At 42.5% G+C, this 144,179-nt stretch overlaps 3 protein-coding genes across 4 annotated transcripts; 1 reads left to right on the top strand and 2 right to left on the bottom strand.

Annotated features, from left to right (window-relative positions):
- Positions 1-3,758: 3,758 nt before the first annotated feature.
- LOC118082763 (nuclear receptor subfamily 0 group B member 2-like) lies at positions 3,759-6,022 on the bottom strand. The gene is made up of 2 exons (XM_035110594.2): positions 5,439-6,022; positions 3,759-4,246 (listed from the first exon to the last, which is right to left on the bottom strand). Exons 1-2 carry the CDS (start codon positions 6,016-6,018, stop codon positions 3,993-3,995), a joined length of 834 nt encoding a protein of 277 aa, XP_034966485.2. The 5' UTR covers positions 6,019-6,022; the 3' UTR covers positions 3,759-3,992.
- An 18,981-nt stretch (positions 6,023-25,003) lies between these two features.
- Positions 25,004-57,802, bottom strand: TTK (TTK protein kinase). Of its 2 annotated transcripts, none has more exons than XM_035109536.2 (22): positions 57,699-57,802; positions 48,982-49,125; positions 47,814-48,039; positions 46,406-46,512; positions 46,068-46,211; positions 44,965-45,061; positions 44,811-44,877; positions 44,631-44,728; positions 43,120-43,201; positions 41,383-41,506; positions 39,976-40,148; positions 37,687-37,856; positions 35,618-35,726; positions 35,083-35,175; positions 34,655-34,812; positions 34,414-34,562; positions 32,962-33,086; positions 31,419-31,499; positions 28,940-29,116; positions 27,760-27,850; positions 27,465-27,562; positions 25,004-25,621 (listed from the first exon to the last, which is right to left on the bottom strand). In XM_035109536.2, the coding sequence occupies exons 1-22, from the start codon at positions 57,718-57,720 to the stop codon at positions 25,535-25,537; spliced, it is 2,622 nt and encodes an 873-aa protein (XP_034965427.2). In that variant the 5' UTR covers positions 57,721-57,802; the 3' UTR covers positions 25,004-25,534. The 2 variants fall into 2 exon arrangements, with proteins under 2 accessions (XP_034965427.2, XP_034965428.2); XM_035109537.2 differs by lacking the exon at positions 57,699-57,802 and adding an exon at positions 57,530-57,661.
- A 16,780-nt stretch (positions 57,803-74,582) lies between these two features.
- Positions 74,583-120,606, top strand: ELOVL4 (ELOVL fatty acid elongase 4). Its single transcript, XM_035109541.2, has 6 exons — positions 74,583-74,890; positions 97,720-97,907; positions 101,555-101,635; positions 111,433-111,604; positions 112,997-113,124; positions 114,397-120,606. Exons 1-6 carry the CDS (start codon positions 74,800-74,802, stop codon positions 114,664-114,666), a joined length of 930 nt encoding a protein of 309 aa, XP_034965432.1. The 5' UTR covers positions 74,583-74,799; the 3' UTR covers positions 114,667-120,606.
- Positions 120,607-144,179: the final 23,573 nt, after the last annotated feature.

Below are 144,179 nucleotides of genomic sequence, written 5' to 3'. Positions count from 1 at the left end.
TGGGGCGGTGGGGTTGTGTTAAAAAGACCGAGCGAGACACTGCTCTGGAAGGTGGGGGGGGGTGTAAGACGCATGCGCAGAGGATTGGTGCGGCTTAGGTGCTAAGGGAAAGAGGAAATTGGGAGGTGTACGTGTGAGATAAAGGGAATCTTGGCAGCGATTTGACTTTTGAAACTGCAGAGTTGTACGGAAACTGCACTTCCTGCCATTTTGTGCTCTCCCATCTGCGAGAATAAAACCAACAACAACCATGGGTACATTCAGGACATACACACCCAAATAAAGATGGAAGCAAAGTCAGATGTTCATAAACTTTCTCAGATCAGGTCTTATTTCTTGAGGGAGATTGTATTCATTTATTTGTTAGTTGTCAAACACGTTAGAAATCCCCTGCTAGTGCAAGGTGGGTGAGTGTTAGAGCATATGCTTTGCATACAAAACGATGCTGTCATCAAATTGCAGCACCTGAATCGAGACTCACTTACCTTAATCGTTTCTTAAGCATACTTATTTGAATTAATGAAAAATGTAAATGTTTTCCATGCAATGCCAAGGTGAGTTGATGGAAGCCCTGATATATCTTTAGAACACCAAATATGGTAACGCCATGAGAGGGACACCTGCAGAACATTCCATCCATGGAACCATTTGTGCCTGCTGAAACAAGGTGGGTCAGTGTAGGACAAGAGCAGCGCAGGGGTGGCCCAGGATGCACTCTGTACTCCTTCAATCCACAGCCACACCGCCATGAAGCAGACCAAACAATTTCCCTCAACAGTAGTCTGCCCTCTGCCATCCCCCACTTGCCTGCCTCTCAACAAGTTCATAGGGTGGCGCTGCCTGCCAGCTTCCCCCTTCTTAGTTCCAGGGTTGCATATGTACCATAGAACTCAGCAGGGAGGAGGGGGGGGGACAAAATTAAAATTCATTGCCTCTGGCTCTACCTACGGTTGGTCTCCCTGCCTTCCACCCTACCAGTCTCAGGCACCATCTTACTTACATCTTCAGACGTTTCACTTGAATGCCCATTGCAATGTAGTCTGCAAAGTGCATCATTCATGTTGCAATTCTCTGACAACCCACAAGATGGCATAGAAAAATAAGGAACAGCAATAAGTAGAAACCTTTAGTTACCGTATCTAGTGATGTACTAGGGCACACTGAAGGATGGGGAGCCTGTAGGCCTCCAGGTGTGGCTGAACTCTAAGCCCCCATCAGCCTCAATTACTAATGATATAATAATTTTATAATAATAATTTATTATTTATACCCCGCCCATCTCCCATCTGGCTGGGTTTCCCCAGCCACTCTGGGCGGCTTCCAACAGAAAAATAACACACAGTAATCTATCAGGGATGATAGAAGCAGCTGTAGGAAGAAGAGGATAGGACAGACTATATGGAATTAAATGCAGCACTGTAGGAGTCCATTTGGAAAATGGCAATACCCATCACTTATGTCGGTGTAAAATCCATCTTTGTCAACTTTGTTAATAATAAAGCAGTGTTATTTTATTTGAAATGCTTTGTGATATAGCATCAAATGTGGACGCCCCCCTCCTCCTTCATCTGGCCTCATATAGAAATTTTTCAGAGCTAATTTTGGTCTCTTCCTCTGAAATACAAAAATATTAATCGTTCTTTGCCAATTCTTAAGAGAGGGAGGATGGAGAAAGAGAGGAAGCACTTGGAACAGATGTAGGAATGTAAGAACTATCATCATATTTACTGATGCAATTCAGCCCAAAATAGATATATTAAGCTTCTTCCATCTGCCCAGATTACACATAATCGTTTTGACTAAAGGAATAAAATTTAAATAATGTGATGTATTTAAATTTCAAGGGATCTGCATCCTTAAGTAATGGAAATCCTTACAACGTATCAAGATGTTAACTTTTTAAAGTTCCAGTTGTATATTTGAATTGACACTATGATACAAAAATGATTTATCGCAGTTAGAACATAGTCCAGCTACTTTCTCAAAAACTGATAATTCAGTCCTCACTGCAGGGATAGTCCCTATGGGATTACGTTTCATACAAATAATATTGTCCACATATGTTCTTTGCCCTCTCCCTGCTATCCTTTAATGAATGAATTATATCTTAATGCTACAGCTAGGACTCCAGGGGGATTGTGAAGAGCATGAGTGAGAAAAAAAAAGAAAAAAAAGACTAAACAGGGTGATCAGATGATAGGACCTGGGTTTAGGAATAACAATATTTTTAGAGGTATTCCAAGTATCTGAGATTCTGCCCCCATTCCAGATAGTATTAAGCAAAATATTCAAATAAGGCATTAGGCACTCTTGAAATTGTAAACAGCGTCCAGGTGGGAAAGGGTTTAATGTCCAGGAAAATCCTCAACAACTTTTGTGTCCAGATTTTCACTTTTTGAAATACTGTATGGCAACCCTATTATAAAAAAGACTGCCAAAGCAGTCTGGGCCTGGTGTCATGCCATGCTTTAGCTTGCCAATGTTGATTTCTTCGGTAAATGGTGTATTTGATAACTTTTGGTGTTCTTCTTTAAGTGGTTTCAAATGTAGATTATCCAAATATTGATTCATATTGTTCTGTAACAGCAGTGCTATTTTTCTAGAAAAAGAGGTGCCAGAACTCACCATGAATGCCTCCCCTTTTCTCTTAGAATGGCAATGGCACCCACCTGAGAGGTGCTGGAACTGAGTTCCCCCTGAGAACAGTACTTTGACTGATATAGGTTCAATTAATAGTGTCAGAATCATTTGTTTAATATTTTTATCATCCTAGGTTTCTGAGCCGTTAGTTTATCTCAAAGAGAACACATGTGATTGCTTCTTTTTTTCTCCCCCTTTAATGCATTTGCTAAGAGTTTAGAGCATCTATTGCCCCCTTCATTGAACTTTGGTTTCACAAAGTGGATTGACCTGGCCACATAATGAGATTCCGCAGCATCCAGTTTCCATCTATGCTGCTCTAGCTTGGCCTATATTGCTGAATAGTTTTTAATAAATGTTCTTTAATAGGTTCATTACCTTTGATTTAATTGTGACCCTGGAGCAGCAGATCAAAGCTTGCATTTGATTTTCTACCGTTGCTTTTCATCCGCTGCAGAATTTCTAGGAAATATTTTACAGTTCCTTCTAAAGCTTTAAGCCCACCGTGTTTTTCTTCCAAACTTCCCAACCCATGTGTATTCTACATTTTCTCCACTGAATGGACTTCTTGCTGGAGTTTGCAGCAAACAACCCCTGTTCTGTTCACAGAAAGGTCGAAATTGAGCACCACTATTTTAGTTGCTTGTTTCTCCACCCTTAGAAAGCCTGGTTCCACTTGTTCTTCATCCTTGCAGAATGAGAATCAAATTATGTTAATTTTCACAATAAGAGAGAGTGTGAGAGGAAGTAAAAGCAGCAAGGTTGCTTTCTAAGACTGCAGTCCTAACGCCATATACCTGGTGGGGGCAAAACTACAATTACTTGGCTCTTCCTGTCATTGGTTTTGGCTCTTATATTAAGAACAAACTTAAATAAAACATACTTTATTTTACATCACAGTGACGTCTGGGCTGTTTTGTCCTGTGCTGAACCATAAACATCTGGAAATACATGGGTGGCAAAGCATTAATAAAAACAAGTGTAATGCAACAATAAGAGGGAGGAAAGTCGTTATCTAGTGGAGATTATCAGCAAAAGGGCAATAGAATGCTGGTGTAATATATATATATATATCAATGCAGATCACCAAAGAAACAGGAAATATGCAAAATGGAAGAGAGTCCTACAGTGTGTTGGGGTTCTCCACAGGGGAGGAGCATAGCTCCCAAGTTATCCCTTTTTTTAATGGATTTTCCATTATGCTGAATAGGCTTCCTCGCGAGAAAAGGGAAAACTTGGCAGCTATGGGGAGGAGACAGATTCCAATGCACAGAAAGCAAGATTTCCTATTGTTCTGGGGAACCTGCCCCTTTTGATGATAGTCCTGGTCTTCTGTGATGTCTCATCAGATGTCAAATAAGGTCCTGTTTGGTGTAAAGTGTTTCCAGAAGTAAGGTGTTTAAGTCGACATCACCCAAGATGGGTTTGAAGAAGAGTTCTCCAATGGTATCTGGGCTGAAGGTCCTCAGAAAACCAAGCAATTCCAACATCCAAACGTATCTCCTCCTGCTTCTGCTATGAGTCATTGAGACAAACTCTACCAGAGTGTGCTGAGCTTCCTGTTGAAGGGCCTGGACATAATGGTGGTATTTTAAGTCGTGGAGGTCTGTAAAATTAGAAATAAGGAAATAAGGGAAATAAATGCATCTTCTTGTTGTGTTGGTTATGGGAGCAGGAATGTGTGAAGAGCTATGGCAATGCCGTTTATTGCATGTTCGCTGGGGATGTGCTCCGTTTTTATCTTATGCTGGGTTCAGTGTTTCTCTTTTTTAGTCCCTCATTTTGAATTCCTGCTGTTTGTTTTATGGTGGCTTCTGCTATAGGTTAGATATTTTGATTTATATAACTCATGTTTTGATATGTTGAAAACAGCCATTGACTCCAAAAAGCTGGCTTAGAAATAAATAAGGTGGATGAAATTGAGCAGATGACAACTTCTATCCAAATACAGAATACTATAAAGTTTTTCAACTGGTTTCCACTGGAGTTAAGCGTTTACTCAAAAGCCCACGGTAATATTGCTCATTCCACATTTTGGTAGTAATTGGCTCCCTACATTTGCAGCAGCACTTCCAGCTGGAAACAGGAACCTGTATCCCTTCATAAATTGTTGGACTACAGCTCCCATCATCCCTTACAATTGCCTACGTTGGGTGGGGCTGATGTGAGTTGCAATCCACATCAGGATGACCACAGGTTCCCCACCCCTGACATATACTATAATGTCATATCACATTTACATTGCACATTGTCCAGTATCGCCCCTGCATACATCTCCCTCATTTTAGACTAGAGCAGGCATCCCCAAACTTCGCCCCTCCAGATGTTTTGGACTACAATTCCCATCTTCCCCAACCACTGGTCCTGTTAGCTAGGGATCATGGGAGTTGTAGGCCAAAACATCTGGAGGGCCGCAGTTTGGGATGCCTGGACTAGAGCCTAAAGTTTTAAGTGGTAAAGTAAATTTGCATATTTTAGCTCCCATACACCCACAAACACCTGCATGTGTATTATATATAATACATACATTTTTTAAAAAAAGTATATTGTAGTTTGAAAGTCAGAAAGGTTTAAAAAATGGATTTATGAAAACGTTAAAAACCCCAATTAAAAATGGGGTTCCTCCTTCTTAAGCAACTTTAAAATTTATTTCTGCACCCTGAACTGTGCAGTTTTAGGGTGCAATCCTGTCATTAGCACTGAAGCTGTTAAGTAAGTCCCTTGGGTATTAATTGGATCCATGCTCAAGTAACTGAGGGCAGGACTGCAGCCTTTGCAAATACCTGGAAGAGACTTACCAGGATTAAATAGAACAATTCCTTTAAGATAGGCATATTCTTTTGCACAAATGTCTGCATTCCAGAACTTCCCCAAGAAATCCTTAATCTTCTGAACTTCTGCTAGTGATGCTCCTAAAGGAGAGTTCTCCGGTTTTAAGTGGTATTCACCTGCAGGAGACTGATTAAGGAGGACTGCTTTCAAGAGGCTGGGGACTGAGGTCTCTAAGAGTTCAAAGTCCACCCGTTCTTGAGCCAAACCCAGTAGGAAGAGGGGTGCCCAGCCCTGTCGTATCAAGAGGATCTGGTCCTCCAGGGGCAACTGAAAAAAAGAAGGCAGCTTTCTTATGAAAGTGATAGTTTTCAGAAGCACCTCTGATGCTCTGTTGCAGGTGACGCCCGGCATTTTCAGGATGACTCTTCGGTTTACCTCACACGGGCAGCCAATATTTGGAAACGGAAAGGGAAGGGGGGAATGCTGGGGGTGCCATTCTTCCTTCCATCGCTCTTCATTGTTGAGGATTTGGTAGAGGATGCTCTGGGGATAAACTGAGCCACTGCAACATTTGCCACCTATCTCATACGGCCCTCGAGCAGCCATAGCAGCTTCCTAAGAGAGTGCTCAGCCTGGGAACTTCTGCCGCTTGGAGAACTGATCAATGCGGAACTAGAATGAGTAAACAGAAACGAGTATTCCTGACAACAAGGTAGGCATGGCGTGGTTTTTATACATAGGAAGCCGAACAGTAAAGTGACCCCAGCAGCAGTTCCCTTGAACTTTATTTGCTCCTGACTATTTTCATCCACAGTCAACCAAGGTGTGGCTAAACAAACCCTGACACGGCAGAAATGCTCTGAATGAATGAGCAAGGTGGGGAGGGGGGAGCGAGTGAGACGTTTATGATCATGAATCACCTCAGCATCAGGGCAATTGTCTCCATGTCCCAACACCAAGCACTTCATATGTGAAAACAATGGCTATTATTGCAGTCACACACTTTGTATTATAAGGTCATAGCCATGGCCCTGTCTTAAGAGTGAGCCTGCTGACTTGCATTCTGCCATTATAGTAAGAAATTGGGGCAGTAGGTTCTATTCCTGCTGCTCCACGGGAGCTGGCTGACCCTGGGCCTCTTAGTTTAACCTACTTCACTGGGTTGTGCTGCAGATAAAACAGGGATGTCTGGGGAAACTGCCACTTAAGCTCCTAGGACAAAAAGTGGGATATAATTGTAAAAAATAATTAATAAAATAACCCGTCTTGTTATTTTTCTGGAACCAGCATGTCTTGCAATGATCCCACATGCACAGAAAATCAGTTCACCTTACTACACCTCCTCTTCTCATTACCTGAACAGATGGACACTGGGAAGAAGAAGGAGTGTCAAGGCATGCTCCAGAAGATTCCATGAACACAGCAGTGGGAATTTTAATTTGAGCCTCTTGCCATTTCTACACCTGGTTCCGCTGCATGGAAGTGGGCGGTTTTCCCTACTCCCCATAGCAGCACATCAGAAGTGTGGTAGGTGAGATGTATAAGCAAGCAGAAACTGTTCTCGTAGCCTTTTGTCTGGAATTCATATTTCAGGAAGATCTGCTCATTGAAAGCCATCAACACATCTCTCTATAATGCACAGGCAAAAATCAGCCTGAGATGGTTGTGGCTAATGCCGATACCCAATTTTTGCTTTGTCTAGGCTGTGGGAATTCCAATTAATCCCAATTAACATATTAGCTCCATCTAGCATTTCATACCATCCTTCTGTCACCATAGGATTAGGGCAAGACACACTCCCCCTGTTTTGGAACTGAGTCACTATTGGTAAGCTTTGTGTCCTCACCTAACCCCTTCCTGCTCGTGACATTCATGCCATTACATCATATTGCTGCATCAGCTCCTCACAATGTCACCTCTCTCTTGGGTCAAGTTCTAGACATGAACGATGGCTCACACAGTGCAAAGCAAACCCACCCACACTGTTTTGTTAAGGCTTCAAGGAACTCTGGGAAAACCAAAGAAACCCAGGAGGTTTGGTTCAAGGAGCTGCCCAAGCCCTTTGCTTGTCTGACCGAACCTCAGCGGGAATTCCCCTGAGCCATAGGAGGCAATAATGCCCGACGAGAGAGAGAGACTCAGCTGGCACCAGACTCCTGCTTTCATAATTCATTCCCTTTTGCAATTCACATTTTTGTCCTTGTCCTAAGATGTACAATATTAACAATGTGCAGAGACAGTCTCCAGCTATGCTTGGAGTGCACATGCTCTGCTCTCCAACCAAGTTGCAAGTGCTGGGGTGAGAACAGATCTGGGATGATAGTTTGCTGCTCTCCAAATAAGAAGAAACACACCTGCTTTAATACGGTAGGTTCTAAGCCCCTATGAGCTTCAAATTAAACACATGTTGAAATCACAGGCTACATTTTAGATCCTCTGAAAGTGGGATTAGCAATGTTTTTGCCCTCCAGCCTAGTGGTTAAGGCACTGAACTGGTGGATCAGGGATACTCCCTGGTTTTTGTAGCATTAGAGATTAGAATGATTAACCAACAAACAACAGCATTTCAACTTCAAGACTGCAGCCATAAATTACAATGTATTCTAGATCTTGCTACATGTAAAGCTTTTCTCATCACATTAATTTAACACTTGGATTTACAAGCCACTAAGTAACTGCAAAAAGGTAAATGGAGAGCTCAGCAGGAGTGACAAAGGACATCTAAGGATGAAAGGATATGTCTGTTTCTGCCACTGCTACATCCATGGGAGGGAATGGTTCTCAGTCTTAGATGAACTGATGGACTGACAAGCCGGTCCCCAGCTCACACAAGCAGGGCCATTAAGGCATTAATCCTGTGCCCTGTTACCTGGGAATTAGTCTCAGTGGGGCATAGAAGTATGTCTGCTTAAAATAACATGGCCGATCTTAGGTCCCATTTCTAAAATATTGAGCATAAACATACACATATTTCAGGTGTTCGGGGGGGGGGGAGCTACAGCTCTGCTTTCTGCCCCAGGTGGCATCAGAATCCTATTCTGGCTGGGGAAACCAGATGGGTTGGGTATAAATAATAATAATAATAATAATAATAATAATAATAATAATAATAATAATATGTTGTTGTTTTGTTGTTGTTGTTGTTGTTGTGTTATTCTGTTTAAAAAACTCCACATTAAAGGTTTAAACTCTGTGACCTTGTTGCTACAGTGTGGCAAAGAGTCAAAAACTCCAGGAAAGGCCAAGTTTTTATTGGCCATGATAAGGCATCAGCATATGACTTCTGGAACTCTTCCTTCTAGGCAACTTGCCATGTCACCTGTGGAGAACTGAGGCCAGGGCCAATGAACCTTTTTTTTTTTAGGCTGGGGGCATACTTGTGAATCAATTTTCACAGAAGAAAGGCTAGTAATGTTCAGAACTCCTCTCCCTCGAAGAAGGCAAAATGCCTATGCTCCCCAAAACAAATAAATCACAGGAAAGAAAACAGGCCATCTTCCTCCCCCTCATAACCCAGACAACCTTTCCAACCAAAGAAAATGCAAAGAACCCTCAAGGTTGTTGTTTTTTTTAAAAAAAATGGGAGCATCCAGTGCTTTTTTCCTGGGGGCACGCAGGGGTATGTTTCCCCCTGCGTCCCCCCAGAAAAAAAGCACTGGGTGCTCTCAATTTAAAAAGTTTTTTTTTGTGAATCTAAGTTTGTCATCATTGAGGGGCAGTATTTCAATATGAGTAGGAAAATGAGAGTGCCTTTAAACATTTTTAAGGGAAAAAAGCACTGGGAACATCTACCAGGAGGGTGTCTGAAAGCAGCATGGTGTCCCCAAGTGTGGTTCAAACCTTAGACCAGGCACCCCCAAACTGCGGCCCTCCAGAAGTTTTTGGCCTACAACTCCCATGATCCCTAGCTAACAGGACCAGTGGTCGGGGAAGATGGGAATTGTAGTCCATAACATCTGGAGGGCCGAAGTTTGGGGATGCCTGCCTTATACCCAGGGAATCAAATGAGACCCAAACCCCTAAGTATCCAAAGTGTTGTGCTAATGGGCCTCTATAAACAAACAAACAAACAAAGCCCACCTATAAATCAACATTTTAAAAAGTTGCAGTCACACACACACACCCATCTTGGGGTTATTTAAGGAAAGGTAGTTTGTTATATTGCTGTATATTTGCAGATAGTAGGTTAGAATACGACAGACACCGTGCATAGCTGCCAAGTTATCCCTTTTTTTAAGGGATTTTCCATTATGCTGAATAGGCTTCCTCGCGAGAAAAGGGAAAACTTGGCAGCTATGCAGACACCTCAGGCCTATAGTACATGGGAGTATAGTATGTACTCCCATTGAGTAAGTCTCAATCTGCCATCTTCTAAATACAAATGGCTATGGGGGCCAAAGAACCATCCTTCTGGCCAGCTGGCAAGCCTCAAGGTTGAATCCAACGACCTGTAGAAAACTGTAAAACAATCCAAGGACACAAAACCATGTTATCTATAAACTTTATGGATTTACTACAACACTTGAGTGATTAAAGATTATCAGTTAGGAAACAAGTGATAAGGGATGCAGATAACCCGAGTGTGGAATGTTTAATATTTAACTGGAGTGCAATCAGACGGGCATTGTTGGTGGTAGAGAGAAAATGGCACATGCAACACTTGCTGGGCTTTGAAACCCATCGTTGTGATGTTGGTAAGCCCTAAGTGTCACATAATTGTTGCAAGTACATATGAGAAGCCAGGGGGGTCTTCTGTTAATCAAAGCCACTAAAGTTTATTTGCATAGCAACAGCACTGATATGGCCAACTTGAAGCCATTTTCACCACACACCTTGTATATATTCTGTGATATTGTTATTGGGGAACCCCAAACGTAAAAGGAAGCTCCCTCTGCAATTCAGGCTCATGAGAGCTGCAAAACACCTGCTTCCTCTCTCAGAGGTGCCCTATGGCTCATTTTCCCTCAGGCCCATTGCTTCCATTGTTTCACACTGAGGCAATTGCTACCAGGTGTGTGTCTGAACCGGCATGTGTGTCCACCACCTGCCCATTATCTACCATACACTTCTGAAAGGGCTTGGGGGGGGGGTCTTTGACTGGAGTCAAAACATGCCTCTGTTATGAATAAGTCTTTCCACCCTTAACTTCATGCCCAATTAAGAAGTTGACACACCAGAGGAATAAAGAAAGATTGAAACGAAACATGGAATAAAGGAGATGACAGATATGGGCGCTGCTTCTGACAACAATCAGCAGGCATCAGATCATACATTATATGCACAGCTTGTTCTCAAAGGATCCCTAACTACCCAAAGTCTGGAGAGTAGGCCTAGTGATCCGCCACAGACACATGCTAAGAATGAAGAGAAGGAGGGAAGAGAAAGGTGTACCTTTGCGGAAGTAAGTGGAACCCATCAGGGATCAGAGTTCTGTGCCTTCTGCGTGAGGATTGAAGTCTCCCTGTTACTATCCTTTACCAGCAAAGCTACGGCACCTCCCTCAGCCATTCCTTGCTCCATGGGTTCAGCAAAGTGTGAATCTGGTTCCTGAGAGCATAGGGTGGAAAGGGGGTTCTGTTGGAGCTTGTTAGTTATCCCATGATTGAAAATCTGGGGTTTAAATGCTGCTTTGGACTGATGTAGCCTTATGGAGAGGGGAAGGGTGTTCTTGGGTGAGTGCATGTCCTAGCACCTTTCTTCATCTATTTCTTACAACTTCCTGTCTGTTCGTTATTTTGTTTACCTCGCCCAGTTTGACCCCAAGAGTCTTCTAGTCCAACCCCCCGCAATGCAGGAATCTCAGCTAAAGCATCCATGACAGATGGCCATCCAACTTTTGCTTAAAGACCTTCAAGGAAGGAGAGTCCACTTTCTTCTGAGGGAGCCCAGAGTTAACACAGTTCATGGTGGGGTGTGTGTGTGTGTGTGTCTCTTTTCACATCAGGTCATTCCAATTGCAGTGGTGCTATGATCCGTAGTCATAAACCCTAGAAAATGTTCAGACTGACACCCACCGTTACAAGATGCTGGGTGTGATTTGCAGATAACAGATTGTGTTTCAATGCACCTTCTGAGAGTCTGGTTTTATCAGGGGCAATGCTTTCAGAACTGGCCTCTTAGACCAAGGATCTGTGGCCCTCCAGCTGTTGTTGGGCTCCAGTGATAGCAGGACAGCATCTACTACAGCACTTGTGAGTAGCTTGGGATATAAAATGTGATTCTCAAGGATAAACAATTTTAGCATGTCACAATTTTAGATCAGTCTGAATTGATTACTCCCAACTTCTATGATGGCACAGCTGAATCTGAGCCTTGCAATCACCTGCTCTCAGTACCAGCCCTCAATCCTGCAACTTGTGAAGTGATTGTGAAGGAGGAAGCGTTTCTAAAGAATATGGAGAGTTTTCTTCCTTTACCGCACACCTGGAATTAAATGACAGTCAACTGACTCCCAGGCTCGGAGGCAATTCCTCACCTTGGCAATGCTTACTAGCAAAATCAGTCGACCGTATATATCAGCATATAGCACCTAAGGAACAAATAGTTGAATCGTAGACTGCAGCACTTGCCAATGCAGGTGAGGAAAAAACATCATTGATTTCTCCAAAAGCGATGCAAATTATTTTCTAGGAAAACCAGTTTTACAGCAGGAGCTCACCAACCACAGTTGTAAAACTGGCCAGCAGGTAGCAGAAGCAAAGCACGAATGAGACAAGAGCGTAGCAGAGAATTGAGAGAGGGAGAGGTTCTGCTGCAGACAGTTGTACAATCTCCAGACAGCTTTAATTCCTGATAATTAATTCCTAACTTTCTGATGCTGACTTCACCAGAGAGTATAAAGGTAAAGGGACCCTTGACCATTAGGTCCAGTCATGACCGACTCTGGGGTTGCGCGCTCATCTCGCATTATTGGCCAAGGGAGCCGGCGTATAGCTTCCAGGTCATGTGGCCAGCATGACAAAGCCGCTTCTGGCAAACCAGAGCAGCACATGGAAATGCTGTTTACCTTCCCGCTGTAGTGGTTCCTATTTATCTACTTGCATTTTGACGTGCTTTCGAACTGCTAGGTTGGCAGGAGCTGGGACCAAGCAACGGGAGCTCAACCCGTCACAGGGATTCGAACCGCCGACCTTCTGATCAGCAAGCCCTAGGCTCAGTGGTTTAACCACAGCGCCACCTGGGTATAGCAGACGGCAACTCACATGGTCCCGGATCATTTTCTTGCTGACTGTGGCTGATGACCTGCAGCACCTGGAGGACCACACTTTTGCCATCCCTGGATTATAGCAGTAACTGGAGATGCTCAACAGGTATGCATCTAAGTGCACAGAAAGCTCCTTCTGTTTCCGGCAGTGGTAAATGGCTGACTCCCATACGATTGGACTCCAGCCGTGCCAGTAATTTGTGGCTGATACGGGGGAAATTAGCCCTGGCCGACTCCCCAGGATGGGGGAGGACCCTCTTGAAGAACCACAGATTGTCCAACATTGCCAGCTTGCATTGTGCAAGCGGCAGGACACTGGGTCCCAGAGCATGGTACGACTGGCACTCTCCAAAGCCACTCCCATAGCCAAAGAATATCTGCTTTGATAAATTAATTAGATTTGGACAATAAGCAGACATAGTCTGGACCGAAGAAGACTGAGAAAAAACCTACAGAATTGGACAGTCCCTGGCGTTTAAACTAGGATTTTAAACTGATTCTCATCATGATGTTTGGATTAAGGAGGGCTGGTATGTGCTTTCTTTACTTCAATACTTATAATTGGTTTTCTGCGCCAAGCCTCATTAAGAAACCTAATTTATTTTGAGTAGTACAGATGGATCAAATCAGAGGCAGAGTGAAGTCAGCATCTCCAAGCATATCTCAGGGATAAAGATCATGAGCAATGACCAAAGACCAGTGGTGGAGGAAGGGGGGTGCAGTGGGTGCAGGCCACCCCAGGTGTCATCACTGGGGGGTGTGTGTGTGACAAAATGACAAAAAGATAAGTTTTTTTTTAAAAAATGGGATCACGGAACTTTTTAGTTGTCAACAAACATAACAAAATGTGGCTGGCACTGGGCGCTACACCATGGGGTCCGGCAGTTATCGCGTGGCCTACAGCATGTCCAAGCCATGTGTCTCTCTTGGGAGTGACATGGTGGCTTGAGTGCCTGCAGGCTCAGCACTGCCTAAAACGGCAGTGTGGGACTTGAGTCTGCCCTCTGCCTCTTCCTCCGCCACCCTACAGCTGAGTGGGAGGCAGCGGAGAGGCTCCGCGCAGCCCCCCCTCCCCCGGCTGCAGGACACACACGCGGCACCCGAGCGGCTAGCTACGCCGCTGCCAAAGACCAGTTAAAGTGTCAGGCTTTTAAAAGATAGTGGTTTTGTAATTGAGAGGGATTATACTAATGAGCTGGTGATTAAATAAACCAGTTGAGTAGCTGAGGCAGCCCCAGAAATTACAGGCGACAAGGGCAATCCCCTGACTCTGCAAAGAGTGATACTTTGCTTACTGATAGATTTCTGGGCCTTAACAGTGTCACAAGCGGCATGAGGTTGCCCTTAGCTGGATGCAGAATGCTAAGTTGCTCAAGCCTTCCCCTTGCCCCCTGCTTCTCTATTTTTAATCATCCTCTTATAAGTGAGCAAGTTGCAGAAACACACCTTTGCAGGCTGAAGAAGGTGGAAAGGCTGTTGCTGCCACAATTATGTGCTCTCTGGGATGAAAAGCTGCAGCCTTCCTGTCACCAAAGCTTTTTCTTTTTTCAGTGTTCCATTAACAGGATGGAGAGACGTGGGGAATCTTGCCTGGGACAAAAGGCATGTGCTTAGAATGAAATAATTCTGAATCCAGGGATTTGTTTTGGATACCTTAACTGAGCAGAACTCACAAAAATCCACTCATCAAGGTTTATTCATTAAGTGTTATTTTATTGCTGCTATTCTTAAACAATTGGGAGTCAAGAATCCTTGGAGGAATTGCAACCAGCAAGATACATGTAGACCAGGCATCCCCAAACTGCGGCCCTCAAGATGTTTTGGCCCACAACTCCCATGATCCCTAGCTAACAGGACCAGTGGTCGGGGAAGATGGGAATTGTAGTCCAAAACATCTGGAGGGGCGAAGTTTGGGGATGCCTGATGTAGACCATGTGGGGGGAAGCTTTGGCCCTCCAAGTGCTACTGAACCAGAGCTCCCATCATCCCTGACCATCGGCTATACCTGCTGTGGCTGATGAGAGTTGCATCTGGAAGGTCAAAGGACCCCCACTCCTGATATATACCTATGAGCTGGTCATGTCCTGTTATATTACAGTTTTGGAATTAGGCAGAAATAGCAGGTGTCAAACAGCAAACACATGCATGTCACAACAGCGTTAGCTCTTTAAACTATTTGGGAGGAACAAAACAAGCAAGAACTAATAGTATTTATGCTGATGGCTGCTCGCAGGGTAAAAATCATGGGTTAGTGACAAGGGACAGGGAACAGAGGAGAGAGAGAGAGAGAGAGAGAGAGAGAGAGAGAGAGAGAGAGAGAGAGAGAGAGAGAGAGAGAGGCAAAAAGAAAATGAATGTCCTGCCTAGTATCATCATCATCATCATCATCATTTCAGCCCCCAAGGTTACTCTCAAGTCAATACAGTCGTTCCTTGGATCACAGACACCTTGCGACTCAAACGTTTTGGCTCCTGAATGCCCCAAACCCAAAAGTGAGTGTTCCAGTTTGCAAACGTTCTTTGGAACCCGTAGATCCTACGCGGCTTCCGTGGTTTCCAATTGCGTGCAGGAAGCTCCTGCAGCCAATCGGAAGCCATGCCATGGTTGCCGAACGGACTTCCGGAATGGATTCCGTTCAACAATCAAGGAACAACTGTACAGCTCTTGAGAGAGAGAAAAGTTCCCCCCACCCCAGTTGTACAGCAACAAAGTAGCAGTGGGATCCAGACTGTACTCTCCTTCGCAACTGAACAGAGTAAGACATTAATATGATGCATGTGAAAGAATGCAATTGAACTCAGGGGTGCCAACTTGAATAAAATTTCAGCTTTGTGGAGCATGGAGGGGGGAGGGGTTGGGGAAAGGGGCTTCAGCCCCTAAGATTTGGCTTCTATTATTGGACTTGATCTACGCAGGTGACACCTCACCCCAAACTTCTGGTTGATCTCACACAGCAGGTCCATGTGGATGTTAAACAATGGGGGGGGGGTACAAAGCATAATATGTCATGGAGTCAGGCAGTATTCCCCCAGAACCTTCTGGAATCTGTTGTCCAAGGTAGGAACAGAACCACTGTGACACAGTGCCTCTAGTTTTAAAAATAGACACACGCATCATTCTAGCCACTTGAGGTGGAAAATATCTATTTCGCACTCAACTAAGGGCTTGCCAATCAGAAGGTCGGTGGTTCGAATCCACACGACGGGGTGAGCTCCTGTTGCTTGGTCCCAGCTCCTGCCAACCTAGCAGTTCAAAAGCACATCAAAGTGCAAGTAGATAAATAGATACCACTCCGGTGGGAAGGTAAACAGCATTTCCGTGCACTGCTCTGGTTCACCAGAAGTGGCTTAGTCATGCTGGCCACATGACCCAGAAGCTGTCTGCAGACAAACGCCGGCCTATAGAGCAAGATGAGAGCCGCAATCCCAGAGTCGTCCGCGACTGGACCTAATGGTCAGGGGTACCTTTACCTTTACTAAAGTGATAATCAGCCCTGAGAGAGTGTTTTCATGGTAGCAAAATTTACCAAACAATAAACAATAAAGAAGAACAATAAATAGGAACCAGAGATGCCTAAAGCCATCACCATGATCAAATCAAAACTCCAGGTCTCAAGGCAGAATGAGATTGCTTTCATTAGCTTTTGTGCTATGCAATATTTGCTCCTACTTCAAGTCTGATCATGCATTTGCCCATGTATAAGTGAAAGAGCAGAACAGGCCTATCTCGTGGTATAGTATTTAAGGATAGCCTGGGAGCTCCTTCACACCTCATAAAATTCATAAACAAACTAGAACATGGCTCCATAGCAAAAATAAATAAATAAAAATGGTGCCATTACACACAGCACGAATTTCTGGTTTGTTTGTTTTATTTTGCAGGAAGATTAGCCTAAGGAAGATTTCATCATTAACATGCCCAGCTCAGTAACTCTTTCTTGGCAATAAGAGCAAAATATTATAACAAAGCTCATCTGTTAATCACTACTAATTGGCAGTGCCTCAATTTTACAAGAACAAAGAGACTAAAGCGGGAAAGTCAGGGAAAAAAGGAAGAGCAGGAATGTTTAAAAATGGCTTTTAAAAAGGCTATATATAGTGGTAGGAAGCACAGATAATTTATTTCTTTTCTGTTTTTCAGTTCTGTTAGCAGAAACAAGTAGAGCATATCTGCACACTCTATAGTGATGTATCACTATGTTTTTTTATTAATATTTACTGTAACAAATATGCTGGCAGCAGTTCCATAGCAATTCTGAAAACAAAGGTTTCATCAAAAGTAGAATTCTCAGAAACTACGAGTGAGGAAATGCATTCTGGGAACCCTTTAACAGATCTCTGTGCTAAGGGACGTTGAGTCAAACCAGCTTAGCAAACATGGCAAATGCATATTTAATTGTGTGCCACATTTCTGACTGGTAGGACTATTTGTCAGTGTTATAAACAAACATTTATACTGGACAAGGACAACCTTATACTTCAATCCAATTTATATGAGACAGCAATCTCTCGTTATTGGAATTAAAATAACTTTAGGGAAATGGACAATGGTCGCCTAGATTTTTGGTCACATAAACAGAGGCACTGCCAGAGCTGAACAATGGGACAGCAGTCTGGGACTGCTCATAGACCAGAGGCCCCACCCAAAACAACTGTACAATGCTTGTGGCATTTGCTTGCAATATCTCACCTCTGTTAGCTGGTATCTCACCTCCTTTGTGAGGTGAGGCAACCAGAACTGTACAGTGACACCAAAGATTTGCATGATGGCATTATAATATTGGGCAACGAGAAAAGGGCAACCAAAAGGATCAAGGCAATGGAGCAACTGTTGAGCCCCTCTTTTCTTCACTTACTCCACACCGTTTCCCACTTGGAGGATAGTCTCTAACTTGGCTGATCACAGGTTAGATGTCAGAGCCCCTGGCAGGTGGAGGGGCACTACCAACCTAGCTCCTATTGCTAGCCAGGTTGAAAGGATGGAAGTTGCCCCTTGTGCCTCTTGGATCCAGTCACTTGAACACTAATCAAATGGGGAATTATTATTATTATTATTATTATTATTATTATTATTATTATTATCCCACCCATCTGGCTGGGTTGCCTCAGGGAGGGGCCCATGTACCTGCCCTTATGCCACATGGGCATTGGTGGAAATTGGTCATCGTTGGGCTTGACTGTGCCTTGATCCGGAGTGGAATCAGGGGTGGAGGAAGGGGGTGTGGTGGGGGTGGTACGCCCCAGGTGTCAAAAGGCGTACTGAGGGGGGGTGACAAAATGCCAGGCGGCACTCACTGTGGGGCCTGCACAACGCCCGAGCCACGTGTCTCTCCTGGGATTAATGTGGTGGCTTGGGCACCCGCAGGCTCTGCACTGCCCCAAATGGTCCGCCTGTCGCCTCCCCCTCAGCTGTAGGGCAGCTGAGTGGGAGGAGGTAGGCAGTCCTGCCCCAGCTCGCACCAGCCTATTGGCCATTGGCCCTGCCCCTGGGCGCAGGGCATGCGTGCCGCCCCAGGCACCTGATCTGCTTGCTCCGCCGCTGAGTGGAATCACTCAGATTTCTCCAGTGTCTTCAGTGTTAGCTGGAACTTGGATGTGCCCAAAGCATGTCTGTTTGCTTTGCTGTGGAATCTTGTTGAGATGCTCTCCCTGATCTCTCATTGCACAAATGCGTGTGGGTTGATGAAGTTTTGTGTTTATCACAGATCTTAAAAGAAGAAGAAAAAACACTGAGGCTGTGACACTTGAACGAGATGCAAGCAAGCATAGGATGAGTGAAGCAACAGTATATTGGCAAGCACTGTTACTTAGACAATTAAGTTGCACGGACTTCGCAGCCTTTGTTCTTAAAAGCAATTAATCAGCAGACATTTGAAGCTTCTCCCCACCCCAACCTAAAGTCAAAGTGAATTGCGTGCAGCGTTCTCCCCTCTGTGCTGTCACCTCCCTGCTCCGATTTCAACCTCCTGCTTTGCTGCATGCTGCAACATACATCTACTACCTATGCCTATCCCCAAAGTATGTCCGTTCCTCCTCCTCCCATGTCCTGAACCAAATTGCATTGGGGAGGGGATCTGGCCGCAGGTGCTTCTTCTTCAACCCTTGAGATTCCTAGGAAAGTAGGCAGCTGCAGGGCAAGGCTGAAGACACACCTTCTTCTCTCAAAGTATGTGTCTTTTAGATACAGTGGCCATTCTCACATGGACATCTGAGGTCAGCAAAAGGCACCGAGCAAGCTCTGCTCTTGCCTCTCTTCAGTGCATGACATACTAGTTTGTGGCAATTGTGCTGCATAATAAATGCAAGTCAAAGACTTGCTGTTGTCATTTGTGTTGAAAGGACAGAAAGTCCGTTGGCCCTCTAGGGTTGATAGAATCGTAGAATTGGAGAGTTGGAAGGGACCACAAGAGTCGTCCTGTCCAACCCCATGTTATTGGACTACTGCTGCCATCGTCCCTGCCCATCGGCCATGCCTATCAGAGCTCTCACAACGAGAAGTTCCATAGCATCTGGAAGGTCACAAGTTCCCCAGCCCTGCTACAGGACTTCAAACATGTCTGCATCCAGCACTAACACCCATCTATAAACAGTCCTAAGTCACATGCTGACAAAGTGTGTTTAATAGATGAACTGCTATCAACTTCTAATACTGGAATGAGAATACTCAGCCAGATCACCTTCCCTATCAGTTGAAAAGGAAAAAACAGCACTTTGGGTGTTTAATACAAACACAGCCCTATTGTATTATTATTATTGTCCTCTAGGGGATGCTGTCACATTGCAACCTGGTAGCAAAGATTAAACAGCCAGGAATGATCCTGCCATCTCATCCATGGCTGTTTTCTCCTCCCTTCACACAAGCAAGTAAACAAGCCAGGAAGCCAGTGTTACTCATAGCTTTCCATTAAATCCATAGTGGAACTGTGGTTAATAGCTTGCAAACAAGCCAGTCTTTAGAAGGCAACTTAAAACATGGTTTCATATTCTTGGAAACCATTAAGCAGCTTCCCAAGGCAGCTATAACAGGAAGCTACCTTGCAGTCTCAAACTTCTTTTGATCCTGGAATTAATAAATGTGACAATGGCCTGTGCTTCTAACCCAATTTAGTCCCTGCTGATTGCAGTCAAGATTTGTAAGATCTCAGGCAGAGGTGTTTCCCATCACCGGTAATCTGAGCCTTTGAACCAGACATGCCAGGGAATGAACCTGGGGTTTTCTGCATAAAAAGATCTACTGTTAAGCTATATCCCATGTCTTTCCCTTGTACATTTTCAGACAGTGCTAGGTACACCTGCCTACTGGCCCCAGTTAAAAGCTGCTTTGGGTGAAGAGCAGAGCAACAGGGAAAGAAACTTCACCCACTCCTGTTAACATTCCCCTAACCACCTGCTAGGGTGAGTCATCCCGAACCAACCTTTCTTTTCACTGAGCTAGTGATTTGCATCTTTAAAAGAAGCACACATCTGTTGAACAGGTGTGTCCTGGCAATTGCTTTTGTGTATGCCAGTGCACCCAAGGTTAACTTATTGAAGCTATCTTCTACGGCCTCAGCATGAAGCTCTTTTGTGAATGAGCTGATAACATTCAGTGCGTGATGAACATTAAATTTGTGCAATCCTTTGCACACCTGCTCCAAAGAAAGACCTACACGGGTACATGGATTGCTGCTTAAGACACAGCCACCTCTTCCTTAGTCATCTCTTCCAACACGAGAGCCACCCATATTTTAAAAGCTCATCTGATTAGAGTTGGCGTCTCATGATTTCAGCACTGGGAGTTCTGCCAGTCAAGTGCTGAGGAATTGAGGTGAAGAGTCAGATGTTATCTTAAGATTTCAACAATTCCCAGGAGAGCACACGGAGATCACCTACTGCAGCTCTCTTGCTAATCACTCCTTAGTGGTTTTTGTTGTTTTGTTTTTGCTGGGAGCATTTCCATCGCTTGGGGGGTAGGGGGAGAATACCCACTTCACTTGCCCCCTCGGTGACATTCAGGCTGTATTAAGTTTCCCATTCTAATTTAGATTTCCATACAACCTGTGAAGACAGGTTGACAAGCACATATAAACTATCTTGGAAGTGTGTATGAACATGATCAGGCTCAGCCTGCGTTTTACAATCATAAACCCCGGATTCATTGAGGGTGCTAATTTTACTCTTTGTTTGTACGTCCTGAGTCTTAGGAAGGGGATATGCATTTTTTGTGTGTGTGGAAGGAAAATGCTACTGGCTACAGTAGAGGTGATTAAGCTATTTTCTGTTTTAGACTGACGAGTTTCAAAAAGCAAATTATTCATCATAAAGGGAATGTAACTTGGGCACAACTAAGGAAATGCAAGTGTTTCTTTTTATTGCTTCATTCACTGAATTTATCGGAAGCTCAGTATTCTACAACACGGAGACTGCATAGGACAGACTGCACTGTTCTGAACTTGAGAGACAACCACACTGGTTAAACTAAGCTCTACTCAGAGCAGAGCCTCTAACATCAGTTAACCTAAGCTGGGGTCATTAATTAATGTGAGAAAAGCCTAGTTTTATTTCATAAAATTTACACACCACTTGATTAAAAAAAAAAACAACCCCAAAGCTGTTTACAAAAATAAAAACAAAAACATTGCTGCATGTGCTTACCCAGGTTTTGTGTTCCCTTTGGGAATGAGGCACAGTGGAGACTGCAGTGCCCTTATGATGGATGGTTTAATTACACATATATACACCCTGACCCTACAATGGAGGGATTCACAATATCAGCACCCCAAGAGGGTCTTGCTTCTCCCTGGATTCAAACAGGCATCAGCCATCATGCCCTGCTGGCTGCTTTGCATCTTGGTCACTTAACTTCTAACTACAGTATCTAAGCCAGGCATAGGCAAACTCCAGCCCTCCAGATGTTTGGGACTACAATTCCCATCATCCCTGACCACTGTTCCTGTTAGCTAAGAATGATAGGAATTGTAGTCCCAAACATCTGGAGGGCTGGAGTTTGCCTATGCCTGCTCTGAGCGCTGGCATTTCCTATTGAGAAATTGTTGTCTGGACCAAGTCCCTTGATATTTTATTCAAAATGGCCCATCCCCAGGCTATCACTTCAACACAGGAAGCTTAGCTTTGCTTAATGAGTTTTTAACACCTAGCTTATTTAAAGGATTAGAAGTGTCTAGCATACAGTCTAATATGCACAGGTCTGACACCCAGAGCCTTAACACCTGGAGTCTTCATTAAATTCTGACACTTACTGGTTCCAACAATTTAGAAGTGTCCAGCACTCACAAACTCATCACAATATGCTTGTGGCGAACAAGCCAAACCCGAACTGCTCGATCTACACATGTTATTATGTTATTATTATTATGAAAAGGAGTCCCTCCAAGGTCAATGGCACATAAGTCTGCACAAGTGTTCAGTCCAAGGTAAGAAACAAATAACTTAGCAGGGTATTAACCTTGCATAGGGTTAAACTGTTGCCTGTAGGTCAGGTTCTTAGAGTATGCAGGAGATCCAGAACTGTGTCAAACTCTTACATATCAGTGCAGATTTGGCCTATGCAGCTTGTGAGTTCCCAAACCGTGCACCGCATATGAAGGCAGCCTGATAAATAACTTGTTTTTGCTGCATACCTGGGCCTCGAAATGTGGGAGTCAAGCTGCTGGCAGATCTCCATATATGACTGGTGGTATTTCTGGTTTGGGTTAAAAGGTTTGCAGGCCTGGACTTTATTTATCTTTGTAGTCTTGTGGGCTCAGAGCAGATTTCTCTACCCCAGAGCCTTTAACCGAACAATATAGTCAATTTAGAATTATCTCTCTCTTGCCCAGAACAGATCAGCCCCTTCTCATTGAGATGGTGTTATTCTTCATTGCCATTTCTCAGGCTTGAGGGAGGCACAAGATGACATTGAGTCAGCCAAACACGAAAGCCACAACACAAACAGGCAGAATCGCTATGGTGGAAATGTGAACAGGAGAGGGCAGGCCATCATCAGAGAAAGAGCTAGGCAACACAGGTGCTTGCTTCAGTCTGGTTAGAGGAGATACATAATGGACTAGACTAGTCTTGTCGTTCTCCCACTTTTTATTTGCAAGCTAAGTTCTCGCCTCATCCAGTTTCACAACCCATCCTGCCTCCTCTCCCATCCCTTGGGAATGGAGTGGGGCTGTCATCACTGAGGATTTCTGAGTTTATAATGCACCTTGGAGGGATGGGCTGTGAACCTGATTAAGGGCTGTGTTTAGAAGTGTCATTCACTAGTTAGGAGGTCTCGGGTGTCAGATTTCACAGGCAACACCTGAAGGTCCCAACAATTAGGTGTCCACCCACATTTTCAAAAATGTTGGGCATTGATCATGGATCTACAGATGGAGAGGGCAATTTCATTTGTTTGTTTTTGCAGGTGAGGGGTAAAAGCAAATGCTGTGTTGCTGTTGTGAGGAAATAAAACTGAGAACCACCGAGGCAAAAAAATAAAAAATGCACTGGGGTGAATAAAGAAAAGGGATTTTTCCTGCAACAGAATGAGGCATCAGCTGTTGTGGGTGAAGAGTGTGTGGAAAATCCATTATCTTCTCTCTGTATTCATTCTTGGTTGGCCTTTTTAGTGGGCTTGACTAGCCATCTCAGTTTCATTGGAAGCAGCATCTATATTATTTCCTCCCCGCCCCCGCATTATTGTTGTCATTATTTATTATCTCATTTCTATTGCTTATTAATACAGCCCATTGCCTTCTTTCAAACTGCTAAAAAGAGAAAGAAATCCAGTTGTGGACAAATGGTTGAACTTCTCCCACGAGTCTTTACACAAAAGCGCTGCCGCTTACCACCCAAGGAGTCCCTGCAATTTAATATAGACTGAGCATTGCATATATCATCCACAATAATGACAATGATGCCATGAGATAGATGCAAATGAAAAAAAAGAGGCAAACTAGCATTCATTTACATATTTCTTCCCATTAAAGAACTCAGTAGATGCAATGCTTTGAGAATTCTGCATCAGTAATGAGAGAGAGAGAGAGAGAAAGCAATCAGGGTAGAACTACCTGTTGAAGGGTGACGTGCTCCTGTTCAAAGGGTTTAACTAGTTTTATATGATCACAGAGCTGGATTGCGAAAAATCTTCGCTATTGGTGCTCCAGAAGTTGCTTAATTGCGACTCACATCATCCTAGGCCAGGGGTCCCCAGACTACGGTCCAGGGGCCAGATACGACCTGAAGGCTTCATTTATCCAGCCCGCCAACCGCTCTTACCGGCGCAGCGCGGCTGCCCACCTCCGGGTCGAAGGAGGACTGGAAATAGCTTGCACGTCATTTCCGGCGCACTTTCGGGTCGGAGGAGGTCCAAACGCATGCACACAAGCTATTTCCGGTGCTCCTGCGACCTGGAAGTGCGCTGGAAAGTGTGTGCACACATGCGTATGGGTGCGCGCTCCCTCGCCCTCCACCACGTGATCAGCGCTTTGGGCACCAGCCCGAAGCGTGGTAAGTGTGGGGACCTCTGTCCTAGGCAGCCATTGGCCATATGCTTGCTGGAACTGATGAGAGTTGTAAGTTCAGCAACTTCTGGAGAACCAAAGGTATCCCCACACTTGTTTTGAATGTCTATAAATGGTAGGAGCGTTACACTCTTAGAAAGCCCTTTTGCCTTGAAAGGGAGCCTAGAAAATTTAAATAATCAGTAACAGAGTTAAGCTCCAAGTTGGATCCTGGCAGTCACAGACCCACCAAGCTGGATTTGATGTTTACAGGCCTATTTCTATACACATTCCCACCATTTGGTGGACTCTGTGGCAAAGTAGTAACTATTTATATAGTGCTTTAAAAGAACAACTCCTAACTAAAACATTTAACATATGAGAAAATGAAGTACAGGTTCTTCTTGTAGGCTCATAATATGAAGAGAGCCACACCCAACCCCCAAGAATTGCACAAATAAGGATAATCTCCAGAGAAAGAAGTATTGCCAAAATTAAAAGCAAGCCACAGTATTTAAATTCCAATGTTGCCATTCCTGAAACTGCATTGGAACAGGTGTTAATCCCTGGACTAAATTATTCAGATACAATGCAGATTTAATATGCTTTCTCTTTGCCTGAATGATGTCGTAATTGTGCCTATAGTTAGAGGAAATGTCTACCATCTTGACATTAATGAAGAACAAATTCAGAGAACTTGAAAAAGTTAAAGGAGCTATCACGGCTGAGTTGGAGACAACCTAAGATTTCACATACAGGATTATTTTGGTCACCTTTCCAAACTGTAAAGGTACTCAGTATTTCAATACTTATAGCTATTTAACTTTGGAAGAATTCTTCCATTTTTTAATTAAAAAAATCACATTCTAGGAATAACAGTATAAATCTTATTATTATTATTATTATTATTATTATTATTATTATTATTATTATTTACAGCATTCATTTTTTATTTATTACAAAGTTTGGTGTCATTTATAAATCAAAACAAATCCATGTCGGTATTGTAACAGCATAAAACAAAAAGCAGAGTATAGGAGTAGCAAAATTCATAGTGTCCCACATCACCAGTAAACGAAAACAAAGAAGTCAATATTCCAAGAAAAATACTGGCAAATACTAGAGGCAAATGAAGTTTGTTCTAACCCAAAGTCATTGGGGGGCATGATTTAAAGAAATGCAACAAAATATCTTCCACATTTTCAAATTTTAAGGCCTCATCTGTATTTTGTACCCAAATATCCACACATTGAACCAATCTGTTGACGTTATATCACGACTGACTGTCCCGTAAGACCAACATACAAATACTGGATAAACAAATGACAAAGAACATTTAGACCATAAAACAATCAGAGGCAAGGCAGTTCGGTTTAAACAGACCAACTATTGCCTAGAATAGTCTTATCAAGTCTTCATTAATACTTTTTGAAGCTAAACTTTATGTATCACTTTGTGCTCCATGTTTTCTTGTCACAGTTTGCAAAAGCAGACACATCTAAACCTTCATCGCTGCTGCACTGCTCGTATAAAGCCTGAAACATTAAAAAAAAAGCAAATCAGATCATCAGATGCTATCATGTTTTCTTTCAAACCCCCTTTCAAAGCTCATATTTTGCATGGAGCGTTTGACTTAACCCTTCCCCCATATCCCCAGTTGATAGCATAGTTATTTGAATTCTCACATAATTCCCTCCCCCCCCCCCGAATCTCACTCTACTGTCTCCCCTTGCCCACAAAAAAAAAAAAACTAGCTCCCAATTCCTTCCACTCTCTCCCAGCCACTGATGAAATTTAGACTGCAAGCTCCCTGGGAAAGGGATCTTTTTGTGATAAATGACCTCTTGTCAATATGCCATTTCTATGTAGAAGCCAGTGAAAAATCCTTTCCATAAGCAGGGCTTGAATGCTCACACTAGCCAATGTCATACCGATTCTGGGAAGTGACCCAGCAACGGTGTTCTGTGCACAGAATCTAACCCCTCCTTCCCCAGTGCTCCACATGCTTGTCTACTCCGGGCACCCTTTGACTTGTCTACATCTGAATGAAAAATTATAAAACTGAAGATTATTCACTTGCACACTTTTGTCAATACCCAATCCTTGAATTAAAGTGTATTCGGCTTAAAAAGAATGCTCACATCAGCTTTTATTGCACCTAAAAAAGTATTGCTAGAAGCAACAACAACAACAACAACAACAAAAGTACCACTGAATTTTCACTGTGATAGACGAGTACTACCATGCAGAGTACAGTCATTTTGCCCAATATGAATTTTTGCCTCATTTAACAGTTAAAGTTAACCTCAACATGACTGAATGAGTTTATTAATTTTTATTTTTATTAAAATGCAGACATGCCTAGAGAATTCCAACTAGATCCAAGGCTTGTAAATTTACGAAGGTTTTACTGAAGCCACCACAATGTGGCCTTGTTTATAGAGACAAGAAGTAGTATCTATAGTCATAATCCTGATTTGCTGCAAGTAGTGCCCACCCCCAAAATGGCAACCTCTTAGGATAAAATGATGAAAAGCTGATTCCAGTTATCCCACGGGGATTTTTCCTTGACTGTGGTTTATTTAATCTCTTAATCCCTTAATTCACTGTGTCTCTCAGTTTTTATCACAAAATAAATAATCATTTAAATAAAATGCCTTGGGGGGAAGTTTCTGCTGGAAACGTCATATAGTTTAAATATAATAGGTTATACTCAACTAGCTTCTATTCAGATTAGACCCACTGAAATTAATGGACCTACGACAATCATATAATTAATTTTAATGGATCTACTCTGAGTAGGCCTAGCACTGGAAACAACCCAATAATTCCCATGAATGTGTAACAGATTGAGCTTCAACAGGTGGGTAGGAGGAGCTACCGCTCTCGTTTCTAAACACCTCCTGCATGCAAACCAAATCTTTCTTTTAAGCGAGAGCATTTCCCTTATATTACTATTTTGAAGTACTGCCTGGTTTGATTTGTTTACTTGCCATAACACATTGCTTTGAAGATTATGAGCTTATATTCTTTTCTCTTTTATACCATATCACTCCCTGTTAGGGTGAAAGCCTTTCCTCTCTTTACACACCAAACCATTCATCACTGCTTATTAAGATCTGCTGCTTCTCAAATTCACTATTTTTGCACCCTCCTCTCCTGTCCATCTCACACAACATTCCTCACTACACTTTTGTCACACACACCTTCCTGTCCCAAGTGGACTTTTTATGTGTCTTGTTTTGTATCTTTGTATCTTCTTTATTTTGTATAAAAATAAATAGGAACTGTATCAGTTCTACATTCTCTTTCTGCTTTAAGTATTATAAATATTAAGTTCTTAGTAACAATACCACTGCTACAAATACATTTACTTACTCTAGTAGCTCTAGAAATGGAGTTAGGAGAGTTCAGACCAACAAGATGACCAAGGATGCGTTTTATTTCCTCTGTTGTCCCTTTTGTGCTTGAACCCCCTAGAAAAATGTTAAAATCTGGTTATGCTTAAAATGTCCAGCTACGCTGAATGAAAATTCAGATACCAGAGCACATGGTGATATATTTAGGTTAGCAGGCATATTGTTTACTCTGTGAGAGTATTAGACAAGAGAATGAACACCTTTATATAAAACTCTGGTGAAATAAAGTGAAATTCAGTAACAGATAAAGTTACCTGTTTGTGAATTGGCTTGAATATGTACATAAGGATGAACCAACAATTCAGAGACAGATATTCTTTGCTTGGGATTCCTTACCAAACAGCGCTGAGGGGAGAAGTTACAAGATGGAATTAATAAAATTCAGTTTTCTAAAGAATATTATTTCTCAACTTTGTTTTCCACATTTTATATAGGAAAAGTATCCCTAGTGAACTAAAAGTGCTCTCCATTAATCTAGCTTGTGCCTTGTAGCATCAGATTCAGCCTGCTGTTTCACAATGCAATGCATTCTGTAAATATTCTATGTCAATGTTTCCCCAAAAGTGATCCATGGCCCACCAGCTTATTCAGGCGGTCCCTGCAGTTTCTGTAAAGAACACTTACAATTTAAATTTTGCTGCTTCTCTTATATGCTTATTGTATTACAATTTACAGAATTGTAATACAATAAACGTATTAAGAGAAGCTATAAAATTAAGAATCATACCGCATCTAGCACAAAGCATTACAATTGCTACAACAGGCAGATAAAAAGAAAAACCAACCCATTAAGTCGTCTGCCAAGACCCTTATAAATTTTCAAGTGGTCCGTGGGAGGGAAAGCTGGGGAAACTACTGTTCTATGTCACAGGATTAAATAAACAGTAGGTCCAAATGATGCATTAAATGAATAAAAGTTATATCAACCCCGTAAAGAAACTGGCCATGTTAGAACAACCATGATGATAATGATAATGATAATGGATGGTAATAAACTAAGATTAAGCAGAACGCTACCTTCTTTCCAATAGGCTAGTTATCTAAAAGGAGCTTGTGAAATGTACTCTTTCCTGTCTCTGTCCTCTGCACTACAGCTCCATCCCATCCCACTCCCCAAAAACCCTCTCAAGGAAGAGATCCTTCTACCAGATTTTGAGCAATTTCTTCCTTCCCTCACCAGCCTGTCTGTGCCCCACTGCAAGCTGTTCAGGGGGACCTTTAAACTTTCCCCTTGGGCAGGGGGAGAAAACGTTAGGGAGGAGGAGAACCAAGAAAGTCCCATTTTGTTAGCTTCCTTTCATGGTTCTCAGGATCCAAGCCCAGATGTAGTCCCCCACCCCTCAGCAACAAATGATAAAAAGTCAGGAACTGTTTGATATATACATTAAGACTGCTAAACAAAATGATATTGTACAAATTTACACAGGTGGTTACCTTTAATACGTCATGGAGGTCTTTTTCTGCAATATCAGGGAATGCTATTTCATGACTAGGGTCTATTATGGCATGAAGTTTTGCAATCTGATTTGTTATGTGCTGAAATGGAGTTCTTCCATAGGTCATACAGTATAAAATGCAGCCCAATGACCATACATCATTTTTTGGACTGATCTAAAAACAAAGGCAAGGATAGATAGATAGATAGATAGATAGATAGATAGATAGATAGATAATAGATAGAGGTTCCTCACACAATTAACACAATTACTTTGAAGCTATTGCCATTACATTAACATATGTGATGCAACTGAATAAGCAATCAATTATAAAACCTGGTGCAGCAGCATAACAATTAAGCAATAAAGGAGAGCATCTATATTTCAAAATCTGATCAATGACACACCTTTGCGTCGATGTTGCCGAAAGTAGGGTGTTAATTGTCAGGAAAAGTAATTTGTACACAGTTAAAACCACACAGAGAAATCTACTTTATCAGTTTTGTAATTTAAAAGAATGGAAACATTGCTTCAAAGGCAGACCATTTAAATTTTTGAATAATATGCTTATAAAAATTGTTTAAGAAACTGATGCCCTGGAAAGGGATCAACAGAAAATGGAATACAATTATAAAGATTCTCTCATACTACCTTGCACTGACTGAAACATAAACCTGTTACACTGGAATGTCTGCTTTTTAATGCAGCATGAGTACAGGTAGGTTAGTTTCAGAATAAGGGGAGGAATATGGACAACGGGAGCCTCAGTTTTGTGTATATTTAACATGCTGGCATGGGAGTCAGTTTATAGAAGAAAATGAACATAGGCAACTTAATGTAGGGCAATTTTACTCTGTTCACTTAAGCCCACGTGTCTTTGGCTGAACCAATTTTGCAAAATAGTAAAATGAATTGCTCCTCACCTCATACCCCCATCTGCGAGATGGGAATGCTAATACTTTATGGGGCTGCTTAACAAATTACTTAGAAAATGCATGTGAAAACCTTGAAGTGTTTTTGGCTCTTCTGTTGGCTAACATCATCGTTATACAAGGTTTTTTAAAAAATTAACTTCAAGAGAGACCACAGCGAGTTTAATTGTTTTAAAAGTTGCATAAACATTAATGGCCTAAGAAATAAGGTTTGGTTGAAGGAAGGCTGCTGAGGCGGCCATAGAGGATCTTGGCTGTGAGTCCTGGGAGACCTGTCTTGCAGGCCTTTTCCCACCTGGCCTGGGAGGCGGAGCCCTGACTGACTCCAGGTACAAAGCTGAACAGACTCTTGGGCTGGTGTGTTGTTTGGGATTTTTATTGGGGGGGGGGGCATTGTTGCTGTTACTGTTTGTACCTTTATTTTAGATCTTGCGTTTTTTGCAGAAATTGTTTCTTATTATTACTTTCGTTACGTGGTAGTAATGTTTTTTATGTTGTAAGCCACTTGAGCATGGTTTAAACTGTGGAAAGGAAACCCACACCAAAAATTATGTACGTGTGTATATATGTAGGCATGTTTTCCTGACCTCTACGGTATTTTTGCTGGCTGTGTAGGGTTAACCTTTCCCCAGAGTTCACTCTCCCATGTAGTTGCAGAAGGTGCTAGTTTCACATTTTAGCTCTTCCTCTCACAAATTTCTAGCGCCAGTATAAGGACACTTGCTCCTCCACACAGTAAGCCGCCTCCATCTGACGCCCCTCTCCCCATTCCTACTGCAGTCTCTTGCCCCACATCTCAGGCATTCCCCAAGGATCCCGATTGCCAGCCACCCAAGAAGTACGTAAGGCTGAGTGTCTTTATGCTGGGACTGGATATAACCCATTATGAAGCTCTTATTAAACTCAGGATCAATTCTAAATTTGATGCTATTTCAACTTCTGCTACCGTCACACCACACTGCCCATACAAGCCCTTTTCTAACTGCTTTATTACGATTCCAATCGATGCCCTCGGCGGTGTTGGATGGACGGTACGGCAAAGTCCATTACAAAGAGAGACTATCTGTGTGGACAACCCTGTGTCAAGGACCTGTGCCGTTATTTATTGCAGTGCCTGTTATATCTAGACCCAAGAGACCGATTTATAAACCCCCTGTTTACGAATGGAACACATTTGAATAGGGTGGAAAGGGTGAAATGGCTGCTGAGCGACACTGACGACTTTGTTACTTATAAAGTAGCACTCTCTGCTATTCTATTCTATTTAATCCAACAAATAATTTTAGTAGCCGTGACCGTGGTTTTAATGTATGTGTGGTGTCCGATGATTTTTATGGTTATTGTTGTTGTTTTTTGTTCTCCTTCTGAATGATGCCATGGCTTATGGCTAGTGCAATAAAAAGTTTAATTGGAATTGGAACTGCTTTATTCACATCACTGCATACAAAAAAACCCCAACCCAATTATTTTGTCCTGGGTTTTTGGAAATTTAGAAAGTAAGATCCAAACCAAAGTATGGATCTTCAACCACAGGGTATTTATTACCTTTGACCTTGGTTTTCCATTTTCACCACAGGAAGACATGTCTTTAATGACCTCTGGTGGCATGTAGTTAACTGTGCCAACCTAGTAACAATTAAAAATATAATCATGTAATTAATTGATAATTTAAAAATAGAATCTCATATTTTGTTTGAAAGATTGCTCTAAAAAGGGCCCTGAAAAACAATGCTCACAAACCATTTTTAAAATTTATCCTCTTGAAATCCTGCTATAGTTCATTCGAAACTTTAGAACAGAAAAACAAGCTTGTCTAGGAAACTTCAGAAAGCTCTGAACATAATGTTTAAGGCAACTTATCCGAGAGAAAATAGTAATATAGGCAATTTTCAAAATTCCTCAGTGATTCTAATCCAACACTGAATGATTCAGACGATGTCTACATCAACATTTTTTAAAAAATCTTCGTTCTCAAAATGATGTTGTCACACTATATGCCCAATTCTCCACCCCAATAAAGCCTCCAGCAACTTTTGTCAGGTTTGGTGAGTCAGTTTCAAGTAACAGAGCTACAGTAATTAAGAGAGTGCTCTGTGGGATTGTGCACCTCCTCTCCACAGCTCTGCCCTTTCAAAGAAAATTCCTTCTGTTGCCTTAACTGAAGCTAAGGAATACAGCCACAATGATTTTAACCATGGTTAAGACTAATCAGATTCTATGCTTAACCAGGATTTGAAGAAGGTTAAGAACTTTGGTAAAATAGGAGCCATAGCTAATGTCTGAACCAAAGTATCCATTGACTGTGGTTAAATTGGACAGGAGAGAAGGAGGAAATTATACGGCCCACTCCCCACCTCTTAAACTTTGTCAAGGGATTAGTTCTGCTACGTACATATTGATTCTAAATGAGCTGGAGTATGTTTAACTATTTCCTAGCTTTAAAAAACCCACAAAACAGTATTTCTCTAACTCTGTGACATTTTATGCTATTTCACCCTTTAGGAATCCTCTTATCAGACCCATCTGAAGTGGGATATGCCCTGCATGTATACACTGCGATACATCTCTGTTGGATGCCGACACCCAAGATATAACCTAAACCTTGCAACATTTCCGCAGCAACCGGACATAATTCAGGCTGCAACTCTATGCCATAACACATATGCTTTCCATGCAATAGACCCCAGGTTTAATCCCTGGCATCTCCAGGTAGGGCTGGAAAAGATGGTATGAAACCCCAAAAGATGCTGTTGTCAGTGTAGACAATATTGAGCTAGATGCTGTTGTCAGTGTAGACAATATTGAGCTAGGTGAACCAAAGAGCAGACTCTGTATAAGGCAGCTTCCAATGAACTTTTGTGCAATATCCCTTCTTTCATCTGTGGTAGTTGTGACTCCTGTAGTCCACACCCCGGGAAACCATCCGGTATGACTATGTCTAGACCTGCAACCTGCCTAAAACAGGCAAACACAAATCAAGACCCACCAAACCCCTCACATCATTCCTGATGTCCCGTCATTGTGAAAACAGACATTTGTACTATTTTATTCATAATAGGGTAACACAAGGATGCCCCAACAGTCTGACCTGTGAATCTTTAAAAATGCTCGTCACATCTGGCTGCATTTGATTTGCAATGCCAAAATCTATTAGTTTTAGCATTCCATCCACTAGCAGAAAGTTTGCTGGTTTCAGATCACTATGAACAATACCTGCAAATTAAAATTTGTTCAATTAGTACAAATTAAAAATATGTGCATTTACTGTGTGCTCTCACACCCATCCTACAAACCTTCTTGGCCAACACACAAGGATGGGAGGAAAAGCCAAGTCATTTTGTGCTATGATAAGAGACCTCGGAGATTGCAATTTGGCTGTGACATTCACCCTCCTCTAAGAAATCTACAGTACAGTATTTACTTCCACAGAGGGAACAGGTTTTTATCTAACCTTCATTGCACAACAAAGCAAAACAAAAGCAAAACAAAACCCCTTTGGAAACATATTCCCAGATTAGAACTAGTTCAAGTTAATTTACAAAACAAGACACTACTTTTCCCCAGAATATAATTAAATGTTATAATTAAAATGCTCCATTCAATTGCTGCTACTAGCCTGGTTCACACTGAACATTAAACCATAACGAAAGTTCAATTTCACGTAATACAAATAGATAACTTGCATGAATTCTGATATACACTGCCAAGCACATCTGCCCATTACTCCTTCCTGATTTTGCTGTGCATGGGCGGAAACCAACCATGGTTTCTGTTTGTGGTTTGTATGGAAAGAAATCACAAGTACTGGTTCACACATGGTTGGCTTCCTCCTGGTGTGCTTAAGTCTGCTCCTGACTTTGGCATCAGTTCCGCGCGCGCTGCTGTGCTTGCCGGCTCCAGCTCAGTCGGGGCTCGGCGCAGCGTCGAGCCCCGACTGAGCAGGACCCGGCAAAGACAGCAGCACGCGCCGCGCCGAGTCCTGACCCAGCGGGACCCGGCAAAGACAGCAGCACGCGCCGCGCCGAGTCCCGACCCAGCGGGACCCGGGAGAGACAGCAGCACGCCCGCGCCAAGTCCCGACCCAGTCGGGGCTCAGCAAGGCACGCGCTGCAGAAGCGCCATGCAGACCTGCTCCCACCACTAACAATACCCCAGTACGTCTTATTTTGGGAGTATGTCTTATATTTTATTGCCTCCAGAAAATCGTGCCATGGCTTATTTTATAGGCACGTCTTATTTTGTGAGAAACACGGTAGATGGCGCTTTTAAAAGTATGCAAGTATTATAGTTATATAAACAGTTAAGGCAATGCAAACAAATAGTCAAAAGCATATGTCCCTCTCTGTTAGATTTCCAGGAGGCAGATTTATATAGCGCTTGATTGTAGAAAAAAAACCCTCAAAGCAGTTTATGGATGCATAAAAAGATAGAAATCTAATGTATTGACTAGTAATTCATTGGTAGCCATTCCTGTGAACAGCGAGTGTTGAAAGGTTCAGTAAAAGTATTCAAATACATAAAAATAAGCTTTTATAGATACCATGTGTGTGGATTGTATGGACAGCTTCCAACATATTTTCCCAAAAGCTCTTCCGCTCCCATGGGTTAATTTTTTTCTTTTTAAGCCAAGTATTAAGATCAATGTTTCCACATTCCATCAGCATGTAGATACTCTTCTTGCTAATTTCACTAGAACAAGTTATGAAAATGAGGTCATATATGGGAAATGACACTTGGGAGGTGTTTTTAATTAAGTAGGGTTTGTAAAAACATTTACTCACTAGTCATACAGTCGGATAATCTTATCGCAATGTTGCTGAAGTTTATTTAAGTGTGCAATCTCATTTTTATAGCTTTCTAAAGTTTGTTGCTCTGCCTCTTCTAAATTGACATATTTGATAGCATAAAGCTGCTTCTTTTCATCAAGTACTTGAAACACCTGCAAAAAAAAAAGGAATACAAAGCACCAGCTTTGCTTGTTTTTAAGTCCATTCCCAAATATTAAGTACACCAAGGTCAGGGACCTTCTTGAACTTAGCCTGTAAGGGAAGCTACCTATTACAAGCACAATACAAAGAGAATGGTGTTGCTTAAGAGAGATGGGGACAGGGGAAGCAATGACATGGTATGTTATGTCAGTGATTATTTTTAAACCACCTTCCGCAGGCAACAGTTACCAATGAATTAAAACTTGCGTTTAAAATCTCACCTTACTTGATCCTCCCCTGCCAATTTGTTTCAACACAGTGTACCATTTTCCTTTAATACTGATGCATTCATTTTTAAGTGAAGGAGTTGAAATCTGAATTTTAAAAAATACACATCAAAAGTAACATATGTTAAGATATTTATTTACTATTCTTTCTTACTAGTATGTTCAGGTATTTCTGATGGTCCCTTGTGGGGCTGACATATAAAATTGTCAACACATTGCAGATTACAAGCACAGCTTAAAGGGCATAGCATCAAAACTGTTAGCCCAGAAACAAAACATATTTAATACAAGACAACCATGTTATGAAACATTAAATGTACATTTTTTCTTTCTTAAATTTATATCCCACCATCCCTCTCAAAGGAGTTCAGGACAGCAAACAACAAGTGATCGAACAATAAAAATTCCTAACTGCTTGCTTGTCCGTAAGAATGGGTTGCACCCACTATGGATCAGTTTCCTTCATTATCTCATAATGTGCTTTCAGAGTCATTTATTTTAGAAAGGTTACCGGTAATCCAGTACGCACTTGGAATGGAGTTGAGGGAGTACAAGGTTGCAAATAGGAAAGCTGGTTGTATGGTGTGGTGTCCTTACTCAGGTGAAGAAAATTATTCCTTACGACTGGAGTACTGAAACTGTCAAAGGCATTTGAGCATTACAATACTTGCACAAGAAGCAATATACTCCCCACCCCGCAATCAACCATATATTTAACCAGCAGCTTAATTTTTTTATCCAAGTCACAGTATTTGAAGTTGAATGTAATGTTTAAAGCTAGCTCAAAAATGTCTCCAAAAAACTGCCCAAACATCTCCAAAAAATATTAAACATAATCTTAATTTGAAGCGCATGTACTTCTACCGTGTTTCTCATATTTTAAGTCATCCCTACAAAATAAGCCATGGCAGGATTTTCCTGAGTTGAAGAAATATAAGACATACCCCAAAAATAAGCCGTAGTGGTGGGAGCAGGTCTGGATGGCGCCATGGAATAGGAAGATGCCTGTCAGCGCCCGGAACCGGCTGCTGCTGCCCCTCCAAAATGTCCAGCAGCATGCACCGCGCCAAGCGCTGACCCGGCGGCGGGACTGGCAAGAGCCGCAGTGCGTGCTGCTCCAAGCCCCGACCCGGCGGCGGGACGCAGCAAGAGCCGCAGCGCGCGCTGCTCCGAGCCCCGACCCGGCGGCGAGACCCGGCAAGAGCCTCAGCGCGCGCCGCGTGGAGCCCCAACCCGGCGGGACCCAGCAGCGTGCCCTGCTGAAGCGCCGACAACGCGCGCAGCAGCAGCCAGTTCCGGGCGCCGAGCCGCGACAGGAAGAGGAGGGACGCAGCAGGACGCAGCTACAACGACAAAAAACACCTGGCCGAGCCTTCATTGGCCGCCACTCGCTGGTCCCTCCTCTTCCTGTCGCGCGCGCTGCAGGTCCCGCCGGTCCCGCCGCTGGGTTGGCGCTTGGCGCTGGCGCTGCTCCAAGCCCCAACCCGGCGGCGGGACGCAGCAAGAGCCGCAGCGCGCGCTGCTCCGAGCCGGGATCCGGCAAGAGCCTCAGCGCGCGCCGCGTGAAGCCCCGACCCGGCGGGACCCAGCAGCGTGCCCTGCTGAAGCGCCGACAACGCGCCCAGCAGCGCAGCAGCAGCCAGTTCCGGGCGCCGGACAGGGGAGGTACCATACTGTATTTTTTTTAAAAAAATAATAAGACACCCCCCGAAAATAAGCCATAGGCTTATTTTCTTGAGGAAAAAAAGATTATAAGACATGACTTATAATATGAGAAACACGGTAGTAAGAGATTATCAATACGCGGATGACACCCAGCCCAATCCTTCTCTTCCCCTGACTTGGAAGAGGAGGTTGAGGTGTTAAGATGAGTACTTGGATGTTGGCCAATAAATTGATGCTGAAAAAAACAAGGAGTCATGTGTCCCAAGTTCTCAAGTCCAGGAGAAGGGCAGATGGCCTGTTCCAGATGTGGGTGCTTAGAGGTCCTTTTGGATCCAACATTGTCATTGCAAGGCTCGGGTGGCCTCATTGGCAAAGAGTCTGCCGACTACAACCCCTTTTGGGCAGAAATTACTGGACCACTGTACTCCACCATGCTCTGGTAACTTCCAAACTGGATCCTTGCCATATGCTGTGTGCAGCTGCCCTGGAAGACAACTCAGAAACTTCAACTGATCCAAAACACAGCGGCCAGTTTACTAGCTGGGGTTCCCTTTAGATCTCATATAACCCCTATTTTAAAACAGCTATATTGGTTGCCAATGGGCCCAATTCAAGGAGCTCAAATATCTGGAAGGCCAACTCCATCTGTGCAGACCCCCGTGGCACTGTGACTGGAATTTGTTTTAAATTGTTGTGACTCACAACCATTTAGGGTAAAGGGTGGACAATAAAACAAACTACTTCTACTACCGGTACTACTACTGCTTCATTTTTACGGCATGCAGTATTACAAATACTTTAACCAGCACTGAAGATGCACACCTCTTTTTAGTACATATAACCATTAGCTTGCTTTAACAGCACAAAAGCAAATTCCATCAAAAACTAAAATAGAATTGAAAAAATAAACCAACACACACACACACAAGTTACCAGGCCATGTAATCTCGCAGTGTGTTGTTGCTAGCTACTGGGCCAACAAGTGACTGGCTGTTTATCTTCGGTGCAGTCTCTGGCGGTGAAGGTTTTTGAAAAATTGACTCTGGTGGTGAAAATCTTTTAGAAACTTGAAATGCTGGCTGTTCAGCACATGAGTTTTTTCCCTATAAAATGAAGAAAATTTCATTGGTTCTCAAGTAAGCATACATCGTATAAAATCCACTTACAAGTGCGTGCTTGCTAAATAAAATTTAAGTGGAAATCTGAAGATTTTATTAGACAAACAAATTCTTAAAATACATGCAATACCAACAAAATAACATTCAATGTGTTATAAAGATTATAAAGAATATCAATATAAAAAGAAAGGAACAGAAAAGAACAGAAGAACAAAGAGAAAGAAGAATGAAAGTGTGAATAAAGGCAAAGATATAATGTTATGTTATCCAGTTTGAAGCAGCAAAGAAAAGAAACTTCCGACTATACCCATTGTACTAATTTACAATTAAACTATTATTTACACAGTTGCGTGAAGCTGTTTTTCATTAATTTAACTATCTAACAAATACTTCATATTGCATGGCTCATTCAATATCTGCCAGAAAGCATTTATCGCAGTACCCTTTGAGATATTCCTTAATTATTGACCACTCCTTGCTTACTTCTTGTGTTGAATTTCCTCTCACTGCCCCCATTCTCCTTGCTAATTGTAAGTACTTTATTACGGTAGTTTGGCTTGCCAGTCGATCTTTAAGGGGATGGTTTCGCTTTTCCATTTTCTTGCTATTAAAATCCTTGTCTACAGCCATACTACCCTGAATATGCCCAATCTCGTCTGATCTCGGAAGCTAAGTAGGGTCAGGCCTGGTTAGTACTTGGATGGGAGCCCCTCAAAGGTGCAATTTCACTTGATCTTTGAATCGCACACATTTCTGGAATAATATCCCTTGAATATTATGGTTTGTACTAGCATTTGCATGTGATTTGTCATGCATTATCTAAACACTAGGCAAGCACCAAGTACTTTTAGGAGGTTTTGGCAGTAAGTCTGTGCATACAAAACCATATTCAAGCAATTCTAGCCTGCTAGAGATGGGAATACTGGGATACTGGGAGCTAGACCCGTTGTATATCGGGGGGGGGGGGGGCTGTGTGGAGAGAGTCTCTTCCTTTAAATACCTGGGAGTCCATCTTAGTGAAGACCTAACTTGGAAGGTCAATACAGCCCAGGTGGTTAGGAAGGCCCAACAGAGACTTCATTTCCTTAGGGTCTTGCAAAAGAACATGGTTGAACTGCAACTGATGATTTCCTTCTATCGGTCCACGATAGAAAGTGTTTTCTCATAGTGCATTACGATGTGGTATGCTGGTTTGACAGCCATAGACAGAGAGTCCCTACGGACGGTGGTGAAGACAGCACACAATATTCGTGGGCTGTCCCCTGAGTCCGCTAGATGCTACCGCAGGAGACTGTTGCCTCAGAAGAGCGAGGAACATCCTCAGGGATGACTCACACCCTGGCCAGCACCTTTTTAATCTCCTGCCCTCGGGCAGGAGATATAGAAGCATGATAAACCACACCAACAGGTTAAAGAACAATTTCTACCCATGGGCCGTGAGGCTGCTGAATGGAAGACAGCAACATTGCAGCTGACGTTCGGGGTTGGTGGTTGTACAACAGCACACAGAGTGTAACAAGGACTGAGAGATTGTGGGGTGGGGGCTCATTTAATCTCACTCTAAACAAGTGGCACAGTGACAATAAAGTATTTCTATTCTATTAAATTATAGGCCTGCATCACATCTGTCTTGAAGACCACTGCTTTATTGGTTAGTTGCACAACCAATACAAAGCCATTGACTAAAAACAGGATTTAATTTATAGCTGTGAACTGCTTCCTGGCAATGAGAGACTGAATGAACATGATATACCACTAAAGTATTACACTAAGGATTATATCCAATGAAGTTGTTCATGGAAGGCCTTCCACTTTTGCAATGAAAATCCTTTCTCCCCATGTGCTCCCAAAATCTGTTCTGGGGTTTCCAACGACCTGTAACAGATTTCATGGGGTACAGGGGAACAAGAGAGGGAGCAGAAGTTCCAATGTACAAGTGACTCGATATATTTCTTTATACAACTTTTATCCTACTCAAAAAGGGATTTCCGGGTGGCTAGAGTATCACTACAAACAAGGCAAGGTGGATTTTTTTACATATCAGAACTATTGACACTGCAGACAACATAACAAAAAAATCACTTTTATAAGTTAATAAAATTACCTCCAAGTTTGTATTGTGCATTGCTTCAAGATTAAACCACTTATTTTCAGATGCATGATAATTTAATCTTAACTGTTTCTTTTCATTATTTTCAAGAGGAACAGAGGGATGCTGTAGTCTTTCTAGGCAACTTGGTTCTATGGTACTTGGCTCCTTGTTGTGCTCCTCAGTTTCTAAAACAATAGTTCCAGTTATCCAAAAGAATATGGTGGCGTTTACAGCAAGATATTCAGAAAAGGAAGAGGTTAGACTACACAAGGAGCACAAAAAACTTACCGTGAATAGACTAAAAGTACTGCTGAGCCTTACTGAATTTATACATGTGGTGGACTGGGAGAAAGGAGTAGCAGGTCGTAGGAGCTATAGTCATCCTTAGGGGAAGGGGAGATGCACTGGGCAAACTGACCTTCTGTAGTGGCCTCAAGTTACAATGGAGACAGGGGATCTAAAATATGGGACTCTAGGGCAGGCAACAAAAACTACATTCAGAGGGTCATGCTTTGGAGGAAAAAAAAGGTAGCCTCCTTTCATTTCTTTTCTAATTTTCAGCTAAGCCAACTACCGTATTTTTCGTTCCATAGGACACACCTTTTTCCTCCTAAAAAGTAAGAGGAGGTATCTGTGCGTCTTATGGAACGAATGCGTGGTCCCTGGAGCCAACTTGCCCAGGGGCTAAAGGCAGATTGTGCTTTTCTTTTTAGAAAGAGCTAAAGGCTAACAAGAGGGAAAGAGAGCAAAGGAACCTGCTCAGCAGCTGATTGCAAGAGATTGGGGAGGGAGATAAGAGAGCTAGCTCCCTTCCCAGCCCCTCCCAGCCCCTTGCCTAGGCCTCAATTGATGTCTGCAGAGGGAGACATGTGACTGGCTGATTAGATTATCTGTCTGGAAACTGTAGAAATCCTAGAGAAGCTGCAGAACTGTGAGTTGAACCCCATAAAAACAGGATTTTTTCCCTTTGCAAGGAAACTCAGCAACTTTGAGCTGATGCTAAAAAAATGGAGCTTTCCCCCTTTGCAAAAAAGATGCACAACTCTGAGCTGACCCCCCCCCCCAAAAAACGGGGCTTTTCCCATTTGCAAAAAAGCTGCACAACTTTGAGCTGATCCTTTAAAAAAAAGGAGCTTTCCCCTTTGCAAAAGAAGCTTCCTCAAATATTTAATTGGGGGGGGGGGGCGCAAAGGCACCTAGGCCTCTAGGAGTTGGCTGCTATGCCTAGGACAATTCAAGAAAGCAAAATATTTTTTTTCTTCTTTTCCTCCTCTAAAAACTAGGTGCGTCCTATGGAGCGAAAAATACGGTATACTCTGGCTCCTTTAATCAAGTGCAGAATGAACAATCCACAAATGCCAAAGTTAAAAGTCTACTGAGATACCCACATCAGTCCAATCCCACAGAGTTAAAGCAAACCTTTTTGTTTAACAGCATAAGTAGAACCATATTTATTCTTTAAGGTTGGAGCTGAATTGGTAGCTTCTTCTGAGCTCTCTTCATCAGGTGGCTGCAATTCCATTAACCATCTGCTTGGTAAAGGCTTAAAAAAGAAGTTTTTTATAATAAAGCCAAGAAAAAAGATAACCACACACTCAGCTGACTCAATGGCTTAATATAGAATTAAAACTGAAGGATCCTAGCCTGCTTATTCTCCTGTATAATCTTGATGATGGTGGCGATGATGATGGTGATAATTTTATTATTTATACCCCGCCCATCTGGTTGGGTTTCCCCAGCCACTCTGGGCAGCTTACAGCACATATAAAAATTGTAATACATCAGAAACTAAATTTTTCCTGATACAGGGCTGCCTATAACAGGCAAGGAATACCAAGACATGCCACCAACCATGGCGGAGAACTCTCTTACTTGCTGCTGAGCAACTATTGAGAGTCAGAAAGCCTTGCCAATATAGCAGAGATCCAGATCTGCCTTCTGCCTGCCCCTGCTGACATGTAGGCTAGCTAATTTGGCTGTTTTCATCTACAATATGGGGATAAGTTTATCAATGTTTGTATTTTGTAAGGATGATAAAAATGAGTGCTTTGAACACTTAAAAAGCAGTATTAACATTAAGCTGTGACTTCCTTTGGTTAACAGCCATTCATATTGCGAACATTTCCATAAGCCCAATCTGATTTTTTACAGAACATTTTAAATGATAACTGAAAGGTGTTGCCAAGAACAATTTGTTTATGATTAATATTAAAAGTGTCTCCTCTAAGGGCGCAAAGAAAGGTTCTAAACCACAAACTTTTCAAACTACAGTATTGCACATAAATAGCAACATCTACATAAACAGTGACTCGTTTCATTGTTACCTTAACCCACAAATGACACTCAAGCAGGCACTGCTTAGTCCAGAGCTTTCCAAACTGTGTGTTGTGACACGTTAGTGTGTCAGCAGCAGTGTGCAGGTGTGTCATGCAATCTCTCCCCATGCTCCTCCAGAAGCTGGAAAGGGGTTAATTTAACTTCCAGCTTGCTAGTAAGATTGAATTACTGTGCCGTGAAACGATGCATGTCTAAAAAGTGTGTCACCAACATTAAAAGTTTGGAAACTCTGGCTTAGTCCCCTGGGGAGGGGGGCAGAAATGAGTAAGGAGTTCCCCAAATTGCATGTTGTAACTTCACTGGGATTTTAAAATGGGAAAGGTGGTCATGGAGTCTTGAATGAGATCAGAAGGAGAAAGCATGATTTGCTCACATGCAAATTTTCCCCCAGCATGATTTGCTCACATGCAAATTTCCCCCCAGCATGATTTGCTCACATACAAATTTTCCCCCAGCTAGTTTAAGCCATGATTCAATGACAGGTGGGATTGCCAAATTCATTTTTCCTGGAACCCCACCTCCTTATTGCCCCTTCTTTTATTGATTGATTGCCACGCACACAAGTCTGAATGCACACAAGTGAAACGAGTGTACATTGCGCACTTAGTGAATGAGGCAAGGAGGGAAACCACCCTCAGTAGCAGCAGTGAGTAGTTTGCTTACTTTGTATTTCCTCATTTAGTACCAAATTAATCTGTTTTTGCATCGTGGTGTTACTAAACTCCTACTTTGTCTACACATTCTGAGCCTGTTTCTGCATCCCCCACTTGCAATCTTATCAACCATGACCATTAACTTGAGTAAGAACATTCAAATTACCTTCACATCTCCTGGTATATCACTTCCATTAGGTTTTGACTCATGCAGTGGCAACTGGCTCAAATTGTTGTCAGATATTTTCCTAATTTATTAAACAAAGCATTAATTGCCTGTTAACACTAATCCCACACAAATTAATCTGTATTTGTCCAGAAAAGTGCAAAATACACAACTCTGCTCAGGTATAAGCACAGAAAACAATTGCATAGCATCATGTTAAAATTAGAAGACTGGCATTTATGCATTAAATGTTGTCATTAAGAACAAGCCCAAATGGTGTATGATAAATCAGAAGACCCCAATAGGGATGTAAAAGCAAAGCTTGTGAAACTCTTTAATGACTTGAAATGTGGGAGAAAGAGCATCTGTCACGCTAAACATAAACTTACAGTAGATACTAAATGATCAGAACTAAGCCTCTCAAATTCAGAGACAGACACAGTGCAGCCTAGCTGCCCCATGCATCAACCACAAGTTACAGGTAGCTGATTGCAGTTTAAAATATTTTCTACATTTTATTTAAAGCTGCTGCTTTTGGTTGGTCAGCAAAGGGGCTTAGAACTCCACTATTAACCATCAGCTACCAGATGCTGCCCCTTTACACTATGGTTACCGGATGTTTTTCAATGAATCCGGGGACACTTTTCAACTTCAATGGATTTTGTCAGGCGACAGATTTGTTAATCCGGGGACTGTCTCCGGGAAACGGGGACGTCCGGTAACCTTACTGCCCTTCAGGAGAGGATGCAAATATGTGGTTTTTAGCTGATGTTGGCGATGGAGCCCTATTAAGCAGTAGCTGCAAGAGCTACCCACTCTTCTCTGAAGAAAATTGAGGTGGGGAAAATGCTTCCCATCCCAACCAGCTCAGCTTTCTTCCATACTTTGGAGCTTGGAAGGGGATAAGGAACTCTACCAAGACAATCCATGGCCCACCTGTGCAGTTCAGAATTGGGAGGAATAATTTTCACTGCTGATGCTCAGAGCTTTAGGTTTCTTAAACACATCTATTGCCTGCCACTAAGAAGAAAGTCCCAAAGCAATTCAAAACCTAGTAAAACAATTAAAATTCTAAAAATTGCATAACTACTAGAGTACAATTAAATTGGTGCTGCTAAAAATCCTGGGAAAACAAAAATGTCTTTTGCCCAGCCCCCAAATGACAGCTAGTGCTACACAGAGAACATTCCATAAATCAGAGTTGTTCATATGTTTACTATGGGGAACATAACTGTTGAAAATCTGTATATGGACTATTTGTTTTCTCGAGTAGACTAATAAATGACTTAATAAAGCAGTCATCCTTCCTTCTGGCTGGTTGTTGGGCGTGCATAGATCAGAACATACTGGCCATTTTTCTCAGTGGAAACCTCTGGTGTACATCCTACATAATGATTCATCTACCCCTCCATTCCCTTTTGCAGTTCACACACCAGAATAATGGATTGTGCTTTATATCTTTGTTCGATCAACAGATACTTAAGTGTTTGTGAGTTTAAAAGGGACTGTACCTCTTTGCAATACTAGTTGCACATGGAATATCCATCCCCACAGAGTCATCCTCATCATCGCTTACTAATCTGAAAGGAACTCTTCCAAACAGACGCATCTAAAAATGAAAATGGAAGTAGAACTCAACTCAATGGCAAAAAATAAAGTACAAGAATACACAAACGTTTAATCAGGTCTACCTTGTTAGACTTATTTAATTGCTTCAATGGTTTGCGTTCACTTTCCTGAGGAGAGTATTTTTTCTCCCTGGAAAAAAAGAGTTGGACAGTTCTAATTGTACCACAGCACTTGGAAATAAAATAAAAATTCCACACAATATTTGAATTTACTTACCCATGGCAAGAATTATGAGTTCTGGCAGTAATCTCATTAGAATCAACATTTATTTTCCTATTCAGGAAGTTTCCAGCTTCATTATGAGAGTTTAGAGCTATAAACATGTAATTTATTAAGAGACAAAATTAAACATTTTAGTTGTTGTTTAAATACCAAAAGTTGGGTATTTGATTTAAAACACAGAACAATGCAGGCTTTATATACATTTTAACCACACTGTAGTGATCTTTAAGGAGTTTATTTTTCCAATACAACAAGGATTAAATTCAATACAACTGTGGCACTTGAATGAATGTCTACATTATATTGATCATGACTCCAAATTTAACATAGAAACATGAATCTAGAACTTATTTTCTCCCACCTTCTATTATGTTAACTATATTCAGCTCTGTGCATATGCTGGGATTTCACCGAAGTGAGTGGGAGGCGATGGTAATGAGCACTGTATTTAGTTTCTTGAAAATCTCAAGTTTCTTTCTAGCCCCTTGGCTGCAAAAGCAAGCTAGGAAGCAAAGAAGCATGTACGTCTGGGATAATAATAAAGTGTCCATGGGTTCCCCCAGAGAGCTGCAATAATCTGTTGCCTTCCACACCATTTATATCACTTAAGAAAAATCTAAAGCTTACTGCACACACCCACTGTCATTCTGATTGGACAGCAACAACCTTGAACTGGTTGGAAAAGCGAAAGACTGGTGGTGGCTTAACTCTGTCCATGTGTGCATGGATTCAAGTGTGAAAGGTAACAAATATGGCACAGAGGAGGAAGGAAACAGGACATATGAAGATAGGGTAGGAAAGAGGGAAGCCAGGCTCATGGGAGTAGGAGCCATTTAATTTCAACAAAATGGACCAGATTCAACTAAATCAACTAAACCAGATTCAACTAAATCTGCAGGAGACAGCACACCATGTTCCATGAGTGCAAAGGGGCTTTCCCTCCTTTCCTCCCCCCAAGCCCCCTCCCATCGGCTCAGGGGGAGGGGCTAGCAGAACACTCAGCATGCAGTAGCAGAAGAGGGGAGAAATGCTTGTGCTGATATACAATCACCTTAGTGCAACACTCAATTTCACCCTATATTCCACGTCAGACTCACCTGTCAAATTCTCTTTTTCTTCAACCGAAAGTAGCTGCTTTCTTTCTAAACTTAAGTTTCTTACGGCAATTTCCAACATTTCTACTGGAAGTGCTCTAACTTCTACAGCTTTTTCCAGCAGCCGTTTAGCTTTATTCAGATTTCCTAATTTAAAAAATAGGAAATAATGACATTTGTGCTAAAACCGGTGTGTGTGTGTGACTTTAATAAATAAATAAATAAATAACAGTACCCCTTTCCAAGCTGTTAGCATTTTACAACTATTATCCAGGATAGGAAATGTAGTCAGTAACAAAGCTTAGCCATGCCAAATTTAGAGTAAATCTGTATCCACATACCTTGAGAGAGTTCAAATTGTGCAAAAGCCACATGAACAAAAGAAAATTTACTGCAGGTTAGTCTGGCAAGATGAAACTGATCGCGTGCCTCTTCTGGGTCTCCAGTGCTGCAAAGAAACAATGGTTTGAAACAAGTGTTTCAATCATTCAGCCTGTCTCAACACATGCATGCAAATGATATTTGTTTACTGGGAAAAGGGTGATGCCACCTAGATTTTGCGGTGCTTACTATTTAGCCCAAAGAAAATTAAATTGTTTTTGACAAGAGGTTAGTATGCGTCACAATACATACTGTACTATAAAGCAAACCAAGTAGCCTGCAAATCATATGTACTCACTCTTTATTGTCAAAAATCCTATCCTGGATCCACTCTTCTTTGCAGAATTTAGACAGAGGTAGTCCTATACCATAGTCCTTCTTTTACAGTTTAGTGCTGGTATTGGGGGGGAAATGCTTTCTGCTAGCAAGCTCTACTCCCTCTCAAAATCTCTTAAATGTTACATAAGTACATGAAGGAAGCCACCTTCCAGTTGTGGTCCACACATTTTATTTAGTATTCACAATAAGAAGAAAATCAAATTTTCAATATTACCTTATCTTCCCAATGCACAAAGAAATGCAACTCCCAAAGATGGGAACCTCATATATTGTCTATTGAACAAATGCTGTGCCTCCATTCTAGAGGCATTATACACACACACACACACACACACAATCCTAAACATCAAACCAAGTACCATATTTTTCCATGGATAAGATGGCCCCATGTGTAAGACAACCCCTATTTTTTTGAACTCTAAATTAAGAAATCAAAACTTTTAACCTGGGTATTGTCAGGGGACCCTGGGATGAGAGCGAGTTTGCCCAGGGACAGGAACTAAGGGGACCAGCAGAGCAAGAGGAGGGCTGGCTGGAGCACGAGCCAGAAGACGGTGCAAGGGCTCTGAGCGAGGCGGAGGGGCCAAGGAATGCTACCGATGCGCGCACAGGAGAGGAGGTGGCTGAAGGTACTGCAGCAGGGGAGGTATCAGAAGTTGGGGAATCGAGGAGGCTGTTTAGCAGTTCGGGGGAGGGGTCTGATCCCGCTCCCTTCCCTGAGGTCCGTAGACGGGAAAAGTGTCAGGAGCAAAGAAGGAAACGAAGCGGGCCGAGGTAGCTTTGCTGGCGTAGATCGAGACGCGCGCCAGTTCCGGATTCTGACTCGGAATAGGCAGTCATGTCTTTCTGAACTCTGAATTGTACATATGTATATAGTATTAAATTCTTAAAAGCCATCACTGAGTCTTGGTGGTCTTTGGTCGTGGGAAGCCGCACACCAGCCCTGACACAAAGATTAAGGAGTTGTAGTTGCAGTGAGGGTAAAAGACAAATGTTGAAACTTTCTGTTTGCCAGATATGAATACTTACACATTGAGTTCTGCAAATCTAACCAAGATGCGAGCATAGCTTTCATTCTGATGGTATTTTTCTGCAGACAATGATGCAACTGCTTGCCTGTAACGACCAATCAATTTATTTAACGAGCTGGTGTCAGCCTGAGGAGTGCACTTAGCCTCCAGTTTAAGCAAATGATTTAACCAATCTTCAGGATTATTTGCAGTCATCATAATCTGATTAACAGTTCCAGAGTTATCTTTAAAAAAAAACAACCAAGAGAAAAGCATTAAGATTTTTGTTATAAAGAACAAAATTCAGTCTTGTCTACAAACAGCTAAAGGAACCATTAAAACAACGCACATTTTAGTTTCTTTTGGTTCCAACGTTTTGATTCATCACTCTAGAAATGGCCAGGCTACTGCCTTCTGACCTAGAATGGGCAAACCTACCTTTTGTTTTGAAGGACACTGCAGCAAGTAACAAACAACAACAACAGAAATGATACAACACCAAAATGTCAACTGTGTTCCACTTGCCAAAAGTGTTCTTATTTTCCACATACCATGGCACAAGCCATCTAGTGGCATGGACTTGAACTGGCTTCACAGAACTGGGTTGAAAGAAGGATTTAAGAGGGGTGCTAGCAAATCAAATGAAACAAACAATTATCCAAGTCTTAAAAAGCACCAAGCTTCTCTGCAAATAAGATCACTAGGGACACAAAAATTCTGATAAAATAATCTCAGCAAAGCAGAACAATGGAAACCCCTTTGAAGTCTGCGCAGAAAGGGAAATACTTTACTTTTAAAATTGGAGCATTTCTCCCACATCAGAAAAAGAAGTGTATTAAAAGTGCTGAGGGATCCACTTTGAATTCAAACTGTTTCGTCAGGAAAGAAGTAAAAATGCTCCTTTAAAAAGAAGCTCCCCATCCCCCCCAATTGCCAAGTCCCTTGTGAAGCATTTCTCAAACACCCAGCAACTAGCTTATTGTTAAGTGTTTAGGAAGCAACGTGCAAGAAGTGAGTTGCAAGTTGTATGGTCAGCGCTCCCCAACCAGCAATCACAGAGCTTCCAAAGTGGTTTGTGCATCATTTCAGAAACATCTGACAAACATCTGGTTGTCAGGCACTTTGGAAGAGCCACATAAAGGGCTTTGAAAGCACTACCAATCAGCAGTCACAAAAATACTACATACCTGTTGTATCCACTGATGCCTTGGTGACGTTAAGCTCAGCTGTAGTATTGTCATCATTTTTATATTTGCTTTTCAGGTCTTGAACCCTACTCATAATAGAAGCAACAAACATAACATTTTCACTTAAATCTTCTTCCTGCATTTCTAGAAAAAGAAAAGTCAGTGTGAATCAAAAGGTAACAAATGTTACAGATATGTAACTGGAGACTGAGGGGGGGGGAAACAAATTCCTTCATTGCTACTGTTTTGGTCCAATTACTGAATACGTCTTAATCCTATACCTAATGCTATTTATATTGTTGTAGGCTCTTCTTACAATCAAATAGCATATAAATTTTTGTTAAATAAATAATTTTTTTACATTATTTCAATGAAATAGAGCAGGCATCCCCAAACTCGGCCCTCCAGATATTTTGGGACTACAACTCCCTTCACCCCTAGCTAACAGGACCAGTGGTCAGGGATGATGGGAATTGCAGTCCCAAAACATCTGGAGGGCCGAGTATGGGGTTGCCTGAAATAGAGTAATACAGTAAGTCCACAATTTACGCAAGGGTTATCTTCTGGGATTGCGCCTAAATACAAAATTGTGTATAGTCAGAACACAACTACGCCCCTCTTCTCTCCCCACCTCTTATTCCCCAACCTTATACAGTATACAATATTAAGTCTCACATCAAATTTATCTGTAAAAATGATCTGTAAAATGAATTTCATGGTCTGAAAATAGAGACGATGTATGTACTTTTATAACCCAAAAAACTTTAACAAAAACATTAAAAGAAAAAACAGTGGGTGGGATTGTCAAAGTCATTTTTTCCAGAAGCCTGCCCTCTTTCTGCTCCTTCTTAATTTTGTTTGCCACATGCATAAAGCTGAATGCACACAAGTTAAATGCCCCTAAATTGTGGGCCTACTGTACTCTAAGGAAGCAATCCTATGCACAAAAGTTGGTATAAAGCAAGCTCGTATAGATTAAGCCAGTGTAAAGTTACATGAGGAGGAATTAAAGAACCTTTTAATGAGGGTGAAAGAGGAGAGTGCAAAACATGGTCTGAAGCTCAACATAAAAAAAACCAAGATCATGGCCACTGGTCCCATCACCTCCTGGCAAATAGAAGGGGAAGAAATGGAGGCAGTGAGAGATTTTGCTTTCCTGGGCTCCTTGATCACTGCAGATGGTGACAGCAGTCAGGAAATTAAAAGACACCTGCTTCTTGGGAGAAAAGCAATGACAAACCTAGACAGCATCTTAAAAAGCAGAGACATCACCTTGCCGACAAAGGTCTGTATAGTTAAAGGTATGGTTTTCCCAGTAGTGATGAATGGAAGTGAGAGCTGGACCATAAAGAAGGCTGATCGCCGCAGAATTGATGCTTTTGAATTATGGTGCTGGAGGAGATTCTTGAGAGTCCCATGGACTGCAAGAAAATCAAACTTATCCATTCTGAAGGAAATCAGCCCCAAGTGCTCACTGGAAGGACAGATCCTGAAGCTGAGGCTACAATACTTTGGCCACCTCATGAGAAGAGAAGACTCCCTGGAAACGACCCTGATGTTGGGAAAGATGGAGGGCACAAGGAGAAGGGGACAACAGAGGACGAGGTGGCTTGGACAGTGTTCTTGAAGCTACAAACATGAGTTTGACCAAACTGCGGGAGGCAGTGGAAGACAGGAGTGCCTGGCGTGCTTTGGTCCATGGGGTCATGAAGAGTCGGACATGACTAAACGACTAAACAACAACAAAGTTACATGAGATCCAAATCCCATTTAGCAGCAGATATACTACTGTTCTACCTAAGCCTGGCAGAGGGAAAACAAGTATTTAAACTAGTGTTTTATGCTGCGTTGCCAAGCCACATCAGCTTCAGCTGAGCATGTTACACCCACATATATTTGGCTGAGCTGGGATTGGGAACATAATCCCAAATAAGACAGAAATCAACTAGATGAGCCAGAAATCAACTGCATCCCGGTGGATATTGCCATGCCATGCAATTGCCCTCTCAAGCTTCTACCCTAATCATATAAATTTAGGGGGGGGGGATCAAGTGACTCAATAGGACTTACTTTGAAGTACTGTAAATGCATTAGATTATGGGGGGGGGGAAACCCATTAAGTAACTTGATGGGCTAGAACAGTATTTGCCCTTTCCCTAGCTTAAAAAGAAAGCCAAAATCCTGTATATTCCCACAAAGCCAGTCAAGCAACTCTTCTGAAGACGTGACACAATCACACATACATGTATGTGCCCGTTTGCTGTCAGTAATCTACGTGTGATATAGCAAGATGCAAACAGTGATTGCAACAGCTACAATCTGTTGAAATAGTGAAAGGCCACCCTAGAGAGTTGCCACATTTGTCCCACCCCAATCCACCCTTAAACTATTCCCATCCATACCTCTGGGGCAAAGCAAGTATTATACAACTTCCATATGTATTCAGGTGGAAGACAAGGGAATCAAATTTGAAGTAATTTTTGTACAGTACTTCTATTAGCAAACCTTTGCAATATTTTGCTAAAAATGTTGCCAACAACCCTAGAGATTTATTTCAATTTCAATTAAACAAAACATGGGGTCAAATTCAATGTCATTTGCACAGCAGGACTTCCCCGTCTTCTCTTCGCTTCTCCAGCCTCCTGCACCCTCCCCAAATCTGTTCTAGAGGGTACCATAACCCTTTGGAGATATTGGGGTTATGCAGCAGGGCAGATTGTTTCCATTCAGGGTGGATAAAAATCAATGATTTTTTTAAAAAAAAATAAAAAAAATCGATTTTTTTGATTTAAATCGGGTTTTTTTTAAAATAAAATGCTTTTTGAGGAAAATATATTACCATCCAAAGGTTATTCCATCATGAAATAAAGATTAGTTTTTAATTATGTAGAATAAGGTTGTATATGTTTATTTTTTGGGGTAAATAAATGCCATTAATCCATTCACAATGCCATGCTCTTCCAGAGGTTTTTGTAAGATTATTGGGCAGTTTTTCTGCCTACAAGATATTATCACAGATGCTTGGTTTACTTTTGCAGTTCTCAAAACTGAATTTGACTCAACAGAGATCACATGCCTCTTCTTCACAGCAAAAATGTTATAAAATGAACAGAGTTGAGAAAAAGACCTTAATCCTATTGTTCTACAAACCTATGAATACAGAAACAACCCCTTCAGTGCAGTATTTAAGTTTTTCATGTGTAGGCTGGGCTGACAGTCTAAGTTTCTTAAAATATATATATATTGTTTTTGTTTAGCCAAATTAGTTAACAAACATGGATGTTTGTTTAAGCAAATAACATATGCTGTAATGTTATTGTTTCAGTTGAATAAATCTATTTAAATTGTTATTGTTAAGGTAATGATTATTTTTCTCCTTCCTAAGTACAACAGTAAAGTTGTCCAAATATGAATGAGTAACCTATTAAACTGAGGATAAAAAACTAATATGAAAAGTTGTTATTCTAAAAATCTTCATCTACTTGCATATTAAAGTTATACCAGCAAGAATTAGTCTTTATGTAGAAAACTATTATTTAAATCAAGCCTTACTGACTAGTGATTTAAATCGTGATTTAAATCGTGATTTAAATCAGTTTGATTTAAATCAAATCCACCCTGTTTCCATTGCATGAATGGAAGTCCATTTCACTCAAACAGAAACATCATTGGATACAATCCAGTGCTTTTTTCTGGGGGGACACAGGGGTACGCATACCCCTAAACATTTTGTGAATCTAAAGTTTGGCCTCATTGAGGGGCAGTGCCTGGCGTGCTATGGTTCATGGGGTCACGAAGAGTCGGACACGACTAAACGACTAAACAACAACAACAATTTCAAAATTAGTAGGAAAATGAGAGTACCCCTAAACATTCTTTTAAAGAAAAAAAGCACTGGTACAACCCATAATCATTCAAGCATATTAATCATTTTCTCATTTTTCTCTAGATTGGAAATTCAACACAATGGAATTGCCTTCTCGCTTCAACAATGGGTTTTCATTGCTGAATGAGCTATCATTACCATTGTGGGGTACTTAATCTGCCACAAACACCATGTATCTACAACCCAAAATAGCTCTTGCTCCTCCACCTTTTATTCCCCCATGAAATAACCTTGTGGTTTTTTCCCCCTTGCAAGTATAACTGTCTTTAGACTGCTATGCTTGGTGTGCTTCCGAGACCTGCTATGTTGCTCGACCCACTCTTGAAGCTCCCAGCTGGATGTCATCTTTTCAATTATCCTGCAGTCCTAGGCAGTGAAAACATACTGCAGCCTGGGATAGCCACCCCCATTCTTTGTACCCCTACCCAATAGGTGTCCAAGAATAACCGGAGAACACCTTGCTTTATCTGCCACTGAGGATGCTCCCTCACCTTCTCAGTGCTTATCAGCAAGCCAAGGGTAGGTAACAAGCCTTTCTCTCATCTCCACTTTCCCTTTTCTTTCACTCATTATTTCAGTCTCTCCCCCTCGATGATCCCCTCTGCTTCAGAGAAAACCTTCACCTCTAGTCTCATTGCAAATGTTTGCTTTACTTAATAAACACTTGTTTCCTCAAGTCTCAGCTCAGTTTCTGGAGCTTCCTAGAAAGCTTACAGGGTTGCTGCCTATTTAGATCAAAGTTATTGCCAATTTGTCACAAAGCCAGTTCTACTAAATGGATTGTGAGTCTGTTGAGGCAGCTCTACTAGATAAAATAGTGGCCTCTTCTCCAGAAGGAATAGAGCAGTAACCTGCAGAAGGAAGAGCACCGGACTAATTCCTCAATGACCACTGTAGCAGCGGGAAACTCACAAAATGTGAAACTAGGTTCAGAGAGGTTTAGTAGACCCATGCAGTGTTTCTCCTTACACTGCTGACGCCGCTGGCTAAGACCATAATGCTCCAGGGCAAAAGTGCACTTTTCCTACAGAATTATGTGATATTTTATTGAAACCTGCTCCTATTGTGGGTTTTTAATTGTAAGAAATGAAAGTTTATGTAACATTACCTTTTTGTCCTTGAATTGCTGTTCTCTATACAGCCAGCAAATGTAGAACTTGTTCAACAAATGTAAATTGTAAATATTTAAGTTGCTTGTCCTGTTTGCAAACAAAGTACTTTCTATTGGGACCAAAACATCAAATTGTTTATTCAATTAAACCTTGGCTGTCAGGAAACTAAACTTCCAAAGCGCAAGATTTTACAAGGAAAGGGTGTAAACAGGTTTGGATCACATTTTAGTGGAAAAGTAGGCCAAGAACTGCTTAGCTCCTTAACATAAGCAAAATAACTGAGTTTCTATAGTAAGCCCTGAGGGCAGCTAGGAATCAATTTCATCTGAGGCGTACCTGTGAACTGTGGCAAGACTCATCCTTAAGGGCAGGTGGTATCCGCCTTGCAAATTTATATAAAAGGGAGTGTCAGAGGCACAGCTAGAGGCATTGCTTCATTCACAATACACCTTAACAGATCCTCCTTGAAGGTAACTTGCGAAAAACCTAAGATTGGTCTCTTGGTTTCCACATACAGTGGTCCCTTGACTTACGAATTTAACCCATTCCGAATGCACATCCGTAGGTCAAAAAAATTGTAAGTCGAAAAAAGCGGTTTCCCATAGGAATGCATTGGAAACGGAAAAATTCATAAGTCGAGTAAACCGCATCTAAAATTCGTAAGCCGAGAAAACCCCATCTAAACTGCAACGGTTTTCCTTTCGGAAGTCGGGAAAAACGTAAGCGTGCGGCCATTTTTTTCATTCATAACTCAAAATTTCGTGTCGAGTACTTCGTAATTCGAGGGACCACTGTATTCAGAACTGAATGAAACTATTAGCAGTAATAGTAATTTTTTTTTCAATTTAAATAGAGGGGTTAACAATGAAAATCAGAGACTTATTAGGATTAAATATCACTGGAGGCAATAATACCAACAGTACACTTCTATCATTTTGCACCAAGTCCCTCCCTATCAGGGATTCTTTGCAAATATTGTACACAATCTCACTATGATTTGTTGCTTTAGATTTGTGAATTATGTATACTTCCCACCTCTTTCTACTATACTGTTTTTTTGGCGGGGACAGGGAGAGAAATAATCTGGAAGTACCCAATTTTTCTGCATATAAGATGCCCCCAGGTATCAGACGACCCCTATTTTTTTGAACCCAAAATTTAAAATCAATATTTGAAACATCAAACAGAACAACTTTGAGCATTTTCATGGGAGGTCGCCGAAAGTTTAGGCTGCCATATTTCAAGAGCCCGTGCCCAAACCTGAGCCTAGATTGCTCACCCCCGAGCCTGGACCACCCACACCAGAGCCCAAACCCAGGGCCGCCCTCACCACAGCCAGAGCCCCAAACCCTGTGCATTCACCATCTGTGTATAAGACCCAAAACCTTTGACTAAAATTGCAAAGGAATTGCAATCACAAAACCAAACAGACCAAAAAGCAATAAAGTAAAATGGGCCTGTCAAGCAAAATGTTCAACCAGAATTGTGATCCACCAAGCTAAATGGAGCCAATTAAGTCTGTACAGCAGCCTGGCAGGTTTCACATCAGAGGCTGGAGGCTTAACTGAGATGCTAGCGGACTGCTTTTATCGTGTTGTGTCACAAACTAGAATGACTATCATAAGATGTAAAGTAAAGAGATAGGAGGTGAATGGGAACATTTTGAGAAGATTCAACAGCCACAGGATGATGAGATCAAAGTTTCAACTCTGGGATTTAGCCAATAAATTCTGTTGTTGTAGGCAGTCTCCAGAGTGCAAAAGAGTTTAACATGTTGGCCAATCAAGGACTATGCTTAATTGCATCCAGGAAGGGAAGGGAATCTAACACATTCAAATAAAGAGCATCTTAACTGCATCTTGAAATGAAACAAGTTAGAAATGCCAATAGTAAGTTCAAACATTCATTTTCTAACACAGATGCACACAAACCCATAGAGGAATAAATCCTTCACAAACTTGGGAGAATGATTTTAAATAAATATTTGAAATTAATCCCAAAGGAGCAAGATTACAGATAGCTAGTTTGAGACTTGCCCTTAATAGGTAAAGATTTCCCACGATGTCACACAAGTAGAAGAGAATTAAGAAACAAACACTGTGTTACACCAACACCAGATCCAGTGCCCTAAGTCTCACTTATGTGGGGGTGAGAGAAATTGCAATTACAATATCACAAAGTTATACAACTTCTTCCACTGGCAATCAAGAATTTTACTCGGTTTATTCCACTGATTAAACCAGATAATTTTTTATTTACCAAACCACTCCCGCACCTTCAAATGATCCCAGTATCTTGAACAAATATAGACTTGCAAGAGTTTGTAAACATGTAAGCTTGTAAGCATGTAATTACAAGGTATTAGCCACATTTGCTGCAACAAAAAACAGCAATAAATAATCTTGTAGTATAAGCAGATATATTGTGGCATTGAGCTGCATGGACTAGTGCCCATTTTGACAGGTGTATGAAGTGCTTTCCTCAGTTGGCAAATGCATATTTCCATGGGTAAAGACTAGTAATCAGCATAAAGGTAAAGGGACCCCTGGCCATTAGGTCCAGTCGTGGTTTCTGGGGTTGCGGTGCTCATCTCGCTCTATTGGCCGAGGGAGCTGGCATACAGCTTCCAGGTCATGTGGCCAGCATGACTAAGCCACTTCTGGCGAACCAGAGCAGCACACGGAAACGCTGTTTACCTTCCTGCTTGGAGCAGTACCTATTTATCTACTTGTACTTTGACGTGCTTTCGAACTGCTAGGTTGGCAGGAGCTGGGACCGAGCAACGGGAGCTCGCAGGGATTCAAACCGCCGACCTTCTGATCGGAAAACCCTAGGCTCTGTGGTTTATCATTTCCAGATACAGAGTTGCAAAAGCCTGCTGTGTGAAACCGTGGAAGACAATACCGAATTAAATGGGTCAGTAGTCCGGCTTGATACTGTATAAGGTAGCTTCCTATGTTCCCAGCAGGACCAGATTTACAGTAGGTTTGATGAAGCTCCAAGATACTGAAGCTAATGGGGTCCTTTATATGTCTAGCTGTCCTTTGTCAACAAGAAGTTGTCGCTGTTTTTTGTGTTGAATATATCCTATATGGTAATTTATGGACCTAATAGTTATCTAAAGCTATTTGCATATAACAAAATATGGACCATACTTTTCCATGTTTAAGACTCTTTTGTTTTATTAAAAATAATGTTAAAAGGGGGGTAGTCTTATACACGGGGGCAATCTTTCCCCATTTTCTTAATTTTGAGTCCCTAAAAATAGGGGCCGTGTTATACATGGAAAATTTTTATCAAAGTAGTTGTTGAATTGAAATACAATTAAGAAATAAATATTATAGTAGTTTTTTCCCCTTTAATTTTTTTGGGGCCCCCCCAGAAAAGTGGGGCCCTAAACTGAAGCTTGTTTAGCTTATAAGTAAATCCCGCACTGGTTCCCAGCACAGAGAGGCCAGTGGGGCGAGGGAGAAGCCACCAAGGGACCGCCCCTCCCCTGCACCCCCTACCAAGGCCAGCTCTCTTATACAGTATGTGGTCAGCAGCTCACCCAAAGCCTAAGGGATGCTTCCTTGTGTAATATTCCCACTTGGTCTTTCACCCGTCAGCGGAGCAAGCAGGCAACCGAGGGCAGCCTCCTCAGCAACGAGCCAGACACCCGCAAAGCCTAAAATGCCCCCGCCGCCGGACCCGGGGCGGGCGGGTAAGGCGAGACTCACCGTTTGTTTTTGATTTTTCCATGCCTCCCAGGACGCTCCACGGAAAGGGGTGGGAGAAAAAATAACGGCTTTCCTCATTTTAAATTCCGTCACCAACCGAAAACTGGCTCGTGATTGGCCGGTTCTGTGAACGCCAAAGAGATGCGCCCAGCTCCCGATTGGCGCGCCGTTTGATTGACGAGCCGGCGGGCCGCTTTCTTTCCTCCCTCCACACACACCTCCCGCCTCCGCAATGAGACGCCGGCGGCTTCCTATGGGCTTGCGCAGAAGTGGACGCGAAAAGGACTCGGCGGCCGCCATCCCTAGCGATGGGGAAAGCCGAAGCGAAATCTTGGAAGTGGCAGAGCGCGCGCTGCAATGACGTAGAGAAAGCCCCACCCATCCCTGCCCATTCCGTGCCTGCCTTGGGGAAAGTCCGTTCAATCCGACTCTGCGGAATGAGAGCAGCTGTGAGGGTTGACGTCACGGAAGGCGGAGGCCCCGCCCCTTTTGGCCACGTGAGGTAACAAAACAGGAGTGCCGCTGAGGCCGGAGGTGAAAGGGAAGCGTAGCGCGACGGTGGAAACTAGACTCCACGGGCCTTTAATGGCTATAAGGAGACGCGTCGCTGTCCCCCCCCCCCCACGCCACCCTCAGAGCCCTCTAGCTGCTTTCCAGCGCTGCTTAGGAGCAGCCTTGGCTGCCTCCCTTTGCACAAGGAAGATCATCGGTGGGGGTGGGGGGCGACGACTCCAAAACTTACCCAAAGAATATGAAACGGACTTGACAGCGCAGTCTATACAGGCCCCAGTGTTTTGTCTTTATAAAGGAAAGAAATTTGAGGAGGGGGAGATCAACAACAGATCTTGGTAGTCCAGCAGGAAATCAAAATTCTCACATTAAACTCCTAAGCTTTTCTCTTTACTTTATTGTTATTTTTCTTCTAAAAAGGAAAAAAAAGATCAGTTTGGACATTTAAGGCTGCAGGCCTTAAACTTGAACTCAATGGGAATTGCTTCTCTCTGTGTGAGAGAGTACAAAATGATGTGCCGAAAGCCAAGTAACTACTGTGGTTGAGTGGGCAGTTTGTGGAACATGTTGCAACGAGACATTCACCATGTGACATCCAAAAGTGAGGTATTTCGCATGACAGCTCTAACAGGTTTGTCTGCAAACAATTCCCATTTACTTCACTGGGGGCTTCCTTTCAAGCAAGTGTACAAATCGTTGAAGTCAGTAAGATCAACTGCATGTGTGCATAGGTTGTGCAGTCTTTAAGTGCATTTGATATCAAATGCAAGGGCATTTGATGATATTAAACAAAAAAGAATCATGTCATTAAACAATATACTGTAGTAAAATCAACTAACTATAAATAGCAACTCCCTAATTTTAATACCTTAATATTTATTTATCTCATGTAAATTATACACTGCTTTATTGTAAAAAAAAACCAACAACACCCAAGAACCCTCAAAGTGGCTTACAAAGAGAGAAAATTGTCGGTAAAAACAACTCTTTAAAAAACATTTAATATATAAAATCAGCAATAAACTATAAACAGATTGAAACATACATTAGTATTCTACACATCTGGGTAGGCTTGTCTAAACAAAAAAGTTGTTCGTGGGTACCAAAATAGTTCCAGAGTGCAGGTGCTGCCACACTAAAATACAGTGGTACCTCAGGTTACAGACGCTTCAAGTTACAGACTCCGCTAACCTAGAAATAGTACCTCAGGTTAAGAATTTGCTTCAGGATGAGAACAGAAATTGTGTGGCAGCGGGAGGCCCCATTAGCTAAAGTGATACCTCAGGTTAAGAACAGTTTCAGGTTAAGAATGGACCTCCAGAACGAATTAAGTTCTTAACCCAAGGTACCACTGTACTAATTTTTTACAAATATGGAATGGTTATTATAACTACTAGTTCTGCAGATCGAAGTGGCCATATATGGGGTAAAGCAATCTCAGAGGTAAACAGGTCTCAAGTTGTTAAGGGCTTTACATGCTAATAGTGACCCATGAAACTTGGTCCAGTAGCAAATTGGCAACCAGTGCAGATTTCTGAGCACAAGCTTTATAGGCTGACAAGGAGATTCCGACTAAACCCGAATAACTTTTGGACAGTAAGAACTGTTTGACAGTGGAACAGACTCCCATGAGAGGCAACAGACTGTCCTCCATTGGAGGTTTTTAAGCAGAAGATAGATGGCCATCTGTCATGGATGATTTTGTTGAGATTGCTGCATTGCAGGGGTTGGACTAGATGGCTCTTTGTGGCCCTTCCTACTCTATCATTCTGTGATTTCATTTTTTCCCCAGCAATTGTGCTGCATCTTTCTGAACTAACTACAGCTTCTGGATCAAGCGCAAGGGAAGCCCCACATAGAGCACATTGCAGTAATCCAGTCTGGAAGTGGCCAATGCATGAACTGCTGTGGCCCAACTTTCCCAGTTCAGGAATGGTTGTATCAATTGCAGTTGGCAAAAGCAAGTCTAGTCGCAGAGGCTACCTGAGCCTCCAGTAACAGAGCTGGAACCAAAAGTGCCCCCGGACTGTGATCCTACTCTTTCAGGGGGAGTGCAACCTCATCCAGGGTGGGCATGACCAATTTCTTGGAAATAGGAAATATTCACCCACAGTGCCTCTGTCTTGCTAGGATTCTAGTTCAGCTTGGTTTTCCTCATTCATGTCACCACTGCGTCCATGCACTGCCCCTGGAACTGTACAGCCTCTCCTGATTCAGATGTCAATACACGTACCAGTCCAATACATAAAACCATTGATGTAAATACTTCCTTAAGGTTCTTAAGAAGCTCTGGTAAACCATATCTTTAATCGATGTGTCTTCAAAGGAAACATTGAAGAATAATTCTGTCAGTATAAAAAGTTCAATTAACTGAATCATCCAGGTTACTATCCCTAATTCATTGCTGACAGATGACTGTGCTCTTATCACATAATGCTAAAAATTAAATCAAAGCCACTTAGAGGAAGATTAGATGAATATTAATGTGGAAGTCAGGATACAGAATCATTATTGCAAACAAGTACACACCTTAAGGTAGCTGACACACCTATTATAGTAGGTGTTGTAACAACAGCACACACCTGCAATGTGTGAGACAGTGAAGTATTCAACTTGTTATGTGGAAAAGTGCTTTAGATTTGACCATACATGTTACTCTAATTTCAACATAACACCTAAGCATCACTTGGGCATATTTGTATGCTCAAGAGTCGACAAATGAATCTTGCAAAAGTATATTCACCACACCTAGTGTGTGTTAGAGCAAGTATAGCCTATATGTGAAGCGAGGGAAGAAAGTCATACCTACCTTCTTCAACTATATTTTTCCTGTGCTCTTTGTCCCACTTCCCATCTTCAGCTGCCCATGACAGCAAATATACATAGCTAGGGTTGCCAGACTCAATAGAGGACAAGACTTCTGTGCCTTTAATTGCCCTGCTCTCTTTTGAGTCTGGAAACCTTAAAGAGAAACCAGCAGACCCTTTGCTTGGAAATAGTGATAGCCTCGAGAAAGTAGACCTCTCCAGAGAGGTGCATCTGGCACCATATTTTTACAGCTTCTATTGGTTGCTAAATATGTGCTTCTTTACTCTGGCCTTTGCAAATCGATTAATTGGTTTTACAGGGACCATTGTTTTCCTTTGGGAGTCCTCTCCCCTACCTTTTCTGTCTTTCTACTTCTCTTCTGCCCTTCAGTGACTAGCTAGAAGAACAGGGATGCAAATAATGACACCTTTCTGAGTGCTACTCATCTAGTATTGCTGGGGTGAGGGAATAAGGGGGCAGTTCAAACATATGCAACTCTCTCAACTGTTGCTCATAAGACCCTTGATCATAAGACCCTTCCAGACCCTTGATCATCTTAGTCGCCATGCTCTGCATACGTTCCAGCTTGTTAATATCTTTCTTAAATTGTTGTGTCCAGAACTGGACACAAAATTCCAGGTGTGGTCTGACCAAGGCAGAATAGAGTGGTACTATTACTTCCTTTGACACAGACATACACTTCTGTTGATGCAGCCTAGAATAGCATTCACTTTTTTTGCTGCTGCTGCATCAAATTGTTGATTCATGTTGAGCTTGGGATCTATTAAAATCCCTAGATCCTTTTCACATGTACTACTGACAAGCCAGGTGTCTCTCATCGTAAACTGCTGCAGCTGGTTATTCCTGCCTAAGTGTAGAACCTGACATTTGTCCCTATAAAAATTCATTTTATTAGTTTGGGCCCAGTTCTCCAATTTGTTAAGGGCATCTTGAATCCCCTACTCTGTCTTAGCTACCCCTCCCAGTTTAGAGTCATCTGCAAATTTAATGAGCACCCCCTCAATTCCTTCATTCAGGTCATTTATGAAGATGTTGAACAACAACGGTCCCAAGACAGCACTGTGGTGCCCCACCTTTCAGTTTTTACAGGATTATAAGGAACCATTAGTGAGCACTCTTTGGGTTCAGTCAGTCAACTGAAAGGTGGATTTGTAGCTGGTTATCTCATCCAGCCCACATTTTATCAGCTCCTCTGCAAGAATATTATGGGGCACTTTATCAAAAGCATTACTTAAATCAATATACACTACATCCACAACATTCCCCTAATCCACCAAGCTTGTAACTCTATCAAAAAGAAAAAAGAAATTAGATTTGTCTGACATGACTTGTTTTTGAGAAACCCATGCTAGGTCTTAGTAATCACAGCATCCTTTCCTAAGTGCTCAAAGACTATTTAATTATCTGTTCTAGGACCTTTCCTGGTATCACTGTCAAGCTCACCGGTTGGTAGTTACCTGGGTCTTCTCCCCCCCCCCATTTGAAAATAAGGACAATATCTGCCCACCTACAGTCTGCAGAGACCTCACCTGTTCTCCAGGAATTCTCATAGATAATAGACAGAGGCTCTGAGATTGCATCCACAAGCTCCTTTAGTACCCTTGGATGCAGCTCATCAAACCCTGGAGATCTGAATTCATTTAAAGTAGCTAAGTGTTGGACTTCCGGTCTGCCGCCATCAGCCGCCGGCGGGGTTTGTTTCGGTCTCCGAAACACCCACCGCTACTGAGGAGGGGTTGAGTCGCGTGGGCGCCGCGACCACCCGGAGAATCCTCAGATTGTGCGTTCTGAGGGCCGGATACCCAGCGGGCTCCAAAAAAGCCATGGAAACCGCCGGGAGAGCCCCCGTCGGAGCCTCCGAGAGCAGGCTGTACATGGCGGAGCCTTGGGACCATTGCTACCTCGGCAGCGGAAAGCTCCGAGCCGGAGACAGAGGAGTGGCAGATACCTTCTAATTAAGATTCGGACTGTGAGTAAGATAATATATTGTTTCTAAAAAAAGAAGAATTTGGACTTGGGAGGGGAATAAAAAACGGAGGTCGTTCCCCCCCCCCTACCCGGAAGGCTGTGACACAACTAACTTGCCTGCAGCCGATCGAAGAGAAGGGGTGCGGATCCCCCTGAAAAATGGAACTTGTATCCCCCCTTGGAAGGCAGAACTAAGGGGGGAAAACATATGTTTTGGACTGCATTGACAAATTTACCATTGTGATAAAGGGAAACCCCCCCCCCCGGAAACCGGGAGCAGGAACCTAAAGTCGCGACCAGCTGACAATACAAGGATTTATAAAGAGTAATCGTTGTGATTTTGTGATATCTTTTGGATTATATTCAAGTTGACTGATGGAACAAAGTGGAGAATTGGAAAAGTTTGAATTAAGAATTTGAACTATAAAGGACAAACATGGTTGGAAGTAAACAAAGGAACTAGCCTGGGCACTACAGCACCATCTCTGGCGGATCAAGTTACAATTCCCACAGGAATATAGAAGGACAAAGAAGGCTGCCAGCCAAAACAACCCTCTTAAAAATGGAGGAGGTCGAGCTGCAGTACATTCTAGACTTTATTAAAGAAATGACAGAGGAAGTACGTTATGGTAAAGGAAATATCCAGACTTTAAAAGAAGACCAGCAACAGACATACCCAAGAGAGACTCTAGAATTGGAAGAAGAAGAAATCATTGAACAACAGACAGAAAATAAGGAGCAACGGACTAAGAAATCAATGCAACCTGTGGGAGAGGAAGCATTGATCACCTACGTGATTTTGGATGCCAAGGACCAAGATGGACTCTGGGACCTGGTCCACCCAGTGAGAGAGGGTGGCCAGATCTCAGAAGGAAACAAACAAATTGAAGAGGGAGGAAAGAGTCTGGCCCTTGCCCCCCCCCCCAGTGAGAGTGAGGGGATGCAGGCCAGACAGAAGACTGGAAATAGGGGACAGTGGAAATAAAGATGAGGGTGGGAGGCTGGTGGAAGAATTAAAACAAGGGAAGGGGAAGAAGGAGGAATGGGGTGGTTTAGAATGGCTAAGAGTGGGGGTGGGTTGAAGAAGGAATATAAGGCAAATGAATGGATGGATTAAAAGGTTTGAAATTGGATAGTATGAAGACGCTGGCCGGGGAAAAGGGGAAACTGCTACCTGGGGAGGGAGGGGGTGGGATTTGAGGATTGGCTAAAAGAGTGGATAGAATCTGAATCAGGAAAAGATATATCTTTTTAGGGGGAAATTATAGGCTAAAGGAAATTATTAGAAATAGTTAAAAGCAATATAGTTTAAAATATAATAGAAATTATTGTGTGGGGTATAAATAGAAGTTGTGAAGTTTGACATGGAATTGACCTGGGAGGGGAGGGACGGGGAAGTCGGGGATAAGATATTGTTAAAGATATTATCTTTTTTCTTTTTCTTTTTTCTTTTTTTGTGCTTTTTCTTTTGTTTTTTCCTTTTTTAATTTTTTTCCAAGCTTTTGTAGCTTTGTGTTGTATTTTTTATTGTAAAAAACCTCAATAAATATAATTTTTTAAAAAATAAAGTAGCTAAGTGTTGCCTTACAACCTCTTTTCCTGTCATGGGCTGCAGCTTCCTCCTTGCATCATTTATTCTGTTTATCACCAGGTTGAACACTGCTTTCTTTTGGGGTGAAGTAGGTGTTGAGCAGTTCTGCCCTCTCTCTGTTACCAAGTAGCATTTCTCAATCTTCTCTATGCAGAGAACCTACCACTTGCTTGTATCTCCTCTTGCTTCGAACATAGCTGAAGAAATCTTTTCAAATTATTTTTAACCTCTCTTGCAAGCGTGAGGTCATTCTGAGCTTTGGTCCGCCCGCCCGACTTCTCCCTGCAACTGTGGCTACTTGTGTATACTCCTCCTTCTTGATTTCCCCCTTCTTCCACTTCTTATATCTCAGCTCATCTCCAAGCTCCTTATACAGCCACACCAGTTTCTTTAGATGCCTCCTACTTTTCATTCTTGTTGAAATTGCCTGCATTTGTGCCTTCAAAATTTTACCTTTAAGAAACTTCCATCCACCTTGGACTCCCTTCTGAGTATTTCCGACCATGGGATCTCACTCAGTACTTCTTTACTCTTTTTGAAATTTGCCTTCTTAAAGTCCAGAGTGCATGTCCAACTACACCCAACTTTCCCTTGCCACTGTACTGTATCATGAAGTCAGGAGGTCATGATCACTTCCTCCCAAGTTCCGCAGTACCTCCATTTCATCGATCAGTTACTCCCCGTTGGTGAGGACCAGGTCCAAGTTAGATGATCCTCTTGTTGCTCCTTCCACCTTCTGGGAAATGAAACTGTCATCAAGGCAATAGAGGAATTTGTTGAACCTTACCTTCTTGGCAGAGTTTGAGTCCCGATAGATATCAAGGGAGTTGAAGTCTCCCATGACTACTGTAGCTCTCCTTTTTGAATGCTTGGTAATCTGCTCTAGGAAGGCATCATCCAAGTCTTCAGTCTGGCTTGCTGGTTAATAGCAGACCTGCACAGTAAGGTCACTGTTATTTCTTTCTCCTACAATTTGTATCCACATATTCTCATTTTACCTTCTGTGCTCCAGGTAATGGATCTCTTTACAAGTGTACACATCCTTTACGTATACTCCTGCTCCCCCCTTCCTGTTTGGTCTGTTCCTTTTGAACAGGTTATACCCCTCAATTTCTACATTCCAGTCTTGAGTCTTATCTCACCAGATTTCAATAATGCCTATTAGGTCATCTTTGCCATCCTGTGTTAAGAGCTCCAATTGGTCCTGTACGTGGGTTTCCCTTAAGCATCAGGTTACCTTCTTGAGAAAATTGTATGGTTCTGAATGACTCATCTTCCTGCCCCCGGACAGATATGAAGCATGACTTCAGCCATATTAACACCTTTTAGCCCTTGACCTATTCCTTAACCTTGTCAAGAATAATGTATAATTATTGGAAGCACTCTGTCAACAGGACTAGATAAGAATCCTTCAAGGCCTACATTTTAAGGCCCCTCCTTTGAAGTTGCTGCTCTGCTATTCTCTTCCTGTTTCAATGCCATTAAAGCCAGGATGTCTATGTTCATGCCACACATTCTTATTTATTATTGGTTATTATTTTCCCGATTTATATACCGCCTTTTATCGCCCAGGGTGGTGTACATTAACAACAGAGCATAATAGTAAAACATAACACAAAGCCTAATGATAGACAGCATAATGATAAAAGAATCATAATAACAGTCCCCTGCCCACACACATATTTAACAGGCTATAGATTATTTAATAGCCAAATGCAAGGGTAAAGAGGAATGTTTTTGCCTGGCGCCTAAAAACATATAGGCGAGCCTCTCTGAAGAGAGCATTCCACAGACCTCTCGGAGAGAGGGGTACAGAGAGCTTGCCTTGCATGACAAGCACAGGGTCCAGGTCAGCCCGTATAAAGTATTGAGGTCCTGAGCCATGTAAGGCCTTATAGGTCAACACTAGCACTTTGAATTGGGCCCAAAACCTAATTGGCAGCCAGTGCAATTGGGCCAGGATTGGTATTATATGCTCAATATATGTCTTGTTCTGGTGAGCAATCTGGCCATTGAATTTTACACCAGCTGAAATTTCTGAGTATGTTCAGAGGCAACCCCACGCATGACGCATTGCAATAATCCAACCTAGAGGTCACCAAAGCTTAGCCCCATGTTCATACATGTGGGTCACAGGGATTCTACCCCCCCCCCAATAGCATTGCTGCTTCTATTGCAGAGCTACACTGTCTCTCTCAAGTGCAGTTTTGAGGGTTTCGTAGATGACATGCTAGGAATGAAATCGCCTTGTTTGTGGTGTTTATGATGAAGCACTTCAACACTGCCAAATTTTTCATTTATATTGGCTCAAGAGAAGGCCCTACCCAGTGACACTGCATCACTACATGTTACAGAAATTACAGGGACAGATTTGAAAATAAATGCTGTCCATAGCAAGCAGGCAGAGAACATGTAGCAGCAGGGTCAACTGAACACAAGAAATGTATCGCCCACATCATTTGCAGATAAAACCAGGCCTACCAAGCCCTGCACAGGCTGTGGAGATTTGCATCAACACTTGCATTGCTAATTCAAGGAAAAATTATGGCCATCTTGAGCAAGTATACCATTTAAAATCCACTAGGAACTGCAATAGATCCTGACTGTATGGTGGTGAAGTCCAGAAGTTGTAACAGTTTCAGCATGCCTATGGATTCTGCAATTTTTCCAGATGTACTCATAAACGGCTATAAGTGCAAAATGAAAATGGATTCTGGTTCTGGATTATCAATAAACAATAAAGATGCCTTTCATCACATTTTCTCTTGGGATCAGTTGCCAGAGTTGAGGCCAACAAGTATACTTTATGATTACAATGAGAAGGTGGTTGATCCTGCTAGAAGCTGTGATGTGAATGTGCTGTATGGCTCTTTCAAAGGGAAGCTTCCACTCAACATTGCAAAGGGACAGTGTGAGAGCCTCTGGGAAGGAACTGAATCACACCACTAGGAATCAGTGTCCAAGGAATTCATGGCACCACTGCAGTCCAAATACAGAGAGTTGTCAACAGATTTCCCAGTGTTTTCTCTGAGGAACTGGGAGCTTACAACGGGGAGTCAGTGTCATTCCATCTGGATCCAATTGCACTAATTCACATGAAGCCCAGAAACTTGTATTTTGCCTTGCAAGGAAAAAATTGAGGAAGATCTTGAGCATCTCATCAAACAATAAATCTTTGAACCAGTTACACACACCCAGTAGGCTGCACCAATAGTGCCACTATTAAGCCTAATATTAAGGTGAGACTTTTAGAGATTGCAAGTGCACTGGGAATAAGCCACTTACACAGTATCCATAAACCTATGCATGCTGTGCTGGAGTCTTTTGCTCAGTTTTTATGACAATACACTTGTTCATATAATAATAATAATTCTTTATTATTTATACCCCACCCATCTGGCTGGGTCTCCCCAGCCACTCTGGGCGGCTTCCAACAAAAGATTAACAATACAATGAAACATCGAACATTAAAAATTTCCCTAAACAGGGATGCCTTCAGATGTCTTCTAAAAGTCAGATAGTTGTTTATTTCCTTGACATCTGATGGAAAGGCGTTCCACAGGGTGTGTGCCACTACTGAGAAGGGCCTCTGTAGCCTCTGGTTCCCTGTAGCCTCACTTCTCGCAGTGAGGGAACTGCCAGAAGGCCCTCGGAGCTGGACTTCAGTGTCTAGGCTGAATGATGGGGATGGAGATGCTCCTTCAGGTATACTGGGCCAAGGCCGTTTAGGGCTTTAAAGGTCAGCACCAACACTTTGAATTGTGCTCGGAAATGTACTGGGAGCCATTGCAGGTCTTTCAGGACTGGTGTTACGAGGTCTTGGCAGCCACTCCCAGTCACCAGTCTAGCTGCCGCTTCAAAGGTAGCCCCACGTAGAGCGCATTGCAGTAGTCCAAGCAGGAGATAACTAGAGCATGCACCACACTGGCAAGGCAGTCCATGGGCAGGTAGGGTCTCAGCCTGTGTACCAGATGGAGCTGGTAGACAGCTGCCCTGGACACAGAATTGGCCTGTGCCTCCATGGACTGCTGTAACTCCAAGGCTACGCACCTGGTCCTTCGGGGGCACAGTTACCCCATTCAGGACCAGGGAGTCCGCCACACCTGCTCCCTGTCCCCCAAAAGCAGTACTTCTGTCTTGTCAGGATTCAACTTCAATCTGTTAGCCGCCTTCCATCCATTAACCGTCTCCAGACACTCACACAGGACCTTCACTGCCTTCACCGGTTCTGATTTAAAAGAGAGGTAGACCTGGGTATCATCCACATACTGATGAACACCCGGGCCAAACCCCCTGATGATCTACAAGTCTACAAGTCAGGAAGAACAATTTCTAAGGCTGATGCCCTGAGCTATCTGCCATTATGGAAACCAGATTGTGATGTGCTACCTCCAATGGGAGTTGTTTTGATGTTGGAAGCCCTTCCACGTGCACCTCTGCAACTTGATCAAGCTGCAGTAGTAACTTCTTCAGATCTTCTAGTACTGTCTTTCTGTGGGTGGTGTGGGTGGCCAGTTGCAAAACTGTCTGATGAATTAAAGTTATTCACTAGCCACCAACATGAGATGTCTGCTCATAAAGGATGTATTTTATGGATAGACCATGTTGTTATCCTAGAATGTGATTGTCAAACCATCTTGCCCACACTTTGTGCAGCACATGCATGAATCGTATGTATGAAAGGATTGGATAAAAGCTATGTCTGATGGCCTGGAATTGACTCTAACTTTGTAAAGATTGTCAATGAGTGCAGCACATGCCAGGCTAATTGGCATAACCTACCAATGTTCTCATGTTCCCATGAGAAGTAATCAAGATGCCTCGGTCAAGACAATATTGATTTTGCAAGACCATTTCAAGGGAATAACTTCTTGATTGTAGTGACCTCCTTCTCACAAAGGCTTAAAGGGTTCTTAGTCCCATCTCAAGCATCTGCTGCAACCATCACAACCTTGCAACAATTATTTGCAACACATGGATTGCCAGATGCTATAGTCTCTGATAATGGGTCTGTGTTCATATCAATGGAGGTCAGTAAATTTGTGGACAACCTTATCCAAGCTGTCGCCATTGCACCTCATTATCCTCAAGCAAATGGCCAAGTTCAATGGATGGTGCAGACAACTGTGAAGTGGATTGTTGGAGGATACTGGTCAGCAAGACTTCCCAGGTTCCTCATTGTGTTACATGTCACCCCATGTTGGACAACAGGAGTCAGCCCTGCTGAATTACTAATGGGGCAACATCTCAAGACTTGTCTTGACTGTCTCCATCCAGACTTAGCTAAGGACTTACAATAATGTACTCTTGATGCTATTGTGCCCTGTTTAGGGAAGCTTTTAATGTTTAATGTTTGATAAATTATTGTATTTTAATATTTCTGTTGGAAGCCGCCCAGAGTGGCTGGGAAAACCGAGCCAGATGGGCGGGGAATAAATAATAAATTATTATTATTATTATTATTATTATTATTATTATTATTATTATTTACACCATAAGAGTGGGGGGGGTTTGCTAGGAACTATGGATCTGGACGCAGGTGGGTTTCTGCAACTATCATTGATCTCACTGGGCCAATAAAGTCCAGAGTACAGATGGACTGGTGTGGCATCACCATGTTTATCAGTTGAGAAGGCATTCTTCTCCATGGATGGAATGTATCTTCCTACTCTTCAGGGTTGGGAATGGCATCATTTCCTCCACCCACTTTTCCCTCTGGCCCTAACTGCCACTGGCATTCACCCCCACCCCACCCAGAGGTTGACCATAAGAGAATGTGGCCGGCCCATGGCTTGAAAAAGTTTCCTCATCCCTACTCTAGAGTGGAGAAGTAATAGAGGAGAAAAGGAGGCTGCTCTTTGGCACGGGCACTTTAGCAGAGGAGTGAGCAGGGACAGTGTGTGCCTGCTTACTCCCTTTGCACAGCATTGCTTGCCCCACCCAGAGGAAGACAGGAGGGGACTGACTGAGCAGGGGGTTCGCCGCAGCAGCAAGGGACAAGTTACCACTCCTCTGCCAGAAAGAGAGACTGAGAGCTGGCAAGCAAATAGAGGTTGCTACAGGGGGCAGTGCCACCTCTTCTTCCTTGCCCCTCTGTGTCATATCTCTCTCTCTCTCTCCCCCCCCCTTCCCCCCCTCTCTGGGTCCCAGTGCAGTGCCCAACACTGCTCACTGCTTGCCCTATGCACACCTGCCCAAAGGCAGAGAGCAGGTGACAATCAAGCAAAGATGTCTATCCCTTGCTGCCACTTGATTGTAGCAGGTGAGTGAGAAAGAGTGGCACTTGTGGCACCTCCCTGATATGATGGGCAGCAGGCGAAGAAGAGGTGGTTCTGCCAGTGTGGGATAGTTTTGGGGGCACTGGCTTTCAGCTGGTGGGTTGAGACTTCCTACAGAGTCACGGCCTGAACTACGATGAGTCACAACAGCAGTGCTACCAGCATACAAATATATGGTAAGGGGGGGGGATTGATCCCTAAATGTATGTTTGGGTCGAAGGTAGATCCTGGGTCTGAAAAGACTTCTGGGTTAGAATGTTGGACTAGGCCCCAGGAAGCTCAGGTTCAGATCCTTGCTCAGCCATGAAGTGGGGACCTCATTGATTCATAAATTTATTTGTTTGTTTCATAGAATTTATATACTGCTTGATTGTAAAAAAGAAGAAGAGGAGGAAGCTCAGTGGGCTACAAAAATAATTAATAAAATTATCAGTAAAAACAATTTTAAATTTTCAGCAAAAAACCTTATAAACGTATCAGCATTCTAGATTATCTGGGTAGGCCTGTCTAAAGAGGGGGGGAAATTAGCTGGCGCCTTAAAAAAAAAAGTACAGCTTGATATCAATAGGCAGGGAATTCTGAAGTGTAGATGCCATCACACTAAAAGATTTCTTACAGATTTGGGGATGATATTATGTGGCACTTCTTGTAGTGCTACTTTCCATAGAATGAAGCGGTTAAGAGGGCATATATGGGGATAAGGTGATCTCGCAGGTAAACTGGTCCCAAGTCCTTAAGAGCTTTGTATACCAATAGTAACACCTTAAGCATGGCCCAGTCGCAGATTAGCAGCCAGCGCAGGTGTTATATGCTGACAAGGCCTTGCTCCTGTCAGTGATCATGCTGCAGTATTCTTCACTAACTGCAGTTTGCGGCTCAAGCACAAGGGAAGCCCCACACACAGTGAATTACAGTAACCCAGTCTTGAAATAACCAATTCAGGAAATCCTGTGGCCAAGTTTTCCCAGTTCAGGAATGGTCATAGCTGTCGTCCCAAAAGCTTCTGGCCACTGAGGCTACCTGAGACTCCTGTGGCAGAGCTGAATGCAGAAACACCCCAAGCTGTGAACAAGCTCCTTTGGGGGAGTCCAGGGTAGGGAGTTGACCCATTTCTTGGATATGGGAACTGCCTACCCACAATGCCTGGCAGCTCAGCTTGTTTTTCTTCATCCATTGCCCCACTGCATCCAGGCACTGACCTAGGGACTGTATGGCCTCACCTGATAATTACATCAAGGAGAAATAGAGCGGGGTGTCTTTTGCAATCTGGCGGCACCTTCCCCCCAAGCCAACCAGTGACCTTTCCCAATGGCTTCATGTTCATATTAAATAGCCATGGAGATAAAATCATGTCCTGTAGCCAGGGCTGAGCTGCCCATGAGGCGGCGGCAGCTTCCAGAGACATCTCACAATTGGTACACTCTGTGGGATCTCGCTGGAACCCACCATTGCCGTCGCAGCTTTGTGGGCACTGCATCCCAGTGGCAGCAGGGGGGGTGGGTCGCAGCTTCCCATTTTGCCTCAGGTGACAAAACGCAACACATTGCCTCTGCCTGCGACACCAGGGGGCTGAAAAGCACTCTCCCGATGCTACTTTCTGGACACAGTCCCAAATGTGGGATTGGAACCACTGTAGTACAGTGCCCCCAATTCCCATTTCCTTGGAGCTAGTCCAGGAAGACGCCATGGTCGATGGATAGTATCAAATGCCAATAAGAGATCAAGATTACCGGAAGAAATATCAACAACCTCAGATAGGTATGCAGATGACATAACCTTGATGGCAGAAAGCGAGGAGGAATTAAAGAACCTTTTAATGAGAGTGAAAGAGGAGAGCGCAAAATATGGTCTGAAGCTCAACATCAAAAAACCCAAGATCATGGCCACTGGTCCCATCACCTCCTGGCAAATAGAAGGGGAAGAAATGGAGGCAGTGAGAGATTTTACTTTCTTGGGCTCCTTGATCACTGCAGATGGTGACAGCAGTCACGAAATTAAAAGACGCCTGCTTCTTGGGAGAAAAGCAATGACAAACCTAGACAGCATCTTAAAAAGCAGAGACATCACCTTGCCGACAAAGGTCCGTATAGTGAGAGCTGGACCATAAAGAAGGCTGATCGCCGAAGAATTGATGCTTTTGAATTATGGTGCTGGAGGAGACTCTTGAGAGTCCCATGGACTGCTAGAAGATCAAACCTATCCATTCTTAAGGAAATCAGCCCTGAGTGCTCCCTGGAAGGACAGATCGTGAAGCTGAGGCTCCAATACTTTGGCCACCTCATGAGAAGAGAAGAATCCTTGGAAAAGACCCTGATGTTGGGAAAGATTGAGGGCACTAGGAGAAGGGGACGACAGAGGACAAGGTGGTTGGACAGTGTTCTCGAAGCTACGAACATGAGTTTGACCAAACTGCGGGAGGCAGTGCAAGACAGGAGTGCCTGGTGTGCTCTGGTCCATGGGGTCACGAAGAGTCGGACACGACTAAACGACTAAACAACAACAACAAGAGATCAAGAAGCAGTAGCAGCAAGGTCTCACTCTTCCTGTTCCACTCTCCTCAAAGGCCATCCATCAGGGTGACCAAGCCCGACTCAGTCCCATGGCCAAGCCTGAACCCAAATTGGAATGGGTCAAACTAATCTGTGTCACAGACTGATAGTCTAAGGGGTCCAGAGTTGGATTATTTGGGAAATGTTGCACCACACCCTCAGGCAATGAAGTGTTTAACTACACTGTGGACCCAACCATGTCAGCCTACCTCTGCTAGATTTAATAAGCCACGAAATGTGGCCCTCATCTGATAATTATGTTATGGAGAAATAGAGGGCATGTGGCTAAATGTCTAGAGGGCATGTGGCTAAATGCCGCCAGCACCCTGCCCACAGCAGCGGATTGCGCAAGCAGAACCGGATCCCGCTACACATTCTCAACAGTGGCACTCGCTACTTCAGCTGGAGCTGCCTGCCAGAAGTGCAGAATCAAGATCACTCTGAAGTCAAAAGACCCCCCCCCCAAAAAAAAGCTCCTTATTTTCTTCTACCAGTAGTTTTAAACGTTTGTTTCTACATTTAGTCGCTTCGAGTTGCTTTTGTGAAAAAGGCAACAAATTCCCATTGAGGTCTCTGGGCGCAACCTAGGATGTCACAGGGCTGTTGTGAGGATTCAACATGCGGACCAAGGGCGGGAGGAGGGTGCATACCACTCTGAGTGCCTTAGTGGAAAGGAATATAAATCAATAGGCAAAGGAGTAGGGGGCGCGCGCACACACACCCCGTCTCTTTTGGGGTGTGTGGGGGTTACACCGCCTGAAGGGTCCCCCAGTGCCAGCGCTCCTCCGTGGCAGCTGGTCAAGACATGGGAACCGGGGAAACCCAACCCAGCTCCGCGTTTCAGACACCCACCCACGCCAGGCGCTGCAATGGGAACCTTATGCGTCTAGCCTTATGCACTGGGATCGAGCGAAGAGACCAAGGAATCCCGACCCCGACCCCGCCGTGATCAATAAAGCAGGTGCTTCAGCTCTGAGCGCCACCTTCCCCCCCCCCGGGTCTGTGCGCGTGCGCCTGGACGGGCGCTTTGTGCGCTGCCCCCGGGAAAGGCGACGGCCACGTGACGCAAGCCGAGCTAAGCGCTCCGCTCCATCCCAAGGTGCCTCAGCCTCGGCGCCTGTTCTTCTGCCTTTTCCCTCCCTCCCTGGCCCCGGGCACGGGAGTCGTCTGAAGCGAGGCGGGGCCTGCAGATAGATACCCAGAGACAGAGATTTAAATTTCATTCTCAGCAAGAACAGCAGCATTAGCGGCAGCAGCAGCAGCAGCCCCGGCGCACAGCAACAGACGCGCGCGCGCCCCGACCAGTCCCGCCGGCTTCCCTGCCGCCGCCGCCGCTGCTCGCTCGCTTGCCCTGCCTGCCTGCCAGCCAGCCAGCCATGGGCCACTCCGCCGCCGGGGAGCCGGGCCTCATCGCCAACGTGGTGAACGACACCTTGGAGTTCTACCGCTGGACCTGGACCATCCGAGGTAACCGAGCCCGTATGCGCGCCCGCCCGCCGGCCGACCAAGCGACGCGCTGCCAAGCCTTTGTTAAGCTCCCCGCAGCCTCCTTCTCCGCAGCCGCGCTCCCTGCAGGCCCCTTATCCCAGGCCAAGTTGCATCCTCTTAGCGCGCCTGGCTGGGCACAAGGCACCTGCCGCCGCCTCTTCCTCCTCCTCTGCCCTCCCTTGCTGCTCCCGCCGCCGCTGGCGCCTCAGCTCCATCCCCGTCTCCCTCCATCCCCTTCCCTCGCCCAGGCCGCAAAGAGACGCCCAGGCAGCAGCCCACACCCGCGCCCCGTCTCCAATTCCTCGCCTGCTGTCACTGTCACACAGCGGTCAAAATGGCTCCGTTGCTTCTCGGAAAGCAGGTCTGGGAAGGAAGGTTGCGACGCGGATCTGGATATGGCTTTAGATGGGGCCTGTTTTAAGCGCTCTCTCCCCCACCCCACCCCCAGCAGCCAATAGCTCTGAGAGTGGATGTTTTCGGTTTGGTCTTTCTTCTTCTTCTTCTTCTTCTTCTTCTTCTTCTTCTTCTTCTTCTTCTTCTTCTTCTTCTTCTTCTTCTTCTTCTTCTTCTTCTTCTTCTTCTTTTCACTTCACCGTCATTCCCTAGGGGGACCGCCACCTAGAAGTGCAGGCGGAGGCTCTGTTTAAGTTTGCTGCATAAGGTTTTCTTCCAGCACTGCAGCTCCCACGCAGCTGCCTGAATATTGGGTACATATACATATACATATACATATACTGTACATATTTAATATAAAAAGATTCCCCACCCCATTGTGACTGATTCCAAATCCTTTGTCGAGACTTGGCTTTGATGGTAACCATGTTAATTGCTGGTCAGTGTGTCCCATCACTGCATAGCAGTGCTTTCCGAGCTAACTGGGAACGTGCCAATCACGTTGCTGCTCTTGGGCCCAGGCCCACAACGAGAAATGGAGATGTTTGCAAAGTGTCTCTCTCCCCACCACCACCTCCCATTGTTACAGGATTCGGTTTGGGAACATGTGGAGGACACACTGGGAAAACAGCCCTGGGGCCATTTGCCATCATGATACATTAGATATTAGGCTTAAGACAGATTCCATTTTGGTAAGATAGAGTGGTTTGCATTGTAATCTGAACTTTATAGCAGAGTTTGATCAGATGGCTATGTGTGATTTATTTAGGCCTGGTCTCTCATTTCATTTTATAAGGTGTAGACTCTCCCCCCCCCCAGTTTTCTAGATGAGATGTTATTGCAGAATTGATGCTGGATAGCTACAACTGGAATTTGGAACAAGGCCAAAGAGCCAGGAAAGTACTGTGCAATCCTGTGCACGTTTGCTTAAAAGTCAGTCCCACTTAGGTCAGTGAGATTTACTCCCAGGTAAATGGGCATAGGATTGCAGTCTTCGAGTTGCTTCACATATGCAGTGGCAAGGATATTGGTCAGTATTTGTCAGTATTTGTACAGTACATACAATTCTGACTTATGAAGGGCATACCTGAACAGCACACTAAGCAATATTTTAATACATACTCATTAAAGGGCAAAGATGCACTTAATGAATGTGTATGACTGCATTTATCTTAAAGAAGGCAGGACTGTCTTTTATGTACACGTTTTACTCTTATGTATCACTTCTGCACAGCTGTAAAAATGGTCAGGTACTTATTGAATGGCAAGATGGCTCTACAATGAACCTATGATGGATTTCACTGCTATGGAATCCATGTGGGCTTGGTTATAGATCCCAGTAACTCATTATTGCATGAGCTGCCTCCATTCCTATTCCCATCCCTTTCTGCCATCTGTCGGATTGTAAATTAATCTTACATTTTCAGTTGAGACAGCACATTCTTGCCTGATCTGCATTATTGCACTTTATCTCCTGATCTCACTTTCAGACATACTTCAAATATATTAACCAACATCTGCATTTCCCCAAAATGTAAAAGTTCAAGTAAAATGCTGTAGCTGTATGTTTTCAATGAGCCATTTTCATTCCTACAGTGCTTTTATATGATTCTCATTTAACATAAGAGCAAACTGCTGTGCTAGTCATCTATAAGAAACTTTTACAGACAAGGTTTTAATAGCAAAGTGCTTTTATGGTCCTTATTAATAACTACTTTGCCTCTGAATTGCTAGAGTTTACATTGCACAAATCAGCAACATCCAAAATACCAGATCTTATGGAAGAAGGTAGACTATTAGTGTAGAAGAATTTGGCAGCAAACCAAAATGCTACTGTATGATATGGACTCACTCTGCTGACTTCCTCTCTTTGAGGGAATACTAATTATCATTTAGATTGCTGAGAAGATAGTGCCTAACTTGTCTTGCTTAGTCAACTGTTTGAGATTGCCATACATAGGTGTCAATTGTATGGCATAATTTGAGATGCCTCTGTGACAAAAAAACCCCACCCCAGTTAAAAATGTTAAAGTAGGACATTTTAGTTTATTCATTTTTTGGCTCTTTGGAGAACCATGAGATTGTGGAGACATGGTGTAGCTGTGGGTGAGGAACTATATGAGATTTCAGCTGCTTTCCTAAACATACTGGCCTCCAAATCCGTGAAAATTACCTGTACTTGTAAGCAAGCTCTTAGAGTGTGCTCTTGCAGCCCTTATAGGTGTATGCAGTTTTTTAGAATCAAAATAATATTTGTATCCTGATGGTATCATGATGTCACAGTACTGTAGGAGGAGTCCTCCAAGCCCTGCAGCTGCATCTCTCCATTCATTTAATTGGTTCTTGAAGAAGCCACACCCCAACGCTGTTTGAAAGAAATGCGGTTCTGTAGCAGCACTGCTAAGGCAGATTGATTTCTCTTCCACCAAATAAAATTATTACAGTGCAATGTGCTGGATCATTTGGTTATACAGCACCAACGTTTTTAAATTTTTAACAGTACAGCTATTTATTTACTACACGGGTGGGTAGCTTGTGCCCCTCCAGATGTTTTTGGACATCAGTTCCCATCTATTGGCCATGCTGCTAGGACTGATGGGAGTTGGAGTCCCAACATCTGGGTGGCTAATGGCCCCCCCATCCTTAAAGGCTGAAGACAACATTGATCTGAGGGCTTCCAGCATGCATTTAACTACCACCCAGTGTTAACTGTTGCCTTCCTTTTCCAAAGCTTTATTTTAGAACAAAGATGGAGCAAATTTTGGCTCAGTTGATAGGGCATGAGATTCTTAATATCAGGGTCAAGCGTTCAAGCCCCACAATGGGCAACGGATTCCTGCATTGCAGGGGGTTGGACTAGATAACCCTTGTAGTCCCTTCCAACTCTACAATTCTGTGATATGTTTATATGATATAACTCTATGTAACCTCTGTGTCACTGTCTATGCTATTGAGAGAGTCAGGAAAGCTTGAGGTGTTAGATGATGCTTTCAATGGGATGGGCACTTCTTTGCTCTTGCTCTTCCATATTTTCCTGGCCACATTCTCATGCTTGTTGTAATATTTCCTGAATACTAATCCCTGATGCATGCAAATACTGGTGTTTGTTGTTTCAAAAATGTGGGTTTGTCTATCAGATTGTAGAGCTTGATAATAGCAGTGATGCTACTCAACAGATGAATCAGATGAATCTGTTGCTCCTCAGCATCATTTCTCAATCCACATCATCTTGAAATTATACCATGCTGTGGCCTTGCCCAACAGTCATATTGTAAAGGCTTTTGCCATGTGTTAATATTGCTCAATGAATAAGACATTTCACCATGCTGGAAACATCACTACACAGCAACATTGCACAAGGAATGAAGAAATTTTTTTTTCTCAGACACCTACACAGTTTCCCTTCATTGTTCTCAGCATTCCCATATTTCTAAAATCAGATTCCTGAATATTTTTTATTGTTCTTTTGCAACTCTAATTAGGTCCCTCAAGGCCAACTCATGCAACTGTATCACTCACACAATGTGATAATTTTTTGGAAGTTACTTTCTGGAAGAGATTTCATAAATCACAGAGTATAGCATGAATTTCTGTCACAAGTTGAGTGCTCAGAAATTGCATCATGGAAAAGCGGAATGTGAATTAGCTGCTTTAATGTTCAAAGATTTTTCACTGTGTTTCTAATTTCTTGCTTTGTATAAGTTGAGAACCTGCAGGATGTAAGAGATAAGGAAGAATGTTGGGTGAAAATGTGTGTGTGTGTTTATAAATTAGAAATTGAGCAGCTATTGCTTGACTAGGAGGTTAATATAAATCTGAAGTCTTCTGAAAGATTATTAGTAATACCAGATATATACTAAATTATTATCATCAATGTTATACAGCATCTTTATGGCTTTAGTTCCATGTGATCACTTTATTTTAAAAAAGGCAGTAGTCCTGAAAAGGCAGATTTCTGACCAGCAGTTCTGAATAAGTGGTAAAAATGACCCAATATATTCAATGAACATAGCTATAGAGTGTGTGCACCCAATTATTAAGCAATATGAAAAGTTGTGCTGGAAGTAAATATTGTATAAGAATTCTCGGCCATTATTCCAGCTAAGGAGAAATAGCTTTGCGCAACATCAGATGCTACTGCGGAGGATCCCTCGACCCTCAGAAGCAGATTTGGGCATGTGTGTGAAGGGTTGCCAAGTAAAGAGAATACCTCATGTTTACGGAATACAAATAAATCCCTTTTATAGTTTCAGTTCACCAAGGGGATTGTTCTGGTCTCTGTGATAATCTGATCTATTCCAGATAGAAAGATAAACTGGGATGCTTGCAAAACTGGCAGGTTCCCCAGAATTGCTATGCAAACTTAGGTTGTATGTACCTCTTGTTCCTACATTTCAAGTTTAACACCTGAATTGCACCATCAGTAGGGTGGGGAGATCCTGTTTTATGACAGAACAATGAACTGAACTCAACAGCACAATCCTATACATCAGGCTTCCCCAACCTGGTACCCTCCAGATGTTTTAGATACAACCCCCATTAGCCCCAGCCTTGATAGCCATCAGTTACGGATGAAAGAAGTTGTAGTCCACAATATTTGGAGGTCACCAGGCTTAGGAAGGCAGCTATACTGAATACCTGCACATGTTCACTCAGAATAAGTCTGCTGAGTTTATTGGGTCTTATGCCCAAGCAAGTTGGTATAGAACTGTACCTGCCTCTTTGTTCTCTGCCACCACTATATTGTTTTTGACTGAGCATTCATTGGGTACGATGGGTAAATCAGAGTTCTTATTTCCACAACACATTGTCTCATAGTCTCATTTATTGTGGTAATTTGTGGGGTTAAAATATAGGTTTGGATCCCAACTCAGTTGTGCTTTCGCATAGAGCCATTGAAATCACTGAGGCTGAAGTTTCACCACAAGTATCAAGTCACATTGATTTTGATGGGCTTACTCTAAGCATGACTTAACCTAGATAGGTCCAACCCATGATATTTAATATTACAGCCAGTAGAGCAATGGAATAGCTGTGCATTTTGACTCCAATGTAACTTTGTTCCATGTTCCTTCTAGTTTTGCAGGGACGTTCTCTCAGGAGGCTAATGGCTATATGAGCAGAACAAAAGGAACTGTTTTGTTCTTCAGCATTTTACTTAAATCAAAGAGGAGAAATCTGTGGCCTTGCAGGTATTATTGGACGCCAGCTCTCATCAGTCCTGGCCAGCATAGCCAGTGATCAGGGATAATGGGACCTAAAGCCCAACAGCATTTTGAGGGCCACAGGTTCCCCACCCATCATTTTCAGCAATTGCTGCAGAGGCAGTATTCATACATCCCTTTAGTTTGATCCCTGTGCATTTCAGTATGCTTCCTATCTTACAGTGCTGGGATAGGAATGGGGTGGAGAGATGTTTCTTATCAGAAACTCAGTGCACACTTCATAGGAGTGCAGGTTTGCAGGTGATCAAAGAAGTATTATTCAGTTACTGTATATATTTCCCCAGGAAATCATATGTATGCATCTCAGATACTAATCCTGCGATACAGTTCATTGTGCTTTGCAATTTCCTTGCCCTGTGGCAATACATTTTCACACGTGATCTAGCCTAGAGAGTGTGCTGACAGAAGAAATAGTGACCGCCCTTTCCCCTGTTCATAGAAGTTATTAATGATGGTGCAACATAGAACGCTATGAAACAAATTCTGGTGGTGTTACACTACACAAAATGATCCATTAGACTGCAAGTTTATTGGGCCTTTTTACGCAGAAGTGAGTCCCTTACTGATCACTGGAGTTTACTTTTAAGTAAGTGTGCATAGGATCCTGTTCTTTTACTTGCCAGAGGCATTTTGAGGTGCTTCAGACCTAACTATAAACTCCCCCCCCCTTGTGATTACCAAAGTTGTATCTAAGACTGAGTGGGCAGGCAGCTTGCTTTGATCCTAAGCAAATTTTAACCATACAGATAACAAGGAACAACAAATAACATTCCCCGCATAGCAGTTTCAAGTAAGATTGGGAAGAGTAATCCAGACCCCTGATTTGAATGAGGCAAATGTGTCCCTCTGCCCAGCTTTGCCTGATTTCATTGGCCTGGACCACCAGTCTAGCTGCTGAGCACTCCAGTGCACCTGCCCCAATGGGCAAACACTATATCGCCACCACACAAAGGGGTGGAGAGGAGACAGAGCTGCTGCAATCACATGATGTTAGCAGGTTGGCTCAGGTTGCGGTGGATTCTGTGCCGTGCCAGCTCTGCCTTCTCCCCACCTCCCAAACATGCTATTTCAGGGGTATCCACTTGTTACTGCCACAGAGAATGGCCTGTTCTGGGCCGCCGCCGCCGCCATGAACTTCTGAGTGCAGTGAGACTACCAAGAGACCACCCTCTGCTGATCTGATCCTAGGGAGTCTGTAGGGAAGGATATTTGAGGACTAGGTCAGTTAGGGTTTTAAATGCCAGTATAAGCACCTTGAATTGGGGCCCAGAAACAAGTTGGCAGTCATGGTGGGTATGTTCTTATGTATATGACAAGTTAAAGCCTCATTCTTATAACATCAACCCTATTTTAATACAGAAGGCTTATATATTTTGCATTATCATAGAATCATAGTGTTTGAAGGGACCCCAAGTGGCATGTTGTCCAACCCCCTGCAATGCAGGAATCCTAACTAAAGTGTCCACATTCTATATATTTTGTGGGCTGTTTGGCTACAGCATTACCTGTGGATAAAGAAATAGCTCGATCTGTGGAAATTACCTTTGCCTAGCAATCAAATGGTCACAATTAGATTTTTAAGCACATGGCAGGAGGTATGTGGGTGTTTCTAATGCCACCCTTGGCTAGATATTATGATGGTAGTTGACTTGGAGTTCCTTCTGTGTAGCATTTCTATTGAAATGCATGGAAGCTTCAGAAGGGCAGAAACTATTAATGTAACAATGCCTAGGACACCAGTAGGTTTTGTGCAATTGCTCTTTTCTATAACTCGCCATCATTTCAAGTAGATTGTATCCTTACTTGGCTTCCATAGTCTAGCAAGGATAGTGTTTTGATAATAAGGCTCCTCCATATATGGATCATCTTTGCAAGAGTAACACTAAACAGTGGAAATTCCAAATCAACACCCCATTGTGTCTATATTTAGTGGAACACAGGGGAAGGAATGTAGCTCAGTGCTAGAGCATCAGCTTTGCATATGGAACATCCCAAGGGAGAGGTCCCTCTACAAAGTCCTGGAGAGCCGCTGTCCATCAGTTTCAGCAGTTCTGAGCTAGACGAACCAAGGGTAGAGCAGATGGACCAAGTATAGGGCAGCTTGCTATTGTCCTACTAAGGAACAAATGGCAATCAACAAGCACCAGTCAAGAAGCTTGCTGAGTGGTCATTGGACAAGTCACAATCTCTTAGCCTTGCTTTTGGTTATTGTGAACTTGAAATATGATTTCCCTTTTGGGTTATCTGAGCTTTTTGGAAGAGAAATGCAATACAAATATGGTGAATGAACAAATCAGAGGTACCCACTAGTCATATTTGGTAAAGGTGATGCTCATATGTATCAGCATGCAGCTGATTGCTGCTGTAAACAAGGAAAGGTATCTGAGTGATTTCATAGACTCTTAGAGTTGAAAGGGGCCCAAGGGTCATCTAGGCCAACCCCATGCAATGCAGGAATCTCAGCTAAAGCATCCATGACAGATGGCCATCCAACTTCTGCTTAAAAACCTCCAAGGAAGGCGAGTCCACCACCTCTTGTGGGAGTCTGTTCCACTGCCGAAGAGCTCTTATTGTCAGAAAGTTTTTCTGAATGTTGGTTGGAATCTCCTTTCTTGTAACTTGAAGCCATTGCCTCGAGTCCTACCCTCAAGAGCAGGCAAAAACAAGCATGCTACCTCTTCCATGTGACAGCCCTTAATATATTTGAAGATTTGATTGATTGATTGATTGATTGATTGATTGATGTAGTTTAAACCTTAGGACTGTAACACACATGTTTGTGATATAGCATGTGATTTTGTGTGTTTGACAATTCGCTACTGCCTTTCATCTCAGTGACAGACATATGCTGTGTTGTGTTTTTCTTGTGTTTTGAGAAGCATAGCTTGGCAAAATTTCTAGGATTTAATCTACAGCATGTATTGTTGAATTAATCAGTTCAACAGAGATGTTGTTCCACAGAACAGGGTCAGCCACACTGCGTTGCATTTTTCCAGATGTTTGCCTTAGTTGTTTATAATGATTTAGTTGTCTTTTAATTGATGGTGATGCTTTTGTTCTACTGTTTATTATTATTATTATTATTATTATTATTATTATTATTATTATTATTATTGTCATTATCTTGTAATGCCATATGTGAATTGGATTCTTGAGTTTTGCTGATTTGTTTTGTTATTGTATTTTGGATTGACAGTGGTCTCTAAACTGCCTTAAATTCAGTGATGTAGAAAGGTGGTGGTATACAAATTGAAAATGAAATGCAGGGAGAACCGCCCCCCTTCAAGTTACTCTGCCTGCAAAAATCCTAATCTGACCATTGCTACAGTTGTGTGGTCAAGTAGACAGCATGTATATTATGACTGAAGGAACTGAAGGAAAAGAAAATACAGAAGGTCCTCCCCGCTAGCCTATGTAAGGAAGTCATAATGCTTGCAGTTGTTCAGAGGTGCTATTGCTACAGGAGTCCAAGTTAATGACACAGGCATCTCTTAATGACACTAGTATCTCTTAAATGCCACAAAATTTATTTTTAGCTTAAATTGTCTTAAGTAAGCTAAATCTAGATTCCTTAATATAATAAAGGGCAGTAATCAACTAAGTCCTACCCAGAGTAGACTTATTGACATCAATGAACCTAAGTTAATCATGCCCATTCACTTCAACGGGTTTACTCACAGGAGGACTAGTGTTGAATACCACCCAATAATTTCTCCTGCATAGAAGTCGTTGCTTTTATTCCCTCTTCAAGTCCCTTTCTGGTTTTAGGAGATAGCGGGGCAAGGGATGGTGACAAATCAACTGGCCCACCCCCTCACCTCTTCCTCTGCTTGTGACCTGTCCTGCAGCCCCACCTCCGCCTTTGACTACACGGAACCTTCCCCCCCCACCCTATCTCCTGTCTCACAGCTGGCACCAAACCCCATAAATCACCAGCCCCTGTCCTGGGTCCACCCCCAGCTCCTCTGCCTCTGTCACACACTTATCAGAGTCCTGCCAGTCCTTGACAATTTATATTTAATTGCTTATGGAATAAATATTATTTTTATTTTCAGCTAGAACTAATATGCTTTCCCTATATTATCATTTGCATTTCCATTATTGCCATTACTATCAGGTATTCCTGAAATTATGCATTTTGAGTTTTAGTGGGGGGGGGGTGTTTTGTTTTTGCTAATTCTGCAGTGGTAGAAGTATGGAGGGGGAAGTATCCATAGCAATAGTATCAATTTTTCTATTGTTTTCAATAGAGTGTTTGGAGACAGTGCCTTAAATTGCAGCAGCAGTTTTCAATCTCCTGGTGTGTCAAACTTAAGTAAGGTATTGCTGAAACTGCATTTGTAGGAATTCTGCATTCAGTAGTTACAATATCCAGGTTTGTGGTGGCATCAGAAGCCATGCGGCTGGAATTTTCCTCCAATTGGCCTCAAGTTCTTTAAGGCAAAGTTTTTCCGGATATGTCACTACAATTAAAGGGCAGGTTTCTGGATTCAACTTTCTGACTACATCTGTGGTGGTGTGTGCCAGCAGGTTTCATTTTGACTGTGTTTGCTCAGGATTTAGTTGGAAACACATTTTGGTTGTTGTGGTTGTTGTTCCAATACAATTGTTAATTTAGTACATTAACGCTAGGAAGCTGTTGATTTTGCCAATGACTGGTTTTTTTGAATGTTCGTTGTGCTCCACTTGGAGCAGGCTTGTTTTCACTAGTCATAGCTAAGATTAACCACCGTTTATGGTATGAATGACACACTACTGTACAATAGAAGCAGAAGCTTCCAGTCTCTTTGCTGTTGTGCCAGAGAAGGAATGGGGAGTAACATAGTGTGAGATGGAAGGAACACCAGGCTCACTCCCTAATGCCAAACCAAAAGTGTGTGTACACACATGTGCAGAGACATATACATACATATGCCAGATGAAGATAATCTTGAATGCACCTGCAGAAGGGGGTGGATGGAAGCTAGAAATGGATTGATCACCACACTTATTTCCCATCCATGCCAGTTTTGAATATGTTCATTTATAGGTCTGTTTTGTCCCGCTTCCACATTAATCTGCAACTTTGTTTTTAAAGCTTGGCACAGAAATTGGTAATTTAAATACATACGGTATATTGGAACACATTTTCTAACAAACTATGCCATTCTAAATGTATTTTCTCTCACTTTACACCAGGACTTCCCAAACCTGGGTTGTTGTTGGACTACAACTTCCATCATCCCTAGCTAGCAGGACCAGTGGTGAGGGATGATGGGAATTGTAGTCCAAAAAAGAGTTGGAAACCAAAGTTTGGGAAACCCTGGTGTATACATTATGAAACATATTGCATATTAAAATACATATTTTGGGATTTCCTTGAGTTGAGAAGTGCAAAATCTGAAGGATAATGTCAGGGTGGGTGTCAGAAGCAAGTCAGCAATAACTCACAAGGTGTCAGTGAAGTTAATTTTTTATTCAAAGAAACAAAACAGCTCAGGCCTAGTGAGCACAACAACTCTTCCCAGAAGGTCTTATCCCAATGAGGCAGTTGTGAGGACAGAAGGTTTCCACCTTCCCACAGCAATCTAAGGCTCCTGTTCCCCTGGGTCCTTCCCAAGCAATCTGAGACTCTGACTCCTTGTCAGTCTCTGCTTTGCTCTCTTCATACCTTTGTGAGTTCTGGGAAACCAGGGGGAGGGAAACTAGCCACAGCGGGAGGCGGAGACCCCCTGGATTCTTCAGCAGCCTGCCTAATCTTTGCTTCTTGGGTCCACTTCTCCAGCCTCCACTTCTGCCTCTGATTCTGGACTGCTCTGTGCCACAGGCTCTTCCTGCTCACTAAACCTTGCTGAGAAACCTCGTTTCTCTTCAGCTTCCAACACCCCCTCCTCCCAGTCTGCTCCCTCTTCTCCCTCTGACCACTCATTGTTGTCCTACCACCACTCCCTGGGCTCTGAGCCTTCTCCCCTTGGGGGTTCCCCAGCTGGTACCTCCTATCGCTCCTCTGCATCCAGCCAGATAACTTTATTCCAATCTGCACATTAACCCAGGAGGTGCAGATCAAATGTTGTTGTTGTTTAGTCGTTTAGTCATGTCTGACTCTTCGTGACCCCATGGACCAGAGTACGCCAGGCACTCCTGTCCTCCACTGCCCCCCGCAGTTTGGTCAAACTCATGTTCGTAGCTTCGAGAACACTATGCCATGCAGGGCCACCCAAGATGGACAGGTCATAGTGAAGAGTTTTGACTAAACGTGATCCACCTGGAGAAGGAACTGGCAAGCCACTCCAGTATCCCTGCCAAGAAAACTCCATGGACAAAGACAAAGACAACAGGCAGATCAAATAATCACTTTGAAATGCAGACCAAACAAAATTCCTGAGCATTCCTAGCAGAATATGACCTTCCTGCTCTCCTCAGCAGCTTCCTGTGCTCTCTTTCTTAGAGAAGGCCCTTTTGCCCAATTTTTTCACAAGCTTCCCTTTTCCTTCAGCCCCACCCCGCCACCACCACAGCCCACTCCATTTAGCACAGTCCCCAGTCCTCATGGTGACTGTTTAGATTAAACTCCCTGTCCTTTAGATACCAGAAACTGGAAAAGGAAAAGAAACTGAATACCGTAAGTTTAAAAGTTATTTTCAGTAAATATGTTTGCTGGAATTGTAGTACTAAAATTGACATTCTGGTAGGGGAATGTCCCAACAGAATGTTGTAAAATTAGGTGCAGTGATGAGCATCTGCGTTGCATTTTGTTGACAGACAGTTCTACAATTTATTTTTTTTATGACGGACATGCTTTCTACAATGAGTTATTTGATTTAAGAGGAGTTGAAAATTTGTAGTGAAGCTTCACCCATGTTCTTCAATATAGCGCCATGCCCATTTATTTGGAAGTTTAAGAACATATTATTATAAACATTGTATGCCCAGTTACTTACAGGATGCTAGCTGGAGCCTTGTGAAATGTTTTGCTGCTGTCAAATACAAATGTTTGTGTGAGTCTTCAAATATATATGAATGAACAAACATGAATCCTCTGGATTTCTTCGTCATTTTTAAAATTAGTGATAGACTCTCGGTGAGATAACAGAACCAATGGAGAGTGATAGAAGAATATCTACAAAACACTCTATATGCGCTATCATAACAAGATCAGATGTTTCAGTAATATCAGTCAGAATGTACTTTGGACTGAAATGTGATTTAAAATTGTTCTAATGGATACTCAAAGATTTTTTGAAAAGCTGGTACAGATGATTTTGAAAAGCTGGTCCTAGATGATTTATTCACAGTGAATGTTTCCCTCTTAGTAATGCAATTGCAGACATCATAAGGAGCCATGCTGATTGGACGGAGGCATGTGCTAGATTGGCCCTGTAAGTGCCTTTGCTCTGAAAATAGCAGCCATTGCTATTAATACTTAGTAAGGCTTCCCAGATGAATTAACATGTAGTGGTTTATAGCTAAGGAATTAATATGCTTTTTGTACGAATATTTAACTTTTAAAAATGCTGATGTAACCTAATATATGAGGGGCATTTACCAAGATCTATTACAGCTTTTTTAAAAAATGCTTTTCAAATTAAGTATGGCAGTAGAGATGAAAAAGACTCAGGATGCAATTCACACTTACCATCCAGTGCTTCCATATCCTGTTGGTTTTAACTTGGATAGTTATATGCATACTTAAACCTTGCCCACTGAGATGAGTGGGACTTTGGCTTGATTGTGCCACTAATATTTCTTAATTTTTTTACTTTTACTATATTGGGCATGGAAGGTGAAAGACAGTTTTATCACAGGCCAAACTTACAAAGCTTTGAAAATACGATTACGGGTTTCTAAAGCATTTAATTAAAATTTTAATATATTGAATACAAAATTTATAGAACATTTACCAATGTATTATTATTACACTGACTGTAAGAGTTAGTTTCCATTCATCCTTCAACACACTGTGAAAATTAATGCTTGAAGATACTTATTGTAGCTGGTATATTAGCCATACAACTTACTCGCAGTCTACAGACATAAGGAGAGCTGATATGTCTCTAGGCTTACATATGTGATTTGTTTTGAACCGTTTCCTAACAACGCAGCCATTTTGCTTGTGATCAAATTAGTATCTGGGTCTTAGGCTTTGAAAGACAAATGCATTAATCCACTGAACCACTCGGTCACTCCGTCATTGCTAATCAGGAAAAGGCATAGGCAATTGTCAAATGAAGCAAATCTATGCATTTGACATCAGTAGCGGCTACTTTCTTAGTATATTGTAGCTGTGATATTTTACAAATGCTCATATGTCATTCAACCAGTCTTGTAAAATTTATAGTCATGTATTCTGTCCATTCAGCAGAGCAGAAAATAAAAATGTAAGAGTAATTCTGATTTTATCTCCTATAATTTAGATTAAGAACAAATTTACTGGGCTGACAAGTGTTTGAATTGGTTCCTTTATGAGAAACATGAAACAAAGTGACGGATGCACATAGCACAGTAGCTTTTTGTAAACTTTGCTCATGTGTTTTAACCCACAGATGAAAATGCAGTGTTTTTCCCAAATCTGTTTTATTATAGAACATCTGATTTGGAAAAACAATTATCAACTAATTTACAATTGTACTTACATGACTTGTAAAAGTTGTGAGAAATGCTGGAAACAATTTGTGCCTTAAATAAAGCTTCCATATTGCAGTCCACCAAATATGGGCACCCTAATTTGCAACCCCCTCCTCTCCTGATTTCTCACTTGAAATCACCCCTTTCAAAGGTGCTTTATAGGAAAGAGACATGGTTGGCATTTGTTAGGTACTTTGCATGTAAGTATATATTTGAACCCTCAAAGGCTACATAAAAATTAAGACAATTATATTTTGTCAGAAGTGTACGATCCTGTACACATTTTCCTGAGAGTAAGCCTTATTGTACAGAGTAGGCTTTACTTCTTAGTAAATATGTACAGGACTATTTTTTGTTAATAAAGGAATCCTCAACTCATTTTCAGAGGCTGCAGCAGCATTCATAACCACTCCTTTCTTTACTCATGCATAGAAATTGCTTAATATCCCCTGAAAATAAGCCACCGTGTTTTTTTTGAGGAAAAAAAGATATAAGATGGTGTCTTATTTTTGGAGAAACCCAGTATATATCTCTGTATGTAGTTTGGTGCTTCCCTTTTTGTAGTGTTAACACTTTTAGGTAGCATTTTTTAAAAAAATATTTCGTTCTCATACCACTGCAAAAATAAGTAGAGCTGCAATCCAACCCCGTTTACCTGGGAGTGAGTCCGCTGAATTCAGGAAGGTTTACTTTTGTATAGTTACAGGTAGGTAGCCGTGTTGGTCTGACGTAGTCGAAACAAAAAAATAAAAAAAAATTCCTTCCAGTGGCACCTTAGAGACCAATGACACCTTAGAGGCCAATGACAAACTTAGTTGCTCTCTAAGGTGCTACTGGAAGGAATTTTTTCCCCCTTTTGTATAGACATTGTTAGGATTGTACTCTCAGTTTTAACTCCAATTGAAGACTGCAAAAAATATGAAATTTTACATTAATAGGACTTTTTCCTATGATGCAGTGACATGATCTGGATACCAGGCAGGGGTGAAACAAAGGTCACTGTTAATAAGCATCATTTATTTTTGTGCCTAGGAAGGTGCAGTGGCAGCCCTGTGTGACACAGGGGCCCAGACCAAGACTTTTAGACCATTGGCAGTTTCTGCAATTTAACCTGTTGCATCCCTAATCTGTGTGACAGAAATAAAGCAGATTATCACAATAGATAGGCAAAAGGGAGGCATTGTTTAGTTTAAGTGTTGACTTGATACGTTCATGTGACACCTTGTGGAAGCAAAACTGAAGTCTATATGTGGCTATAGGGCATCTTTGTGCAACTGAACACGGGATTTGTTCATTCTTGTTTTATGGGGCATCCATAAGATGTTGTCCTCCTGTGTTTTCACTGCACTTCTTCTGACTTTTGTGAGATTGTGAGACTCCAGACATGCGCAGAAGGAGCCTCCCCGGGCCGGTAAGAATCCGGGGGATTTATGGGGGTTTTTTAAACCCGGGCTGCCAGCGGGAAATGGCTGGAAAAACAGGAGACTTGGCAGCTATGACAGGATGTCAGATTTCCCTGGGAAAGGGGAAATCCTTATTAAATGGTGTAGGATTGAATATGGGCTGGTGTTTTAATACTGATGATGTCATGTGGCTTCTGCAATGAATTTGCATACATAAGGAACACCTGTCCCACAATAAATACCTGCCTTGAAGCACCCTTAGAGGCTTGTTTTTTTGTTGCATTCAGTGATACATCAGGCAGATTAACCCATCACCACTCCTTTCCAACCCAGGGACATTTTGTCACCCATTTTGGATGGCGTTTATGGTTAATCTTTTACAAAGTGCTAAACAAAAAATGGGCATTGGTATCGAAGGTGAAATTGACCTTTAAGACTTTAGTCTTAAAATGCTTATATGGGGTTATGTCCTACTAGGGAAATAAAATGGAACCTGCTTCCGAGTAAACATATACTGGGTTGCACTTCCATTTTTCACCATCCTCCTCCCCAGTTATTTTCTGCTTCTTCTTATGGCTTTTTTCTGCCGCGTACAGCCTAAAGGACTATACTACTACGGTAAGACTGCACATCAGGCTCTTATTTCTCTTCAAAACTTGTTTATTCTATTTTTGTATTGTTTGTTTGTTTTTATTTTAAAAAATTATATACTGCTTGATTGTACAGAACCTCTAAGTGGTTCAGTAAAAAACAGTTAACAACAGATATTTGAAAACATTCAAAAGATAGTTAAAATCAACAGTAAAACTAAGAAGAGATTAAAACACATGTCAACATTCCACATGTCTGGATAGGCTTGCCTAAACAAAAATATTTGTTTATAGTTTTGATATATTTTGTTGATATAGGAAGGGCGCCTACCTGATGTGAATAGGCAAAGGAGATCTTACCTTTCTTCCATCACAGAATTAAAAACAGTGGGGTTTTTTTTAATGTAAGAAGGGAGAATGAGGCAAGGCCACAAGGCTGTGCTCCCACAGACAGTGAGGCCTATATTTATTTGCCTCTGGGGAGAAAAGGAATAAAGCAGAAAGACTTTGAGCCATGGAAAAGGAGGTGGTTGGTTGAACCTCACTTCAGGATCCTTAGGACTGATTTAAATCATGGAAACAGTTTTGATGTTCCTGTGGAGAACTTGCAGCCGTGTTCAGAACAGGACTCTCAGAAGAATGTGCTTAGCCTAGCAGCAATGGTCTTAGCAGAAAGTATCTGCAATTTATCCCACAGGGAAGGTTGCTTATTTTATGAGGTAACCTTGCAACAGATCTGCCTTAATACCATAATGTAGCAATCTCAACTAGGACTTGCTACATAGGTAAGACTTAGTTTCCAGTTAGTTCCTACAGAGTTTTATGGCAAACCACACCCAGGGAGGGGATTTTCTGTTACTGATCAGGCGTGTCTTTTTATTAGAGACTGGCCATGCACAGTACATACAAGTAACCGCTTGATAGGATTTTTGTGATGCATTGTGATATATTTCTTACAAGCGCAGAGTTAACAGCACTATGATTGCAACATTTTTTTTAAAATATTAATATAAAACAGGGCAGGAATCTACTCAATTTGCTCTCTAAAACTAAGTGATGTAAGATAACAGCCTATAAATTTAGATGCTGATTTAGAAAAAAATGTTCTATTGCAAGAAACAAAGCAAAAAAAGTATTACAGGTATACACTTGGGAAAGTGTTGGCCGGTTCCACTGCTTGCACAGTGAGGCTTCCACTCCCCTCCATGTGCCCCCCCCCAAACCCCTGCAATTGGCTCTTTTGCGATATAAAGTGGTCTACTAAGTGTATCCTTAATGGAATTAAATACCAGCATCTAACCCTTGACTTTTACCTTAATACCTAATACAGTGGTACCTCGGTTTAAGTACACAATTGGTTCCAGAAGTCTGTACTTAACCTGAGGCGTACTTAACCTGAAGCAAACTTTCCCATTGAAAGTAATGGAAAGTGGATTAATCCGTTCCAAACGGGTCCACGGAGTACTCAACCTGAAGCGTACTTAACCCGAAGTATGAGTGTAATTGGTTCTGGAAGTCCGTACTTAACCAGAAGCGTACTTAACCAGAAGCGTACTTAAACTGCAGCAAACTTTCCCATCGAAAGTAATGGAAAGTGGATTAATCCGTTCCAGACGGGTCTGCGGAGTACTTAAACTGAAAGTACTCAAACCGAGGAGTACTTAAACCAAGGTATGACTGTAGATTAGATCTGGGACCTGCCCTCTCCAGAATGTAAATTGGATTTTTCAGTCAGTTTCCTCATGGGAGGGATATTTTGAACTTGTACTGAAAGAGGGAAATGGGTGATAACATTTGTTCTATGATTTCTAAGAGTGGATTCTATGAGATAACTTGCTACTGGGGATGCAAGAAGGCAGCAGTTTCCCATTGCAATCAAACTTTTAAAAGGTGTTGGATGTAGTAGCTGATATGATATGGAACAGAAATGTGAAATTATGTAGTGCTATCATTTTTACAACTGTGGTTCTGCTGGACCAGAACAATTTGTAAGTTTCTGGTTCTTCTTAAGTCGTTTTGGCTCATTGTCTGGGATAATGATGGAATGCTTCCATGTAATGTGGGTTTTTCAAAGCTTTATATCCACTGAATATTAATTTATCTTTGTTTGTTTTCTCCCCCCCCTGATAGTTTTATTTAAAACTTGAAATTAACTTGGAATTTGTACACTTTGCTGGGTGTTGCCTCTTGGTCTTGTACGTCTAAATATCCCCACACTTAAGCTTAACTGGTCTGAAAATCAGGGCTTGGAAATCAGGGCTTGGAAATCAGAAAATTGTTAAGGAATCTCCCAAGTCTGTTTGTGTAAGGAGAAGGGTGAGCCATCTGCTGCTCTTTGCACTTCACGTCATGATTTTTGTGTGCAAAGAGCTTCAAGCTTGTCTAATGGGACAAGAGAGATAGGCATGGAAAAAAGAGGAGCACAATACACTTGTCTGAGGAAGGAGGAAGTTGTCCTGCTCAGCAATAGGAAGCGGGAGGAGGTAGCAGAGGCAGCACATGGAGCAGCCTAGCAAGGCACCTCCTCTCCTGTGGTCTGGCAAAAAGTATTGTTGCCTGGCTCCCAATCCCTGGCAGTGGCAGATTCACGGGTGGCAGCACACACCTCAGGTTTGGTTTCCTTGGAATGAAGGTCTCTGAAGACGGTGGTGTCTTTGTGCAATATGTTTTTTATTTACTTCTACCTATTTGTATCATGCTGTGATGACAGTCTTTACTGCTAGGGGGCACATGAGGCACATGAACTGTGCCAAAACTTGGAATCTGACTTGCAGGAATCCACCTCAGAGCCCAAATGGGTCTCCTCAGGAGAAGAACGGGAAAGTGGAGGTGCTGTCATTATCTGCTGAGTGGGGCTCTTCTCCCTCCCTCCGTCCCTCCCTGGCACCAAGGGAGGTTTTCTTGGCAGGGGAGAGAAAGAAAGAAAAACAACGAAAGAGAAAAAGGGAGAGGGGAATTTTGTTGTCCTTTTGCAGGGGGAGAGGGTGGTCTTAGGGTTGATGGGGAGATGCAGCATTGTCCTTGAAATATAATCGGAGTCCTGTAGTGATTTCATGCTCTTTATTGCAGCTTGTAAAACAGTGAATGAAACTTTTCCCAATGTCTGCTACCGTATATATACATTATTTACACAATGGGCCCCGCATGATTGGCTAATTCTGGGCTGCTCCTGTAGGCCAATCAGGTTGTGGATTCACTTACTCCAGAAGCCTGATTGGTTGCTCCAGCAGGCCAACCAGGTCGCTGATTCACTTCCACCTGGAGCTGGATTGGGTGGCTCCTGCAGACTAATCAGACTGCTGCATTCTGGATCCTATTGTTCTAGGATTCAGCTCAGTACCTAACAGTCCTTTTGACGGGAAGCTGGGGATGGGGGAGATGGTATGTGGAAGTTGGGGGGAGATGTAGTGACTCAGCTTCAGAAACTGAGGAAGGAAGAACAGGGGAATGGAAAAGGGAGATGGACCTGAGGGCAAACTAAGGCAGACGAATGGGGGATATTGTTGTGGATACAGAAACTGAGGCAAGAAGAAAGGGTTGGTGAGTAGAGTGAGCAGGGGTGCACCCTGTATGACACATATATATTCAAGCCAAGCATCAGTTGGAAGAGCCCACAGCATTAACACTCCCACAGATCTTGCTCCACCATTGGGGACCCTCCAAAGCCATGGATCAAGCCAAGCCTCTGTGTCTCTTCCCAGCCCATTTCAAGACAAGCGTGGTCTGTTGTTCTCTTGGTGAGACACTTGCTGATGATGCCGCCCACTGCTGATGTAGGGGGCAAGGGCTGCCCCCTTTAGCCCACCTTCTGGAAGCTTCTTCAGCTCATAGTTTCTGTGTGGCAAGCAATCCCCTGTATATTCACACAAAGAGCTACTTAACAGACTTGGCTGGATACCTTCACTTGACAAAGAGACTGGTTTTGCCACTTCAGCAGCCTCTTTTTATTATTATTATTACTACTACTATTAAACATAATCCCATTTTACAGCTGTAAACCCACAAACTGGGAGGGGAACAACCAAAGATAGCATCTAGACCAACCTTCCAGCCACAACATTATTCACCTGCCCCCTCAACTGCCGCCTCTTGTCTGTTAATGCTGGGGTGAGTGGAATGTCTCCTCTCCTCTCAGGCAGGTAACACTGGGGCAATTTATTCTGCAACAGGAAGAAAGAGTGGAGGAATTCGCGATGCTCAGCCAGCATCCGTATTACTACTGTTCAGTTTGATTGCTGTACTACAAACATATGCCTGTTCAAATGCACATTCAGTGCGCATTAGCAGTCCTTATTTCAATATGGATCTATCCAAGCTTTTGCAAGACAGATCTGGAGGAAATCTTGAATTGTCCGGTTCCTGACCATTTACCGTTCTAATTCGCAACCTATCAAAGCCCTTTTTTATCTCTCTCTCTCTCTTTCATGTTCACTATGAATTTACATCACTGAACTTGTGTACACAAAATTAAAATATGTTAATATTATAAATTTCAAGCCACTTTAGGACCCTTAGCAGAAAAGTATATAAATTAGGGAGGTGAGAAGGCACCGCTTTCCATTCTCCCCCAGATTCACCACATGCAGCACTGTCTCTGTTCCGCTGCAGTTTGTCTTCCACACAAACTGCACTATTTGTCTTATTGTTCACCATAGCGATATTATGTCATCTGTGTCATAACGTTATTCCACCCCATTCATTTTAGTGCAGTGTGAAGGAAACACAATGCAAATGGAGAGAAAACTTGATCAATTATGTATTGCTTGCAGACTGAAAGCAACCATGTCAGTTGTTCACTGGATTGAGTTCCATTTTGGACACAGGCTAAATAAACAATCACTGGCAAGTTCTGCTCCTGTTTTGGTTTTTGTCAGGAAAACTAAATAAAAGAAAGAAAGAAAAGGCACTCATTTATTTGCTTGCAGAAACCAATAAAATAAAAACAAAACCGAGCTTCGCTGCACGGTCTCCATGGCATTCTGAATGCCTGTACTCTTTTTTCCTCCCATAGTGCATCAATTTTATTGCACTTGACACAAATTACAGAACTTACCATTCAAAACACAAATGACATCAATACTCCCCCCCCCCAAAAAAAACCCACAGCAATGCGTGACCGGGTCAGCTAGTTTTTCATAAACACACACACACACACACACACACACACACACACACACACACACACACAGCAATCAGATAAGAAACAGCTAGTACAGTAGTTCACAACTGAGATATCTCTAGAGTTACTATACAGAGGGACCTTGGTTCTTGAACTTAATCCATTCCAGGAGTCCGTTCGACTCCCAAAACCATTAGCAAACCAAGACGTGGCTTCCACTTGAGCGCAGGAAGCTCCTGCAGCCAATCGGAAGCTGTGCCTTGGTTTGTTAACAGTTTTGGGAGTCGAACGGACTCCCGGAATGGATTAACTTCGAGAATGTTCAGCTTCCAAAAAACGTTCCAAACCAGACACTCACTTCCAGGTTTGCGGCGTTCAGGAGCCAATTTGTTCGGCAGCTAAGGCATTTGAGAAGCAAGGTACGACTGTACATACTTCTAGAAGGCACTGCCTGCCTTCAGCTATCTGGGGCTGATTCAGTTTGAATGATGCCTGCCCTTCATCTGTCCTAGGGGCATGGTGGGGAGCGAGTGTGCGCCTTCCCTCCCCACAGTCCCAGTGAGACTGTCCCATTGCCCAGGAGGGGATGGCATACTTGACAGGATCAACATGCATAAACTCTATAAAGTGCACGGGCCCCGATCACATGGTGGATTGACATATCGGATTTTATACACCTAGGCCCCATTTAAATGTTCTTACAGACACTGATAAAACATTTTTAAAAGGCTACAGATACCACAGATTATATGTGTGTGTGTGTGTGTGTGTGTGTGTGTGTGTGTGTGTGTAAAGGTAAAGGGACCCCTGACCATTAGGTCCAGTCGTGACCGACTCTGGGGTTGCGCGCTCATCTCGCATTATTGGCCGAGGGAGCCGGCGTATAGCTTCCAGGTCATGTGGCCAGCATGACAAAGCCGCTTCTGGCAAACCAGAGCAGCACACGGAAACGCCGTTTACCTTCCCGCTATAGCGGTTCCTATTTATCTACTTGCACTTTGAGGTGCTTTCGAAAACTTACCAGCAGAATCAAAGTTAAGGATTAAGATTTGAAAGGTAACTCCACCCTGTGGGCAGCCAGGGATTTTAGAAGAGGGATCTGTGGGTGAAGAAGGAAGGCGCACTCTTGCTTCCTACCATGTGTGTGACCCATGTTGTGAAAATATACTTTGCACTGACCAGCACTGATTCTAAATATCAAGTATTCTTCCTGTCTATTTTGACTGTGGGAAGCACAAGGCTGATGTTATCAAGCTGGAACTTTAAGCAATGTAATTTACTTTACAACTGGTAATGGAAACAGAAATGACTTGTTCGGCTTAATTGTATATAGGCACATTTTTATCATAGTGTTATATAAGGTGTAACGCTTTGAGCCTGCAATTATACAAGTCAAACTTATTTAACGTAAAGCTTTTTGAAAATTTAAGTGAGAAAGCATGTTCTCAATAATTTCTTGTCTGTTTTTCCCTAGACAAACGCGTCGATGACTGGCCCTTGATGCAGTCTCCATTTCCCACATTGGCTATAAGTACTCTTTACCTCCTCACTGTTTGGCTTGGCCCCAAATGGATGAAGACAAGGGAGCCTTTCCAGTTCCGCTCATTATTGATTTTTTACAACTTCGGAATGGTTCTACTTAACTTCTATATTTTCAAAGAGGTACAACTCTTTTTTACATATATGATTTGCTATTTACAATTCAGAATTTTGTAGTAGTTTGTATGTGGTTTGAAAAGCAAATGTATCTTTGGGTAAATCAAATACTATGTATCTTTGGGTGAATTCAATACTATTTGAATCAAACTGTTGATTAATGTTTTTTACTCTTCATGAATTCTTTGATTTGCCACAATATACCTTTGGGGGTCATTACATTGGCTTTTGTTTTTGTCTCTCTGTGTGATTTAACACTGGAATAATTTGACTCTGTATACATTAGGTTCTGCTGAAGGTTGCATTCATAAAAGCTAAGAAACTGAGTGGCAAACTATGCCACAATGTCAAATCAGGAGAATAAATAGCTCTACAAATTCTTTAAAGATGGCTCTCTAGGGTGTGGTCAGAGCACTTATTTCTTGTCCTCAGCATTGAGCACCACAGTGCTAGGATTGGGAGACAGAGCCTTGGCAGATTGCTGGGCCAGATTTGGGCCACTAAGTTTGCCTGGTAAGAAACCATCAACCAGTGCAGATCTCTTGAGTAGAGATGTTATATGCTGACAGGGTCTCAATCATGTCAGCAATTGTGCTGTAGCATTCTGCACTGAGGGACACGGGTGGTGCTGTGGGTTAAACCACAGAGCCTAGGGCTTGCCGATCAGAAGGTCGGCGGTTCGAATCCCCGTGACGGGGTGAGCTCCCGTTGCTCAGTCCCAGCTCCTTCCAACCTAGCAGTTTGAAAGCATGGCAAAGTGCAAGTAGATAAATAGGTACCACTACAGCGGGAAGGTAAACAGCGTTTCTGTGTGCTGCTTTGGTTCGCCAGAAGCAGCTTTGTCATGCTGGCCACATGACCTGGAAGCTGTACGCCGGCTCCCTCAGCCAATAACGCGAGATGAGCACCACAACCCCAGAGACGGTCATGACTGGACCTAATGGCCAGGGGTCCCTTTACCTTTATTCTGCACTGACTGTAGTTTCCAGGTCAATCACAAGCAAATCCCTACATAGAGTGCATTGCAGAAATCCAAATTTGAAGTCACCAGTGCCTGAACTACTGTGATCAAGCTCATAGCTGTTATACAGAGCCTCCGTTTTGCCATGATTCAGCTTATTTTCCCTCATCCATTCCACCAATGTATCTTGGCACTGGGGCAGGGCCTCTCCTGATTCAAATAGAGTTGAGTGTCGTCAGCCTACTTGCTAGCACCTTGTCTCCAAACTCCTAATTACTGTTCCCTGTGGAACGGTAAAGGTAAAGGGCCCCTGACAGTTAAGTCCAGTTGCAGACAACTCTGGGGTTGCGGCACTCATCTCGCTTTACAGGCTGAGGGAGCTGGCGTTTCTCCACAGACAGTTTTACCAGGTCATGTGGCCAGCATGACTAAGCCACTTCTGGCGCAACGGAACACCGAAACCAAAGCAGCACACGGAAACGCCTGTGGCTACACTACATATAAATTTGTAATAGCATTGGAGATAAAATAGTGCCCTTCGGCACTTCATAGCGTAACTGCCAATGCCAAAGCAATCTCTCAATGCTATTCTTTGGACTCAGTCCCATAGGTAAGACCAGAACCACTGTAGCCCAGTGACCCCAGTTCCCATTTAATAGAGGTGGTCAAGGAGAATATCATGGGGAATGGTACTGAAAGCTGCAAGAGAGATCAAGAAGCAGGAGCATGGCGACCGAGACAGGCTCAGTCCTAGGCCTGAAGCCAGATTTTCCTGAATCTAAATAATTGTTTTAGAAAATATAAAGAATGCATTAATAATGATCTAAGAGATTCGCTTTGATTTGGAAATGATGAGCACCGTAGAAGGTTGCACTTGCAGAATAACCTTTATAGTAGAATAGGAGAGCTGAAAAAAATTCATGTCGGGCAACCAATGTGCCCCTTTGGTTTCAGATAGTACATGAGAAGATGAGTCTAAAAAGCCTGGGACACAAATTTTCATAGCCCTCTAGTGGCTTTGGTGGCTCATTTACCAGGAGTAATGTATTTTGTGTTAACTCTGGAAGAGTGTACTTAATTCTGACCAAACTAAGCCTCCTAGAACAAGTGCCTCCTGTGTCCCAGGCTTTTTAGACTTGTCCACCCATGTACTATCTAAAACCAAAGGGGCACATTGGTTGCCAGGTGTGAAATATATTGCCATTGTTTGCAGCTCTCCTACCCCACCATTTAACTCTGGGAGGACTCTCCCTCTTGGACTTTCCATCTTGCTGCTCTGCTCGGTTGAGTGTTCTGTATGCTTGTCCTAACACCTGGTACATAATGGGCTGAATTGGTGACATACTTACTTCAAAGCGATTTGTAACAGTTGAAATTAACAAGACAACTCTTTGATAGGACTGTGATTCCCAATTTCATTTTCTTCTCCTCAAGATCATTATTGTAATACTGTACCTTCAGAAAATTAAATTGAAATGAAGTATTTCAGTAGCCTTTATCTTGGAGATTATCTTGATTATGATAAATTCTTCTTTAGGCTAGTTTTCAAAAGTCAGTTCTACAAATCCTGTTCAAAACTGTATTCAGCGCTGTTGCAGTTCAACAATGAAGCAGAGAAATTTTGTAAATATAATCCCATCTGTTAATATTGGGTACAGAACCATAATCAAACACTTCATCCTTCCAACAGAAAAGCCGAATGGTTTTATGGTCCAGCTGAGTTAAGATTATATCCTGCCCTGTATGGGAGTGCTCTAAATTATGCACAGTCTATAAGCCACTTGTGAAAGTTTTATTTGAGCAAACTTGAATTGGAGCTATTAACTAGCTAGCCAATAATGGAAGACAGGTGTCTTCAGAATTTCTATTTATTTTGGGGGTTGTTTTGTTGTTTTGCAGGCTTGGAGTTAGTTGATTGTGGTTTGATGCCTGAAAGAGGGACGCTATGAAATGAGAAGCTAATTGTTTAAATTTGCCCTTTTGATTTGCACATAAAGGCCACAGGCCAGAACCCTGCCCTTCTGAAGAAGAAGGGGTGGAGTAGCTTCTTATGAGACTCCAGTATGAATGACCCTTAACACATGCGATGCCACCCTCATGCCTAGTGCATCAGCTTGACAAACCAGTCACTTAAAGGCAAGACTACACCTCATCTTGCGACACTTAGCTGCCTAGGCTTGCCTAGGCCCTGTGAGCAGCTCTGTTCTGCTTTTGTTGAGTAATATGGATGCTAGGGACATGGAGAAAGAATAGGCTGCTGGAGGCTGTAAGGCGAGGTGTGTGAGGGCCTCAGTTGGAAGTGAATTGCCACATCACACTGGATATGAGATTTTGGGCAGATCCATACCACACATTTAAAGCTCATGGCTTTCCCCAAAGAACCCTGGGAACTCTCATTTGTTAAGGGGGTTGGGAGCTGTCGCTCTGTGAGGGGGAAACTAATAATTCCCAGGATTCCTTGGAAGAATCAGGGAGTTTAAATGTGCATTGAATGGGATTTAAATGTGGATCTGTCCTTCGCAATAAGAAGGAACATAGGGATGGTTAAACTGCATGCCTTTCACAAGGCACTGTGACCCCTCTTTGTGCCAATTTGTAAATAAATATTTGTTTAAATTAAAGAAGTGATTGCTTTCATGAATAATCATTAACAAGCCTATGAAACATTAATTTGTGAATTTAACATTTTCAGCTACTTTTGGCATCAAAAGCTCGAGGATACAGCTATATCTGTCAGAGTGTGGATTATTCAGATAATGAATATGAAGTCAGGGTGAGTAGTAACTTCTTATGTCAGTTGTGAAGTCTGCCATTTATAACTCAGCTTTTGAATGATTAGCATACTAGACCAATTTTCTGCTACTAGTTCTTTTTCTGTTGAGAACAAACTATTCCTGATACAAAGCAGTCACAAAACACTTACTTTTTAAAGGACCATATTACATTTTACACAAAAAAGTGCAGTAAATCTAGACTGGGGCTCTGTGCCAGTTTCCCACCAAAAATAATATCCCACACCTGTAAACAGCAGCTTTGAAGAGGAGAGGAACAGCAACTCAGGGGGCAATTTTCAGTGGGGCCCTGGATGTGGGCCCTGATTGGGTAAAGAGCATTACCCAGACTGGGCCTCTCATGGCTACTCTTCTATGGGAATAACAGTGTCTGGCTTAAGCATGCCAGCATGTCATTTCACCCAAAAATTCATGGCTTGTTGGTCTGTTGTGCTTAAAATTGTGATGCAATATCTTAAGCATACCTATCATTCTCTATATTTCCAATTCAAGTAATCCCATGCTTGTAGAGACAAAGCCAAAAATACACAATTTACATACAAGAAGAAAGATTCAGCAAACTCAAGTTAAGTCTGAGGTTTGCTGATCCTCCAAAAAAAAACCTTTAGGAGGCGGAAATCCCAAATGGGTAAACTCAAAAACAGCTAGGCACTTTTCACAGATGAACTAAATGGGATTTGCTTTCTCCACTGTGTTTTTGTTTTGGGGCACCAATTCAGTGGTGTTAGATGGGTGCCTGTTGGTCGGACACTGAGCAGTATGTTTGAGTTTCTCGTGCTGGCATTGAAAAACTTCAATCTTGTGGACCTATACCTCGGCCACCCCGAAATCCTTCGTAGTTGCTTCAGCTTCTTCAGAGGGGGATTTCTCGCTTGCTCTCCCTGCACACCTGTTCCCCTTCCTGCCTGGCTTCTCTGCCATTTCTCTGAGCAAGAGGGTTTGATGCTGGTGCATGATGAGGCTGGTAGTGGCTTAGTGCCCAGGAACCTTCCCCCGGCTCAGCTCCTGCAGTGCAGGTCGATATCATAGCTGGATCCCTGCTAACTCAAACTGGTCTCAGACTATGGCTGTGCTGCTGCTCCCACTATGGAAGGGCCGTAGCTCAGTGGAAGAGCATCTGCTTTGCATGCAAAAGGTCGCAGGTTCAGTCCTCAACATCTCCAGGAAACCTGTAGCTGCTATGTAGCTCCGCTGTTGCCTGCGGCAATAGAGGTGTGTTTGAGTTTGGCGTTGGGGAAACTGAAAACATCCAGTGCTGCTGCCAACACATCTGCCCATTGCCCCACCCCTCCTTCCGGGTTGCTGTCGGCACCACATATGATCAAACACAATAATGGATTGTTATTAGCTATAGAGGTGTGGTTGTGTATGATGTTAACGATGGTGACAAATTACAGGTGTAGTATGTGGCTCTTGGTTGCTTATAACAGCGAGTGTTTGTGCACCCAATTAAATATGCTAAGCTTAGCTATTGTTCTTGCGTTTAGCAGATACTTGCTTTTTGGATGGACAAATTGCCAAGGCTCCATGGAGCATTGGAGCACTTTGTAGGGTCCTGCTTCAGTTCAGGGCACCTTGTACAGATCCAACTTCACCTTGGACAAGGCCAGAATCCTTCCCTTTTGGCTAAGGAGTCATCACAGTCTTCTGCACACCCACAACACCTACTATAGATAAAAATCATATGACTACTTCATAGTAAGATGTCTTCATTGACAGTTGTACACTCCTAGCTGAAACGCATTTACTTGCTAGTAAGTGCCAGGTCATGCTCGTCAGTGACCCCATGGTGACTGTTTCTGGGTTACCAGTTGATGGCCCCCAATTACCATTCATTTCTATTCAATTTTTATGTCCTGGTTGCGATATGAAGATGCTGCTACAGGTTACTCCATAGAAAATGGAAGACGCTTTAGGTTGCTCCATAAGAAGCTCTCCCAGAGATGTAGATTCAGATAAAGCTTCAAATGCAAATATTGTTCCACACCTAAGATCAGATGCTGATAATTCAGGCATTTTAAATCTCACTTTTCCAACTCTGCTTTGGGTTTGTGTTGCTGTGGTGAAAATCTGCTGAACCATTGTAGGCAGGCAGTTTGGCATTAATACTAAGTCACAAAACACAAGTGTGAATCTGATCTTTAGAAATAATAACCAAAATTCTGCAGCAACAGCAAGCTGGACTGTGCTTTTGATGTAGGTGTACAAAGAATTTCCGTACATAGCCTCTTGTAAACTGATTTCCAGTTATTTGTATGAATCCATGAGAGGCTGAAAGCTGGAAAACAGATTCAAAATGAGGAGTCCCAGTACTTAGTTATTTATACATTACCGTAACTGTATCAGCTTCTACCAACTGCATTGTATTACATTTAGGGAGGCAACATTTGAGTTTTGTTTCAGCATGTTTTGACGGACCTTAATTCTAGTTGCTATAACATGAATCTACTGATATAATCAAGGGATTTAGCAACAATAATTTAGTTCCCTCCCTGAATCTAATGACTAGAAGTTTCCTCTCTCCTGTTAATTATGTCATACGCAGAAGCAGAATTTCCACTTGGCCTCAGTTCAGAAAAACACCTACATTCAAGCACAGATAGGTATCTTTGAGAAATACTATCAGCGCATCAAGTAGCTGCTGCTGCTGCTATGCAACATTCATTAAGAATTAAAATGAAGAATCTCTCTGCAGCATTGAATAGTCTCCCATGGACCTTGCTCACACTTTAGAAAGGGTTTTAGGAAGTAGTAGACCAAAAATGGAACTATCTTTGGTACTTACACCACACAGCAAAGACTTCTGTGCACGCTGTAGGCTGATGAACTTGTGATGTTTTGGTGTGTGTGTCATCTTTTGAGGCAGAATGTTCACAATATTGGTGATGGTGCAAAATGTTCTATGGTGCTAAATATTTGGATCAAGGAAGATGTTACTTGTATGCTTGGATCAAGGATTATATTACTTCTATATTACAACAGATCTCTGTGTTGTGTTTGTTTTTTAATATTGACTAAGTGTGATAAATTTTTCTAACTAAAGTTTTGCAAATATTGAAATAAGAACTAGGAAGCAAAGACTAGGAAATAAACATCCTTCTTTAATGTTTGTGTCCTGTGGCATTCTGACACTGAAAGTTCAGCATTCTGCCTTATAATTAAGGTTGGTATTGTAATGCCCTGCCACAACCCAGCAGTGTTTCATTGCCTGGTTCACACATAATGCTATAGCTAAGCTTGAATAAGCAAGTGTCTGGTGCACAGTTAGAAAAACACACCCACTTAGCTCCTCCTTTACTCCCACCAGTGCCTCCCTGTCACTGGGAACCAACCCATAGACGCAAACCTGGGCTTGTGATTTATCTTCCCTAACCTACATTCAATTAGCTAAGAACATGCCTTGGTTGCTGCTGATTGTTTGTTTCGAGCAAGACAAACTGCAAGCCCATGTTTGCATGTAATGCTATGCTAAACCACGGCTTAGCTCATGGTACTGCAGCAACAGCAGAAGCAAGGGAGGGTTGATGGCTACAATTTGTTCTGTGATCATCTAGCTCAAAGTGTACTTCTTTTCCTTAAAATGAAAGAATACAAAAGAAGTTGTGCTCTGCAAATTCTGCTTACTGGTAGATTGTACTTTATTATTTCTCCGCCTCTTGTCATTAGTCCCGCCCCCTGCCCCCCGGCAAACCCCACCACAAGCTATGTACTGGTAGTACCCATGCAAAAAAGGCTCGTGCTGGCACTACTCAGGCATAGAACAAAGGAAGCAAAAACCTACTGTTAAAAGAACTCCCAGTGAAATAAGTTATCACAAACGTGAAGTTGACTCTGAAGTGCAAGGTACGAAGATCAGGGACCTCTCACTGACCCTTTAATCGTAGTTGTTAATGTAATCTTTCTATGCCATCTGGTGTCTTAACAGACTTAGATTTTACGTGTATCAATGCTTGCTGGGACAGGGGAATAGTTATACACATTTCTGATATAATTCTGATATTTAGAACATTTTAGGCATTTTAGAATGTGTTATTATGTCATAACTGTCTGTCAAACTAGCTTTTATTAGAAGTTTATAGCACAATTTAACAATTGTGTCCTACTATTTTTGCTGTGCTTTCCAACAACTCAACCTCCCTGTTCTTAACCTATTACCACAATTTAGAGCATAATACATGTAAACCTGTATGTTCTCATCTGTGTCAGTGATTGCCTCTCTGGCCTTGGGCAAACTTGCTAAATACTTTATCTTTTTTTTCTCTCTCTCTCTCTCTCTCTCATATGAAAACTGAGATAATAATAGTTACATATATCCTCAGGTAAAATGCTGGCTAAATTACTGTTTTTATTTCACTTTGAATCTCAGCAAAAAAAAACCACAAAAAAAGGAAAGCAGATGACTTACAACGGGGTAGTAAAATAAAATCTGCATTTATTTAATGTTCTTGGACTGAAAGGTCACAAGGTATATTTGCAGAGCTGTGGGAAATCTAGGCATAAGCAGTCATGGGGAATTTTAATTATTTGGAGCTGGAAAATTGAAAGGAGTCAGTGAAGTCTGTGGTCAGTTGCATTCCCATGTCAGGAGAAGAACTGTACATCTGAATGGCGGAGTTCTAGACTTCGTACAGTGCTGAGCTTATTTACTATCAAGCAAAGGAACCAAACGCTAGCCCAGGCACCCCCAAACTTTGGCCCTCCAGATGTTTTGGACTACAATTCTCATCTTCCCCGACCACTGGTCCTGTTAGCTAGGGATCATGGGAGTTGTAGGCCAAAACATCTGGAGGGCCGCAGTTTGGGGATGCCTGCACTAGCCTATACATCATGAAGACCCTTTTAGAGAACAGTGCCTATTTGATTTCCCTCACCATCTCTGTCTCCTATCTGCAAAGTCCTTATGAAATGCAACAGAGGCAGATAGAATGTTGTGCATCTCATTTCTTTTTAATCACTCTTTCACAGTTAGGAAATAACTGCTCTTCAGATTTGGTTTGGCATTTCATTCTGGTCAGAGCGAAACCTTAGTGAGTGCGCTAATACAGAGAATGATTGATAGGTTTTGAGGTTTATGACTGAAGCGGTTAACCATGTTCTTTTGATCCCCATCAGGCATGCAGCCTGATCTGTTTATTTGAAAATAAGCTCCAGTGTACTCAATGGGGATTAATCCCATGGGGCATGAATGGCAGCCTTAGGCACACTTAACTTTCTCTGGCTAATTCCTCCAGGATATTAAGACTGCAGTCCTACTTGAACCAATTGGGACATCCTTCTGATTGAATTGTTATGCTCTCATCCTAAATGCACTTAAATGTTAGTCATTTCTGCTAAAACACAGTGCGATTTCACATGTCACATTAAACCATAGTTAAAATAAACCATGGTTAAAATAAACCATGGTTTAATGTGAACCATTAGTGTGCTGCACATGCTGCTGAAATGGTAGGTGCTCTGCTCCTCCTCTACTTCTGCTGTTACTTTGCAGGTAGGAAGGAAGCCATGGTCTGGCTTGCCATGTTCTCTGAACCCAGGCTCACAGTTGGTTTTTCTTTAAATAAATCATAAGCAGAAGCCAAGGTTTGGTCTTCATTTGCTGCTCATAGTTTGCTTTGGGAAAATGAAATGAAATAGTTTGTTTAAATTATAGTTTAGATGATATGTGAACCCAGACCATAGCAATTGAAGTTTACTACCCAAGCGGTATTTGTTTATAATTTTATTTAAGACATTTACATACCCTTGAAGAGAATCTAGTCTCTACCCTGTCACACATTTTTACTCCAGATCCAGAAGGGCAAACAAAGGGCAAACATTTCCAGATTTTATAGTATATTTTCAACTTATATGCATATTAAAAATAATGTAGGTGCTACTTGTCCCCTTGACATTTCCAGAGTTAGGTTTCTGAAGCATATTACAGTGGTTATAATTGCCCCTTCAGTCCTCAGCAGGAGTGGACCTCCCTCTTGGGTGAGGTGGCCACGCTAGCAGCTCCCGAGCGCCCAGCTGCAGAACTTCTCTCACTGCCTCCGCTGCTGCATCTGAGCCACCCGTGGAACACCCCTGGCACAGGGTCCCCCCCCCATCTCCTCACTCTGCCCCTCCTCCCTGGCCAAGGGAAGTGACCTCTCATCACTTCCACTCCTGCTGGGTCACAACCTCCCCCAGATTTTTTTTTTAAACAGGGAAAAACCAGAAAACTGAAAATACCCAAGTTGCCATACATTCAGGAAATTCCAGAGATCTCTAACATTTAAAAAAGTTATCATATACACAGCCCAACAAGACAATGACAACAATCCACCAACAGCATACAAATCGATATGGCTAACCTGATCCAAAACACACACATACCCCACTCACACATGAAAACAAAGATCACCACAGCTAACCACAAATGAACAACCACACCCTAGGCCAACCCCAACCTCTCTCACCACCAAAGGGAACACAAGCGGACAGCAGAGAACCTGCACAAGCAATGCTGACACAAACCCCCACATATATTAAGTAAAATAGAAACATCGCCACCCGACCCCCCCCCCCACCTCTTCCCCTCCTTTCTTCCTAATGTCTCGACAAATGAAACTGATTTGTAAAAAATGTTACATTGGGAGGGGGAAATAAGAGAGAGGCATTTTGTAAATCAAGAAAATCTTTGATAAAAATACATTTTTTAAAAAGTTCCCCCGGCGTCCAATTTCTGTACTAATGCGGTATTTTTTGGACATATGGCAAACCTAATATAGACGTACTTTGAATGCAAGAACTCCACATAACAGAGCAGGGAAAGGCATGCATTTCTGGAAAATCACTGCACAATCACCCACAATAGTATTTTTCATAGGTAAGAGAAGCACTGATCATTCCTTTTAGGTTTGTTATGTTTATATAGTAATAGTAAACGTTTGTAATATAAAAGTTACAAACTATTATCCAAATTTGCAAGTCTACTAAACAATTCTAAACATCCATCTTTCAAGCACAGGTTGTGTCACTCAGGTTTCTGTAAGAGCAGTAGCATGTTAAAATTCCTAGTTGTATGCAACTAAGTCATACTCCAGGTAGACCCACTGAAATAAATGAACCTATGTTAGTCGTGCCTATCAATTTAAATGGGTATACTCTGAAAGAACCCTTAGTACTTGCTGTATATACATTTTAAAGTAAGAATCTTGAATACTCTTTGTAAGTGTCAAAACTTTATTTGATCGGTTAATGAAAATGAAGGTAGCATTCTGTTTTTTATCTTCTCCCAAAAGGTGGTGTCTTAATCAGTGCTGCGCTCTTCAGAGTACTTACTGTACTATAGCTATCATTAGTGGGTGTTAGCACAGGCTTTGATGTGGGAGTTAAATACATGACTATCTGGCTTAGGGCAAACAATGCTACTTCTTGAGCAATGTGCATTTTAAAACCACTTCTGGATAACCTTTATATCTGGGAACTCCTAGCTCTGTAGGGTGTCTCCCTTCATCTTCCCTCTACTTTCCCATTACACCCGCATGTATCCCAAATAGTTTGCCTTATAAGACTCAGAGCGAGTCTGGCAACAAGTAGGGAAGGAAACAAACTGGTTTTATTTATATCCCACACAATTTTGAGGACCATTGATATCAAAAGTGTCTGGGGAAAGAGGCAAGAATTTGGAATAGAGTTAACTGAAAGCAAAAAGTGCTTTCATCCGATTTGCCAGATCACCAGTGCAGAATTAGCCAAACTCTTAAATGCTTCTTTGACAAAAGTAGTTGGTCTTTTTTGGTTCTTCAGTGTTAATTAGAAATGCCCAAGGAAGAAATGTTCAAAATACGGAGAAAAGGAAAAACTGTATCACTCTTTCGAGTTGGAAAATGGCAGTGTAGTAATACACTATTATTTGTAAAATACTGTTTTAAATGTAAAGATGAGTGGAGCTCTAAAAAAACAAATAAAGGGCAGAACGCAGGTATGGATCCATCAGGTTTGCATGGTAGATTATAGAATCTTGACTAGATCCTGCAGCCTGCTTCATGTGTGAGACAGATCAAATAAGGGACCGTTACAAAAAACTTTCCCTGTAATAAAAGAACTAACGGTCACTAAATTAAGTAGAATAACTACCTATTATTAGTATTGCAGTGTTGAAAGACTGAACAGTCAGGAAGGAGTTACCTACTATAATTACTATCCTGTTGCTTGTCCTATTAATAATCTATTAATCCAATATACTCAAAGGCTGTAACTTCATGCATAGTGTATAGGGTCACCCCAGCCAAGTGCTTTAAGCTTGATTCCTATGCACACTTATTTAGGTGAAAACCTTCCTGAGCTCAGGAGCAGTTACTTCTGAATAAACATATATAAGTTTTGCCATTAACAGTTTACAGACTTAGAACACCTGTAAGTGTGCATTTATTTTGTTACGAGTACTTTAAATCTAAGGTGTTTTTACCTTAAAGGGGGTTAAATTAAAAGTGTGCCATGGATTAATTGGACAGTCAAAGTGAACTGCAACGATATCTTCTTTTGTAGAGGGAGGTTGCCTTGTTCCAAGACGACATGCTTGCTGCTTTTTGAAAAATAAAACTGGGGAGAAGTGTGCATCAGTGCTGGAGTCATGGGCCTTTTATCTACCTATTTCTTTATAGCCATAAAAGAATTTTTAAAGGATTAAAAAAAGCAAAAGATTCACAAAATGGCCTTTTTAAAAAGATCTGCATTGGTGTCTTGCGGTTTCAGTGCTGCAGCAGTGGTACACTCAGTTTCTAAAGAATTAAAATAAAATAAAATAAAATTGTAGAGGGTGAAATCCATTGTCAAATGAAGCATTCACTCTCACAATCAATTTTCCCCTCCCTCTCCTTCCTGTTTCACCTCCATCTGCTGAAGAGCCCCACCCTCTCCAGCCATTTTGGTGGACATATGGAGAGGGTTGTCTTTTCAAGGTCCATCTTCCTAATATATTAATATCAATTAAGGCTCAGCTGTTTTTTATAGGAACACCATTTAACAGCATGATTTTATACATGTCTACTCAGAAATAAGCCCCATTGAATTAAATAGGGCTTGCTTCCAGGAGTAGCTAAATACTCCAGTATGAATAAAATTCACTTTATTTGTAAATTAAGAACACTGGCTGTTTATTGTCTAGACGGAAACTGGGGAGAAATTGGCAAAGGCCATAAATGGCTGGAGTCTTGTTCCAGCTCGCAATAATAAGCTGTGTTCCACATTTAGCTCTTTAATGTTCAGATTACTACAATACATTTTGAGAGGGGTATTATTATTTTTTAAGTTGAAGTCCTATTCATATCTATGAAGCTACAGTTTTATCTTTATTGTTGTGAAATGAGGGGGCTGAGTGGGGTGTGTATATTTTATATTATATTAATTTCAAGGATCGAATAGCACACAATGAATGGCTTCACAGAACACGATCTTGTTTTTAAAAGCCTCCCCCCCAAGAGAAAGAGAATGCACCAAAAAGATTTCTTTTTTATTTACCTCTTTGAAATGAAGCCACAAATAAACTTGTAGAAACTCTAAACAAAGAATCAGGTATTAGTGAACAAGACTGTACGACAGGTGTGGGAAATATTTGGCCCTCCAGATGTTGTTGACCAATGATCTGTGCTGGTGGGGGCTGATGGGAATTCTCATACAATATTTAGAGACCCTCAGGTAAGTGACTTCAGCTCTAGAGGTCTATGTAATGGCAGACACTGGGCTACATGGTCCATGTATCTGAACTCCAAATTAGTATGTGAATTCTTACACTCTTCTTTCTGTATTACAGATAGCCGGGGCTTTATGGTGGTACTTCGTATCAAAAGGAATTGAATATCTGGATACAGTATTTTTCATCCTAAGAAAAAAGTTTAACCAAATCAGTTTTCTTCATGTCTATCACCATTACACTATGTTTACTTTGTGGTGGATTGGAATAAAATGGGTTGCAGGAGGGCAAGGTGAGTAGTCTTGTTTATCTTCCCAAATAAGGAGTACAAAGTGGGGACTCTACCTGGAAGCGAATATTCATTTTGACAGTAGCGTGTAAATATTGTTACCTTCTGGGGGAATGGAATGCCTGTTCAGTTCTGGAATGCTAAAGTTAAATGGTATATTCCTTCCTTCTCTGGGAAATGAGGGGGAGGAAAGAACTATATGATTGCACTACTAGGAATTATGAAACACTTCACATGGGCACGAATGCATGATTCGGATTTCGCATGCAAATGCTTCTTTTTGTCATTTAAGTAAACTTGCTGTGTGAAGCAACACACATGTCTGGCTTGCTCAATCTGCAACTATGAAAAAGAAGATATTCATTTATTCTGCCTTGCTTATTCCAGAATATTTCCATGGCAATTAAATGATTTAAGGCCCAAGCATATCCATGTTTATTCAGAATTAAGTCCCGTTCATGCCCCCTGTATTTTTAGTACAGTTGATATTATTTAACAGCCAGCACATCGCAAATACACTGTGGTTAAAATATTTCAGGTGGTAACTGAATAAGTCATCCTCAGAGTGGACTCACTGACATTCATTAAGTCCATTGGTTTCATTGAGTCTACTTTGAGACTGGTATGAGAGCCCAAAAGGGAGGCGACAATTGGGAGCAGTGGAGCTGCAGCCATCGTTGGTGCTTTGCTGACCTGGCAAGCATGACTGAATGAACTTGGCAACCTTTTGCAACTTACACGCCAGACCTTATCTCCCCACTACCACCACCACCATCCCAGAACACTCATTTTATTACCTACAGGTGATGTGTGGCTCAAGACGAGCCACAGGGTGTCATGCAAGGAAGTAAAAGGTTGTAATGCAGCAGAGGCTAATTTAGATTGTCAGGTCCTAAGGACAGGAACCTCAACCTTTTCCTGTTCATATTATACTCTGCAAAGCCCCATGTATATTTATGATGTCAAACAACTGAGAATAAGAATATAGGACATTCTGCTAGACTGGGTAAAGTGCCTGCGCATAGAGGAGAAGGGTAAAAGGCGAGGGCTGAGTGCCAAAATGGAGTGTTGCCCACGATGGTTCAGCTTATTGCCTATGTGCAGGTGCACTCACACAGAAGGAGGGAGAACAGATCTCCGTAGGCCACTGAGGTTGCCCCTCATGAGCTGATATATGATATACATTGCAAATATTTCCCGTATTTTATATTTAGAACTGAAAACACCTTTCCACTGTGAATACAAGGATGTAATTATTATAATGCCCCTATGAAACCAAATCATCTAAACTTTTATTTTAATGTGTAATGGAAGCAATAGAAATAAGGAGAATATGAACTTACACCTCTTGCAACTTTCAGATAAATTTGTTTTTTTGTTTCTTCCTCTCAACAGCTTTTTTTGGAGCACAAATCAATGCTTTTATCCACGTTATTATGTACATGTACTATGGACTAGCTGCCTGTGGCCCAAAATTTCACAAGTACCTTTGGTGGAAACGATACTTGACCATAATGCAGCTGGTAAGTAATTTTTTTTAAAAAAAACCACAAAACCTATTATCTAGGATACTTAGAACCTTGAATGCTAGAACTGTAGAGCTAGGTGAGTATCATGCATGCATCCACACACCCCATGTACCTCTTGAAGCAAGATCCTCTGTACACAGATCACACCATAGACATGAAAGAACAACCAGGAATGAGATTGGTATTCTAGCCAGATGAAAGAATAGAATTGAATACAATGAAATGTGGAGAAATAGCTCCAGGAAATGAGTATAGTGGTACCTTGACTTACGAAGGTGATCCGTTCCATGGCGCTCTTCATAAGTCGAAACCTTCGGATGTCAAAACGTCCATTTTGCGCATACACAAAGCGTGATTTCGTGCTTCTGTGCAGATGCAGAACGCACGCGCTGCGAAAATACTTCCGGGTTTGCCGACTTCGTAAGTCGAAACCTTCGGAAGTCAAGGCATTCGGATGTCGAGGTACCACTGTACAAACCAAAACAATATCTTACATACCTATTTGTATGCAGATTATCTTAAAATAAATTAGAAATAACTGTAGAGTGGAAAGTATACGGTAATTCATCGAAATCTGTTCACACTGAATCCAGTAATTACACAGTGCTCAAAGGGTTTGGCTGCCTGAAATAGTTGTCTTACACGTATAAGGTTGGCCGCTGGGGGAGCAGGATGCTAAACTAGCTGGTCCATTGGCCTGATCCAGCAAGCTATTCTTATGTTATTATCTTATTACAATCCTTTTCTGGATTTTAAAGACCAGATTAATCCCTCCATATTGCTGGCAAAGGAACAACCCTGATTAGGGGAGGTGATTTATGGACCACCACCCCCTTCTCCGAAAAACATGGCTGTAGATCAAGCATGGGGAACCTCTGGCCCTCCGGATTTGGGGTTCCATCTCCCATCAGCCATAGCCAGCAGGGATTGTGATGGTTGTCACTCAGCAGAGTTTGGAGGGCCACTGCAGAACAGTTCTGAAAAGTACGGTAAAGGCTAGTTGTTGGTCATGAGTATTATGAATAGCAGAATAGTGGAAACGTGTCTTCTTTTTCCGTTTCCACCTAATAGCTATTATGATTTCTCTGTGACATGTTGGTGAATCATTTTTAAAAGTATACCTTCAGTTTTGCAATTTGCCTGTTAATTCTTTTCAATATCTGTTTAATATTCAGACTCTCCCCACCCCCGGATACATTATAAAATTCAATTGAGCAGAAGCCTATTGATCAGGATCTTTGACATTCTGTTTTTCTACCTTTTCAGATTCAGTTCCACGTGACAATTGGACACACGGCCATGTCTATTTATATTGATTGTCCCTTTCCTAAATGGATGCACTGGGGCGTCATTTTCTATGCCAGCACTTTCATTATCTTGTTTGGCGACTTCTACTATCGGACATACAAGATGCCCAAGCAGCCTGTAAAGAATGGCAAGATTACCAATGGTGTTGTGGCAAATGGTATAAGCAAACCAGAAAATGGTCTAGTTGTGGAAAATGGAAAAAAGCAGAAAAAAGCAAAAGGAGAGTAACTCGATCCAGGCCTTAACCATTGTTGGCAGTGAGGAGCCTCCAAATTGGTTGTAAAAGAGAAAGAAACGTTATCCTATCTATACCAATTGACCTTTAGGTTATTGAAGAGATAGAAAACATTATTTATGAAGATCGTTTTAACAACAACCCTTCAACTTAAAAATTTCTATTGTAATTATGTAATTATTAAGACTCTCATGATCTCTATGTAAACTTTTAGACTGCTGGTGTTGGTAATGTAAGAAATAATTACTGAAGCATATCCTGTCAATCCAATGGTTAATACTACAATTAATCAAGGATACCGTTGACTTGTTGGAGCAGACATTTCTTTGAAAAAACAAATAGTGTATAAATCTTTCTGATCCTATCATTTGTTTTAAGACCAAATCATTCTCTAATTAGGACATTGATTTTTTTCTTGCCCACTTTTATCATAGTTTTGTTTTATAGTCTCTTAAACTACATGTTACCCTAATTCGTCCACTATATCTGTTACAACTTCTCTTGTGTGGAATTGCACCTACCTCTTCATTTTTTGAAAGTAACACCTAACATTAAATACTAATTTTTGAAATACAGAGTCTGCCAATATAAATTTTGTTCTATTCAAATTAGAAAAAGGTATTTCTTTTTTTTAATGCATTTTAATGCATTTTCTCATTAATGAAGAGGACATATTTGAAAGGTCTGTATCTGAAACAAATGACAAACCATGGTCTAAGTCTAAGACAATCCTTGTTTCTAAGATGTCATGAAACTATTGTTTGTTGTCTCCAGTTGCATGAAACCCACGGTGCTAATGCTTAAAATGGTTGGATGTTATATTGTGGTAGAAGGGAGGACAGAACTCAAGTTTTTATTTTGCTAATGGCCTACTTATTTAGTACTGGGCATGTTAAATATAAAGAGGAGAAAATCATCAGCATAGAGTCTTGCAGCTGAAAGCCTCCACCCAACAATAGAACTCAAGTTAGCCACGACCAACTTGTTCCATTGGGTTCAGTGGGACTTAAGTCATGATTAAATTTAGTTAAATTGGGGCCCAAGTGCTTAAATGCCATGAGCAAATGCACTGTAGATAATATTGTTGTGAACTGTTTACTCACAAGGTGGTCTTGCCTCTAGTACTGTAATACTTGCGGGCTCATGATCTTTTTACAGGTACTGTACAAATAGACTCGTAATTGATTATTCTTGCAGTCATGTCACTGCAAGAGCAATATTGGCTGGTTAAGATTCCATCCCTTCCATATCAGCTTCTCTAAGTCTAATTTCCATGGCTGTTCTGCTCATCGTTCCTTCTGCTGCACCATTATGGCTTGCCTCTAATGCTTATTGTCAGAGTACCTCAAGCTCGACTCCGCTATGGACTGGATACATTTTATTGCACAACTGTGAAGAAAGTACAGTAAGGATTCTCCATTTGCACAGCCCTGGAAATGGATGTGGAGAGAAGTCATGATTTGCTGCAGCTTGGATTGAGTTTGAGGCACAGCTGGAACTAGAACTGAGGAGGTCGTTAGATTTCTCTGCTCTGAATACAAGAGCCATCCTCATATATTTATGAGAAAGATTTCTCTCTAGTAATGTATTTTATATCATGAAAATAAAGCTATTTAGTTGAGACAGATGCTCGCAGGACATCCTGTTTTTACTTTTACCCATCTTGTATTGTCTGTAAAAACAATAGGAGAACAACCCCCCCCCCCATTTCCTAATATTTACTATGTCTATTGCTTAATGGGTTTGCCCAAAACACCCCCCAACGCAATCCAAAAGTATAATTGGAAAGATTATAAATGTCTGGACACAAATCACCTTTACAGGTTAATTTGGCATGCTGGTCTCCCAAAGTAACCCAAACTGGGTGTGGAAATACTGACATGGGCTGCAGTCCTAACTAGGGAGTAGGCCCATGGAACACAGTGAGACTGACTTCTGAATAAACCTGTTTAGGGTGACATGGTGGAAATGCACAGCAGATCTTAACTGGTCTGGGACCATCAACTAGCTTCTCTGATGAGGGTTGTTTCTTTTGTGCTTTTCAAAATGGACCCGAAAGGTGGGTGTTGTTGTAGGCAGCTGGCAGATCTGGGTGGGGTGACCTTGCTCAACTGGCTTCTGAATGTGGGGGTCGCTGCTGCTAATAGGGAGGGGGTGTGTGGCTGCAGGTAGCTTGGTTTCCAGCAGGCACAGTAGCAGAAGCAGTGGGTTGGCTCCAGCACCTGCCACCTGCCGAACTCCCCACAACCTCAACCCTCTGTTACTGGCAGAGAACTCCATGCTGGGAAGCCAAGTACGCAATGCAGCTCCACCCCACCAGCTACTCCTGCAGGCAACAAACATCTTGGGACATGATACACTAAAGGGCTGTTGATTTTATTGGGGGAGAATTAAGCATGTGCTTAACTTTTTCATTGAAATCAATGGGACTTGCATGTGCTCAACCTTGTCTGGATTATTCCCTTAATGTATAGAAATAAAAAGTAAAAGATGTTTGCAGATCTTTTGTCCTTTTTATAATCTATTAGGATTTCAGCATGGTGTGGTGTTCTGTCATCATCCAGGTGAAGAAAAAAAACAACCTATTTCAGACAACATATTCTCTTCCAGGGTGGTGTGGCTTTTGACTTTGATTTTATTTGGTTTGATTTTTTTATTTTTTGCATACCACAGTCTCCTAGGTCTTTGTGTATTGTAGATTCATATCCATGAGAACATACGCTAACCCTAAGGTGCAATTCCATCAGCATATCAGAAACCCAAATCCTGCATAGCTTGTAAACAAAGCACTTGTTAGCACTGATGACAATGCAAATAGCTCCACAATAAGATATGGATCCTGGCATGCTTGACTGTGTGGCAGATCTGATTGAATTAGAATCATGTTTATTTGTTTGTTAGTCTCTTTTCTCACAAAAGTGACTTGAAATAATATAAACCCAACAAATGAAAGTTTTAAAACACATCTGTACAAGTAAAAAAGACAGGCCACACTAACAGAGTCCATATAGACCTGAAACCACTCAAAACGGGGGCCAAAATCCAGGGTTAAAAAAGGTTTCTGCCTGGTATCTAAACATAGATAAAGATGGCAAGTCTCCCTGAGTAGAGCTTTCCACAAGTGGAAAGGCATCACTGAAAAGGCTTGTTCTCACATGGAGGAGCTATGTGGAGAAAGGCTCACATGATGACCACAAGGTCAAGGTCAGTTCGTGTGGGGTGAGGCAGCCCTTGAGGTCATTGGGGTCCTGAGGCTTTATAGGTCAAAACCAGAAATTGAGCCCAGAAACTAGTTGGTAGCCAGTGCAGTTGCACCAGAATGAGTGTCAGAAGAAGTGTGCATGCACACGAAAGCTCATACCAATGACAAACTTAGTTGGTCTCAAAGATGCTACTGGAAGGAATTTTTGTTTGTTTGTTTGTTTTGACCAGAATGAGTGTTAAATATTTGGGCTGTCCGGAATCTGGCTGCTGAATTTTGGACCAGCTGCAGTTTCCAAACAGTATTCAAATGCAGCCCCCTGTGTGACACATTTGAGTAATCCAAACCAGAGGCTGTCCCTGTCCAAATAGGGGCACAGCTGGGCCACAAGTTGAAAGCACTGATGGAAAGCACTCGGCAGAACCAAGGCCGCTTGAGCCTGAAGCCACAATTGATCCAGGAGTACCCGCAAGCTATGATGCTGCTCCTTCTGAGAAAGTATAATCCCATCAAGAGTAGGCCACACCCCACCCATCTGGTTGAGGGAACCACCCTCTAATAGTCATGTGCCTCTGTCTTATCTGGATTAAGTTTCAGTTCATTGGCTCATAGCCAGTCCATTACCAAGGCAAGACACTGGTCTAGCACATCCACTGCCTCACCTGCAGCTGTAAAGGAAAAGTAGAGCTATGTGTCATCAGTACTCCCAAACTGCAGATAACCCCACTTAATGGTTTCATGTACATGTTGAACAGCATGGAGTATAACATTGAACCTTTGAGAACTCCATGGGGTTGAACAATAAGCCGCAACCTCTGAAAACAACCACCCACTTAGTACTGGAACCACTACAGCGTTTTGCTGCCCACCCCTATGCCTGGTGGTATCAAAAAGCCACTGAGAGAACAAGGTGAATTAACAGACACAGTTCCCCGTCTCTCTCCCAACAGGCCAGGCTCTGTGCCCAAACCGGGCCATAAACCCAGTTGAAATAGATCTAGAAATTGGTTCCACCCAAGAACGCTTGGATCGGGGTGCAACCACCAGCTCAAGAGAGGTTGCCCAAGAAAGAAAGCAATCAATTGGTAATGAGTTAGATTTCTGGATCCAGGGAGGGTTTCTTAAGGGGTGGTCTTACCACTGCCTCCTTTAAGCAGGCAAGGATAGCTTTTAAAGAAGACTGGACAAATCCACGTATCAGTGGCTGCTAGTCATGAAGGCAATGCTCTGCTTCCATGTCAGAAGCAGTTATGCTTCCGAATACCAGTCACTGGAAGCCACAGGAGGGGAGTGCGCTTGTGGGTGCTGGTTCTGCTTGCTAGTTTCCCATGGGCATCTAGTTAGCCACTGTGAGAACAGGATCCTGGACTAGACGGGCCATCGGCCTGATCCAGCAGGCAGTTATGGCTTTTGTTATCTCTACCGTATGCCATGTTGCATCATATCTCCATGTTATCTCCATCATATCTCCAACTTTATAATTAAAACAACAACAACTGTAATATTAATATACTTTATTGGGCGGGGGGAATCAAAGTAGACATGTAGATGAGTCTGATGTAATTTAATTTGTAAACTGAAGATATTTAGCATAGCATTCAAAATATGTGGGTTCTATCTTTTTTTTAAAGGCTAAAAGTACTGAGGGGGGCACTTTTGACAAACACCAAGTCTCATTTTGTTTGCCTCAGCACACGATTGGACTTTCATTCATGGTGCATTTGGGGACTATTACAGTATACTTATCTAGACATCTTTAATAGATACCAGCAACATTTTGAAAGACATCCACACCCAGTACATACATAATGCAAAGTGAAATGTTCAGGTTCCCAGAGTAGAGGCTGCAGCTGCAGTGCTCCTCTCCCTTGCTCCTCCTCCTCCTGCTGCTGCTGCTGCTGCACTATCCAACACTAAGCCATGATTTGACTTAGCATTATGGCCAAACACAGACACATGGTTTGTTGTGGTTTGTTGGGTGAAGCAAGCCCAGGTTTGGACATGACGCTAAGCCAAACCATGGCTTAACCCTAGAAAGTACAGTAGCACCAAGACTGAGGAGGAACACTCCACGTACCTGCATGTTTTCCCTGTTCGTGCTAAACCATGGTTTGTCTTAGCCTTGTACGCAAAGCAGGTAATTGTCATGGGGTCCACAGAAATCTCCGTAAGCATTGCAACATTTTGTCATAACCATTTTAAAGACTTTTTTAAAAATTCTAGCCCTGCAACCATAGATGTCGTTTCTGCTGAAACTCATCTCATCACTTTCTCCTTTCCAGTGGTGGGGGGAGGGAAAGATGGAGCCAAGATATGCCAATAGCACTTTCCAATTGGCCTTTAATCTTGTACTTTTCATAAATCAAGCGCCCTGCATAGACAGCTAAGTTAAATGCATGTTGGGCTTGCATTTCTCAGCTTGGATTTTGGCATGTTACAATTGGGCGAGGTCGGGGGAGATTTGATACTGGCTGATTGCATGAAACAATATTTTGAATATATGTCAAATACAGTACAAACGTCAGGAAATAGATTTTCCAGAGTTGCTTTGAGAGACGAGTCATCTTTGTAACATGTGCTTGTCAGAAACCATGAGCAAAAAAATGTTTCTGATGTTCAGGAGGCTAAAACTTATTTCAGAGCAATGGAGTGTTGCTGATTCTGTACTTGCTTTATTGTCTCCACAAAACACAGAAATTCAGCTGGTTTGTGTATGTGGCAGGTTTCTAGTAACTGAGCAGTGACATGTAATGGGGAGATAGTCCTTGGTTTGCCACACTGTATGGCTCAGCAGTTAATTCAAAGGATAAATGAATGTAATTTTTGCAAATGATATTAAAGGGGTGGTGAGACTCCATTGTTTATCTCAAGCATTTTATCTTATTTATTCTTGTAAGGCTTCATTCCTCCAAATGAACCAGTGCCTTTGCATGCTGTGACTCATTTTCATGAAGTGGCCTACATGCATGAACAGTATCACACATTAACAGCAACCGTTTGCAGGATTGCGAACATACTTGGTGACATGAATAAGAGCAGGTGTTATAATTCTGAATGTAGCCCCATTATCCATAGACCATGCACACTGAATGAATAAACTGTTTCAAGTAGCTGCAGTTGCTGACAAAGCATCCCTGGGACTGGTTTAGTTGCAATAAGCAATTTCATTTGAAAGTCAATAAGAAACACATTACCATTACAGAGTCATTACAGTATGTCATCTGTAAGTGGGATTAGCTATGATGATCTAGTTTATTCCATTTTTAATCTCTGTCTTTCTTACGGAAATGATGTGCAATAGTTTGCTTTCGCAAAACCAAATAGAAAAAAAAACATATGAACTACAAACTGGTCTTGTCAAAAACTAGAATGTCAGTTCTTCCTTAATTCTGGTTCTTCAAGCATGTTTGAGATCAACACAAACTATGGATTGGAGCCAACTACATTTTACTCAGAGTAGACCCATTAATTTCACTGTGTCTACTCTAAGTAGGACTAATGTTGGATACAACCTTCTTACGATCTACTTATCAAGAAATGTATATGCTACTGAAATCCCCAGGAGATGTTAGTAAAAGTTGCAACAAAATAAACTGTTTATTTGAGTGCGATTTTAACATTTATTATGAGCAGCTTGCATTGTGGCTAGCATGTTTTGTAAATAGATTTCATGCAAATCATAGTGTGACCTATTCATTCATTCATTCGGGTTTTAGATAGCTGCATCTTTCTGTAAAAGCAAGATTTTTTGGGGTGGGGAGGGAAGAATTTGATGTTGGGGGGGGAATAAAAAGTTAACCCTAAAACTTGCCTTTAGAAACACAAAAATATAATCCAAGTATAAATAATGAAGCCATATCTCCCTACCATTCAGTACGTCTATGCAAATGGGCTCTTGGGCAAATGCTGGCACATAGGTTAGCCATGCAATGCACCCGGGCTATGCACAATCATCATCGGACTATGTGTGGATGGTTCCCACAGGGACTCAATTCCTGCTCAGCAGAGGTTCTTCCAGGAAGGGAATCCTCTATGTGTACATCCATACATGTGTAGGAACCCCTTCAGACTGACTCTGTACACATGTTGGCTGTGTATGTGTACCGATGTGCTCATCAGCATCTAGGAGGCTTCAACTAACAGGTCCTGTTAGTTCAAGATTTTCTGCTTTCCCCCTCCATCTCCTCCTGCCCCCTTTCATATCACACCCTTTTGCAAATCTGCTCCACAGGGTTGGAGGAATGCCTAGAGCAGATTTCTAGGGGGGGGGGGAGTACATTCAATGGTGTAAGCAGAAATCATTGCACTGAGAGAATGCTCACATAGCAAGAAGCCTGGGATAGTCTGTGTATGAGCATCTTTTCCTACATCTGTAATGAACAGGCTTCTCTGAATACCAGATGTTACATGTTAAAGAACACATCTGCATTAATCTGAGGCATTTGAATCACTAATGCAAAGAAGAAACCCTTTTCTCGGTACAGGATAGCGTATGCTGTGCTTCCCGTGATGCGTGAATAGTCACCACGACTGTTTTCTTAGATCAATATCTGTATAATTGTAAAGGTAAGCTTCAGCAGATCCAGAAGCTGCACATCATTCATATGACAGAACGATCCTCACGGTGTGGGTCTATGCATTTTATAGAGCGTCCTCTTCAGAGCTCTTTAAATCTGCTTACAAAGCACCTGACCAAAGGCCTGTTTGGATCAGACTCAGGAAACTGGAGACAAAGAAACTGCATTTGCTGAAGACGTCTTATTACCGCATTTTGATGTGGCGCTGTTATTGCAGGAACAGATACCAGGGGATTTTCATTGTCAGTTTATGTAAACCTTTAAGCGTTTTTATATTGTTAGGTTCATGTATCGCCTTATGCAAGGTAGCTTTCTAAGTTTTGATTAGTTGAAATATACGAAAGATTTCTTAATGATCAAAGCACTTGTTCTTGGCACATGTGTCCTCAAATTAAGGGCCGGATCCTTCTTCCCATTGACTGCAAACAGAGATGGACTGGGGCAATAGATGTGATCCATTTTTTAAAAAAAATCTGTTCTAGATATTACAACAATTGTTCATAAACCTAATAATTCAGTTACAAGGATTTGGATAGCTTCTTTGATGAAGTGCTGCTTTTGTGTAAATATGTAAAACTACCCTGAATGGACATACAGTATTAACTTTTAAAAAATGTATAAAATAATATTTTGCTATTTTGATAGGTGGGAGAATTTGGTAAAGGATTAGTGCAACAATGACTTTGCTTATTCTATGTAAAACTAGAACAATATAATTATTTTGTCGTATATGCATTTGGTTTGAATTAGATGAGACAAAATGGCTGTTGGTGGTTAATTATTATTTTTCCGCTGCTTATTTTCATGAGCAAATGGTAAAAGCTGATAAATTAACATATGTGCCATTTTATGTCCCAATCTAACTTTTGGTTTCTAGGGAATGTTTGGAATATTTGGAGTGTCACTGGCTACTGTACATAATAGGATTAGCAAAAATAAAAATAAATGCTTAAAAGTATTTAGCTTTTTTTGTTTTGTTTTTTTGCCCCCCCCTTTCATTATATTAGAATTCATGACATCAGAATCCATTAGAATCCATGTCAGTATGACACAAATTGTGTCCTCCCTCAAAGAGGGAACGTGTTGCGGTGCGACCTGGCAACTGAACCCTGTGTTGTGGCTGGTTATGATTGGATAGCCACAACACCCTATTGGTGCTGGGTTAATGAGGCCAATGGGACGCTAGCCCAACCGATCAATGGACCTATATATGCCCATGCACGTGACTCAGAGCTTCCTCTTTTGGTCAGTGCATCGGAAAACCCGCCCACCTCTCCCTACTTTTAGGGCTTGAGCGCTTGACCTTGCTATGCCGTCATGTGTCGCCTGTCGTTGGGACAGGGGAACAGCAGAAATTTTCCCCACTTAGCTGATTGGCTGGTACCACTTGGGTTTCGTCTGCCGCGTAGCAAATTGTCACAACAAGGTTGCGGATAGGCTCTTGTTCAGGTGATAGGGATGGGGGAACGTTTTCGCCATCCCTATGCGATGGGTTATCCATTAAAGGAATCCAGAGACTCAATGGTTTGGTCAACCCTGCGAGGGGTTACGCCTGTGCCTGAGTCCAGGGGAATATCTGGGTGGTGGACATAGCATGTCCCCGGCTTTCTGCCATTTCAGGTGTTCACCCTAGGCTGACCTATGCTGGTGCCCTGGGTCAGCGCTACCTGCAACGGTGCAGGGAGCTAGTCAAACCAGAGCCTATGCAACCACTCATCTGATGTAATCAATAAAGTTGTGGCCTAAATTCTGCCAAAAACCAAACCAAAATTTGAGTCTTGATTGAATTTATTTATAGGGGGAGGTTTAAAGGTCTAAACACGCAACTACCATGCTATCTTGCTCTCAGCAACATGTTGGCATAGGAGCGAACTCCTAGGGGCTGAGGTCCTTTCGGCTCCCCAATAAAATATTCGAAGGGGCTGGGGGGGGGGGCTAAAGTTGATATGTATTGCCATTCAAGTGGTATGCATGTGCCACGTCTCATGATCAATTATGCAGGGCGGGGATTACCTGCCAGTGTGGTGTAGTGGTTAAGAGTGGTGGACTCGTAATCTGGTGAACGGGTTCACTTCCCTGCTCCTCCACATGCAGCTGCTGGGTGACCTTGGGCTAGTCACACTTCTCTGAAGTCTCTCAGCCTCACTCACCTCACAAAGTGTTTGCTGTGGGGGAGGAAGGGAACGGAGATTGTTAGCTGCTTTGAGACTCCTTAGGGTAGTGATAAAGTGGGATATCAAATCCAAAACTTTTTCTTCTTCTCCCCCCCCCCCAAATATTCTATTCAAGTTGGCATCATCCTGACTTCCAACAGACCTATCCTATTCAGGTTTACTTGGAAATAAGAACCCACTGTGCTCAAACCAATCTCATAAGTCAGATGACTGGTTGTTAGCCACCCTCCTACTGCCTGGCTGCTTATCAGAAACTTCTTTTCACATGTGACCAGCATACCAATTCAGATTCCCTGCAGCTAATTTGTGGCAAAGATGCTGAACCTGATGCACATCTTGTCCCTGGAGATTCTGCTTGCTGCTCATTTTCTTGGGCAGCATACCAACAGCCCTTGAGAAAGATCCCCCAAATCAAAATTGCCTTTGTAAGTCTGCCTGCCATGTCAGCATTTCAATGTGTATCAAGCTAGGAGTGTTAGCCACATGGTCAGATGCACCTTCTTGTCTTGGCAATCCCAAAGTCATTACACAAGACAGGTGTGCCCAAAAGGCATGAGCTAGGAGTACAGCGTGTGATATGCCCAAAGGCCTGGATCTCCAGGAGGGTAGATGTTCAGCTGTGCAACATAGCCTGCAATGCACCTTACAATGGTCCAATATGATGAAACTAATACAGAGTGCGTCCAGCAGGTTATTAAATGGGATGGGATTCCATAACACCTGTTCAAAAATATCTCTGCCTTGACTGACTGCATGCTACCAGGCTCGAATCAAGGTGTTGGTGAACCAAGGCCCTACATAGCTTGCGATCCAATCATCCTAAGGAGCTCCTCCTCCATCGCCAGCCAAATCAATATTTAATATCAGTGTGTGAGGGCCTCCTCTGCTTGCAGGAACTGCCGGAATCTAGGGTTAGAAGACCTGTAGATGGACCTTCTCCAAGGTAGGTTCTCAACTCTAGAATTATCTCTCCTTAGAGATGTATCTCTCTCCCACATTGCTAGGTTCCAGATGCCATCTAGAAACATTTTTACTTGCCTGAAGTTTCATAAATAAGAGCTGCATTCCTCACCTGTATATGTTTTTCTTTTTATGGTCTGGTACTAAACCAGGGGTCCCCAAACTAAGGCCCGGGGGCCAGATGCGGCCCAATCGCTTTCTAAATCCGGCCCGCGGACGGTCTGGGAATCAGCATGTTTTTACATGAGTAGAATATGTCATTTTATTTAAAATGCATCTCTGGGTTATTTGTGGGGCCTGCCTGGTGTTTTTACATGAGTAGAATGTGTCCTTTTATTTAAAATGCATCTCTGGGTTATTTGTGGGGCATAGGAATTCGTTCATATTTTTTTTCAAAATATAGTCCGGCCCCCCACAAGGTCTGAGGGACAGTGGACCGGCCCCCTGCTGAAAAAGTTTGCTGACCCCTGTACTAAACTTTTAGTATATATAGATAGGTTGTTGGTTGTAGTCTTTTCCTTTGTTTGATACACAACATGCTGAGTTCTGTCTTGCTGAGGAAGGGCTGCCACGTATGTAGGAGCGTGCATGGGCGTGTACATGACCCCAAAACACACAGGAACATTTGCAGGTGAAACATGACCCCAAAACACACAGGAGGCAGGAACATTTGCAGGTGAAGCATTTGAGCTCTGTTCCCTTGTGGTCTACCTAGTCTTTATTACTGTCAAGAACATGCACTCACACAAGACTCCTCAAAAGAGGTTGTTTATTACAAGAAACAAAAGCCTGCCTAAATCAGAGGTGTGGCAATTAATGTGGGGCAGCATATAAGCAGACATAGAAATCACTAGTGCCTAATACTCCTAGAGATGTGAAATACCATAATCTCCTAGGAAACAAAGTGGATGAGCATAACATTTGCTATGAACTCTGAAAACAGGGGATAGGAAGAAAGTTACACCTTTCTCAGCTTCTCGTTGGTGTGATCCTGCACTTGGATGAATGAAAAGAGATCAAGAGCCAAGGTTTGGATCTAGATTTCTATGCCTATGAGAGTCAAATTCTCACATTCTAATCCAACAGGCAACAAAGCAATTGCAAATAGAGGCCTTATGTCCAAGCTGTTTCTTTGTGAGTGATGTGAAGGAGTACAGGGATTGTTATATCAATGATGTTCTGATTACCATATAATAATTCTGTTGTGAACTCAGAATATTGTTATGCCAGCTACATGAACTCCACTGACCTATACTAGTCCAACACTTTGGTATATATCACTTATATACACACCTAGCATCCGATGATCTGTTTTCCAGCATTTCCCCCCATTTCTTCAGTCACTTTCAGTGCAATTCAGCTTACATTGTAGGTAGGCTAAACTAGCAAAAAAACAGGGTCACTAGTCCTCTTTGTTCCTTCCAATTAAGGAATGTTTGAGTGGCTACTGGCAGGGCATGAAACAGACTAGGACAAACCCATAAGGATCACTCCCTTCCACAAGCTTGAGTCTACATCTCTCCCCCTCTCCAAGCTGCCTCCCACAAAACTTCACTGGCTCCTGAATTTTGCATCATCATCATCATCAAAATAAAAATATTTGCACCCCATTAAAAGTTATGCATTGTCTTGTTTTCCTGTTCAGAACACACACTTGGAAGCATCTAAATTTCTGAGTCATGAAACCACCACATTATCTATTCTAATTGTGGTCCACTGTGCACATATTAAATGTCCTGCCTTTTTTTTAGGGAGATTGGATAGCAGCTTAGCTTCCCAGGAAGTCCAGACAAGTCACAGATATTTTATGGCCCTTTTATACTTAATTATCAGCATATTCCTGCTGGTATTATTCCAAGCTTCTTTACTTCTCTGTTAAATGTTACAAGGAGACAAAGCATGCTGGGAATATTTCAAAAGAGAAGGTCTCCGCAAGGATATACCATTCATCTTTCTGTCTTAAAAAAAAAAAATCAATATTTAGCATCTTATTTCAGAGCTGAAAGAGATTTTTAAAAAAGAACACAAACCCACTAATGTAGCAGTATTTCTGAATATCAACCTTGAATACTGATCAGGATATTTGAAGACTCTACACTGACTGGCAGGGCGAAGCAGAGAAGTCTAATTAAATCACCAGGGAGCATAATTTCTTCCATATATCACAGGCCCTGATAAAAACAAAGGCTGGTTTTATTCATAATAGGGATCTTGTTTGCACACCCCAGAATCTGATATTCTCTCTACAATATACAAGTCTGTTTAATGAAACGCACATATACACACACAACCAGTCATTTAGGGCCTCTAATAGTGCTCTTTAAGGACAAGAGGGCAGAATTACATACATCCTTGTAGCACAATGGGTCAGTGCATCTGGCTGTTAACCAGGAGGTTGGTGGTTCAAGCCCAGCCAGGGACAGTTGTGAGCAGGTGTCTTGCTTTGCAGGGGGTTGGACTAGATGACCATCTGGGTCCCTTCCCACTCTACAATTCTATGATTCTATGTATGAGCACCTTGATTCCAAAACCAACAGGCTGGTACCTCTAAGCATACTACTTCATTTCCAGTCCGTGAATGTCCTGTAACTTCCTGCTAGACTCTTGTAACTTCTTATATGGCAAATGCCAGTTTATTTCTTGTGTCACTGTTGTTGCGCTATACTTCAAGAGGTAAAGGTGAAGGGGATGCAGGTGGCTCTGAGGTCTAAACCACTGAGCCTCTTGGGCTTGCCAATCACAAGGTCAGTGGTTCAAATCCCCACGACAGAGTGAGCTCATGTTGCTTTGTCCCAGCTCCTGCCAACCTAGCAGTTCGAAAGCACACCAGCATGAGTAGATAAATACCGCTGTGGCGGGAAGGTAAATGGCGTTTCCATGTGCTCTGGTTTCCATCACAATGTCCCATTGCACCAGAAGCGGTTTAGACATGCTGGCCACATGACCTGGAAAGCTGTTTGTGGGTGAACTTTGGCTCCTTCGGCCTGAAAGCAAGGTGAGCGCAGCACCCCATAGTCAAATTCAACTGGACTTAACCATCCAGGGGTCCTCTACCTTTTACCTTTATCTATACTTCAAGAGGGTCTCTCTAAACAACAATAATGCAACAACACTGGGGAAGCATTATGGAACAACTAATAAAGTAGAATAATACTCAGACAATCCAGTATAAATCCATCACTAGTGCAGGGTTCTTGTGTCAATGACATGTTATAGAATATGGCTGCATTTTTATTTTATTTTTAAATCCTGTCTTCAGGGACCCTGTGACATTTTATGTACCTGCTACACCTGCTGTCCAGATGTTAGTTGTTGCTGGGCAGCACCAAGGCCCCTGCTCTGCCTTCCTTGGGTCCTTTATCTTTAAAATGGACTTTTCCTGCACAGCCCTTCAAACAGAGAACTGTCTTCTGTAACGTAAGACACATGCCAAATCATTAAAAGAGAGAAGCAATAACTCATCGAGGCCATGACACCTACTAATTCTCATAACCCCAGTCTTGTTTGGACTCATCAACTAAACACTTCTGCTTACCGTAACTAGGTAATGGACTGAAATGACAAAGGCTTTGTGCTTCTTATTTTATTGCATTGACTTAATCCAGCTTCAGAGAGCAGGCCTTCAGGAGTCGGGAAGATACAGTATCTGGAATATGCTTTGTGAGTCATTTTCTTCAAGGTGTAAAGTATCAGGTTTCTGCAAACCCTGCTTTCTGAGGGAGAAATAATGATCTATTGAGGGAGGCATAATTTGCTGACACATTCTGTCATCTAACAAAGGGAATTTGCTTCTGCTTGTAATGACTGCAAACAAAGGCGGCTCGTATCCCTGGGTAATACCATGACACCTGCTGCTTCCTTTCTATTATAAATGACTCAGAGAGTTTATAGGCAGTTCTTTGTCACCACGATTTGAGCGTCTCAGAAAAACCAAACACCACACACTTTATAGCGCAGTGTTGATGCTGAAACATGAAGGCGCATCCTGGCTAAGAGACTGACAACCTGCTAACTGCAGGAATCGGAAAGGGTTGGGCAAATATGGTTAATGCTTGCTTCTGTCTCAAGCTCTTTCCTGAGAAGGAACAGCTGGTTCCTGTAAGCATCCCTCGAGGTGCTGCGCTCAAACATTGCTCGCTCATGGATGTGTTTCCTCTTCCTGGAAATCAGATTCACAACTTACAGCTTCTGCTTGCTATCTGTGTATCCAGTGGATCAGCAAGAAAACACTGAAACACACAACTTAACCCATTGCCAATAAAACAACTATGTGATTCTCTCCAGTGAGAACATCAGGAAAGGTCTGAATTCCCCAAAACCTCCTCATGTGTTTCCTTGATTCTTGGTAGAAAAGCCAACTTTTACCACATTTGTATCCCACCATACATGGGGTTATTCAATTTTAGCTTCATGAAAACTGGTGTGAAAGTTAGGTAGGTTAGTTTAGTATGGCTGCTCTGGTATCACCCAACACCCAGCTTCCCTTGTTCAAGTCTAATATATATTCTACCTACCACTATATCAAACTTCAGGCCATAGAGGTCAGCCCTGGAGTTAAGACTGGTAGGAGAGGCCTTGTCAGGAATTCCACTTCCCTCAGAGGTTTGAAGGGTGCTGACATGCAACGGGGCCTTTTCTGTGGTAGCACCCAGGCTTTGGATCTTTTTGTCTTTAGATTTGTGTCAGGTGCCAACTCTGTATGTTTAAACTGTGTGCTTAAGGCACACCTCTTCAGCCATGTTTTGGAGAACTCTGATTAACTACCCTTCTGTTTAGTAATTTTATATTGCCTGTGGTTGTAGAGACTAGAATTGTTTTGATTGTTAAGAAATCATTCTGGAAACTCGCCTTTAGGTGAATGTCAGGTGATGTAAGGCTGTGTAGTATAGGGTGATGCTTTTAAAATGGGCTGGGGGCTTGTGATCCATCTGCTGCATGCATATCCATGACTTTCCCAGTCATAGCGCCATCCAACACAAGCAACATGGCGCCCTTCTCTTTGTGCCTCATACGAGAGAAAATAGGCCTCTTCATTGGTGGCCCTTATTTGTGGAATGTGCCTGGCACCATCACCAGTCGTTAGGCACCAGTGACAATTTTATTTCCCCAGGCATTTGGTGGCCCAGTTACCCTCCACTGTAGCGCTTATCTTTTAGTGGGTGGAATAGGACTTGTCCTTCTTATTGTGTTGTTGGCTGGATTTTGTGTTGTGGGGATCTTAGGAATTTGGTATTGTACATTCTTTGCATTTTATCTTGCTAAGTTGCTCTGAGACTTATTCTGTACAACATGACTGACAAATGGAAACAACAACAGCTCAGTTTGGTCTGAATCCAGGCTTATTCACTGTCATTGCTGTCGTTCAAAGATGAAACTGCCACATCTGCCTCAGAATGACAGGGAAAGGTGCCATAAATAAAAACAGGATCAGGATACTGAGAGCACCCTTTCCTGTAATTCCCAGCAGTTCCATGTAGGTTTAGAGTTGTATTTTATTGTTACCTTTACAAGCTGCAGAGCAAGGGGTCAGTTTGAGCGGCTGTTTGTTGGACATTCAAATCTATTGGTCCATGGGACAAAGAGGCCGTAAGTTCCACCAGTAACAAAATTATTGGCTGGAGGGTCCTGGCTAAAGGAAATAGTAGGCCAGTCTCAGCATGTTTTCAGGCTAAGAAAATTCAAAATAATACCAGGGCCACAGCTCTTGAGAAAGTGGGAACTAGAAAGTGGGCTGTAAAGGTATAGCTCATCAGGACCTCTAAATGGGGACTGATTTTGAGAGGAAAAATCTATTTTCTCACAAAGTCTTGCGAACTCTAGAAAGGAGAAAATACTGCCTCGGAGAATAGTTACAAAACATGGGGATAGCTTTTAATAAAGCTATAAATAATGCTCACTTTGGCTATTTTTGTTAGTAAATGTTATCAAAAGGAAGTTGTTTGTTGGCTTACTGGCAACGGACAATAAATCTGTTTCCGCTTACTGACATCTCCAGGCCTTGCTTTGACAGAAACGAAAGACACATGATTTACAGAGGATTGTTCTTCTGCACTTTCTACAAAGAGGGAAAGTGCAGCTAGATTTTAATTACACTACAGTACTCGCTACTCCAAGAATACTTATGAGAAACAGCGTGCAGGACTGCAACTGCAACAGGAATTAGGGGGGGAAAGCTTCATCTTAACAAGAACAAGATCCAAAATATGGGAATAATACTGTGCTGAATTTGAGGGAAATATGCAGAATACAAACAATAATAACGTTAAAATTAAATGGCAGACTGTAATATATTTCAGAAGGCAGAACACCAGATGAAAGACTGTTCTGACTAATTTGTCTTTTTCAATCCCTTCTATTTGGTCAAACGTATTCCGGAAGAGTGATAACACCACAGGAAATGCTTCCAAGTCCTTCATGTGCAGCCTGTGGCTGTGTTATTGTTGGTGGTGGTGACGGTAGTTCATTAGCTGTAAGCACAACTATAGGTGGGATAATTTTACAGAGAAACCCAGCAACATACAAACAGGATACAATAAACACACCTACCCGGGATTATGGAATATTTCTCTCAAATGTCATTCTCACACAGTCCTCCCAGGGCTCTAAGCAGGCCATCCTGATGTTATGGACTGTTCAAAAATGATAGATGGCTTCGGAAGATGCATCGACTCTCAGTGGTGAGTGGTGCCCATTGAGACTGATAGAGCAGAAGGCAGGGAGACGAACAGTAGGCAGTGATGAGGATCACGTGGTGGCAAGGAGGGAGGAATGGAGAGAAGGAAAGGGCTGGCAGAAAAACAAACAAGCAGAGAGAGGAATTAGGATGGCTGAGAGAAAAGGGGTGCCCCACTCATTTTTCGCATCGTTCAGGTCCACCACTGGCTTCAACACAGCCCACCGCTAGCATGCAGCCACTGGCAGACTAACCCTAAAGAAATGTGTCCTTTTGACAGAGAAAAGGTGTCTCACCTTAGCTGTCAGTGGTTTCCAAGCCGTCCTCTCTCTTAGGAACCGTTACCTTTGATGCAGGGAGAACCTGGAAATTCACAAACAATCCAACAGAATCTCACTGGCACCTGCCAACCTCTGCGCCTTCCAAGACAGAGTAGCCCATTGAGGATCTGAAGAGGGGCTAGTTGTCAAAATGTAGGAAAGATGGATGTTGTGGAGCTGTAATAACTCAGTAATTGCTATTAGGCAGACACCTTCGCAGTGTTATTTATGGCGCCTACTAAAAGCCTTTTTGGTTAGGCAAGCCTACACAGGCATGCAATTTTAATTTATTGTGCATATGTGTTTTAAACCTGCTGATTTTATCCACGTTTTGCTAAAACGTTATTTCAATTTGTCGTGTTTGATTTTATTGGGTGCTTTATGGTGTATTTATTCATAACAACATATGTACTGTGTGTATCTATATTCTGTAAACAGCTTAGAGGGTTTGGGTTGATTAAGACAGCCTGTGTCAGGTGTCTCTTAGAAAGGGAGATCAGCCTGGCAGACAACCTTCCACAAAGAGAGCTTGTTTGTCACCTTTTCCTGTAAGGCACAGTTACATGGGAGTCTTGAGTGCGTGCTCAGTCTGCACAAGGTGAATCATACACACCTGAGCATCTCTATGCTCAGTCTGACAGTGGGCCCCAAATCCTCTCCATGCACGGGATACGTGGCAGGTGTGTAAGGGTCCTTCCTTCAACCCATGCAGAAAGGGTAGAAGTGATATGAGAACTTTCTACATTTGTCTATTTCTTAAAGTCATATATACACCAATTCCCGTGGGCTGACCAGAGTTTTGAACGCCATGTTCTTCCATCGATTCTCAAGGCCATTTCTCGCCCCATCTTCAACATTTCCAGGTGGAAACCGACCTTTAATCCCAGCCTGGGAACTGCTTTTAATTTATTACAACCGATATTATTTCTATTTGTCTTTCACCTCCTGCCCAACCGACACCGTTGCATCCCCTTTTCTCTTTATTTCTTTCCATTTCTCTGCTTTACTTTTCTTTAATCCTTTCTCTTTAAAACATGGATGGGGAAACCTGTGCCCCTCCATATGTTGTTGGGCAAAATTCCCACCATCCCTGACCATTGGCCATTCTGGCTGGGGCTGTTGGGAGTTGTAGTCCAACAAATACAGGATCCCTTCCCCCCTGCTTTGAAACAAAGCACATTTTTAAAAGTTTGAAGAAGGTGGGGGTGGTACACCTAGTGTGACTTACTTCACAATTGTCCTGACCCACAAGTTCAGGGCCGACGATGTAGACGGTCAGATAGCAGCCTAACCTTTCCCACAGGGTTGCTGTGAGGGTACAAGATGCCATTATGTATGGTTGCCTGACCTCTTTGGAAGAACAGAAAGGTAGTGAATGTAATGAAGAAATAAAATGTTGCCATGGGTGTGTGATACCGCATGGGAGGTTTGTGTAAAATCTCCTTGGTGTAGCATAGTGGTTAAGAGACTGAACTGCAGATCGGTACTGTAGTACCTCGGGTTACAAACACTTGAGGTTACAGATGCTTCGGGTTACAGACTCCGCTAACCCAGAAATAGTTCCTCAGGTTAAGAACTTTGCTTCAGGATGAGAACAGAAATCGTGCTCTGACAGTGCAGCGGCAGCAGGAGGCCCCATTAGCTAAAGTGGTGCTTCAGGTTAAGAACAGTTTCAGGTTAGGATCGGACCTCCGGAACGAATTGTGGTAAGTTCTTAACCAGAGGTACCACTGTAGTTCTCTGGTTCACATCTGACTTCAGCCATGAATTCTCTCAGTGGTCTTAAGCTGTTCTCGCTCCACAGCCCCTGTCATCTACAATATTGAGGATAATGAATACTGACTTATCCTACAGGATTGTTGTAAGGATTACAACATTGTTGTTGTTTGTTTGTTTTTAAAAAGCAGAGACATCACCTTGCCGACAAAGGTCCGTATAGTTAAAGCTATGGTTTTCCGAGTAGTGATGTATGGAAGTGAGAGCTGGACCATAAAGAAGGCTGATCGCCGAAGAATTGATGCTTTTGAATTATGGTGCTGGAGGAGACTCTTGAGAGTCCCATGGACTGCAAGAAGATCAAACCTTTCCATTCTGAAGGAAATCAGCCCTGAGTGCTCACTGGAAGGACAGATCGTGAAGCTGAGGCTCCAATACTTTGGCCACCTCATGAGAAGAGAGGAATCATTGGAAAAGACCCTGATGTTGGGAAAGATTGAGGGCACTAGGAGAAGGGGACGACAGAGGACGAGATGGTTGGACAGTGTTCTCGAAGCTACGAACATGAGTTTGACCAAACTGCGGGAGGCAGTGCAAGACAGGAGTGCCTGGCGTGCTCTGGTCCATGGGGTCACGAAGAGTCGGACACGACTAAACGACTAAACAACAACAACAACCCTGTCCATCTGTATGTAAAATGCTCTGAACACTTTGAAAGTGCTATATGGCATTATTAGTTATTAATAAGTATTATCAATGCTTCTTCTCCCCCCCCCCCGGTAGAAAAACACCACGAAGTTGTTGCAATAATTGCCACATTTTTGAACAACAACAAAAAGAGGTGTTGGTACTGTACCCTTAAGTACCCCCTGAAAAAAGAAGGAATTAGTATTATTATTATCTTGCCAATGATGTTATTCTCTACATAGTGATCACTGACTATTTAAAACTATTCATTATCATGCATGCTGATCAAACGACTAGTCTAAGACATGCCACCTTTATCAGACTACTGAAATGCAAGTTTCTAAACCAGGCACCCCCAAATTTCAGCCCTCCAGATGTTTTGGACTACAATTCCCATCTTCCCTGACCACTGGTCCTGTTAGCTAGGGATCATGGGAGTTGTAAGCCAAAACATCTGGAGGGCCGCTGTTTGGGGATGCCTGCTCTAAACCTTTTCTTCATTCATTAGTATATTATCTAGGTCAGTCAGCAAATGGTGCTTTTCATAGAATCACACTTGGAAGGCACTATTCCAGCCCAACCCTCCGCAGTGCAGGAATCTAGAGGTTTTTACATTATACACTGTAAGTTGTAATTTTGAGGCTGCAATTAGGAATAGAACATAATATTCTGATCAAATCAATTTGGAGGGGGTTAGATTATGTCATAAAAGAATGTATAAAAGCATAATTGCATTTCATAGAAATATAGTTTGAATAAACAAAGGCAGACTAGGGGTTTTTTTCCCTAACCAAAGGTGTTTGTCAGAGGTTGGTATCATTTTCACATTATTTTCAGATGTGAAAATTGAATTTTCAAAGCCATGAGATGCAGGACAGTTGAAGCAGGAGCTTCTGGTATCACCAGACCTTCATATTCATTGTTTCTGCAACTTCTGACAAGCAAGGACACAAAATGAGTTGGGCAATGCTAACCAGAAATATCACACCCTTTTTCTTTACAGAAGCATAACTCAAGATGAAGCGTTAAGTGAAATGTAGGTCCTCTTGGCTAATGAGCATTGAAAGGTGTCGAATCCTGTCACCGCCACATGAAAGCCAGCCCTCAAAACCAGAAGAGAACAAGCACACAACAAAGAGAGAGTTGTCAGTGGGGTGAGGGAGATCAGATAATTAATTCTCCTTCTCTAATTTAGAATTCAGTGGGTGAGAATGCCCTCAAGGTTTTGGATCACAAAAACCTCTCTTTTTGAATAAATTAATCTTTTGGTACAATTAAATATCTCGCCTCCCCTACATTTTTTTTTTAAATAACATTGGTAGGCTTCTGGATTTTTCATCAGGAAGAAAATGTTAATGATTTCCCATGTTTTTTTGTGATTTGCAGTCTTAATAAAAAATGGAAAGAGCTATTTGATGTTGCACGCAATATCAGCAGGATGCTGACAAATCACTTCTCTCTATTTTAAATCATAATGTGGGTTTTGTGTAGCACAGTGACTGAGAGTGACCTGGAAAGCATCCAATTCATTTTACCACCACAAAGTCTTGGGCAAGGCACGCTTTGCAACTCCTCTCTCCCCTTTAGAAGTGACAGGAAGGCAATTGTGTCTTCGCTTACAGGAGAGGGACCATAGTACAAAGACTTCGTTACATGCAGAGGTATAATAATAATAATAATAATAATAAATAATAATAATAATAATAATTTATTATTTATACCCCGCCCATCTGGGCGGCTTCCAAAAAAGATTAAAAATGCATTAAAACATCAGTCATTAAAAACTTCCCTAAACAGGGCTGCCTTCAGGTGTCTTCTAAGTGTCAGGTAGTTGTTTTTCATTTTGACATCTAATGGGGTGCCACTACCGAGAAGGCCTTCTACCTGGTTCCCTGTAACTCACAGTGAGGGAACTGCCAGAAGGCCCTCGGCGCTGGATCTCAGTTTCCCAGGTTCAACCCCTGGCATTTCCAGCTAAAAGGATCTCAAGTAGCAATCGATGCCTAAGATACTGGACAACCACTATTGGTCAGAGTAGGCAGTCCTGGGGTAGCGGGACAATGTGACCTGGTATTTTGAAAAGCTTCATTTATTTACTTGCAGTGAATCACATAAGTGTTAAACTGTAAAGAATGGCAGGCTTCCATCAGCAGTTCAACTTACAAGAAGGCATGCTCAGACGCTTCCCACCCATTCAAATGCCCCACCACCACCACCAGCAGCAGCCTGGTGCCTTCCAGATTTTAGTCCTTAACAGATCAGGACTTCTTCACTAGGCTTCTCCTTCTGCTTTTGACTTTTACAACTTCTAGCAGAAGTCTAAGGTGCAATGCTGGATTATCAGAGAGGCAGCGTTGGCACTGGGCTATGGACCCCACGTCTTTTAGGGGCCCTGTGACAACAGATCAAAATGTTGATTTGATCTTGACCTTGTTGGTTGGTAAAATAAATTAAAAATGCATTAGGAGATAATTTGCAATGCACACACACACACACACACCCCGAGATTTCGACTGCCATGGGGCCTTCACAGGAATTAATCTGGCACTGCTTAGGGGGAAACCTCCCACCCGCCCCGTCAACTCTGCTGCTGAATCTCTGGGCGACTTCATCTCTCCTAGGAAATAATCCAGGCCCAGAAATGGCTGCCCTCACAGTAGCCCTCACAGCCCAGGGCTTTTCTCACTGGGATGCTGATGCTGTCACAGCCTCGGACTCAGGCGGCAGATGTCCCTCACAGCATTTGGCTCTGATGGAAGCAATTTTACATTCGAAGCCGCCCTGCTAAACAAAGAATGTCCATTTATATGTGACTGGATGCCACCACACCAACCCCAACTGGCAGCTGAGGAGCCTCGCTCTAATATTCAGATGCAAATATTGTGTGCTACCCAGGCCCAATTCTCCCTAATTCATTTCCAAGGAGGAGCTATTTCTCTCACGGACATCAAGGCAGCAATGGTGGTAATGCAAGTTGTCTGGGTGGGGATAACTTTGTATGATGATGATGATGATGATGATGATAATAATAATAAATATTTTTTTATTTCTACCCCGCCCTTCCCAGTTCAAAAACCCAGGCCCGGGCCAGCTAACAACAAATTTAAAACACTTAATTGCAATAAAAGCAGCATAAAATACAATATAAAAGCATGAATGGTATACTATTATTCTCTCAGTGCCTCCAAGAGCCGCAGCTGCGGAGATTTCCTTGCACTGGGAATTGCTGGTGCCATCTGCTCAGTGAGGCCAACAAACCTCAAAGATCATTGTTTTCAAGGAAGAGGGCAAAAGGCAAACCCCAGGAAGAGTTGGGATGTTTAAACCGTTGCCTGTGTTTACAGTGCAAACCACTTCAAAACTTTTGTTGTGGAATAAGATGGGCATGGTAGCAAGTAACCACGCTCCTCCTCGTGCAATTGCTAACTGCATGAGGGCAATGATTGAAAAGGGTTCGTGTCTCTAATTCTACATCTCAGATAATCTATATCATCCCTTTCACTCCTTAAGAATGACTTCCAAAGCCAACCATTAAAAAAAAGCACAGCCAAAAAATAAAACCAATGGCTTTAAAGCAGAGTTGTTGTTGTTGTTTAGTCGTTTAGTCGTGCCCGACTCTTCGTGACCCCATGGACCATAGCACGCCAGGCACTCCTGTCTTGCACTGCCTCCCGTAGTTTGGTCAAACTCATGTTCGTAGCTTCGAGAACACTGTCCAACCATCTTGTCCTCTGTCGTCCCCTTCTCCTAGTGCCCTCAATCTTTCCCAACATCAGGGTCTTTTCCAATGATTCTTCTCTTCTCATGAGGTGGCCAAAGTATTGGAGCCTCAGCTTCACGATCTGTCCTTCCAGGGAGCACTCAGGGCTGATTTCCTTAAGAATGGATAGGTTTGATCTTCTTGCAGTCCATGGGACTCTCAAGAGTCTCCTCCAGCACCATAATTCAAAAGCATCAATTCTTCGGCGATCAGCCTTCTTTATGGTCCAGCTCTCACTTCCATACATCACTACTGGGAAAACCATAGCTTTAACTATACGGACCTTTGTCGGCAAGGTGATGTCTCTGCTTTTTAAGATGCTGTCTAGGTTTGTCATTGCTTTTCTCCCAAGAAGCAGGCGTCTTTTAATTTCGTGACTGCTGTCACCATCTGCAGTGATCAAGGAGTGTTTTGTCTCCCTGAAGATGTGGACGGGTTTCTTTCTGTACAAATCAAAATGAAAATTCCATCTGTGGCCACTGCCACATTATTACATGCATGCATCCTCAAGTATGCACAAAAATATAATTTGGGCCCCAGTCCTAAGGATGCTTTCAGCAATATGACCCACCCACATTAAACTGATATAAAGTATTGCCAGGAGCTGTTTATAGCAAATTTATGTTCAGAACCATGGAGAGCATCATATGTACCATGCTTTCAGATATTTAAAAATTGAAGGGCCAATGCATGTTGAATAAAAATCTTATGGAGAGATTCCATAAATAATGAACGGACAGCCAAGAGAGGACAAAGGATCTGTCTCCTTATGGGATAGTTTCCTGTTATATTACTTTTGTAACTTATGTCTGCCTTCTGGGATCCATCTGTGAACAGAATGAGTGAGTGAGTAAACTCTTTTTATACTTTTATAGAAGACTGTGTCATGTCTATTTCTTTTATGAGGGACTAAAGGGGAAATTACCAGGTAACTTATTTTAGAGGCTTTAGCGAGCCTGAGCAAACGCATCCGCTGTGCAAGTTTAAAAGGGGGAATGTTACTCTGCTAAATTGTAGAACTTGTTAACACAAGTTGGAAAGGATATAATCAAACAATATATCCTCTCCTGCATCCCTGAACATTCCCACAAATATGATCTCTAAAAGCTTGGAGTGGAGCTTTTACATTTTGCCAAATATATTTCTGTTTCTCACCTGCTATTCATTTTCAGTGCTGAAAAACGTGCTATTCGGAGCCAATTAGTAAGGGCTTGGTCCTATGAGCTGGGTTCAAGCATATGGGTACAATTCTATGATTAGACCAGTGAATGTATTACTCAGCTTACTGTGCAAGCATTTACAGCTGACTCAATATTCAGTACTTGCATGGGGGTTATGTTCTAGGGGTGGTGTATATCCACAAAAACCCATAGACCAGAACCACCCCCACACAACCAGCCTTACATTTCTATCAAGGCAGAGAGTATGTAAGCTCTCTGACTTGCTTACCGGGCTCTGGAAGCTTCTGAGTTCCCATGTCAGATGCAAACAGAACTGAGAATCTGGTCTCTGCCACAGGAGATCTCGTTCCATCCTACATGGATGCCATTTTGCTAAGAGAGAATGTTACCTCTGGGGTGAGGTGAGCATAAACAGAAACATCTTTGGCTTGCCATAATTTCGGGGAGTGTTTTGACTGAGGTCCTGAATGCAATGGAAACTGAATAGGTCAGTAGTTTGTTTTGTGAAACCGTTTGATGCGTTTTGAATGAAGGGAAACAGAGTATTGAGATTTGCTTGAAAAGAAGGTTGCTGGGAAGAAGGCATATTGCCTAATTTTGCGCATACGCTTCACTGTGTTATTTTCTTTATTGCTTGTAGTCCATGACGCAACTGGCCATGCTGTTTCTAGCTCAGGGATTCACTTTGGCCTTTTCTATAGCTGTTTCCATGAATCAGACATTCTTAAAGCTGAGTCGTAAGTATGAATGCAAATTAGGGGCATAACCCATGCCCATACCTGGGGCAGCTGTCCACATGTTGGAGGGAATGAATTCCATAGGTTCCCCCATCCCTCTTGTGGTGTGCACATAGCAGTGTACTGGTTTGTTACGGGGATGAATAAGATTGCTGGGCACACGCCTCCCATGTTCCCATCCACTCCTCCCTCTCTCCTGATGCAAGTTCTTCAAGTTGGAACACATAATGTCTACGCACTCTAGAAGAGAAGAAAACGTCTCTGTTTATGTGGACCTGGGTGAGTCTCTGGATTGTGCTGAACTTCTTTGAAAAAATTAGGGAACCAGCCAGAAATGGGCTTCACTTCCACAACTGTTTCCCCCACTTGCCTCCACTCCTTCGCCTCCTCTCTACCACCAGATGTGGGAAACCTGGCAGACTCTGAGGCCTAGCGGCCTTTCACCACACCAGGACTGGGAGGTTCCTTTCGCCATATTCTTGAAGGTCAGCTTTATTCTGATATTAGAGAACACCTTCCCGAGTCCTTACTAGAGTACATTAAATATTGGAGGTTGAAAGCGGGAGAAATAGCTTTCTGTTTCAAGGAACTAATCAGTAGGTGACTTGGAAGGTAGCTATTTTTTTGGTAAAGGCCTCCAGCACCAGGAGTCTAAATTCATTCTGGTATGTTTCTCCCCTATTTTAATGTATTTTTAAAATTTAGATTATTTTTGTTTTGTGTTTTACAAAACTATGTTTTTGTGTAAACTTTTTTGTGGGGGTTTTAAGCATATTTCCCTCCTGTATGTTGTTTAGATGTATTTTATTTTGTTCTCTCCTAATATGGTCTTCACAGAGTAGTTCAATAAGTTCTAGTCTATTAATTGGGCTGAATCGTTTCAGCATAGGCAGTCCACTTTCTCTCAGAAGCCCAGGTTCATGAAGTACCAGTGCTGAAATGCCCTCCTGCTTAAACGCTGAAGCGCCCTTAACCCCTTACACCATGAAAGATGCTTTCCTACAACTTCATCCCACCTGGGTGGTGTCCCATGTCAAGGCCCAGCATTGCACAGTTAACAGGGAGCCTAGATGCTATCGGCTGCTTTTGGGTATCAGCCGCTTTTCGAGTGTGTCCTTCTGATTGGTTTGCAAGAAGATAATCTGATGTCTCATCAAGCAGTTCTTATTCCACACCTCCTGGTGCGTTTCCTCATCACTTTCCTTATCGCAAAAAATGTTTTAAAAATGGTCCAGTTTTGTGGGAAAGCAGATTTGTTGTGCAAGGGCATCATATCAGCTGTAAAACCTGAATTTGCCCTTATGTGACTGGACCCCACCCGAAAACAGTGACAGCCTGGAAGTGCTCCAAATAGGTTGCTTCGTATTTTGCTCTTGCCAGCAAAAACGATGTGCGAGCTCTCTCTGCGGAGACCTCCTGGTGTTGCCGTCACCTTGCAGGAAGCAGCGCAATTCAGCTCCTCATTTGTCCTGCCATGCTCAGACATGTAGATTCATAACACTTAAGTCACAGCTCATTATCTGTAATGCACATAAAATATGGATTAAGATTGTATCTGGTAACATAGGGATCATACACATGTGGGTGGTTGTTGTTGTTGTTTTTTTAAAAAAAGGAGCGGGGGACAGCCTACTCACTTAAGTTTTTTTGCTGTGACTCTAGAAAACTAGGTGCACCTGCCAAACCAGATTGTTTGGGCACAGAGGAGTCTTCCCTCAAGGCCAGAGTGAAACCCTGGGAAGTGTTAGTCAAAGCTAATCATGGGTACAAGTCTAGACAATCATCTAATGCAACTCCTTGTTCCTCGGCCTCCTTTGGTAAGTGCAGCGCAAGACTCTGACACTGCTCCAGCGTCATACACGCAACTGCACTTCCAGAAGCTAAAGTCCAAAGATCTCCACATTGGTTTCTCTGACCCAAATACCCTCTTCAGCTGCATTCTCTCTCTAATGCAGAGGGGAAAGAACAGAGGTGTCATCTTGTGCCCAAGGCTGAGGGGGTCCAGCATGCACCATGTGCTTGCGACGTCATGCACACAACACGCAACACATGCACAATGTTGCGTCATCGAGAGGAGCCCAAGTGTGGAGCCCAGCATGGCATAGCTTTAATGGCTGGCGGTTCCTCCTCTCGCATGCTCTCATGCCAACCTAGCATTTCAAAAGCACGCCAGTGCAAGTAGATAAATAGGTACCACAGTGGCGGGAAGGTAAATGGTGTTTCCATGCACTCTGGTTTCCATCATGGTGTTCTGTTGTGCCAGAAGCGGTTTAGTCAGGCTGGCCACATAACCCGGAAAGCTGTCTGTGGACAAACGCCAGCTCCCTCGGCCTGAAAGCAAGATGAGCACCGCAACCCCATAGTCGCATTTGACTGGACTTAACCGCCATGAGGTCCTTTACCCTTTACCCTTATTGTAAAGTAGATTTGCATCTTTCTTCACCTTTACATCTCTGAAGCCTAAAGATACACAAGTGGAAACTGTTTTGTTTGTTTGGGGGGGGGGGTTCTGCAGGGGGATAGTGGTGGTAAAAAGGAGTTGGAAACCTGGGCCCAAAATACTGTGGACTGGAATACAGTGGTACCTCAGGTTACAAACACTTCGGGTTACAAATTCCGCTAACCCGGAAGTAGTACCTTGGGTTAAGAATTTTACCTCAGAATGAGAACAGAAATCGTGTGGCGGCAGCGCAGTAGCAGTGGGAGGCCCCATTAGCTAAAGTGGCATCTCAGGTTAAGAACTGTTTCAGGTTAAGAACAGACCTCCGGAACGAATTAAGTTTGTAACCCGAAGTACCACTGTACCTGTAAAATGTATTGGCTATGTAGTTTCTCAAAGGTTGGCTCCTCTGCGTAAAGAGATAATCTCCTGTTTCGCTGGGTGCATGTTTTCTCTTCCCCGGTATGCATCAGTCTGCACTCTGTTCATCTGTGGAGGCATTGTGCCATCTCCTTGTGACTATTGTGATTTAGGGAAACTAGAGTTGAGTTGCCTGGGAAAGTACAGCTAAGAAAATGAACAGAGCAATCCTGTCCTGGAGCTACACCCACTGAGTGGGGTGGACGCGCACCCAACACAGCCTTGCACCACTGCAAGCCAATGATATGCCAACACAGTGAAGATAGGGACACAGCTGTGGCAATGATGAGCTGTGCAGGTGGAACGCCTTTACTGTCATGTCGATGCAAATGTGGAAGGGGAAGGTGGGTGGTGTCTGGGGTGTGGTGGGGAAAAGATCAGAGCTTAGTCAGAATCCTCTCTCACTGCCATATATGCACTTCCCCATCACTTGCCTTATCACAGAAAGTGTTATCAAAGTGTGTGTGTGTGTGGCTTGGATGATGTCTTTGGTCCCAACCAAGGTTGCAATTTTGTATCTGCAACAATGTAATCTGTAGTAGAAGGAAGTGCTGAAGTGGTGAAACTAGTCCGTTTGTCCGTTAAGCTAATACGTCTGGCCAACTCAGTTAGGCATCCATTTACCTGTTCAGGGAAGTTTTTAATGTGTGACATTTTAA

Source organism: Zootoca vivipara, chromosome 3 (assembly GCF_963506605.1).
Source record: "Zootoca vivipara chromosome 3, rZooViv1.1, whole genome shotgun sequence".
Lineage (NCBI taxonomy): Eukaryota > Metazoa > Chordata > Lepidosauria > Squamata > Lacertidae > Zootoca > Zootoca vivipara.
The sequence above is the reverse complement of the archived record's forward strand: the minus strand, read 5'-3'. Positions and strand labels throughout refer to the sequence as shown.

What these genes read in the sequence shown, in the direction of transcription:
- TTK (XM_035109536.2), bottom strand. Translation starts at nt 57,720, where the DNA reads ATGGAAAAATCAAAAACAAACG. An exon ending in AGAAAAAGAGAATTTGACAG is followed by an intron (nt 45,062 to 46,067) that starts GTGAGTCTGACG and finishes ACATGTTTATAG; the next exon opens with CTCTAAACTCTCATAATGAA. An exon ending in TTATGCTGTTAAACAAAAAG is followed by an intron (nt 40,149 to 41,382) that starts GTTTGCTTTAAC and finishes CTATTGTTTTAG; the next exon opens with AAACTGAGGAGCACAACAAG.
- ELOVL4 (XM_035109541.2), top strand. Translation starts at nt 74,800, where the DNA reads ATGGGCCACTCCGCCGCCGGGGAGCCGGGCCTCATCGCCAACGTGGTG. An exon ending in ACTTCTATATTTTCAAAGAG is followed by an intron (nt 97,908 to 101,554) that starts GTACAACTCTTT and finishes TAACATTTTCAG; the next exon opens with CTACTTTTGGCATCAAAAGC. An exon ending in ACTTGACCATAATGCAGCTG is followed by an intron (nt 113,125 to 114,396) that starts GTAAGTAATTTT and finishes CTACCTTTTCAG; the next exon opens with ATTCAGTTCCACGTGACAAT.
- LOC118082763 (XM_035110594.2), bottom strand. Translation starts at nt 6,018, where the DNA reads ATGGCTGCTCGAGGGCCGTATGAGATAGGTGGCAAATGTTGCAGTGGC. An exon ending in AATTGTTCTATTTAATCCTG is followed by an intron (nt 4,247 to 5,438) that starts GTAAGTCTCTTC and finishes CTAATTTTACAG; the next exon opens with ACCTCCACGACTTAAAATAC.